Below are 144179 nucleotides of genomic sequence, written 5' to 3'. Positions count from 1 at the left end.
GCCGCTCGACCATGAAATCCAACTTCTGTCAACTCCCGTCTGTCGTAGTACATGCAGTGGATCCTGAAGCAGTTTTGAATTCCTGTGTGATGGTCTGCATAGATGTCTGCTTCTTACACATTACGATCCTCTTCAACTGACGGTGGTCTCTTGTCAGTCAACAGACGAGGTCGGCCTGTACGCTTTTGTGCTGTATGTGTCCCTTCACGTTTCCACTTCACTATCGCATCGGAAACAGGTGACCTAGGGATGTTTAGGAGTGGAAATGTCGGGTACAGACGAATAACACAAGTGACACCCAAGCACCTGACCACGTACGAAGTCCGTGAGTTTCGCGGAGCGCCCGATTCTACTCTCTCACGATGTTTATTGACTAGTGTGGTCGCTGATATGGAGTACCTGACAGTAGGTGGCAGCACAATGCACCTAATATGAAAAACATGTTTTTGGAGGTGTCCGGATACTTTTGAGCACGTAGTGTATACTACAAGACTTCTGTCCTCCGCATGCAGTAAGTGCAATGTACAAAAAATCTTCGTTCTTGCAGTGTCTTCCCATCTCATTGCAATTTTTTGTCCATCGTTGTAAATTCTGCTTCAAAAACTAAGCGTGCGGAGAAGACAAAGGACAGAGGTCTCCGAGCCAGAATAATTAATATTTTCATGGTGGGCACACCGTATTTTTCTAGCCATCGAATACTCTCATTTGTCGTAGTATCGACGTGCAGTTCTAAGCGCTACCTGTTAGCCAAAGTCGTCACATTCAGTAATTTCCCTGTACATCTCTTTCTTGCAGAACCAAAACAAATGCTCACATCTAGAAATTCTGGCGATGTTACTGCACTGTTAATACAGAATACAGCAGATTCGAAAACACCACACGAAATACTTGTCATTTTACGAACTTGCTCAATATCCATATTATTCCTGGATACTTCACTGTTGGCCGGATCAGTAAGAAATCTTAAGTACATTCGGTTCGACAATTTCAGATTGTTTTCGAATGTCTTTTCGCCCTTTACGCACACCGAACGGAGCAGGACTACACACAGGCCCTTGCTTCTGCATTTCGCTCACTAGCAAACACACGTTAGTTCTCCGTTCCACAAAAGACTGAAACGATACATGAACACACGGACCTATAAGTCTGTTGACAGTGTAGATGGGGCATCAAAGCAAAATGGCGGTCGAATCACCACTCTTAGTGCCGGCGGGCTGCAGAGAGCGTGGTGTGACCTTGGGGTATCTAATTTCGTGACGGCCACTTTACTAAATTTTTCGTTGACTAAGACAGCTATGGCCATACCGTAGCTGCGTTCTGAGAATGATCTCCGCAGCTTTATTCCCATCAGAGTTCTGGATACAAATAGCTCCTTCTAAGAATCTTGCTGGACACAGATTTACTAATTTTAGCCTAAAAAGTGCGTTAAACAACTTAACTGAATTTGTAATTAATACATAAGCCACAGTGAAACATATATGTTCGGTGTTTGATACCTACATTTACGTAAGTCGATACAAGAAATCAGTGATGTACTTCGCAGTGTACATGTCATTAATTTACTTTAGATGATCTTAAGCACATTTTTATATGAGTGAAAGTAAGAACCATGGACTCATAATGCCGGTAAACACAATAAAAGTATGATGTATCGAGTACTCATGTAGTTGTAAGTATCGTACACACCGACATATGTGACCGCAGACATGAATATCGGATACTGTAATTGAAAAGTGTATTGCCAGTGGCATATGGATCCTGTATTGGATACTACATTAAGTGGTTTTCCTACCTGGCAGTGACGTCTGAAGACATAAATGTAAATGACAGCCGGCCGCGGTGGCCGTGCGGTTCTAGGCGCTCCAGTCCGGAGCCGCGTTGCTGCTACGGTCGCAGGTTCGAATCCTGCCTCGGGCATGGGTGTGTGTGATGTCCTTAGGTTAGTTAGGTTTAAGTAGTTCTAAGTTCTAGGGGACTGATGACCACAGCAGTTGAGTCCCATAGTGCTCAGAGCCATTTGAACCATTTTTGTAAATGACATATAATGAAATAAACACACCCACACTAAAAAAGAATTCCCTTAAGATTAATTAATGCAAACAAGGCACCAAGCTAAGACGGAATTCCCACTGAATTTTGCACTACATAAGCCGTGGAATTGATCCCTTACCTAGTTCATATTTACTGAGGGTATCGCCACCGGATGATCCAGAAGAAGAAGTTCGGAACTACGTGAACGGTATTTATGCTGGTGTAATGAATGGCAGCTCTCTTTAAATGTAAATTAATGCGACGTAATGCTCATAGCCAAGAGCAGGAAGGCGGTAGTGCCCGACTGCAACATTAATGGAAAATTTCTGGACTCCGCCCCATCGTTAAAAACCTACTAACATTTATGAAATGGAACATACAAGTAAAATCAGTTGTACGAAAGGTGACTAGAAGACCTCGCTCTGTTGAAACGGTTCTGGCGAAGTGCGGACCATCTTTAGAAGAAACCTATACAAGACTCTAGTACGAGTAATTCTAGTTCATTATTCCAACGTGTGGAGTCTTTCTTAGGTGCGAATGACGGAAGACATCGAGAAGTTTCAAAGAAGCTCTGCTAGGGTCATAACAGATCAGAAGAGACTGAACTATAACGGGGCAGAAATGCTTAGTGGAATTAGTTGTGAGTCTTTGGAAGATAAGCAACAGTACTGGTAGCTACATTGAAAGAAGGTAGCTGTTCTGTTATTCGCATAGCGATGGCGAGAATAATAAAATAGAGTTAAGGACGAGACAAACGGACAGTAATTTATGCTCATCCATTCACGAGGACTCTGTAAACAAGTGCGAAACCTCTAACTGCTAAGTTTCGGTTTTTGAAGATTACTTCTCGAGTGCGCCGCAGTTAGAATTTTATTCACAACAGCGAGTATCGAACGTGCCGGCGTTCTAATTGCTAGTACCTCGGAAAGAAAGTGACGAGGCTGCTCGGATTATTAAGGTATTATTTTCCAAGCTGTACCACCACGCTACAGTGTTTTACCTGGAACTGTGGTGCCCTTTTGGAGAGACACGTTTCATCAAGACATTCCGAGTCGGTGACAGTGCCCAGGGGCCTAATTCTGTATCATTCATACCGATCGGTGCAGTAGGTTGTTACCCTCGGTAGTGACGTTAATTTCTGTCTTTTATCCGAAGTTCCTGTTCAGTAAGCTTCTGAGACCTGATACCGATCGGTCCTCCTGCCTATTTTTCGACAACTTTACATAGAAGTTTTGGATTTCGGTATGCCCCTCCCGTTCGGTTCCGTGTGGTTTATTTACACCTATAATTTGTTATTTTAAACAAATTGAGCGATTTTAGCTTCGGAGTCAGGACGCGACAGGGTGGAAAATGAGTTCCTAATAGGTTATTTTCCTTTGTTGGAAATATGGTTTGTGTTGTTGTTACTGTGAATGATTATAACATAAAAAAACAGTTTCAGTCAATATTCTTACAAAATACTTGTTATTCTTACATAATTAAGAGTTTAAAAAATCATTAAATTTCAAAAGATTGGCTCTGTTGACGTATACCACGTGAGTGTTAGCTGAAATTACTAGTGACTTCGCGTACTCTTTTCCACAAATGGTTTGCTTATTAACTATCGAAACGCGTTTAAATCTTTTAAGTAACGGTACCGTCAGGAGTGCCACAGGGTAATGTGATAAGACCACATATACATGGATGATTTGGCGGACAGAGTGGGCAGAAATCCGCGGTTGTTTGATGATGATGCTGTGGTGTATGGTAAGGTTTCGAAGCTGAGTGGCTCTAGGAGCATGCAAGATGAATTACGACAAAACTTCTGGTTGGTGTGGTAAACATTAAAACAGTGTGCCGGATCGGGGCTCGAACACTGGACCGATTTCTAGTCTCGGTCCGGCACACGGTTTTAATCTACCAGGAAGTATCATATCAGCTCACATTCCGCTGCAAAGCGAAAATTCGTTTTGGAATGGCATTTAACTCTAAATGCAGAAAAATGTAAGTTAATGTGGATCTGTAAGAAAAACAAACATGCAGTTTACGGATAGAGCATTAGTAGTGTTCTGCTTGACACAGTCACGTCGTTTAAATTTCTGGGTGTAACGTTGCGAAGCGATTTGAAATGTAACGATCATGTAAGAACTTTGGTAGGAAAGGCGAATGGCCGACTTCGGTTTCTTGGGAGAATTCTAGGAAAGTATGGTTCATCTGTAAAAGAGACCGCATAAAGGAAGCTAGTGTGACATTCTTGAGTACTGCTTGAGTCTCTGGAGTCTGTAACATGTTTGATTCAGCAATTCAGAGGCGGGCTGCTAGATTTGTTGCCGGTAGGTTCGGGCAACACGCAAGTATTACGGAAATGCTTCGAGATCTCAATTGGGAATCCGTCGAGGGAAGGCGACATTCTTTTGAAGGAACGCTATTGAGAAAATTTCGCTAACTGCCATTTGAAGCTGACTGCAGAGGGTTGGTTGGTTGGTTGTTTCGGGGAAGGAGACCAGACAGCGAGGTCATCGGTCTCATCGGATTAGGGAAGGACGGGGAAGGAAGTCGGCCATGCCCTTTGAAGGGAACCATCCCGGCATTTGCCTGGAGCGATTTAGGGAAATCACGGAAAACCTAAATCAGGATGGCCGGACGCGGGATTGAACCGTCGTCCTCCCGAATGCGAGTCCAGTGTCACTGCAGAGGGATTCTGCTGCACGGCAATATACATTTCACGTAAAGACCACAACGATGAGATTAGGGTTCATACAGAGGTGTACAGTCGTTTTTCCTTCGCCCTATCTGCGAGTGGAACAGGAAAGGAAATGACAAGCAATGGTACAGGCTACTCCACGTACCGTACGGTGTCTTGCGGAGAACGTATGTCGATGTATATGAAAATGTGGACCAAAGATGGCCATCGGAAACTTTTGTAGACTGCCTGCCTCAGCAGTAGTAGTGGTGGAGAAGCTGACGGGAAGTTGGAGAATATTTCACGTAAATTTCTTGGTCACGTTACAGTTTTACGTGAATATTTTAGCTTACCAGTTATAGACTGGGAAACGCAAGTGATTGGGACGGGTAATAGGGACAGGGAATCGTGTGAAATGCTTTTGAGCGTCTTATCCGAAAATTATCTAGAGCAGTTAATCAGAGAACCGAATTGTGAAGATAACATCTTAGACATAATGGTAACAAAGAGACCCGAAGTTTCAAACCCAACTAACACAGAACAGGGAATAGTGATCATAAGACCGTTACAGTTTCACTGAATACGGCTGTAAGGGGGTATAAAGAAAAAGGCAGAAAGATCTTTCTTCCGACCAAGAGCGACGATAAACAGCGGTCAGCACGAAAATTTCGTCTCCAGTGCTAACAGCGTTGAGTGTCGGTGGGCAGAGTTCAAGAGCATTGTACAATATGCTTTGGAAAGGAGAGGGGTCTTCAGACGTTTGAATAACTTCGGGCATGCCGCTGGGGAGCGTCACAGGACGTTACATTTCACAGCATGTACACTGCTCAAAACCGTTAGGGGGTCAGGTGAGATATCGTACACAATAGACATATGGTAACGTATTTTATTCAGATATCAGTTACAATTGTAATTTGTGTGTGATATAGTACGATATTTTGCTGTCTCAACTCTTTACTTGATGTTTACATGGCGTTTACATAGAGCGAGGCACCATGGGCTACCATAATAGTGAAACAGTCTTTCTCGTTGCCGTCTAATATGGTGTGTGATCACCTCGGACGACCAGTACAGTTGCACACCTGCGTGGCATGGACAGTATGAGGTTATCAATCAGCCCTTGAGGGGTATTTGGCCATTCTTCCACGAGTGCAATATCCAGCTCTGCAAACGTTGTGGGAGGTGCTAGTCTGGCTGCAATGCGTCTGCCAAGTGCATCCCAGACATGCTCAATCGGGTTTCAGTCCGGCGAACTTGTCCACCAGTGCAGCTCTGTAGGGACGAGCGTTATCGTCCACCAGAAGGAACCCATCTCTTATGGCACCAACGTAGGGCACGACAACAGGTCGAAGGATCTCGTCTCTACATCTCTGAGCAGTCAAAGCGCCATTCTGAACGTCAGTCCGCCAATACTGACTCCTGCCCACACCATTAGTCCACCACCATGATATGGTGATGTTTCCTGCACATAAGCAGCGTTGTCCCGAGTTCCACGTTCTCTCCAGATGAGGGAACGACGATTGTCCGGCCGGACACAAAATCTTGACTCATCTGTGAACAGCACCCGGCGCCATTCGTTACGACTCCAACCCTGATGTTCCTCCGCCGAGTTTCTGCTGGCTAAACAGTGTCGTGTTTTTAATGGGACACACGCCGTAGGCCTCCGTGCGTAGAGGCCACATTCCCCAAGGCGACATCGTACTGTTTGTGTTGATATGGCGCGCCCTGTTGCCGCCTGGAGGGTGCGTTGCAGCTGAGTTGCGTTCAGCCTCGGGTCTCGGCGGGCTGTTGACCGGAGGTAACGCTCATCTCTTGCTGATGTTATCCGAGGACGACCTTGGCCTCGCCTTCTTTTAACGGTTCCTGTTGTCTGAAATCGCGTCCAGGCTCTGGAAATTACACTTTGGGACACTCCAGTAGCTGCAATCACCTCCCTCTGCGTCCGTCCCGCCTCCAACCGTCCTATGGCTCTCCATGCCATAGCTTCGGGTAAGTCACGTTGTTGTTGCATTGCACTACCTGTTCACTACACTATTTGAATCCAACTACAGGGTGGCGCACGAAATGTGTTACCATTTTGTTTTTGAATATAAACTTTATTGTCAATACAATCTGAAAGGAACATATACTACAATGAAGAGCCGTCCATGGAGATTTGTTCTAACTCAGCACAGGCTCAATGTATCCACCATTTCGTTTCCTAACTTCCTTTAAACGAACACTGAAGTTAGTGATTACTCTACGGCACATGTCTTTCGTAATTTCACTGAAAGCTTGAAGAATAAGTCTTCTGAGCTCCATTAAATTCCACAGCTTCTTGCTACTGCCTTGCCCTTCAACAAGCAGTGGTTCATGCAAGATGGAGCAAGGCCACATACTGTAAACACTGTGTTGGAGTTTTTACACGAGCATTTCGACATGCGGATCATTTCACTCAGGTTTCCAGGTCGCTTCAATGACGGACAAAATTGGCCCCCCAATAGTTTAGACCTCAATCCATATGACTTTTTTCTTTGGGGGTACCTAAAGGAAAAAATTTTCCCGAAACGTCCACGTAGTTTAATGGAGCTCAGAAGACTTTTTCTTCAAGCTTGTAGTGAAATTATGGAAGACATGTGGCGTAGGGTGATCACTAACTTCAGTGTTCGTTTGCAGGAAGTTAGGAAGCGAAATGGTGGACATATTGAGCATGTGCTGAGTTAGAATAAATCTCCATGGACGGCTCTTCGTTGTAGTATATCTTCCTTTCAGACTGTATTGACAATAAAGTTTATATTCAAAAACAAAATGGTAACACATTTCGTGTGCCACCCTGTACTTGTGTAATTCGTTTGGCAGAGTAAACACAAGTGCCGGCCGCAGTGGTCTCGCGGTTCTAGGCGCGCAGTCCGGAGCCGCGCGACTGCTACGGTCGCAGGTTCGAATCCTGCCTCGGGCATGGATGTGTGTGATGTCCTTAGGTTAGTTAGGTTTAAGTAGTTCTAAGTTCTAGGGGACTGATGACCACAGCTGTTAAGTCCCATAGTGCTCAGAGCCATTTGAACCATTTGAAACACAAGTCAACACTAACCCACTCTGCAGCAACTTTCCGTTATTAGCACTATCTCGGTGACCGTAATGTTGTTGTATCCATTCCGTAGAACCGACAGAAAGACGTCGAACCATTTTAGTTCATTCTGCCGTTGACAATACTTCACAGCCTCGATATCTCAACTGATCCCGTAACTGTTTTGACGAGTGTATAAATGGCTCAGTAGATAAAGGTGGAAGCTCCATTAGGCATTTCGCGAATGATGCTGTTGTAGACAGAGAAGTCGTGACTCTAGAAAAACGCAGCTAAAAGCAAGCAGACATGCGGGGAATCGACACTTGGTGTAGGAAGCGGCAGTTGACAGTCAACGTAAACAAATGTAACGTATTGCGAATACATGAAAAGGACAATCCTTTATTGTATGATTACACAATTGCAGAACAATTATCGGAAGCAGTTACTTCCACAAAATACATAGGAGTATACGTACGGGACGATCTGAACTCGAACGATCATATAAAATTAAGCGAGCAAGGCAGATGCTAGACTGGAATTCTTTGGAATAAATCTCAGGAAATGTAGTCCATCAACAAAGAAAGCAGCTCACAACACACTCATTCGACCAGTGCTTGAATATTGCTCGTCAGTACGGGATCCTTATCGCAGGAGACTGATAGAACAACCAGAGAAGGTAGGGCAGCGCGTTTCGTTACAGGTTAATTTAGTAAGTATGATAGTCACATAGAGGTGATCAAGTAACGACAGTGACAGACACTAAAAGAGAGGCATTCTACATCATCCGGTCGTTTTGGCCGAGCGGTTCTAGGCGCTTCAGTCTGGAACCGCGCGACCGCTACCGTCGCAGGTTCGAATCCTGCCTCGGGCATGGATGTGTGTGATGTCCTTAGGTTAGTTAGGTTTAAGTAGTTTTAAGTTCTACGGGACTGATGACCTCAGATGTTAAGACCCATAGTGCTCTGAGCCATTTGCGTTCTACATCACCGTGTGGTTCATTGCTGAAGTTGCTAGAGCGTATATCCCTAGAGGAGTCAACAAATGTACTCGTATTGCTTCCTCCTACGTACATCTCGCGAAATGGCCATGAAGATAAAATTACAGACATTCCAGACCACCCGGAGGTTTACCGGCAGTCATTCTTCCCGCAAACCATTCGCGACTGGGAGAAGAACGGGGGCGATGGTAGCGCCACACAAAGTACCGTCAGCTATGCACCGCAAGATGGATCGCCGAGTATAGATGTAAATGTAGAAGTACTTTATTTCAGTAGGTTGTCAACAAGGTTGTCAACTAACACTTACAAAAGTTTAAATTTCCTGTAGTAGGCTTTTCCAAATGGCTAGAACTTAGAACTACTTAAACCTAACCAACCTAAGGACATCACACACATCCATGCCCGAGGCAGGATTAGAACCTGCGACCGTAGCAGTCGCGCGGTTCCTTACTGAAGCGACTAGAACCGCTCTGCCACCTCAGCCGGATAGGCTTTTCCTTCGCTCTATATGTTTGCATGTTTCGTTATTGAATGGCGCTCGTGTAATTCAAGCATAATGTTAGATTGCACCCCTTTACTCAACATCTCTTTTTACACAGATTGATTTCCGCCGGTACACCCTTTCCACTTACTGGTGGAAGGTATGTTCTCTGAGAACCCATTGTTGCGCAAGTTTTACGGTAGTTCATCTGTTTTGAATGGTGGAATAAATTTTACTATCTCGACATTTTTGAGCAGTTTGTTCTCGGTCTAGTGAATCACTATGAAATGACAACGCCGAGGTCGAAACTGCTACCGGACACCTGGAGCGTTGCTCGTCGGTTACGCTGGATAGGCCACTCTTAAACTTTTCCACCCAAGAGTAAAAGCTTGCACGGTTCATGCAATTACTACCGTATTGGTTTTTTTTTTTCACCCGAGAGAATATTTCTGACGGTGGGGCACTTTTCAAGAATAAAGATCGGGTCATAGGTTGGTGATCATCGAAACTCATAGCAGATGGGAGAAAGAAAATGTTAAATTAGTTAACTGGAGGAATGTCTATGGAAAGGTCCAGGAACTAATCTCGCTTATAAACGGTAACAATATCCACATAAATATTAGGGACAGAAAGGTGTCTGAGAGCAGATGCCAGTAGCATGAAATTCTAAATTTCGATTGGAATGTATATAGTAAAGACAGTTTGAACGTTGGTGATGGAGGGCTGTTTGTAGCCATAAATGTGTGATAATATCTAGTGAGATTACTACAGATCTCAAATGCGAAATAATTTGTTTGAAGACAAGTGTGAAGTGTTCTCCTCGACGGTAAATGTTCATCGAAGACACGGGTAGCGTCTGGAGTGGCTCAGGTAAGTGTGATAAACCACTATTATTTTCTACACTGAAGCGCCAAAGAGACTGGTACAGGCATGCGTACTCAAATACAGAAAGGGGGCGATGGCAGCGACACACAAACTACCCTCTGCCATGCACCGCAAAGTGACTCACCGAGTATAGATGTAAGTGTACAAGTACTTATTTCAGCGCTCACATCATCGTAACTTAGGCCTTAGACGTTATGTTTATGTAAATATAAATCGAAAATACAGGATGCGTCAGGAGGAAAGGTACATGCATTGAGGGGTGACAGCATTAGTGATTCTGAATAAAGAACTCCATATGAGCAAATGCAATGTTCCAAATGGTTTCCGACATAGAACACATGTAGTATCACTTTTCTACGATTTTTTTGAATCACTCTAAACCCGCACCTTACAGCGAAAACAAAATTACATTCAGTTAAAAAAAAAAAGACCAAGTCACGTTTCTCTAGGAGTTGCAGTTTGCCCAAAGACAGCGAGGGGATGCTGAAAACCTGGCGCGACGCTCATGCGCTGTTATCTTAGGTACTCTTTGTAGCCCAATTTCAAGTAGTTTCCCGACCTGATGGAACACAAGTGTCCCGTATCAAACAGTTCGTCTCAGCTTCCTCTACACTACCGTCGTGGGTTGTGAACAATAACGATGTTTGAATAACACAGAAAACAGTAACAAAGTATTATTACATACGTCCTATCTCGGAAACCATTCGCAATAGGGCATATGTCCATATGAAGGTTTTTGTTCAGAATCACTTATACTATACCCGTCAAACCCTTTACCTTTCCTCCTGACTCACCCTGTATAACTAACACACAAGGTTGTCAACCAGCACAAAAGTTTAAATTTCCTTTATTAGGCTTTTCCTTCACTCTATATGTTCGCGTGTTTCCTTACTCAATGACGCTCGTATAACGCAAGTCTTGTGTCAGACTGCACTTCTTTTCTCATCTCTCTTTACACAGATTCACTTCCGCCGATACACCAATCGAGGTACCTGTTTCCAGACACTTTCAAGAGCTCCCGTGCAATTACTCGACGTCACCTCGGTACACTACAGCAGACAACACTTCTCCAAACGATACCAGAAATAAACACAATAACAAGCCGAATGTAATTTCTTGAGCGCTCAAAGAGCTTTCCTTATTTAAGCCAAGGATTTGTTACCACTCATTCCGCCGCAGTCGGTATGAAATATAATGCATTATCAGCCTGAAGCCGTTAGTGCGAAAAAATTACTCTAACATTTGCTGAGAGAGTATTATATCAACACGTCTCATAAATTTTCCTGGAACGTGCTTAACACATTCAGTATATCATACAGATATCCCCAGTTTGACACTAGGTCAACCTGTGATGACGCACTTGATAAACAGGTGATTGTGAAAAGAGAAATTCATCTGAGGAATGCGAAAGCCTACGCGAACGGAAAAGATGCTTCAAGGACTAAGCTCGACAGGGATTAATATCAGTTATATATGTGGATTACGAATAACCTTTTCCTGTAGAAAATAATGCAAGGTTTTACGCACAAGAGCTGTAAATTAAATTTTTGGCTTGATGACTTCCCTATTGATGAAGTCATCTTATCAGCAAACCATACAGTAGTCACCATGAGGGAAAAGAAAAAACTCTTTATTCTTTGTTTTCAGATGAGAGAGCTGTTGAGAAAACTCGAGACACGTGCTGGCTCCAAGCCTCAAAATGTTCGATCGCGTAATTTATTTCTTTTCCACGAGAGGACATTCATTCTCTCTCTCTCTTTCTTCCTCCCTCCCTCTTTTTCCCCACTATGATGAGACTTTATCCTTAGCTTCTAATAGGAAGAAGAATCAAGTAATTCAGATACCGGATGACTCGGATAGAGTTATTATTTGCTGTTGACAACATCCAGCAGCTTTTAGCCTCTGAAAGGTACATGGTGTTTATAATTAAACTTTCATTACTGGAGCCAGAGTGGACGAAAATCTATTTTCCGTATACGTACCCAACTTTATAGGAATGACGTTCGCACTGTGCGCTGAAGAATTTCCGTTGTTAATAGTGTTAGTATCATGATTTGCCGTTAGGAGCCGGTGCTGGTACGGCGACGTAGGGTTGAACCACAAGCATCAGTGAGCATCACATTTGCAGACAGTCATCATGGGTCTGGACAAGATGGGCGGGGCTTTAGTCGTAAAACTGTTTTATCAAAACAGCAGCAGCGATACTGGTGCAGCTCTTCGCTAGTAGTGTCGCATTAAAGGAATACGGAGAGGTCTTCTTTCCGCATCGCAGTTGAAGCACATGATTCTCAAGTTCGAATTAAATGGCGATTTGGGAATCGCTCCTGAGAGAGTTCAACGGCCAGTTGCGCCAAAAGCTATTGAAGAAGTTACTGTTGCCATGGCCGAGAAAGTTTGACGCAGAGCGCGATCTTCAATCAGTCGCGATCTGTGCCACAACGGCTGAACATTCCACGGTCCACCGTTAGAAAAGTGCCGCGAACACCCTCTAGTGCAGTTCCAGGCTGTCGTGGATACAGATGGTCGTCACGTTGAGCAACATGTCTAGCCTGGAAGGTAAACATTGTACGAAATTAACAAATATTACTATCTCATGTGGAAATTAAGCCTGTTCCTTTCAACACGTTATTCGTTATTTCTCTTCCACATGTCCTTAAGAAAATTTCCACAAAGTTTCATTGTTCTACGATCATTCGTTTTTCACAGGGGCGCTCCAAAGTAGCATAAGTTTAATTATAACCACCCTGTAGACAAGTCTCCGATAGTCGCCATTAAGGAAGCTGATCGGTATATCAGACCTTCTGGAGAGATACTTAGGGGACTAAGAATGCATTATGTTGAAGCAGCGAGCAGAGAAATTTTCCTATCAGACAGTTACACTGGTTCTCAGCGTACGGTTGCAACCAAAAACGTAGAGAATATTCCACAAGAATTGACTTTCAACCGGCTTCACATTTTCCTTCTTTGGTAAACTTCTTCACCAAAGTAACTGCATCGAGCGAGGAAGGGGCTGGGCCAAACTTGAATATGATTGAATCTGATACAAATAATGGAGAAAAAGGTTGAAATTTGGTGTGAAGAGCTCTGTATTTCTAGTGCAGGTTTTTGCCTAGAGGCGTACGATACCCTCTGCAAGCCTCTTCATGTAGCACAACCACTTCGAGCAGCATCCCCTTGCAGTCCTCCATTGGTCTCCCTGTACAATTTTAATCCCCGCCACACACACACTCACACTCACACACGTCCCTCCACAAGCAAACAGGCAATTCCTTGACGCCTCAGGATGCGAACTATCAAGCGATCGTTTCTTTTAGTCAAGCTGTGTCACAAATGTATTGCAACCCTTATTTGTTGATCTGACCAACTGATGTCCCACATTCTTCTCAAGCAGCACATTTCAAAACATTGTGTTCCCTTCCTGTCTGTCCACGCTTCACTCCTTAACAAGGCTACACTCCAGACAATAACGTTAAGCGAAGACTTTCTAACGTTAAATTTCCATTAGGTCTTATCATACACTACTGGCCATAAAAATTGCTACACCAAGAAGAAATGCAGATGATCAACGGGTGTTCATTGGACAGATATATTATACTAGAACTGACATGTGATTACATTTTCACGCAGTTTGGGTGCATAGATCCTGAGAAATCAATTCCCAGAACAACCACCTCTGGCCGTAATAACAGCCTTGATAAGCCTAGGCATGGAGTCAAACAGAGCTTGAATGACGTGTATAGGTACAGCTGCCCATGCAGCTTCAACACGATATCACAGTTCATCAAGAGTAGTGACTGGCATATTGTGATGAGCGTGCTGCTCGGCCACCACTGGCCAGACGTCTGCAATTGTTCAGAGATCTGGAGAATGTGCTGGCCAGGGCAGCAGTTGAACATTTTCTGTACCCAGAAAGGCCCGTACAGGACCTGCAACATGCGGTCGTGCATTATCCTGCTGGAATGTAGGGTTTTTCAGGGATCGAATAAAGGGTAGAGCCACGGGTCGTAAAACATCTGAAATGTAATGTCCACTGTTCAAAGTGCCGTCAATGCGAACAAGAGGTGACCGAGACGTGTAACCAATAGCACCCCATACCATCACCAGTATGGCGATGACGAATACACGCTTCCAATGTGCGTTCAAAGCGATGTCGCCAAACACGGATGCGACCAACATGATGCTGTAAACAGCATCTGGATTCATCCGAAAAAATGACGTTTTGCCATTCGTGCACTCAGGTTCGTCGTTGAGTACACCATCTCAGGTGCTCCTGTCTGTGATGCAGCGTCAAGGGTAACCGCAGCCATGATCTCCGAGCTGATAGTCCATGCTGCTGCAAACGTCGTCGAACTGTTCGTGCAGATGGTTGTTCCCTTGCAAACGTCCCCATCTGTTGACTCAGGGGTCGAGAGTTGGCTGCACGATCCGTTACAGCCATGCGAATAAGATGCCTGTCATCTCGTCTGCTAGTGGTGTATGAGAAATCGTTTGGACACTTTTCTCGCGTCAGCACGTTGTAGGTGTCGACAACGGCGCCAACCTTGTGTGAATGGTCTGAAAAGCTAATCATTTGCATACACAGCATCTTCTTCCTGTCGGTCAAATTTCGCGTCTGTAGCGCGTCATCTTCGTGGTGTAGCAATTTTAATGCCCGGTAGTGTATTTCTCTTTCTACGTAAAGCTTTATCTGTCCGCATTTTAAACTGAAGTGACGAAAGTCGTGGGTTACTCCCTAATATCGTGTCGGACCTCCTTTTGCCCGGCGTAGTGCTGCAACTCGACGTGACATGGACAAAACAAGTCGTTGGAAGTCCCCCACAGAAATACTGAGCCATACTGCGTCTATAGCCGTCCACAATTGCGAAAGTTTTGCCGGTGCAGGTATTAATGCGCGAGTTGGTCTCTCGATTAGGCCCCATAAATGTTCAATCGGATTTGTGTCAGGCGATCTGGATGCCAAATCATTCGCTCGAACTGTCCAGAATGTTCTTCAAACCAGTCGCGAACAGTTGTGGCCTGGTGACATGGTGCATTGTCACCAATAAAAATTCCATCATTGTTTGGAAACATGAAGTCCATTAATGGCTCCAAATGTCCTCCAAGTAGCCGAACAATACCATTTTCGGTCAATTTTCGGTCAATAATCGATTTAGTTGGACCACAGGACCCAGTCCACTCCATGTAAACACAGCTGATACCATTACGGAGCCATCAACAGCTTGGACAGTGCCTTTTTGACAACTTGGGTCCATGGCTTCGTCGGGTCTGTACCACACATCAATCCTACAATCGGCTCTTACCAAATGAAATCGGGACTCATCTGACCAGGCCACGGTTTTTCAGTCGTCTAGGGTCCAACCGACATGGTCACGAGCCCAGGAGAGATGCTGCAGGAGACATCGTGCTGTTAGCAAAGGTCCTCATGTCGGTCGTCTGCTGCCATAACCCATTAGCGCCAAATTTCGCCACACTGTCCTAACGGATATGTTCGTCGTACGTCCCACACTGGTTTCAGCGTTTATTTCTCACTGTGTTGCTTGTCTATTAGCACTGATAACTCCACGCAAAAGACGCTGCTCGCGGTCGTTAAGTGAAGATCGTCGGCTACTGTGTTGTCCGTGGTGAGAAGTAATGCCTCGGCACGCTCATGTCACCGTGGATCTCGGAATATTGGATTCCCTGACGATTTCCGAAAAGGAATGTCCCACGCATCTAGCTCCTACTACCGTTTCGCGTTCAAAGTCTCTTAATTCCTGTTGTGCACCCATAATCACGTCGGAAACCTTTTCACACGAGAAAACAAATCCATAATGTTCGTATGCAGCATTTATAGTGTGCTGCTAGACACAGTCGCATCGTTTAAATATATGAGCCTAATGTTGCAAAGCAATATGAAATAAGACGAGCTTGTCAGGGTTGTGGTAGGGAAGGTGAATGGTCGACTTCGGTGTATTGGAGAATTTTAGGAAAATGTTGTTCATCTGCAGAGGACGCCGGATGTAGGACGCTAGTGTGACCTATTCGTGAGTACTGCTTGAGTGACGGCATCTGCACAATGTTGGATTAAAGGAAAACATCGAAGCAATTCAGAGATTGGCTGCTAGATTTTTTATTTGTAGGTTCCACAAATACACAAATGTTATGAAATGCTTCAGGGAGTCAAGTGGGGTTCTCTGGAGAGAAGGCGCCATTCTTTTTGAGAAACACTATTGAGAAAATTTAGAGAACTGACATTTGAAGCTGACTGCAGAACGATCCCCAACACACATTTTGTGTAAAGACCACAAATATAAGATACGAGAAAATAGGCCTCTAGTGTCACATATCGATACCACCCCGTGGCGTATCAACGTTGGGAATGGAATGGCAAGTTTCTGTCTGATAGCGGTCGCATACTGTCTGGCAGACCCAATGGTGCGTGTCAGCTGAGCCATATCTCTGTACTAAAAGCGCCCTTGTTGCCACAATACAGGGCAGCTGCTCACCCCACTTGCGCTTCGAGCCACTACGCTATGATACCTTTGTTCGTGCTTAGCACAGCAAGTCCCGGCCTAGTTGCTATTGTATGAGCTGGACTATAGTCCTTGCGCCTTATTTGTAAGAGTCTTCGTTCGCTTGGTGATATAGAAGTTAAATGAATCTTCTGTTTGTCGTGTTAACCTGTTTGCTGATCATTTCTGCTCCCGTCCAGCTCTTCTACGACATTTTCCGCACAACTCTGTAGCCCACCTATCCTCACCATTGTGTACGAAGTCGCGCACAACACGGGCTCGTACAGAGTCGTATAGATAGTCGTTTTCCCTCAATCTCTCTACGAGTGGAGCAAGAGAGGAAATGACTGGTAGTGGTGCAGGGCAATCTCCACCACTCACCGCACAGTGGCTCGGAGAGTATACACTCCTGGAAATGGAAAAAAGAACACATTGACACCGGTGTGTCAGACCCACCATACTTGCTCCGGACACTGCGAGAGGGCTGTGCAAGCAATGATCACACGCACGGCACAGCGGACACACCAGGAACCGCGGTGTTGGCCGTCGAATGGCGCTAGCTGCGCAGCATTTGTGCACCGCCGCCGTCAGTGTCAGCCAGTTTGTCGTGGCATACGGAGCTCCATCGCAGTCTTTAACACTGGTAGCATGCCGCGACAGCGTGGACGTGAACCGTATGTGCAGTTGACGGACTTTGAGCGAGGGCATATAGTGGCCATGCGGGAGACCGGGTGGACGTACCGCCGAATTGCTCAACACGTGGGGCGTGAGGTCTCCATAGTACATCGATGTTGTCCCCAGTGGTCGGCGGAAGGTGCACGTGCCTGTCGACCTGGGACCGGACCGCAGCGACGCACGGATGCACGCCAAGACCGTAGGATCCTACGCAGTGCCGTAGGGGACCGCACCGCCACTTCCCAGCAAATTAGGGACACTGTTGCTCCTGGGGTATCGGCGAGGACCATTCGCAACCGTCTCCATGAAGCTGGGCTACGGTCCCGCACACCGTTAGGCCGTCTTCCGCTCACGCCCCAACATCGTGCAGCCCGCCTCCAGTGGTGTCGCGACAGGCGTGAATGGAGGGACGAATGGAGACGTGTCGTCTTCAGCGATGAGAGTCGCTTCTGCTTTGGTGCCAATGATGGTCGTATGCGTGTTTGGCGCCGTGCAGGTGAGCGCCACAATCGGGACTGCATACGACCGAGGCACACAGGGCCAACACCCGGCATCATGGTGTGGGGAGCGATCTCCTACACTGGCCGTACACCACTGGTGATCGTCGAGGGGACACTGAATAGTGCACGGTACATCCAAACCGTCATCGAACCCATCGTTCTACCATTCCTAGACCGGCAAGGGAACTTGCTGCTCCAACAGGACAATGCACGTCCGCATGTATCCCGTGCCACCCAACGTGCTCTAGAAGGTGTAAGTCAACTACCCTGGCCAGCAAGATCTCCGGATCTGTCCTCCATTGAGCATGTTTGGGACTGGATGAAGCGTCGTCTCACGCGGTCTGCACGTCCAGCACGAACGCTGGTCCAACTGAGGCGCCAGGTGGAAATGGCATGGCAAGCCGTTCCACAGGACTACATCCAGCATCTCTACGATCGTCTCCATGGGAGAATAGCAGCCTGCATTGCTGCGAAAGGTGGATATACACTGTACTAGTGCCGACATTGTGCATGCTCTGTTGCCTGTGTCTATGTGCCTGTGGTTCTGTCAGTGTGATCATGTGATGTATCTGACCCCAGGAATGTGTCAATAAAGTTTCCCCTTCCTGGGACAATGAATTCACGGTGTTCTTATTTCAATTTCCAAGAGTGTATATGTAGATGTAGACAATTTAAAGGATCTTTTAATTTAAAGGAAGTCGTAGTATAAAAGATTTTTTATTTGCTAGAACACAAAGTTTTATAAAACTCTGGGCTGGATTCACACAAAATGACGTTAACACTGTGAGCAGGTACCAAATTATATGGAAGGCTGCGCGAAAAAACGCAACAAGCTATCCTTATCTGTACAGATAGCGAATTCAACGTTAATGAGACGAAATCACAAATTACAATCAAATGGGCAACTCAAGTTGCGTGCTGGAACAAGTAATTAGCGAGCTGCTCAGACCATGAATCATGCTATCACAGATCGCAAAATTCAATTTCCCCAAAATCAGCACCAAATCGCGGCTGGGAGACAAATCGCATGGTAACCTGAAACTTACTTCTCCCACTTCACCTATCTATTCTCGGAGAACTCTACAGGTAGGGGACGACTCAATGCTGTTGCCAATGTGATAGATTAGAATACTGCTTTTTTACGAAAGAACAGGGAAATGCAGCGGGAACTTGGTGCTCTTGTCATGCATAATGCACATGACAAACACAAGATTGGCACTGACCTAGGACAGTATCTCCTCGACTGGCCGATCTCTTTTTGTCAAGCATTGTGTGAGGAGACTCAATTCGAGCAAAAATTTTGTAGCGAAAGAAATGGTCTTTCTCACAATGTCGCAGTGGCGACACTGCATCTCGACCTTTGATGTTCAAGCAGGAAAGCCAAAAATGTCGGGTTCTATTACTTCCTGAGGAGATCAGTGGCGGCACGGTGTCCCCTGCCCTCGGCTAAGCCAGATGCCGGCTCTGCCCACAGAAATACGAAGAGGGCTCCAGCCTGACTTCCAAGAAAACTGTCCGTCTCTCTAGGGAATCTCGTCTCTGCTAATGAGATTCACGGACTATCTTCTGCCGACAACAGGACCATGAGACAGAACCATGTGTGCACGTTCTCAGTGTGAAAAAAGCAAAGCCTTGCTCCCAAGGCCACATTTCCAATGCTCTCAATAAAATAACAACCAGCTACTCGTGAAAAATAAGCGATATGCGACAATAATGTCACACTCTGTTAAGAACCACAAGCAGTGTATAACATATACTTCAGACACATTGCTCATTAAAAACTCATAACAGCAGAGTATTAATTTCCAGTTATTAGTTCTTTTTTCGAAATACTCTCTCTCTCTCTGCAGTTAAAGTAATTCCGACCCTCCAAAGCTTCATGAGTTCAAATTCAGATGATGAACACGTGGAGATAGTAACTTCCCTGGTTTTTATTTACCTGTAGGCTAAAAGCAGATTTTTTTAGGTCTGGATTGGCTCCCTTGTGACATGGGGCTATCACAGCATGTGCTACTGCGAATGGAGCCCTTTTTGTTTCTAAACAGCATCGCTATAAAACTGTCAACTGATGGGTGTTCTCCAGACTTTGTCACTGAAGAAAGGTGCCCCTCCCTGCTTGATCTCTTCACTTCTGGTTGCTGGTAATGGATGTAGCCTTTGTCCCTGTTAACATCTGATTCTTGCAAAGAATGATAACATCAAGTGCATTTAATAAGTCTGTGGTTGTTTCAGCTCTAGAGTCAGCAGCAGCTCAAAGATTCTTAATGAAATTGGACTACCGGTATGTTATGTGTATCACTACACACCAAACGTTCACTTTTTTGCGTGAATCAGTTTTCCCTCTTTATGCTCATTTGTTCTGCTCTAACGTGAACGATAATATTAAAGGTGTGACATTAAGCACTTAAGAGGCTAGCGATCATTCCAGTAAATGTGAGTAGATCTGTAGTTAAGCTGGATAGATCGTTTAAAAAGTCATAGAGCAAGTGAAGAATGATATTACTGATGACAAAGTATGCACTACACGCTTAGTATGCACTACACGTTTCAGAATTATTTCCATCTTCAGAAATCCAACTGTAAAGGAAACAAAAATGGCTCTGAGCACTATGGGACTTAACTGCAGTGGTCATCAATCCCCTAGAACTTAGAATTACTTAAAACTAACTAACCTAAGGACATCACACACATCCATGCCCGAGGCAGGATTCGCACCTGCGACCGTAGCGGTCGCGCGGTTCCAGACTGTAGCGCCTATAACCGCTCTGCCACTCTGGCCGGCGTAAAGGTAACACAAGGAGAAGAGCGTTCGTTACCAGTTGTACACGTAACATGAGATGACGGACAGAAATAATTCAAAAACTCGTCGTACATACTTTCTCATCAATAAAATCATTCTTCACCTACAGTATTACTTTTTATGCAGTGAAGGAAAATCATGGCATACTGGTCCTGATATACTTTCCTTGTGATTTTTATTTTTATTTTATTTTTACCAGTAGTAGTAGTGGTTTTATTCATCATTAGATCACTTTTACAGCATATTACAATCGGAGAACAAGAAATATAGCGTAATTCATATAAAGTATGTAGGGATTTGCATACTTACAGGTCTAGCTTGCAAGGCTATTGACCAGATTATAGAAGTAATTGCCTCAAGAAATTTAGGGAAACCACGGAGAATCTAAATCAGGGTGATCCGTACAGTTCAAAAATGGTTCAAATGGCTCTGAGCACTATGGGACTTAACATCTGAGGTCATCAGACACCTAGAACTTAGAACTACTTAAACCTAACTAACCTAAGGACATCACACACACCCGATCCGTACAGTTCCTAGCTGCCTAGGACGCTCGATGAAGTCCCAGTACACTAGACATGGCGCTGTAGAACTGTCACAGAATGAAATAGAACTTTGTTAATCCAATTTTTATGAAAAAAAATCTGTTCTAAATTTTGTTCTATCAATGTGTAACAAAGTATTTTGCGCTGTGTTAAAATGAATGAGTAAAACAAATTTAAATTGTCAACTTCTAATGTGTTAGTATTAGGGACCATAAGTCGTTCCAAACAATGAGCCATTCTAGTCTTTTCAATTACAATACATAGTACTTCTTTATGTTCAACAACTTTAGTACCCAAGTATCTGAAGTAACATTTTTAGCCAGTCTTAGTAACTTTAGACATGTTTGATGCACTTGAAGTAATGGAATATATATAAAAATAAGGAAAGATTGCAGAAAGGATACATGTAACCGACTGTCCTTCATTTAGCTGCTAAAGAATCAAATCACAAGGAGGAACGTACTCACAGAAATCATGTTAATCGGTGCAACATGGTCCGGCGTACCATGACTTACGTTAACAATTGCTGCAAATGTTAGATATGTGGCTTGGCAGCTTTCTCTCAGTGAACACAACGTTCTCTTGAGCCACTGTGCAATGTATTTTATTCCGAGAGGGAAGATTGGGTACTGACATCACACCATTAGCAAACTTCGAACGCTATTTATAAAATGGTTGCTGTGAAAAAGGTGCATCAGTGCTAATTGACCTTGAATCGATGATGAATTTTAGTAGATTCTGCACCTTCCTATGCAGAAACCTAATACGTAGCAGGAAAATGTACGTTCATGACACTAGTTGCTACGTCGACGACAGTCCTTGTGTGTTGACAAGATATTCGCACCTGTTGGATCTCGATGCTCTGTTATTGCAAACATCTCTGATCAAAATACATACTAAATTACGTATTAACAATATTGTGTAGTGGCAATAAAAGCAGAGCGAGAATATCAGGCTTTTTCCTTCGTAGAGTAGTTCACAAATTATCTGTCCGTATATCTTACCTAAATCCCTTATAATTTTGAAGAGTAATTTCAACTAACGCACTGTGCATCGTGTCAATGAGCTCCATTAAAGTGCATATAAATGCCCGCCACTAGGTTCCAGCAGATCTTAAAATAAATTCAAATTCTGCAGACTCAGGCCTTCAAAAACTTGGTATACGCCCTAATCAAGCTAAGTACGCTAATATAACTCACAGGGGCCTACTACTGTTTTGTGCGTATATAACCGAAGTTTCAAATGACAGAATAAAATATGAAGAAATGCGCAATTCATTGTACTGGGAACATAATGCTTTGGCTGTCGCCACATTACGTGCCAGTACGTTTATTTACTCTCTAACGAAACGAATGTTTGTTTGTGACATGCTGTCCGATAGTCTGCCGTACGTCCACCTGCATCTTTGACTTGCCTACAACATTCTTTCAATGATTCTTGCACTGCTTTCCACCCAGTGAGCTCACTGTTCCGACCTTTTCATCAGTCAGAGATGAAATTACTTACGATTAAATCAGCGTTGATGAGTCAACCCTCAGTCTCCTTAACAAGGAGACTAATAGTATGTGACTAGAATTTCACGAAATTCGTTTACGGATTTTTTTTTTTTTTTTTTTTTTTGTATTACATCTCTTTATCCTAGCTCCACTTATTCGTTTCGATGGTGCTTTCTCAACGAACTTAGGACCTTTATATCCCCATGGAAAAAGTGAGAGGAAAAAAGGCGCAAGGAAGCGCAAATCAGCCACTCACTTAGCCATTCCTGTTTTAAAACAAGCGTCAGGATTACCCAACTCGCAACGTAAATATTACGAACACGCAAGGAGCACGTGATATTCTTCACGTGTTCGGAGCATGCGCATGGAGTGTAGTTCTATGGTCTGTCGATCGCTGTTTGGAAATGTGAAATTACGTGTGATACTACTAGTGTCAATGGAAACCACCAGTTGAAAATTATTCTTTGGTATGAGCCCATATAGAAAAATAAATATTATATAAGCTTTCACAAAAAATATTTCGTAAAAAATTGCATCAAATGTAATTAATTGCGTTAGAAGTCATTGATTTGATATCAAACGCCTAGAACAGTTGAGAAACGAATTCCGAAAATAAGACGACGACAACAACAACAACAAAAACAACAGTTGGTTGGGAGCGCTGAAATACTGCAACAAATCTGCTCCCTTTGCTGGAGAAAGCTGTCTGATAACTTCTTGCAGGAAATTTCATTTGTAATCTTTATAGCCTTCACACCTCTAGGAAGCTCCGCCCACAATTTCCTATCCTTCAGTGCGGCGCGAGCAGAACTTGTATAAATGAAGGCGGTTGCTGGTAGCAGCTAGTAAAATTATCTCCACTGGTTTTTGTGTGATAGGAACGTGACCTCTTCAGAAAGGCAGAGTCCGGGTCACGGCGTATCAAGCAGCTATTTGCAGTCTGCGTGATAGTGCGTCGAACTTTTTGTAGCCGGCGAAGAAAACTTTCTTATTCCTTCACTCAGGACTCATTATGGTATGCGGTATTGGCGATATTACATCTACACGAAAGAGTGCTGCGTCTGCATTAGAAAACTGTTTTCGTCCTTGGCAATGACAGCTTCGTTCAATTGTTTTGTGTTTAAGGTTGACGATGGTTTCTCCGACACGATGGGTGACCCGGTAACTTCGAAATGCATGATAGTTGTATCCAACCGGTTACCCTTTGTTCTGAAGAGGAACGAGAAAACCGGTGCATTGGAACGAAAAGCAAGGTATTGTAATTCTTTTTAATGAAATGGGCACGGCAGTTGATATTTGTTAGTATTAAAATTAACTTACTTTGGCTTTTAAATTGCAATAGTGCAGGAGGTTTGGTTACTGCAGTAGCGCCAGTAGTGGTCCAGGGTCATGGTTTGTGGGTTGGATGGCCAGGTATTCATTTAGAAGATCCAGATGAGCCTATACCAGAATCCAATCCAAATGATAAAACTCCAACTGCCGGCCTGTTGTCCAAAAAGGTAAGTTATTTGGAGGTATTGTTCTTTGACTCATTCGTTTTGCATGAAAGTAAACTCTTTTAAAATTGATCAATACCACTTTCAGGTAGTTCCTGTGTGTGTTGAACCAGGCAAGTTTGACTCATATTATAATGGTTGCTGTAATGGGACTTTCTGGCCTCTTTTTCACTCGATGCCAGACAGGGCTGTGTTCCTTGCTGAACATTGGAAGGTAATGCGAAAGTAATATTTTATTTTTGTTGTGTCACAGTGATGACAGTTTCATTCTGATATGGTGGACTGCTTTATTTATTTACTTTCATCAGTTGGATCATCTCCAATAACTGTAAATGTAATGGTATTGTGATAATTCTACTGTGTTATTGCCATTGACTTTCTTACTGTTGTATTTACATCTGTTCTAAGAGTTTATGTATCTGGTTTCCAGACTGATATTGTGTCAAGACCATTTGCCTTAACACTTACGCATCTGCATTTGTTTACAGAATTATTACAGTGTGAATGAACTATTTGCAGAGAAAACAATAAAAGGTTTAAAAAGTTTACTAGAGGAGCAGCCAAATGCAACACCTCTTGTTTGGATACATGATTATCATCTTATGTTAGCAGCAAATTGGGTCAGGCAGGTAATGTTGCTGAGGATCTCACACTTATTACATTTAAGTATTACTTTACATACATACAATTTGTGTTACATCTGGCATAGAAGAGGTGTATTTTGTCATATGTATGTAACTGCCTGTAAGTATCTAGTAAATGTTTGTAACTTTTACCCGACCTCTGTAGTATGAGAACATCAATATACTTATTATGCTTTGTATATTTAGGTTACTGTAGGAGTACTGTGATTGTATTCATCTACTTTGGCAAATGGTTTCCACATATTAAGGAGATATAATTCTTTACTGATGCAGAACGTATGTACTTTACTCAAGCCACATCTGCAGTAGACTTCTTTCATTGTATAGCTCTTTCCATTTAATAGCACCCCTACTGTTCAATTCTACACCTTACACTTCATGCTCTCTAAGCACTCGACATAAGATCATGTATGGCTATTACTGCATTTATGTAATTTTAATGTTTCACTACTTTGTGTAGCCATAACAATAGGTTACCTGAATTAAGAATAGGTTTTTAGTCTTTACTTGATACTTGAGTTTTTTTTTTTTTTTTAAAGCTTTGTAGGGACAAGAAAGTCACTATTAATGTATGCTTCATTGAAAAGGCTTAAAATAGAAATATCAGTTTTCCAGATTGAATTGAGACTCTTTACTGCATGTTAGTCAAATATTTTTGCATTATTGCTCAATATCCAAGCCCTGCATCTTACAAAAATACTTTTGTCTAATGCAAGAAAATGCTTTGGAGTTTGGAAGCTCTGAATGCTTATAGTAGTTTCTTCTGCTTATGCAACAGAAGATTGCTTTGTTGCTGGGGATTTTTAATGCTGCAGAATTAAAGCGTAATTTAAATGCAAATGGAAAAATATTTTATTTCAATGACAGATACCAAAGTAGTACTTTCCATGCCAAAAATAAAATTGTAAGTCGACTGCAATTACCAGAAACAGCCAATTGTGTGTGTTCAAAAACTGAATTTGATTTGTGTATCAGACTTTGAGGGCCTTTGTCATCTGTAGATGAAACACATGGGACTAGTGTAGCAGGGGATACAACCCGTCGGCTTTGGACATTGACGTCACAAGTCGCCAATCGAGAAGCGATTCTTCTTAGTGTTGTAGCTCCCTTCAGTGGCTGATAAGTGTTTTTTGGCTTTAAAAAAAAAAAAAAATCTCACGAGATAGAATAAACAGATCCACTTTATTAAGCAATCAGTAAAAAAACGAAACTGAAACATAACAGCAAAAGCGAAAATGGTAAACTGCTATCTGGCGACTTGTGACGTCATTGTCCAAAGCCGACGGGTTGTATCCCCTGCTGCACTAGACCCAAACACATGTATAAGAGTAAGATGAAGAAAGGTAACAAGAACACAAGTGCATAAGTAAATCGGGCAATTCAAGCGTTAGAGCACTGACATCAAAAACAGGAAATTAACAGAAAACAAGGGAAGTATGTAACAGTTGAAATATATTTTAAATGAACTACCTAGTGTATTAAAAAAATAAACTTTCACTGTTCATTTTTTTTATCCCCCCCCCCCCCCCCCCCCCCCTGAAGGATATAAAAATTTTCACTCGAAGGCTGTATTTAGGACTAAACAAATGATAAGGACCTTGTTTGTTATTACTCTATGAATAGACTTCTGTTTGCCTTACTGTTCCTTTCAGGAAAATATGTTACACTCTCTTACAATATTTACTGTGTGAAAATAAAAGTGCAGAAATAAGCTCTTACTTCACTATTGACAGAAAAAAAATCGATTAATAATTATAGGCAGTACTTGATTATCAACTATTGGTGGAGGTATATTTACACTCTTTCCTTCAAAAACAGCAACATTGACAAGTACAGTACTAGAAGTAGAAATGACTGAACGTATGTATCACAAGAAAGGAGTGAGGTATTCATCCACTAAGATCATAGACTGCTGTTAATGAGATAGTATTACATAAATTATCTGGCAGTGCTGAACAGAACATGACAATGATTTTAGAAAAAGCAGAAGATTGGCGGTATGTTTCTAATAATAATGATAGGAGACGAAGACGGTACCGTGAAAGTTTCTTCGCAGTGCAAACTTTGTAGTAAAGTGGATAATATACATGTGTACTCAGCAGCCTATATTGTGGTGTGTTGCTCATTTAAGAGGCTGTTTCCATTTGATGCTTTCTTTTTTACTAAAAGTAAATAGAACACTATAGTGTTTCACAAAAACAATATAAATTAAACATGTAATTAACTCTCATTTTTGTGGTACTTTTTGGGTGTATTGAAGTTTTGCACACAGCCACTGCGCTTTGAGCAGTGACGTCGCCAATGTCAGTGTCGCCTTGCTGGTTGATGGTGTCAGTATTCAGAGCTGAATGGGTGTGTGTGCACAAAAGGAGCAGCAGACAGACATTGAGTTATTAACAAGTGTGTACTCCATGATGGGTACTTAAAGCACTGCTGCTAAAAGAATACAAGTTGAGAGCAATTAAATGTCTTACTTTAAGTAATTAAATTTTGCTCTATTAAGTGCGATCTAGATTTAGGTTTGATGTAATTTCCCAAAACCAGCTAAGGCCAATGGTTCCTATGGAGAAAGCGGGGGGAGGGAGGAAGATACTGCTGACTTCCTTCCCAATTCTTTTCCTATCAGAACTCGAACTCGTGTGTTATGACCTCTTTATCGATAGGAGATTGTATGCAAATCTCCTCCTTCAAAGAGCAGTGCTAGGTTTCTATACATGTACTCTGAAGCTACACTTACAGCACCTTAAAAAATTTTTTCATTCGCTCATTAGCTTATAAATATTTAAACTGTTGATCGGTATATGGCCGGTGTATATTTTATATCACTTGTAGTGCAAAAGTATTTAAATAAAAATGAACTGCAGTAACAACACAATTATTCCTGAAACATATAATGTATTCGCTTTAATATCTGTGCTTTGGGCATGTCCTGACTTGTTATAGTACCCACATTTGGATGAAATATCTTGTTTGGACAAAACTTTGTGTAGGGTCTGTAGTTTCCATTTCTGTTAAACAGCGGTCTTCACTGTAGGTGTTTTCACATTTCTTGTTGCTGATGACCAGTGAAACAATAGGGCATCGAGTGGCAGCTGTTTTCAGGCCAGAAGTTGTTAGCAGAGTGCCAGGTGTCAGGGTAAATGATCGAACATATCATAGTGTGTATTGTTCTAATACAAAAGGTGCAACATCCTTGATGAAATACAACAGCCAGCCTGTGAAGTCTGGCTGAAATTCATCCTGTATAAAGCTTTGTTTTTCTTAACTGCCAGGTTGGGAATGACTGTCTTTTGTATTTATGGTAGTGGTTGATTTACCACTCGAGACTAAAATAAATACAACTGACCAACTTGTGTGGCCCCGCTACTGCTCAACTGCATTCTTATGAACAGAATGCTCCTGTTTACCAGAACAGGTTGTTATTGACATTTTGGATTACTTGCTTTCTTTTGTTTGCCCGGTATATACTGGAATGGTTATTCCTGCAGATAACATCATCTTGCTTTCCATTGCATAACATTATTCTGTTTTTCATTTGTGTCTTGAAACATCACCCAAGTTGCGGTAATTCATCAAAACAATGGAGCTCATACGTGGACATAAAGCATATTTTAGAAAAATTCTTCAGGGTGATGACACCTTGAAAAAAAAACTTCCAGCAGTAGCAGGCAAAACATTGTTTGTTTTATCACCACCATTAGCGGGGGATTATTCCAGCAAACTGGGAAGGGTATTCTTGGTTTGCCTTCATATGTCTAATGTGCCTAAAGCACTTATTAATTAATTAAATCACTGTAATAGATAGAATTAATCAGTGCTGCTAATTCTGCAGAGAGTGAGTGAGTGAGTGAGTGAGTGAGTGAGTGAGTGAGTGTGTGTGTGTGTGTGTGTGTGTGTGTGTGTGTGTGTGTGTTAGGAGGGAAAAGGAAGCCACGGCTCCCCCTTTCCCCCTTCTATAGGCTATACTATATCTGATACATCCAAAAAGCATATATGTAACTTTGACACAAACTGCTGTCAGTATAGTGACTAAGTCAGGATCTGTCTAGTACAGATATTAGAGTTGTGCAGAATATTTACTTTCCTGAATCAAAGTATTCCAAAAACTGTAGGTGTGGCTATTTTTCCCAGAATATTTTGGAATGTTCAGTTTCCTGCCTAATGTGCACATCTAAGTGTAAGAATCCCCACACCCCCTCAACCCGGTTAAGTTGTTGGCTGTCAGCCAGTAGTAATCCCAAAAGAATGTGTAGTTTCACAGCAGTAATAATGAATAAAAAGTTCTAAGGTTTCCAGCTGTAGCAAGTGATGAAAATTTCATGAGCTTTTGTCAAGTGGTATGACTGACAGCGGGCTGCTGGTACACCCTTATATACACTAACTGCCGGCCGTGGTGTCGCTGGTTCACATGACATTGCCATAAATGGGATTGACTTGCATTCAGTGTGCCTGCCTCAGTCATGCAATTGCTGGATCCCATCCCACACTAAGCAGCAGGCTGCGGTATCTATTAAGGGTGCTCTCATTGATTTTTATTTCAATGACTTCTTTAATTACGTAGTCCCAGAAGCTGTTAGAGTGAACCTTGCATCTGCAGCTATCAGAGACGCTCATAGCCTTGGACTGGAATTGGGTTGACACAGCTATGGTTTCCCAAGAATCATCATCACAGAAACTAACTACAAAGAAGCAGAAAGGGAAGTTCAGCTGCTTTCTGAACAACAACGCAGTGCAACATGGTGACAGACATAGGCACAAGTGTAATGTCGCCACTCAAGAAAAGACCCAACTTGGCACCAGACTACGGTACATTCCTGTCTGTGAAATTGACGCAGGTGTAATGTCAGCACTTATTAAAAGACCTAACTTGGCACCAGACCACAGAACGTTCCTATCTGTGAAACAGCACCTGAAATATGCCGTGAAATGAACAGTATTCTCACAAAAGCAAAGCTACCAGCACCCACCATAGCCAAGGCTGAGCACTGCCCAAGCACTCTATGATGAAAGGCAATATGGTTAAGAATGTTATTCCTCAGACACATAGAGCACCAGTTGATTATACTTTACTTAAGATCCCTAAAGTTGTTATGCCATTCTGCCTCATTCTATCCCCCATTGGTTCACTATCTGATGAAATGCTTGGCCAGTGGGACACTGTGACCATCATGTTAAAAACTCAGCTGATATAATCAGCTGAATTAAGTTTTCAAATTAGTGAGGATAAAATTATTGTCAGTTTTGATGTGAAAGACTCTTTGGACCTAATACATTAGTTGTTTGCAAGTGACGTCTCTAAGTTGGATACACTCTTAAATCTTCTTATTTTTTGTTCACTGGCCAGTATTATGATCAGATGGATAGTGTTGTGGTAGGAAACCTGTTAGCTCCAGCTGTCGCAAACCTCTTTATGGAGAATTTAGAAGATATTGCCGTAGACACTGAACAATTAAAGCGTAGTTGTTTCTTTTGATACATTTACAGCACATTCATCACTTGAGCTTGAAAGGTTCTTTGAACATCTTAATAGCATTAACAATAATATCAAGTTTGCCATGGAGGTAGAAAAAGACTGTGGATTGTCCATCATCAACATGCTCATTTGCGGTAAACAGAATGGCTACCTAGGGCACAGCATCTATAGAAATCTTAGTCACACTGATCTGCACTTGCACGACATCAGCTATCATCACCCAGCACAGAAGTGCACTGTGTCCTAAGCGTTGATGGAGCATGCGAGAATATCAGATGCTGATAACCTGTCCCATGAGGTGAGCCACTGATGTGGGGTCTTCAGGAACTATGGCTACAACATTCATCAAATAAATTAAGTGATTTCAAGCAAGAATCTCAAAAAGATTGCTGACAAGGAGTAGAAAAAGAAACTTGTTTTTGCTGCATGTGGCTCTGTGTCGGGCAAGGTAAGACACAAGATCAAATAGATCTTCAGCCTTCTGATAAAAATCGGGCAGTTACTGAGACCAGTTAAAGATGTGCCAGTTCTCTGAAATTCTGGGGTATACAAGATATGTTGCGAATGTGATCAGTTTCACTTCGGACCAACAGTAGACACTATAGAACAAAGCAGGAAGAAATATGAGAGGTTTTATCGCCTATGCTATTATCGAGGAATCTTTTAGCTTAGCATGCTTTAGGAAACTGTCACCAGATCAAATTTGATGAAACCTCTGTCGTGGCTCACATGAATGACTTCTGGTATTGTGTAATTAAGGAAGCCATTGGAAATAAAAATCACCGATAACACCTTTAGTCGAGACGGCAGCCTGCAACTGACCTTGGCGTGGGATCCAGTGGTTGAACCGGGCGCATCAAAGACCGAGTCAATGTATGCCCATATATGGTGATGCCGCAAGCACCAGTGACATCACATCTGGCAACTTTAGTATGTAAGGAATGTACCAGCAGTCCACTGGCAGTCATACCACTTGACGATGGCCAAGGAGTGCTTGGCTGAAAGCTTGTGGGATTTTAATCACTTGAAGCAGCTGGAAATCTGAGTACTTTTTATTCAGTTGTAATTTTTTTCCATTGTTCTCCTGGCAGTGTGTGTTATGGATGTGTTTAGGCTTTTTATCAGCAAAAGTAATTGGCAAACATTACTGTTTTTGAAGGTCCTCCAAACTTTCAAGAAATAATTTACTTAGATCAAGAACAGGGGCAGGACAAGTTTAATGTTGGGCAGGACACATTTAATGTTGCTCCTTCTGAATTTAATATTATTCTTGTCATACCATTCACCTCTGTTTTCTGCTATTAAGATATGTCTCCATCCATGCAAGGAGAAGACCTTTAACACTATATTATTTTATTTTTCGAGCCATCATTTTATGATCTACACGATGAGAAGTATTTGGCAAGATCACAGAAAATGCCAGCTGGGTGATTTGTATTGTTTAGTTCTAATATAATTGTGTTTGCAAGATCCTACACTGTCTTCTCAGTAAAGAAGTATTTGAGGAAATCAGACTGAGTTGTCGTAAAGAAGTTATTCTCAAAAAGACGGGTTCAGTATTTTATTGTAAGCTAACTTCTCAAAAAGTGTCATAATGTGTGTAGGAAACATGTCTGTCTATAATTAAGAGATTAGTCTCTTACATGCACTTCTTTTTATTCTTGTTGCTACTATATACTTCAGACTTAAAAGGTAACTCAGTGATGGCGCAACCAAGTCAGCACAAGACTTTAATCCTTTTAGACTCTGTCATAGCCAGTAGCGCTACTACCTTCCAGTAACTTCTCTCGAAAGGCACCCATACACGTAACTGCTTGCTCGACAAATACACATGCACAAGCGTGCTTGCCCGAGCGTGCTTGAGTGTGTATATGCATGTGCTCAATTGAGCATGTGTACCAAGAATAGGGAGGCATGCGCAGGCATTCGTCAGTTTGATTTGATTTGATGTACTTTTTATTTGGTACTGTTAAATTACATTCTGTACAAATGTTTAACTGTAATGTAGGACAAGTCAGAGAATACACTATTACGTGGAGAAAAAGAGAAGAAAAGCAGCAATACAGTGAGACAGATACTGCAAATAGTTAGTATGGGACTAACATTCTTGTTTTTTAAACACTTAACTTTACATATTGTGTTTCCTCAATGCTTCTACAAGCACACTTGAGTTGTGTGGTGGCATGAGGAATTTGAGCATGCTTGTGCAAGTGTGCCTGTGGAGCATACAGTTATGTGTGTGGCCATCATAACAGATCAGCTGGCAAAAGTAATGCTGCTGGTGGAGCATGCATTGCCTTTCTAAATAAGTTTATTAGATCTGCTTTCAGTGGACCATTTCAAGTCATGTTTTCAGCTACTGTTAGGAATAAGTCATTGAATTTAGTAGGCAATGATTTTAATTTCATATCATTTTTCTCACTGTTACTGCCATCTGGAAGTTCAATACCATTTACTTTGCCAATTTTTGGGCATTTTGTACCTAGTAGTACTCCAAAACGTCCTTGTTTTGTACTTGAACAATATAATTTTTTGTGCATTATACATGATGTTTGCCCTTTTGATGGCATGCAGAAGAATCTCAGTTTTTCTTGGTTATGACACAGCACTTCAAACTATAAGACAGGATAGGCAAAGGAAAGTTTTGAACCTTGTCTGTTGAGCTCTTCGCGGACCTTGTTTTTACAAGTAGTCCCATACTTTGTACCTCTGCACACACTAAATATGTGCTGATTTGTAAATTGAGGTTTTAGGATGGCATGACTATCGGCTTCTGGACAAAACTTGCAGTTCAGTAGGTTGCTGACATGTTTTCTGTCACAGGTTCCCTTTACCGCAGTTGCGCACATTCAGTTCAAACACCTACAAGAAACGGGGTGGTACCAGAAGTAGATATTGCTTATCATACACCAGATAAACACTGCATCTTAAAGGCATTGGCATTAGCATATTCTCCATATTTTTGAGGTCCTGCTGCCTTATGGAATTATCTTCTAGAACAACATAGTTAAAATGAGGGGAGTTTCTTTTCAGCAAAAGTGACCAGAAGCTTCTTCAAAGGGTAGGGTTGTCACTTCCACTTTTCAACATTATTTGTTGCTGGCAATAAAAATTAATTTGTTTAAGTGTGATTACACAACTATAATCACAATAAAAAACCATAACTTAATGTATACATTGTCTACTTACCATTATTCTTTATTCTGGTTCAAAAGTATTGAATGAACCCCATAAACATAAGGCAAGAGACAGGGAATCTCAACAAATTCAGAAGAAAATAAATAAATACCTTATTAGCTACTCCTACAAATTATCTGATTATAGTATTGAAGATTTCTGCTAGCTGCGTGACCAGTAGCAGTATTTGTTGTTGTAGATATTAAGTTAGCAAAGATGAGGGGGACTACAAACACAATGAGTGAATGAATGGAAGTATAACAGGAAACCAGTATTTGGCATTAGAAGGTATATTCATTGTTGCTGTTACACATTGAAAGTAGAAAGAAAACTATTTGTAATTTTTCAGAGCTGTTAGTTTGTTTGGTAGGAAGAATATAGAGAGAAGTTTTAGGACTGGGGGGGGGGGGGGGGAGAGGACATGTCACTCATTCCCCAGGATGAGAGGGGACCCACCTGATATGGGAATGAGGGGAGACAAAGACGTTTCTGTAGGTACAAGCATTTTGCCTCCTGGGTGTAAGTAAGTGCTGAAGAGCCATACTCTCTGTTTGTAGTGGTTTACAGTTTTCTCAAGTGAACTCTTCTTTCGATATGAATGGATAGCAATAAATTCAGAACTGGAATCATAAAATTTTATTTAATTGTCTTAAAGCTTCATTAAATAAAAATGCCAACATGGTATTTGTTTCTGATAATGTTAGTATGTGAATTTTGGATCATTGTAAAATTGAGACAAATGAATGAAGTGTAAACTTATTGGATAATGTGCTGTAGAAATTTGTAAATCTAATGTAGATAGAATCCATAGTAGACTTTGATCAATTTTTTATGGGAGGGAAATCTAAGTTAACACACACGTGACTGTGTAGTAGAGGAATGATGGGTCATGAATCGTACTTTTGACAACTTGTAAGTTTCAGTGAACTATTGCATTAGAGAATAATGAATTATTTCGCTGTTTCACTGCTTTTAGCTAACTGCCTCATTTAACAATCATTTTTGCATCGTGGAATTTGTTGTTACGTTTATGCCATCCCTTCATGTGTGACACTTGTTACACTTTTGTCAATCTAGATATGTTGATTTCAGATTGCAGAAGAATCAAATTTAAGGTTGAAGCTTGGATTCTTCCTACACATACCATTTCCCCCGTGGGACATTTTTCGACTGTGTCCATGGTCTGATGAAATTCTGCAAGGTATACTTGGTAAGTATAACAAATTGTTTCTGAGAAATTATATGAGAGACACTGACGCAGAATGATTTGCTTCAACTTTATTGATAATCATACACAACTGTATCACTAATCTCTGCCTGACTCATTTGTGTGTGTTGAGTCCAGTCATATTCTCTTCAATGTAAGAAAACATAGTGTTTTGAAGAAACTGACTATACGTAAGTGATAAAACATGTTATATATTCCTGACATGGTCACTCAGGGGGCAGTGTGCATCGTATGGTTAGTGTAGAAAACTTCACAACCAAGATTGCTAAAAAAGCATTTTATTAGATGACTGGTTTTTATTGGGCTATCCTGTCATTGAATTTTTTAAACCTATTATCAATTACTGTTACAAATTGCTTCACACTTTCCACTACCATGAAGGTCACCGCACATCAGCATGTCAGATGTAAAAGATTATCTACAAACATAAACCTAACTCTATTGTACTGACTGTGAGTGGTCTTATTTACCACCAACTAGTGACTGACTTGGGTCATAGGCTTGTTGATGTCTATTGGTGCAGGAACATAACATCTGTATTTTATACTGCTTCAAAAATATTTTTCTTTTCTTTTTGCCCTTGGCTGCATGTTTCTGTTTAGCATAATTTTAATAGCATCATTTATCTTCCTTCCTTCTTGCTTGTGATTCACTCAGGTGAGGTACCGTATTTACTCGAATCTAAGCCGCACCTGAAAAATGAGACTCGAAATCAAGGAAAAAAATTTTTCCCGAATCTAAGCCGCACCTGAAATTTGAGACTCGAAATTCAAGGGGAGAGAAAAGTTTTAGGTCGCACCTCCAAATCGAAACAAAGTTCGCCTAGTTGTAATATGAGACACAATTTAGGTCGAATGAATGACGATACAGCTGCAGTAGTGTGGTTCGAGTCGTAAGCTTAGGAGTTACGGTTTACCAGGTAGCCATTGCTACGTGTCACGCGCTCTGTCCGTATTTATACGGATATCCTTCCTTTTTCACGTGCTTCGTCTGGTTTGAATTGATTGCTTATTTTTCTTTGATCTGATAAGTGCCGTTCTCTTTGTTATAGGTGTTTACGTCACTCTAAGCTGAAAATGCATTACTGTACTGTGTCATGCATTGTTTGTCGCATTCTGATAGTGCGTGTTTACGGCCTGTCGCCACTCGCGGCGTGGCTTGCTTTTGTGCGCGCTACTGCCGCTTACAAATAAAAAATAGAGAGGAGTCGTCTTATTAGCGAAACATTTGTTGTGACTTACACTACTTCTTTCTTTGATAATCATCAACAAGAACCAAATAATAGACTGCGTATGATAGATGATGTTCTGAACGAAATTTTAGCGAAAATTTTTCTCCATTTGAAAATCTTTGCAGGCGCCTCTTTAGTTCATTACATTCTGCACAGAAATTAGAGTCATCTTAGATTTAAAAATCTAGTCAGTTGCCGTGCTTCATTTCTGACTGTATCACTATCAGGCATAAGAATAATACGAATATAAACATGACATGATATGTATATTCTTCCGCGTTTGCTGTTGTCTCACTCTAGTTTCGTAGTTTATTAGACAGACAGGATTTAAATGAGACAGTAGCAAACACGAAACAATACATGGCAAAATGTTTATATTCGTATTAATCTTATGGCGAAGAGAATACTACATGTGATTCACAATTCATAAAAGCTCCTATTAGCAACCATCTCTTCTCACAGGTAGGAAAAAATTCAGAACGTAGAGTTGGTCATATTGACAAACATCCCAAACAGTCTTGCCAGTCGGATTTTCGTAGTACATTGAAATGCTGCTACATTCGAAGATCAACAATACAGAATTTGTATTTACTTCGTTGGATAATGTACCAAAACGCAGTGGTCGAAACTCTGGGCGGAGGAAAAAGGCTCGTCTTCCACTTTTTTTTTTTAAATTTATTTACTGACGCAGAGATTTTGGTGCCAGTATTTATCTTTGTGCCTACAAAGCATGCCTGTGTGGCGCTACATATATTCGACGGCAGAAGTTAGTTGTGGCGGCACCCACAAACATTTTTCAGAACTCCCGCTTGCTTTGCACTCGATTCTAAGCCGCAGGCGGTTTTTTGGATTACAAAAACCGGAAAAAAAGTGCGGCTTAGATTCGAGTAAATATGGTATGTTCTCTAAAAAATTATTTTTCTTCAGTCCATTTAAAGTTCTTGTAGTTTAATTGGTCTCAGTGACTTCTTTTCTGGTAAATATTGTTTTACTATTAAAAATACCTCCTATAGAGGTCAAACTGTTAAATTCACTTAAATGTTTGGTTGGGGAGGGGGGGGGGGGGGGCAGAAATAGCAGCTCTAATTATTACAAGACTCTGTTGCTAACATTTAGTATTAAGAAACAGTTGAGACTGTCAGTGATGTCATCTCATTAATGTGTTCGCTCTGTTTGTCATTGTTAAATGTGGATGTATTGTCAACTCACCCAATTTAACTGCTCATCTACTGTGAAGACAGTTCTTAGCCCATGAGCAGAAGATTTGTTGGAAATAAGACATACCAGTTGTTTCACTGACTCATTATTTTGTGGTTAAATAAAACACTAACAAAAGCTGGATATAATTTCTCTTTTTTATCGCTGTAAATATAAATACATTCAAGTTAAATTCATTTTCATTCTAAAATTTACTATGGTGCTTATATTATGATTGAGGGAGATACTAGCTAATATCTAATATCACATTGCACTCTGGGTAATGCTTTCAGAAATTTTGGGGGACCACTTATGTTGATGTAGAATCCTGTTATAGTTTTGGAGGTTGAAAATAGGTGCTATTATTTTGCCGTTCAATCTGCAGTATAGTGTTGTCAAATGCAAGTGCAGCAGTTTATGCACGTATAGTGAGAGAGAGATTTTTTATTACAACAGTGAGAACAGAGAAACATAAAATTTCCTGCTAAAACTCAAACCTAGAATATTTTACAGGAAATGGATTCGCAGTTGTGAATATGGACAACCATCAGCTGTATAATGGAATGACGACAATGAAAATTTATGCAAAACCAGGACTCTAAACTAGATTTATGCATATCACAAGCGGTTGCCTTACCATTAGGTTATCGAAACATGACTCTTGGCCAGCTCCAAACTTCCATGTGTCTACAGCCACCACTCATACATCCATTATGCATATCCTGTACAGGGGAGACTAATTGGAAGTCACTTTCACTTAGCATCGTACTTCTGAACAACACAGTCACTGCAATATTTTATAGAATATTTTAGATTCTAAATGTAAACTTTAATTACTAACAGCAATAAAAAGTAATGTTTCTCTTTTTATGAATGATGCTGCTTGAAACATTTTTGTGTCACAGAACTGTATATTGTTTGCAAGTCGGGGGCCACACTGACACTTATTCCAAATGGTGACACTCCGTGTGGCTTTGTTTATTGTGCTGTCTTCTCAGTGCTGGGTATGACACCTCAATAAGGAAAAGTGGCTTTGTTTCTAGTTTCCTTCTGGGGCATTGTCATCTTATCCCCTATCAACGTTTTCATCTTTTTTTCAGACATTTGACGTGTTTCCATGGTATGCTTTTTGCAAATGTATTAATGTAATTTGTAAATGCTCATAAAAAAAATTTCATCTTAATATTAATTCATAAGATGATATGATTCTGTTTAATTCCTGCTAGCTAGTTTTGTCACATTTTATGCCACTCATTTTGTTCTTATTGACAGCCATTCTATGAGAAAAATTAATGATAGTTGATAAATTTCAGCAAATCACACATGTAGAAGATTCAGCAGTTACTAGTGCTGACCAAAAAGTCACGAAAAAGTCATGGTTGGGATTGCTTTGAAATAAGAAATTTGTGGTGTGGTTGTTGAAAAGTAATCACATTATTAGTGTCTTCTGATGCATTTTTTCTCTATGATTTAATTAAGAGATATGAAGCAGACCTTAAATTTTCTAAAACAAATAACCCCTCTCTTATTTTATGTTTTTGAAGTTTTACTATTTTCAATTATTCAAATGGAATAACTAATAAAACTGTACGAACCAGTTAGAATTACTGGTGGAATACTTTCCTAATTTAGCATTACTCATTATTTTCCCATAACTATGTTGTCATCAAGGAGTTACATTATTTGTTAAACACGCTTTGAGAAAGATTATATTTTTAGATGTGTGTGGAGATATAATGGGCTGTTATTAATTTACAGAACCGAGAATCAGAGTGGAATAAAGTTTACTATTTCTAGTATCTTGGACAGATTTCTATCCTCTGTTTGGATACAGTTTTGACTCGGCACAAGATTTGTCATTGAAGAACACAATTTTTACTTGTATGGCATTGACATGACACTATTATTTATATTTGAATAATTAACCAAATCAGTGACACATAGTTTCAAACTTTAAACGAAGTAGGTTTCATTTGAGCAATCAGATGGATGTGAAAACTGACATGGAGGCCAAAGGGTCAAACTGCTGACTTAGATGTGCCTGAGGTACAGTGTGTAACATAATTATTTTACAACATAAAGAATTAAATTTTCTGAAGCAAAGTGCTTTGCTACGATTCATCACTCATCTTCCATAAATTGAAGAAAAACTGGGAGAAATGTAAGTTGAGAAATTATATGTTAATTGTATATACCTTGCCAAAAATGTGGAGCATGACACAGTACAAATAAAATGTGGAGAAACAATTCCAGACCAAAAAGTTGCATACAGATTTATAATGTGTTTGAAATGCAGAAAGTAGATGTGTTAGTTAGGTTCAGCATAAGTAATGTTGCCCTGAATGACAATATAGGAAATGCAGTAATGTTGCTGTTAGTGTGATGTCTATGAACTCCATAGGAAGTCAGTTCCATTTTTCTTGCAAATATATCCTCCATATGGCAGTGGGTCCCAAACATGCTCCTGGAATTAGAGTTGAGAGATGGGATCCTGAGATTCCCTCTCCCCTCTGTGAACTGAGTTGTTTGCTTTTGAAGGTATTCCTGTATGTAACGAGCACAGGCAAAAAGTGTGGGGTTAACTGTGATTCTCATAGGGCTGTAAGACTGAGAGACCCCATTCATAGACAATTTGTGAACATGATTTTAAAGCACATGGGACCTCAGCTGAATGCAATAATGTAACCTAGCAGACTTCCTGCTGGGGACATAGCAGTGATGATGTAGAACTCCCAAGATCTCAAAGTGGTGTGACAATGCCACCACCTTCCATTAGCTGTATCTTGGGTATGGAAGCTACTGTAGAGCCCACTCTGAGAAACAAAAGCAATGCTATTTGATAACCTTCATGATTGGATTCCCACTGTCCATCTGCAGTAAAGTGCTTGGTAGGACAATTAGGTTGCTACTGCTCCATGTGCTGTACATGCGTATATCAGCAGGATGTACTGTATGTTGAAGGGTTATTGTTATTTCTCACTACATGGTTTTTTGGGGTAAGATACTTATTTTTTTCAGAAATTGGGAACAATTGTTAGACTGTGTTCTGTGATGCATCTCAAGACTTTCAGGATTTCCTTTGTATCCACCTGTACACCATCTATTGCATCTGTATCCTTTTCACCTAGTATTTTTAATACTCAGTGGTCTCTTTTGTATTTTTGTTGTTTAAATATATCCATTGTTCTTCAACCAATGTACTTTATACCTAGTTACAGACTATCATTTGGCGTCTGCTGTGTTATTGACTGTTGTGCAGTTTACCTAAACCACAATAGCACAATGTTGACTTGATGCTTCTAAGCATTTTCACTGTCACATTACTATTTTTTCACTTATAATTCCACTGTAGCCATGTGATGTGGTGTGAAGGAGAGAAAGTGGCAGATTGTATGCTTCCCCTATTCTCACTGACTGAGGCGGCCAGGTGCTAAGGCTCTGGACTCACATCTGGGAAAACTGTGGTTCAGTTACCTGTCTGGCCATCTGCATTTAAAATTTTCACGGTTACCTTAAATCACTTATAGCAAATGTTAGGACACAGACTGTTACATACCCTGTTCCTCTGTTCAGACAAAGCTTATGCTCCTCTTCTAATGTCCTCATTATCAGTGGAACATGAATCACTAATCTTCTATCTTACTCATAGCTTCACTCTATTCATCAGTCAGTATAAATTCTGCCTGCAATTGCTGAATTGGATGGATTGTGAATCTTAAGCATTTGATAGCCATAGAAAAGGACTTTGAAAGAAGTATTTGATAACCTAGTACAGTTTTAAAATAATAGCTGTTCAATATTTTTCTAGTATTTGAACATTTGTCATGATAGGTTGAATTATAAGTTCCACTTGCACTGAACATATTTATTGAACTTGTAGGTTACTGTCCTAAAAAAGAGAAGTTTTCTTCATGGCCACAAAAAACAGAGTGGCATGCAGCTCGCTGCCTTCAGCCTTTCCCACACCAACTGCAAGGCATATCACCCGCAGAGGGTGTGTTCATGACCTGATTGCAGCTTAAAGTATATATTTGACTACATATTTAACTGCATTACATTTCATTTGAGGTTGTAAATCATATTGTCCCAAGAAAATAAAATGAATAAAGAAATATCACAAAATTGGTGTGCAGAAAAGTTTTTATGGTGAAAATACATGGAAAAAAGATGGACTCCTTGGGGCAAATAGTAAAGAATAGTCATTGGTTTTGCCATCAAACTCTACTGTTGTGAAATATTAGTTATAGCTCTATTGTTGACCCTCTCTGTTTTTGATGTGATGTATTTGCAAGAAGTATTACACAAACTGTTGCTAAATATACTGTTACAATGTATCTGCAAGTTTATAAAGTAATTTCTGTTTCAATTACATGGACAGTTAAGTGTTGATCAGCTCAAGGGAACAGAGTGCCTGTTGCACTGCTTGAGCTATTTGGATCCTCCCACCTGGTAATGGTTTCCCATAACTCCAGAGATAATGACTTATCCTCCAACACATCCACACAGGCAACACCCTCCCACCCCTCCCCCTGCAGGTCCGGGGATTAGAACAGGCCCGAGGTATTCCTGCCTGTCGTAAGAGGCGACTAAAAGGAGTCCCTCCCCCTCAAAGGGGTAGTTACCGCCTGCGTCCGGAGACGGATGGTTCCACGACCTATATTTGCGGTCATTTTGGTTTTTCACTTCTTCTCGTTTCTTCCTTCCTTCGGTTGGTTCCTTACTTTGTTCTTCTCCATCTCACTGTCTTCCTTACTCTTTCCCTTGCCTTCTCCTCATGCCTTCTCCTCCTTGCCTTCTCCTCCTTGCCTTCTCCTCCTTGCCTTCTCCTCTGGTCTCCGCCTCAGCGTTTCAGACAGTCTGTCCTCTCTCTCCCTCTCTCTCTCTTCTTTTTCCTCTTCTTCCTTCCTCCCTGTGCGCGCTTGAAGGCCGACCCACGCGTTCGCACGCGTAGCCAGTGACGGGGTAATGCGTAATTCCCCGCCCTGGGTAGACAAGTAAGGCACGCACGTACCCCCTGGTAAAGGCCAGGCCCAGGGAGGGGTGATTGCCTGAGCTGATACCTTCTGACCATGCCGATTGGTCCCTCCGTCTGTTTCTCGGGAGGTGTGACCTGAGGTGTAAACATTCACCTAAGGCGGGAGTGCCCTCGGAGAGGGTCCCTACAAGGAAGGAGTGCGCCATTGGAGACGCTGGCAATCATGGGGGATTCCTCCGCGATGGATTTCTCGTCTTCTTCTCTCTCGACTTCTGCCCATAAACGGAAACTTGACCAGCCACCAGTGACAAAAGTACTACCGCCTGCCCCACAGTTCCCCTTAGTTTCTCGATCTGAGGATGGCAAGGATTTTTCCTCTGTCAACCCTTTCGTTATCCAGAAGGGCATAGATGCCATAGCCGGATCTGTCAAGTCGTGTACCAGGTTGCATAATGGTACCTTGTTACTAGAAACTGAGAGCGCCTTTCAGGCACAAAAACTGCTTCAGGCCACACTCCTGTACACGTTCCCTGTCTGGGTGGAGGCTCACCACACTTTGAATTCGTCTCGTGGTGTGGTATATACTCGATCACTCGACGGATTGACTGACGAGGAGATTCAGTCTTTCCTCGCTGAGCAGGGCATGACGGCTGTCCATAGGGTCATGAAAAAGGTCAACAATGACCTTGTACCGACCCGGACACTTTTCTTGACCTTTGATAGTGTTCAGCTGCCGTCGCGTATCAAAGCGGGCTACGAGGTTATTTCTGTCCCGACACCTACGCGTTGCTACCAGTGTCAGCGTTTTAATCACACTCGCCAGTCTTGTTCCAGTGCGGCTAAATCTGTCACTTGTGGCAGGGATGCCCATGAGGGTGGCTGTCCACCTCCGTCTCCTCATTGTGTGAACTGTCAGGGTGACCATGCCGCATCCTCCCGCGACTGTCCTGTCTATAAGGAAGAACGCTGTATCCAAGAAATTCGGGTCAAAGAGAAAGTGTCCACCTCGGCTGCTCGCAAGCTATTTGCTAGTAGGAAGCCCACACTGCTCCCAGTGGGAAAATACAGCACTGTCCTCACCTCTCCTCGGACTACCAGGGAAGTGGCGACGCAGACATGCGATCTGACCTTCAGTACCACGGTCGTCCGTTCGGCCAGTGCTAAGATCGCGTGGTCGACGTCTCCTCTTCCTCCCGTCACCCCTCAGACACAAGCACCTTCATCAGCTTCTGCCAAGACGAAGACCCAGAAGTCAGATGCATGGGCCTTCAAGAAGGAACCGTCCCGTGCAGACTTCCTACATACCTCGAACTCCCAGCCGTCGACCAGTACTTCCACTAAACGACCTTCCAAGAAGGCTCATAGGAAGCACAGTTCTCCTTCTCCGCCACGGCGCATTTCTTCTCCTGCGCCACCCAGCGGTTGCCGCCCCAGGCCGTCATCCGTTTCGCCTGGCCGCACCGCTGGTAGCCGAACATCTGGCCGTCCACCGGCGGAGGAAGCTCCTCCTCCCGGCCATCTTAATGAGATGGCCGATGAACCTATAGAACCAATGGACAATGACTGTCCGCCTACTGATAGCGGCGGCAGTGCTCGCTCGAAGCCAGGCCCTCAGCGGCCTTCGTTCTCACGATGGCACTTATTCACTGGAATATTTTCAGCATTCGCTCCAACCGAGGAGACTTGAAGTTGCTGCTCCGCTTGCACCGTCCGCTCGTCGTAGCCCTCCAGGAAACGAAGCTACGCCCATGCGATCACATTGCCTTGGCACACTACACCTCTGTGCGTTTTGACCTACCCCCTGTGGTAGGTAATCCGGCTCATGGAGGGGTTATGTTGCTGGTCCGGGATGATATTTACTACGATCCCATCACATTGCACACCGGCCTGCAGGCAGTTGCTGTCCGAATTACTCTCCCCACTTTTACATTTTCCATTTGTACCGTTTACACTCCATCGTCGTCTGCCGTTACCAGGGCAGACATGATGCAAATTATTGCTCAGCTACCTGCACCATTTTTATTAACTGGAGACTTCAATGCCCACCATCCCCTTTGGGGCTCTCCAGCATCCTGCCCGAGGGGCTCCCTGTTAGCAGACCTTTTCAACCAGCTCAATCTTGTCTGCCTCAATACTGGCGCCCCTACTTTTCTTTCGGACACATCTCACACCTATTCCCATTTAGACCTCTCTATATGTACTACCCAACTTGTGCGCCGGTTTGAGTGGTATGCCCTTTCTGATACATATTCGAGCGACCACTTCCCGTGTGTCATCCATCTCCTGCATCATACCCCCTCTCCGTGCTCAACTAGTTGGAACATCTCCACAGCAGACTGGGGGCTCTTCTCTTCCAGGGCGACCTTTCAGGATCAAACCTTCACAAGCTGCGATAGTCAGGTCGCACACCTCACGGAAGTCATTCTCACTGCTGCTGAATATTCCATCCCTCACACTACTTCTTCTGCATGTCGCGTACCGGTCCCCTGGTGGACCGCAGCATGTAGAGACGCTTTACGTGCTCGTCGACGTGCTTTACGCACCTTTAAACGCCACCCCTACAGTGGCGAATTGTATCACTTGTAAACGATTACGTGCACAGTGCCGTCATATTATTAAAGAAAGCCAGCTGGGCTGCTTTCACAAGCACCTTCAACAGTTTTACTCCTCCTCCTGTTGTCTGGGGTAGCCTGTGCCGGCTATCTGGCACTAAGGTCCACTCACCAGTTTCTGGCTTGACGGTCGCGAATGATGTCCTTGTGGCCCCTGAGGATGTCTCCAATGCCTTCGGCCGCTTTTTCGCAGAGGTTTCGAGCTCTGCTCATTACCACCCTGCCTTCCTTCCCCGCAAACAGGCAGTGGAGGCTAGGCCACCTAACTTCCACTCCTCGAATCGTGAAAGTTATAATGCCCCATTCACCATGCGGGAACTCGAAAATGCACTTGCCCGGTCACGGTCCTCCGCTCCAGGGCCTGATTCTATTCATATTCAGATGCTGAAGAACCTTTCTCCTGCGGGTAAAGGTTTTCTTCTTCGTACTTACAATCGCATCTGGACTGAGGGGCATGTTCCCGCATGCTGGCGCGAGTCTATTGTTGTCCCGATTCCTAAACCGGGGAGGGACAAGCACTTGCCTTCCAGTTATCGACCCATCTCGCTTACCAGCTGTGTCTGTAAAGTGATGGAGCGAATGGTTAACTCTCGATTGGTCTGGCTGCTCGAGTCTCGACGCCTACTTACCAATGTACAATGTGGATTTCGTAGGCGCCGCTCTGCTGTTGACCATCTGGTTACCTTGTCGACCTTCATTATGAATAACTTCTTGCGGAAGCACCCGACCGCGGCTGTGTTCTTTGATTTGGAGAAGGCTTAAGACACCTGTTGGAGGGCGGGCAATCTCCGCACCATGCATGCATGGGGCCTTCGCGGTCGCCTCCCTCTTTTTATTCGTTCCTTTTTAATGGATCGACAGATCAGGGTACGTGTGGGTTCTGTCACACCTTTCGCCAAGAGAATGGGGTGCCACAGGGCTCAGTTTTGAGCGTCGCTCTCTTCGCCATAGCGATCAATCCAATAATGGATTGCCTCCCAGCTGATGTATCAGGCTCCCTTTTCGTGGACGATTTTACCATCTATTGCAGCGCGCAGCATACATGTTTCCTGGAGCGCTGTCTTCAGCATTCTCTTGACCATCTTTACTCCTGGAGTGTCGTCAGTGGCTTCAGGTTTCCTGCCGAGAAGACGGTCTGTATTAACTTCTGGCGCTACAAAGAGTTTCTCCCACCGTCCTTACGACTCGGTCCCGTTGCTCTCCCATTCGTGGAGACAACAAAATTTTTAGGTCTTACTTTGACAGGAAACTTAGCTGGTCTCCACATGTGTCTTATTTGGCTGCCCGTTGTACCCGTTCTCTAAATGTCCTCCGTGTTCTCAGTGGTATGTCATGGGGAGTAGATCGAACTGTCCTACTTCGCCTATATCAGTCGATCGTCTGCTCAAAGCTGGATTATGGGAGCTTCGTATACTCCTTTGCACCGCCGTCCATCTTACACTGCCTCAACTCCATACAACATCGGGGTTTACGTCTTGCGATCGGAGCGTTTTATACTAGCCCCGTCGAGAGTCTTCATGCTGAAGCCGGTGAATTGCCACTGACCTACTGGCGCGATATACTGCTTTGTCGGTATGCCTGTCGGCTACTGTCAATGCCCGACCACCCGTCTTATCGTTCCTTTTTTGACGACTCTCTCGATCGTCAATACGGGTTGTATGTCTCTGCCCTGCTACCCCCTGGAGTTCGCTTTCGTCGCCTCCTTCAACACCTTGACTTTTCACTCCCTGCAACCTTTAGAGTGGGCAAGAGCCACACGCCACCTTGGCTCCAGGCTCAGGTTCGCGTTCACCTTGACCTCATCTCGCTCCCAAAGGAGGTTACCCCCGGTTCGGTATACCACTCCCATGTTGTCGAACTTCATTCGAAGCTCATTAATATGACCTTCATTTATGCAGATGGCTCTAAGACCAATGACGGGGTCAGGTGTTCTTTTATTGTCGGAGCACAAAGTTTCAAATACCGGCTCCGTGGCCATTGTTCAGTCTTCACAGCTGAGCTCTTTGCCCTCTACCAGGCTGTTCTTTACATCTGCCGCCACCCACATTCTGCATATGTCATCTGCTCGGATTCCCTGAGCGCCATCCAGAGCCTCAGTGATCCGTATCTGGTTCACCCTTTCGTGCACCGGATCCAACGCTCTCTTCAGCAGCTGGTGGACGACGGTTCTCCGGTTAGCTTTATGTGGGTTCCTGACCATGTCGGTATCCCTGGGAACAAAGCTGCAGATGCTGCGGCCAAGGCTGCGGTCCTCCAGTCTCAGACAGCTTCTTGTTGTGTCCCTTCATCAGATTGTAGCAGGGTCATTTGTCGGCGCATTTTATCGCTGTGGCATGCCGATTGGGCTGCACTTACGGACAACAAGCTTCGGGCCTTGAAACCTCTTCCCGCGGCTTGGACGTCCTCCTCACGCCCTTCTCGGTGGGAGGAGGTAGTTTTGGCCCGGTTACGGATTGGACACTGCCGGTTTAGCCATCGCCATCTGCTGACAGCTGCGCCGGCGCCGTTCTGCCCATGTAGGCAATTGCTGACGGTCCACCACATTTTAACGTCCTGTCCGGATTTTACTACACTGCGTCTTGATCTTGACCTGCCATATACTCTCGGTGCCATTTTAGCGGATGACCCAGGAGCAGCTGCTCGCGTTCTTTGTTTTATCAACTTGACAAACCTGTCTAAGGACACTTGATTATGCTGTTTTTTTACTCCTATGCCTGTCAATCTTTTATCGTGTTTTCCCTTTTAGTTGCTGTTTTAAACTTGTGCCTCGCAGTGCATTCCTAACGTAGTCTGGGCGCTAATGACCATTGAAGTTGTGCACCCTAAAACCACAAAAAAAAAAAAAAAACTCCCACCCCCCTCCCCCCTCCCCCTTGCACCTGTGACCTTTTTTTTTGTCTTTGTCTACCCACACCTTTGCTACAGATGGGTCTCTCTCATCCAGGAGTCATACTGCCTTTTAACCTAACCCAGCATATTGCTTTTTCATCCTCGAGGAAATAACTACTAGTCCTGAAAGTTAGAAATTGTATCCCTTTTACTGGTATACAGGGTGTCCTTTGAGGAATGGTCAGTATTAAGGGACATGGCAGGAATGATCATTCAAAGCATACAGCCAATAAATTCAGCTTCTTCTTCTAATATTTTGGCTGAATACCATCTGAAATTGAAAACAGTTTGTTATGTGTTTGTTAAGGGATTAATATGGGTCAGTTCTATGATAATCAAGACACATACAGTCCAGGAGAGATGCATAGAGCACCGCAGGTACACCTGTCTCTTACAACCTAATAAATCTGCAGTAGTGGAGCACTGTATGGACACTGGGCTCTCTATTGTGTACTATAATGTCGAAATTTTGGCCTCGACTTCATCTTTCAGGGACTCATCAGTGAAAGAAGCAATTGAAATTCAGTTGGCAACGGATTTAAGTAATAGAGATAGTGGCTTCATCTTGGACAAATCATGGAATCCGGCAATTCGTGTAATTAATTACAAAGACATTGTGGCGGTGCAGCTCTCTGTGACACATGGATATCACCATGTGGATTGACTGTGCAGCCATAGATTTAATTTCCATGCATATGTTACACCTCTTTGCTGTGTGTCAACATCTCTGGCACCTTGTGTATCTTTGGCTGCATACGCATTGGTTCAGTTCTAAAGTTTAAAAGGACGGAACAGTTGCGGGAGCGTTAGTTACCTTGGCTCACTCTGAAGATGGCTGTACAGTATTCAGCCGAAATATTAGAAGAATAAGAAGAATAATTTATGCGGCTGCACACCCAAAATTTTATGGAACAGTCTTTATGCCGCGAAAGCATGAAGATGCACTTCTTCCGAACTATTTGTAGTACACCACCTCACGCTCTTGCTGTTGCAATCTTTAGTGCTACCAGGATTTCAGTTTTTCTGACATTCTTTCTGTCGTGAAAAAAATCATGCAGCGTGTGTATGATCTTGATCTTGATTATCATAGAATTGAGCCATATTAATCGCATAACAAGCAGATAACAAATGTGTTGTACTAACAGCAAACATGTAAATGATTGAATAAATGGGAACACAGTGGTAAAGTTGTCAATGAAAGCTCTGGAAGTAAAGTGTTTTCTTGCACATAAACAACAACAGTGATAGACATCTATTTGGAAGATGATGTTTCTTTCTTAATCTACTGATATTGCAATCACATTATGAATGATATTATCATGAGATCTGCAATCATTTATCTCCTTTGGGCAACCAGTGACAACTCGTTGGTAGTAACAGAAGGAGGGGTCACAAAGAATGGAAGGACTGAAATTCCCCCTCAGGCTACATTTACAACAAATAACTATCAGTGACTACTTTTTTTTCAAGTATCAGAAGATTTACAGACCAGAAAGAAAGCCAGTTAATATATCTGTGGTTTTCTTTATGGTTTGTAAAATCTTCTGATGCTCCTTATAATTTTAATCTGATGGAAATGATTGTAAATGCACATTAGGCTTCTGAAATTGTTAAGTTTTGCAAATAGCACATTTGCCTTGCAATAAAATCAGCACATAAGCTGTAAATTCTGTGTGCCACTTGTTCCATTGCTTACAATTGTAACAAAAGAGGAAATACATGGTAGCAGCTGTAAGACTTCTGTAATGGTAGGAGATATTTGTATAGTATCACACTTGCTATAACTGGACATTTCATGTTAGGTATTTGATGGGAAAACAGATCATAAGAATTAGAACTTGATAACAGCAATATTGTTTGTGGCTGGTTGCTGTATTTAATTTACAATCTTTGTAATTGTTCCTCACTGTAAATATGACACACAAGCAAGCACACCTCGCATAATAGTCACTTCTGCATGAAGTGTGCTTGCTTGTGTGAATGTGGTGTGCATTACTTTCTGAAGAAGGCTTTGACCGAAAGCTCAGTGTGTAACATAGTTTTCGTTATGCCTTTCTGCGTATCATTGTATCATCTTTATAGTAATATTGTTGACATTCCAACCTGGACTTTCCATTGTTTAATTTCTTGACTATATACTTAGGTAATGACATGGTGGGATTCCACATTGAGGATTACTGTCTCAATTTCATCGACTGCTGCCAAAGGAGACTGGGTTGCCGTGTAGACAGAAAAGGACTGCTTGTTGAACATGGTGGCCGCACAGTGCTCGTTAGGCCCTTGCCTATCGGTATTCCATATGACCGGTTTGTCAAGATGGCCGAAGTTGCACCTAAAGTAAGTTGTGATGTGCAACATCATTCAGCGTTATTACTGATTACGTTAAAGTCCGAAATGTTATTAAATTTATTTGTGCTTCCAGTGCCATCTTTCACTTCCTTCTTTATCCAAGCTTTTTTTCACTTTAGGACTGGATTTTCAATCTGATATGTTGCCTGTTTTACTGATTTACTAGTAATATTTCTGCGTGTCGCAAATAACATTGTCAGGTGGTATACACAGATGCAAATATGATAGAATAACTCAAGTTTTGCAACATATTTTGTTGTATTTTCTTTTTTACACAAGACATAACTTTCAGTTGTTTGATCTCTATCCAGCACCAATGTAGGAGAGAATATACAGTTGTTGAGATAGAATGTGTCAGCTATTCCGTCCCACACAAGTGTGTAAGAGGCTCAAGATTTCAGTATCGACAAATGTACCATCACCAGGTGTTCTGCTGCACTGAGATGTTGTAGTGGTACATGCTCTTATTGTACCTGTATCATATCCGTTTGTGGTCCATGTCAGTCCTGGGCAGGCATCGTGGGTGGGGTGGTGGAGGGGGGGGGGGGGGGGGGCTGGCATTGTCACTGGAGATGGTTACTCTATTGTGGGACATTTTTTTGTGGTTGTGTGCTGTGGTGTGATTTCTGAAATAAATACAGTGCTTGGTACGGTGCCTCGCTAATGTAACATTTGTTCCAGTAATGAGATCATGAGATAGATGGTCTATGTAACATTACTGTCTCAGAAGGCAGAAGCTTATGCCACAGTGTGTTTGCGGCTATGACTATGTCTGTTGTGGCTGAAGTGCGACAGAACAGGAAGTCACTAAAAGTGACATCTACCTGTGCTGTCATCATCAGATAGGCTGCAGAAATCTGCATGCCCGAGAATTATGTCAATATTGGGAAAAAGTGCGAAATTATTGGAAATATTATGCCACAGTGCTTAAGATATAGGAAGATGTTCATTATGTAACTGCCTCCTGTTATCATATGGCAACTCCAGAGGGTGTAATGTGAATAGAACACCCTCTAGAAACTGGCAGTATCTAAATTCTCTGCTCCAGCAACACAAAGAGATGAATAGGGGCATATATTATGATAATCTTTCCATGGATCTGTGCATCTGATAAGGTCTGACTTTGAAATATTGTGGTGCTTGGTTTCTTTTGTCAGCCAATGAATCATAGACCTCTACCTCCAAGCCACCTGCTGGGATTGACTGTATTCTCACCACATTCCGTTCCCTCTGGTTTCCAAGAATAAAGGAGTGTATGATGAGGGGAAATATATCAGAGAAAGTACGTCCTGTAGTACTGCCGGTTGGTACACATTAAAGTAATGATACTATAGTAGCCTTTGGAACTGTCAGTTACTTCATCAGGGAAGATTAAAAAGGAAGGGCAGCTTGCTCAGACTCCAGGATAAGATGGACCCACCTGTTGTGAGGGTAGACCAAGTAACATTCCAGAAGCTTGGACAGTATTGTAACTTTTACTCATACACTTGTCTATCAGTAGTACTATGCATTTCACTTCCTGAAGGTAAATTTTGTCTCATAGTTTATTAGTATTCTCATCTGAATTTCCCTTTTGATAAAAAGTAGATCCTGTGATTGTCATTCCAAGAAGTCTGCTTCTGATGCAATTCAGCAATATTTATTTTGCACAATTACAGATCATTTCAGTGCCACTAGTTTAATCACCAGTCTACTTTATTTGAGTGTGTCACTTACAGCATTGGTGGTTTTTCCCTGTTTTTGTTATATAAGTACAATAATCATGTCAGATACATTCCTGTCTATAATTTAAGGGATCTTGGATATCTCTGAAACAACAAAAAGCATTGTGCTTGTATATGTTCCAGTAGTTGCACCAGTACTAGGTATACTGAAACAAGCCTCAGGTCACGTTCGTGGCACTTACTTTGGTCAAGCCTCTGCTAGCAGCATACAGAATGTTATTGCAGGGTTGATATCATTGTATGGCAGTATAGGTTGTGCAAATTGGCTTCCCATAATTTGGACTGAGCCATCCAGTGTAGCTAGTGATAATGTTTTCCTTTCTGTGACAAGTGGCATCTGGTGTTGAAATGGTGGTGGGGTAGCTGCAGTCTTTTAGCCTAGTGTGGACCATGCCAATTCATCCATTGAACTACACTCCTGGAAATTGAAATAAGAACACCGTGAATTCATTGTCCCAGGAAGGGGAAACTTTATTGACACATTCCTGGGGTCAGATACATCACATGATCACACTGACAGAACCACAGGCACATAGACACAGGCAACAGAGCATGCACAATGTCGGCACTAGTACAGTGTATATCCACCTTTCGCAGCAATGCAGGCTGCTATTCTCCCATGGAGACGATCGTAGAGATGCTGGATGTAGTCCTGTGGAACGGCTTGCCATGCCATTTCCACCTGGCGCCTCAGTTGGACCAGCGTTCATGCTGGACGTGCAGACCGCGTGAGACGACGCTTCATCCAGTCCCAAACATGCTCAATGGGGGACAGATCCGGAGATCTTGCTGGCCAGGGTAGTTGACTTACACCTTCTAGAGCACGTTGGGTGGCACGGGATACATGCGGACGTGCATTGTCCTGTTGGAACAGCAAGTTCCCTTGCCGGTCTAGGAATGGTAGAACGATGGGTTCGATGACGGTTTGGATGTACCGTGCACTATTCAGTGTCCCCTCGACGATCACCAGTGGTGTACGGCCAGTGTAGGAGATCGCTCCCCAGACCATGATGCCGGGTGTTGGCCCTGTGTGCCTCGGTCGTATGCAGTCCTGATTGTGGTGCTCACCTGCACGGCGCCAAACACGCATACGACCATCATTGGCACCAAGGCAGAAGCGACTCTCATCGCTGAAGACGACACGTCTCCATTCGTCCCTCCATTCACGCCTGTCGCGACACCACTGGAGGCGGGCTGCACGATGTTGGGGCGTGAGCGGAAGACGGCCTAACGGTGTGCGGGACCGTAGCCCAGCTTCATGGAGACGGTTGCGAATGGTCCTCGCCGATACCCCAGGAGTAACAGTGTCCCTAATTTGCTGGGAAGTGGCGGTGCGGTCCCCTACGGCACTGCGTAGGATCCTACGGTCTTGGCGTGCATCCGTGCGTCGCTGCGGTCCGGTCCCAGGTCGACGGGCACGTGCACCTTCCGCCGACCACTGGCGACAACATCGATGTACTGTGGAGACCTCACGCCCCACGTGTTGAGCAATTCAGCGGTACGTCCACCCGGCCTTCCGCATGCCCACTATACGCCCTCGCTCAAAGTCCGTCAACTGCACATACGGTTCACGTCCACGCTGTCGCGGCATGCTACCAGTGTTAAAGACTGCGATGGAGCTCCGTATGCCACGGCAAACTGGCTGACACTGACGGTGGCGGTGCACAAATGCTGCGCAGCTAGCGCCATTCGACGGCCAACACCGCGGTTCCTGGTGTGTCCGCTGTGCCGTGCGTGTGATCATTGCTTGTACAGCCCTCTCGCAGTGTCCGGAGCAAGTATGGTGGGTCTGACACACCGGTGTCAATGTGTTCATTTTTCCATTTCCAGGAGTGTATGTGTCATAGTGTATAAAACATCTTACTTGCATTCAAAAGAACAGTAATTCAGATATCAGTCAGGCCATCCATATTTATGTTTTTTCATGCTGTCCCTAAACTACACTGGGCCAACACTGAGGCTGTTTCTTGAGAAAATATGCGACTAGTTTCCTTTTCCATCCTTCTACTATGTGTGCTGCTGCTTCTTCCGTTATCATCTCACAGTCAGTAGAGCACTGAACCTGTTTTCCTTCCTTCCTCAGGTTCAGTCACATGTAAGTCTGTGGAGCCAGCTGGCCACTCTAAGCAAGTGAAGTATTCATATTGAAGGTAGTCGCCCACCAGGGCATCTGTTCATGACTGGGTATTATCGTCCATCAGATGAAAATAAGATCCAATATCATTGTTAGCTGTCATCCTTATAGGCTCCAGTAATTGCAGTAGCCCTAGGAAACAAGTGATGTACACTGTGCTTCTCTGACAGAAACACTGGCACCATAACATTGGTCGCTTTGCTCAGTATTGGCAGGCTTGTAATTTGAAATGTGTGACAGATTAATAGAATTTGGGAATAGCTCTCCAGGCTAAACTGTAACTCATTCACAGTCAGAAAACTGTCCCTCTTTTCCTGGCTCCTTTCCTAGTGGGCTGGACAAGACTTTCACCAAGATGTGTGAAGTCATTGAGAATAATGTACCTGCTGGGTTGCCAGATGAATAGAGTAATCTCGTAGAGTTGACGATGTGGTCTCAGAGGAGATCTGAAACCCAGAGGTTTTCATAAGGTCTCTTCCAGGGCACAGTGGGCGCTGTGCGAACATATTTGGACACTCCGACTTTACCTGTACTGCTGACCCCCACCCTCCCTCTTTTCCATTGTACGATATTCCCTGCAACCTCGAACTGATGCTACAAGAGATGTAGAAATCGTGATCCACTTTGTGATGAATGTGGCAGCCTTCTGTCTACCACAGATTTGTGTATGAGTAGTTCCATCCAGATGTGCTAGCTGTCCCATGTTCTTTTTTGTGGCTCCTGCTACTGTGCATCAAACTTGTATAACATAAGTTTGCCACATATTTCCTGTGTTTCTCCACTGCAGTTTAGTCTATTTGGTGCCATGACAATACAAGATTTTCTTGTAAGTTCCATAGATTCCTTAATTTATGGAAGAGAATGTTTTTCCTAAGCTCTGATTTGTCACTTGATTTGAAGGATTATTGCATTGCTGATACGTATGAACAGTTGTAGCAGTGAAATGTTGTACCAAGTGACTAAAATTTTTACAGGTGATTTTGTGTGTTCTAGGTATTACCTACAAACCAGAAATTTGTTTTGGGAGTAGATCGTCTTGATTACACAAAAGGCCTTGTGCACAGGCTGAAAGCATTTGAGTTACTACTGGAAAAATATCCAGAACATATTGAAAAGGTAAGACAAATTATGAATGGCATGCATATAATCATATCACATACAAATTTCCTTGACTTAAGAGAAATGTGCAGAAAGTCAATGCTGTGGCCTAGTTCCAGTAATGTTACTGGATAATTTCTACCATTCTTTCAGATAGAAAGCTACATTGTAATGAACCCCATCCTCTTCTGCATATCTGCCCCCCCCCTTTCCACTCCCCCTTCAAATATTGCAATTTTAAGAAACTAAAATATTTTGTCATGCACCGGTAACCATCTTTCAGTGTCAAATATGTCATTATCATTATTACCTTGCAGCTCTTCCTATAGTTAAAACCAGTTTGAGAGTAAAGTGATGGTTACAAGATTTGGAAGGCGCAGTTTCAGACAGACAACTGAGGTCAAACGTATCTGCTGTGTTAGGAAGCATTGTCATACAGAACACAAGGTGACAACTTTGTTTGAGTTTAGGTTTGGTATAATTATCTGTGATGCACCTGTTCATATTGTTTTGAAAGTATATCTGTCTGCAGCATTCTGAAGTCTTTTTTCTGTTAGTTACAGCTTACTGCACTAGTCTAGATTGGTTGACAAACTACTTAGTGAGGGTACTGATTTTTTTTGGTAGAGTGCCAGCTGAAAGAAGTTGCCAAACTTCATGAAAATGATAAAGCTAGGGAAAAGACAATATGCAGCAGCCTTCATAAACAAGCAGATACTGATAAAATGCAAAGAGAAGAGAGGTGTTAGAATGATCAGAAATTTTCATGACTGTGTGTTTGGAGCCCATAAACAAAATAAAAATGATTTTATATTGCATATACAGACCTCTATCGGCATATTAAAATAATGCAGTCTCAGATGTGCTCATATGCCTTTGTTAAAAAGTTTTCAATCCAACATTTCAGCTATAGGTGCTGAATGCTGTGTTTTTCACAGTGCAATCTCACTATCTGTTACATTTATTACTTTAAAAATAAGAAGTAGATCAGATACATATATCAAGTATAAAAAAAGTAAGCACCGAAAAATACTGAAGAAGTTTTCATATCACATGAGTGTAAGTGATATAGTTCCATTGTTTGCCCTTTGCACCTATGTACTAATGCATGCAAAAGCACTGGGAAGTGCATAATGATAAGTATTCTTGCGACAGAGTCATCATCATCACAGGTAACATGAAAGGATCTGTGTACTGACCCTTCCATCTAATCTGCTTCACACTTCATGTGTATCCCAATTTTACTCTTTACAAGCTTCTCATTTCTCATATGTATCCTTACTCTTAAGCCCTACAGTGTATGCAGATTTTCTGATTACCATTCATACTGTATTAAGTTCTTCAAAATGCAATAGATGATCTGTGCTCAGATTCTCTGTAATGCATGATTTTCTGTAGGAAACAGTGAGATATGAATTAGCCATGCCATTCTAATGTTTTTTCATCTAGTGTATCTTCTTTTCCACTTTCCTTTCATGCTAAGAAATGAATGTAAAACAAGGCAGTAAGATAATGATTTAATAAAACATGTTTGTAACCCCTAAAATGTGTTTTCTTTTCTAAATGATGGAGTTGGAGAATTTGATTCTCAGGGAAGACTGCTACTGATTTCTGTGTGTGTGTGTGTGTTTGTGTGTGTGTGTGTGTGTGTGTGTGTGTGTGTGTGCGCGCGCGCGCTTATGTGTGTGGGCATGCATGTGCTAGCTTACATAAAGAGGTATTTTGTGAGAGGTGTACCCTTGAACATATTTCAGTGCATCTGTTGCCATGAGTAAGTGCCCCTTCTTTTATGATGTAAATATGTTTCCCAAAATGGCACTGTGCCTGCATTTTTCTTTGTAGAAATCAAACAATGGAAAATCCAGGATGGAATGTAGCAATATTGTGAGAAGGAAAGTTGCTACTCACCATATAGCTAAGTCACACGTAGGCACAACAAAAAGATTTTCACATTTAAAGCTTTCGGCCATTGGTCTTCGTCAACAACCCCCCCCCCCCTCCCCACCTCCACACACACGTTACTTGCATTTGTGTGTGTGTGTGTGTGTGTGTGTGTGTGTGTGTGTCTATTGTTGATGGAGGCCAATGGCCGAAGCTGTAATCATGAAAGTCTTTTTGTTGTGCCTATCTGCGACTCAGCATCCCCGCTATATGGTGAGTATCAACTTTCCTTCTCATAATATTGTTTCCTTGTAGAAACATATTTTAGGGGAAAAAATTAGGTAAAGAGCACCCACTGAGGTTAACACAACTGTGTCGAAACTTGTTTGAGGTGTAATAAAAATTATAAATAATTGGCAGACAGTTTATTTTTCTGGTGCGCACAAGTAGCCTATACATCTGTAAGTTACTGAAAAGGACTGCATTGAAACCACACAGATATTTACTTCATAAATAAGTTACTTTTCTTTCCCCAGCATGTCTACTGTCGTGTAGAGATAGTCATTTTTTTCACTCTCATAATAGCATGCTTTTCTAAACATTTAAAGTGAAAATTGTAGGTCTCTACAAAAGTTTCTGTAAAACATGATCTATTAAGTTACAAACATTTTCTTTTAAAAATAATATCTCCAGAAATAGTATGCAGAAAGTGCATATTATGAAACACATACTTTGAGAAAGGGAAAAAGGGGGGGAGGAGGAGGAATTAAAGTTTTTATAGAAAAGAAATTAAAACTTTGATCCCTGTTTTCATTAAAATGTATTCAATGTGCATGTGCTTATGCTCGTTACATTCTCATGGTGTAGAATATATTCAAAGAAAGAAACACTTTTTACTGGTGTCTGCGGCATAGCTTGGAAAAGTATTGTTACTGAAAGTAATTCATGAAGAAAATTCACCATCATATGCCAATTTTTTTAATCATAAAACATTGAAAACCACAAAAATGAAAATGTCTTCAACCATCACATGAATGTCGTGAAATGCTGCTATGAAACATACTATTTTATGCAATGAAACTGCAAATTCAACAAATGTGTCGCTGGTTGAAGTCACATGTGGCATTTCTTATTTGTCACTTTTTGATGGGATTTCTTTTAACAACACCAGATGCTTCACTGAGAAAAACAAATATTTAAGTGTTAAAATTCTTTGGCCTGTCAACTGAGAGAAACTACACAACAGTGTTGTTTGTGCTGTCCTTCATATTATGATGCAGATATGCTAAATTGCTTGCTTTTGGATACAAGAAAAATAAAAGAAAAACAAGTGATCAAGAATGGCAATATGATTATAATATATATGCTACATTTTGTGGAATTTGTACCCCACAATTAGTTGTCTTCGTCACTTAAAAAGTTCAACGGGGAAGTTCATACCCATGCAAAAGTTCAGTTTTTTGTTTATTTAAATATGCAGACTGGTTGCTAAAGTAAAGAACTGTAGATTTTACTGGACTCTTCTTCATATGGTTAGTGCAGAGTTTGAAGCAGCCCTAAAAAGCAGATTCTAGGCGCAGAAAGTTGGCTAAAACCTCTAATTGACTGTAGTCAGGTTTTTGGAGTAAATCTAAGTGTATAATGAAAGTATAGGCTAATGGGTAATGCAGGGGGTGTATTTGTTGCAGTAGACAATAACTGAGATTGAAATTGAAACTGTATGTGAAATTGTTTGGATAAGACTCAGTGCTGAAGGTTGTTGTATACTTGTAATTGCATTTTTCTGTCTACCACCAGACCCATTCCTATATCTAACCGAAACCTTCCGAAAAAAAAAAACCAGTTCACTAGTACAAATGTTTCCCAATCACACTATTGTTATTGGAGGAGATTCAAAATGTCAAACAATTGCTAAAATTACAGTTCTGTAAGTGATGGATGTGATAAGACATCTCGCGAATTAGTACTCAGTATCATCTCCAACTATTTAGAACAAATAGTTGGGGAGAACATGACAGAAACGTGTCATAGAATGACAACAAATAGACCTGATCTTTTTGAAGAGTTGCAATTTTTCTTTAAATACACTAATTTTAACACTTGACAAATTGATTCTCATTGAGATTTAGTAGTGTGCTCGCTAGATTATTGTTGCATGGTAAACAATGTTAAGACTGCTGCTGCATCAATGACAAGCTGAAAAGAAACAATATGACCATTACTACATGTTGACACTGCTCTCAGCTGGCTCGTCTTCACTTACAGCGCACCAATGGAATAACATAACTACAGTCACTTCTACTGGTACTAAAAGATGCCAAAAGATGTGATGCAAAGAGTGGAGTAAAGTAATAGAATATGATATGTTACGTAAACTCTCATTTATTTGCTTTGACTAATCTTCCCTTAAAGTAATATTACTGCAGTTACCCTAATTCGCCTTTTCAAATATAGATCCAAATTAGAGGCCATCATAGTGAACGATGGGCAGTCAATTACTGATACAAAGGTTATCAGAAGGAGTGATTATACCATAGTAGTTCTCAAGAAAATATTTCCTGTTCATTCATCAGTATAATCTCTCGTCAGAGTTTTGTCTCATGGAATTAGGTGAGAGCTCTGTCAAATAAAAAATAAAAAGTAAACTTTGGCCAGAGAGCTCCCACATAAATATGCGATTCAGGACCCTCGAGCATAGCCATTGGACTGTCGAGAAATTGTGGATGTGGAAAGCATGATCTGGCTAGGAATATGAATGCAGAAACAGTGTTGTTCCATAGACTGTCAGCTCTTGGACTAGTTTCCTTCTCCTGGTCCCAGAATGTGGGTGGGAGCTTATATAGCTTCCTTGGGGCTTTATTGCTTGTACAGTCCTTTCTAAGCTTTATTTTCCCACACTTGACAATATGCCCAAAATCTATTAGAGTTGAGTCGATCTTTTGCAACTTAAGAAACAGTTTGTTTTCCACGACAATGCTGACGTGTCAAAAAATTGAAACCTGCAGCCCTATTTCTGGACATAGGGTGCTCTCACTCTTCCCAGGGCACATTCAGGTAGATAAACTAGGCAGTATCTTTATCTACAGTTTGTATCCCTCCAACTGAGGACTCCTGTTTGTTAAACTTGGTTTATTGTTCATTCAGCCTGCACTGCCATTTTGGATAAATAATAATGGTTGGCCAATTAATACAGTGTGCCTACTAAAATGATTTTCTTCACAAGGCATATTAATTCAAAATTATAGTAGATCTTGTAATTAAAAATCTCCACATTTCAGTAATGCTCTATGTATTAAAAGTTTAAAAATATGGGTGTGAGATTATGGAGTAATGAGACAACTACATGTAGATTTTGTCCAACATTTATCTGAGTTTGAGTCTCAGCCTGGTACACAGTTTTAATTTATAACATTAACTGGATAAAAATTTTCTAAAATTTCACCACCAGGAAAAACAGAGGATATGCACACAGGTGCTGAAGAGAATAAAAACTTTCTGCAGACCTTAGATAAGGAAGGACACGGGGCATAGGAAATTACTATAGACTATCAGCCAATACTCGCATCCCAAAATACTGTCAGTAACAAACTGTTCAAAGGGCCATGGACATTTCATTTAAACAATAGTGTTGACATATTGCACGCAAACTATTTTTAATGGTGTATTGTGAAAATGCACGGCAGGAATCTGAGTTCAGTGAGTAATAAACCGACCTTGGTTTTTTTCTTTGCTATTTGAGAAAGTCATTGCTTCTGAAAATGTATTGCATTTAGTTGAAACCTGAGTCAGGAAAGCCAACAATTTTGTCTCATATGAATGTTAAATATAGAAGCATTATGTATGGAACTGAACTGTTCATGCTGGAAAGCATCTCAAGATAGCCATCAGTACAGATTCAAAATATTTTATTTAGAAAGTGAACAATTCAAGTGATTATGGAGTGATGTTATGATCTAGTTTCAGTGACTAGTAGCAATCAATAATTGTTGGTGTCAGTTCACACTCTATAGTGTCAGTGGCACTGAATGTCAGATATTCTTCCCTGTAGTTTAAGTGGCAGGGTACACAATCTTATTTTTGAGCAGTCTGATACAATATTTCGGTGTTGACAGTCTTAGGAGTGACTGTCCACGGTTTCATGACTCTCCTGCTTAGTCTGGACTTGTTTACAGCTGTGTTGATTCACTGTTCATACAAAATTTGATGTCACCTGCCACGAGACCACTGCCAGCCACAGCATTCCCTCACACGTCAGTGGCCACTTGTTCCATTCCCTTTAGGCACACGTTTGTAATATGGCTGTGGGTCACATGTTGCTTGTTCACTTAAAGAGGAATGATTCAGTGCTTAGCCAAATGATCATAAACAGTTTTTGAGAAAAGTTTAAGATAATTTATTTTATTCCACTGTTGTATAATACATATTCTCTACAGACAAGTACTAAGAAAGCAAGCGGAGGCTGTCAGACGAAACATGGCTTCACAATGGATAATGTGACCTCTAGGTGCAATGAGGACTTTGCCTGTCTCAGCTTAAATATCTCATAGCAAGGATGAAAACAGGGTAGTTGTTATGAGGAGTAAAGAAATTATGTACAAAATGAAGTAAAAGATCATGCATATAAGGTAACAGGTAGTGAGTAGGCGGGTAGGTTAAGGATGTAGATATGTATCAGCTAATGTGTTTGTGACATGCAGTTTGAGCACAACCATTTGTTCGAAGTTTCACAGTGTGTATCTTCTTCACACAGTTCACAGTTAGACATTCCATAAGTTCTAACAATCTACATCTACATCCATACTCCGCAAGCCACCTGACGCTGTGTGGCGGAGGGTACTTTGAGTACTTCTATTGGTTCTCCCTTCTATTCCAGTCTCGTATTGTTCGTGGAAAGTAAGGTTGTCGGTATGCCTCTGTGTGGGCTCTAATCTCTCTGATTTTATCCTCATGGTTCGCGAGGTATATGTAGGAGCGAGCAATATACTGCTTGACTCCTCGGTGAAGGTATGTTCTCGAAACTTCAACAAAAGCCCGTACCGAGCTACTGAGCATCTCTCCTGCAAAGTCTTCCACTAGACTTTATCTATCATCTCCATAATGCTTTCGCGATTACTAAATGATCCTGTAACGAAGTGCGCTGCTCACCATCGGATCCTCTCTCTCTCTTCTATCAACCCTATCTAGTACGGATCCCACACTGGTGAGCAGTATTCAAGCAGTGGGCGAACAAGTGTACTGTAACCTACTTCCTTTGTTTTCGGATTGCATTTCCTTAGGATTCTTCCAATGAATCTCAGTCTGGCATCTGCTTTACCGACGACAACTTTATATGGTCATTCCATTTTAAATCACTCCTAATGCCTACTCCCAGATAATTTATGGAATTAACTGCTTCCAGTTGCTGACCTGCTATATTGTAGCTAAATGGTAAGGATCTTTCTTTCTATGTATTTGCAGCACATTACACTTGTCTACATTGAGATTCAATTGCCATTCCCTGCACTGTGCGTCAATTCGTTGCAGATCCTCCAGCATGCATCTTCTATACACCCCAGGCCTCTCTCGCTTTCCTATTTCTGTTGTCTTTCTATCTTGTAATTGTCAGTCTGTGGTACTGATTGTTTCCTCTTACTGGATTGAGATTGTGGTAATCTTTCACAGCACCTATATTCCTGTAGTAATTTTTGTTCATTGCACATGCCCTAGTAATTTTTGTTCATTGCACATGCCCCGGTATGTTTTATAATTTTTACCATTAAGGCCTTTATTAGCATTGTGTTTGCTGCTGTCTCCCTATATAATACACTTGCATTTGTCACTGAAGTGGCAAAGAAAGTTGACTTTCTGACACTATTGTAATTCCTCCTGTAAGGGTGAAAAGTAAATAGCCATGAAATGTGTACTACTTTTTTTGCTTTTACTACATCCCACAATGACTTGCTGGTTTCAGCTTTTCATTTCCAGGTAGACCATTTTCACACCCAATGTAACATGTTTTGTCGGTATAAAACACGTTTCATTTTTCTATTTTCCGGTAACAACTGTCATAACAAAACCCTTCATCTACAATGCCCCTCTTTTTTATCCTAAATTCATTAATAAGAGGACAATGCCTTCTGATCTTCTTCGGTGGTCTTACCACGTTTCTTTATTCCCAAGAAGCTCCTTTGTGACACACACACACACACACACACACACACACACACACACACACACATTTCTAAAAATCTATGTATTGTATGAAAGTGAGTAGTGAACTGTGGGAAAAGATGAGAGTCAAAGTGTTAAATGTGCCGTTGCACAAGAACACTGAAAACAAAGTGGACTGCCAAGACAGGAAAAGATAAGTCCTTTGCAGAGTTGGCAGAAATAGGAATGTATGGAAAAAACTAACCAGAAGATGGGGCAGAATGATCGGATATGTTTCAAGTCAACACAGAAAAGTTTCCACTGTGCTAGAGCAAGCCATAGAAGGCAAAATTTGTGGGAGATGGGAGGGAGATTGGAATATATCCCACAGTCAGTTAAGAACATGGAGTGTAAGTGCTACTCAGAGATGAAGAGCTTGCTACAGGAAGGATGTAGCAGCAGGCATCCATCATCTAAGTGCAGTCCCCCTTGACTTCACACCTCAATTTGTGTGACAAGCACTGGAAAACATGTAACTGCTGATCTTGAATGATGTATCATGGAAGTTGACATGATCACACTCAGGTGTGATTCAAGCAAAAGTCACCACCATTCACTGTGGAGGTAGATGTATAAATTATCCAGCTTTGGTTGCTTTGAAAAACTAAAACTGTGCTACTTTTGCCATCAGATAACTCTAAACCATTTATCTGTTACCATGCAGTAACGACTATTGTTCTTGACGTTGTAAAGACAAAATGTTAGAAATAGTAGGTATTGAAAGTACGTGTAGTTGAAGTCAAAATTTCAAGAGCTCACTGTGCAGGCCCTAAAAAAATATCTCCCACTGCATGTTATAAAGTATTAGGAAGAAAATTACGTCGAACATCTGAATACAGTGCATCATAGGAAATAAGTACAGTTCGTGAACACTTGCAGTGAAATGTATCTACCATCAGTACAAGTAAATGAAATGTTTAATGTGTTTATCAGGAAATATTTTCTCAGCTGCAGAAGTTGAGCAGTTAGAAGTGAACATTTTGTTATAGAACTAGTTAAGAAATGTAAAAGAATAAAAAACTCAAATCCCAAGCCCTATATCTGAGACATTCTCATGTCAAACAGTTCTTTGAACATTGTGCAATACTTGTGAGATGGCAAGCATAAGGCTAGTCTCCCTAACTGTACACAGCCCACCAAACAGATATTTTTCACCATTAACAAATGGTCTGACAGGGTACTGATAATGTTTTGTGGGGACTTAAATACTGATCTTATAAACCTACAGCCAGTCGATGTGTGTCCTAGCAATGCTCCCATCAAGGACAGGACGTTATAGTGGAATTGCCATTGGCAGTCATTTTTGATCCAGTGGTTATACTGGCCACAAAGGCCAAATTATAGCAATAAAACTTCCTGTTCAAGTAATTTTATATAAAAAAGAACAATATTGCCAAAAGAATTGTGAATAGTTATTCCATTAGAATGTGTAAAACAGAATTACAGAAACAACTGTCAAAACTGGACTACTGACATCATATTGTAGGTTAGAAATTTAGTTCCTGCTTATTTCGTACACCAGTGTAATCCTAGATTCATGTTAAGGTAGGAGAGTGAATGTATGCACTGAAGTGGGGAGAAATGATGGTTAAAATCAGATTTGTTTAAATCAGTTACTGCAGTTTCATTTGTTATTATAACATTGAAAAATTGCAATATACACAAAATATAAAGTCAAAGGAAAGAGCAAAAGCAAAACTAAACTGTTTTGTTACTAAGCTGAAAGATATGAAAAGTGACAAGATGAAACAGAAGGTATTTATTGGCCTTCAATTTCAATGGATTCTTACTGTGTGTATTAGAAGACATATGAACTAAGGATAAACAATGGAAAACATATGCACAGAATAGTCTTGTGTTACTGACAGACACTAGTTTCAACAATCATTGGATCATTGAAAACCCATAATTTTTTTTTGATGAGGCAATGTCACAGCATGAAAATTGTCTCTCGTCTGGAGTGTGCCCATCTTACCACTTAACTTTCCAAATTGTGCTCTCGTGTTTTAGTTGGTGTTTTCCTTTGGTATTTATTGTAGTTTATTTTAATCTTTGCTGCCTGCTTTTTAATTGAATCCAAATATCAAAAGATGTTTCTTCTAATATGATCAAAATTTTTTTCTGATGACTGTCAATAGCATAGGTATACTTTGATAAATGCATGGTAAACACTGCGCTGTCTTATAGTATATTTGTTCACAACCAATTTTAATCATTGATCATCTTCACAGTGGAAAATTATTTTGATAGCTTCACATGTCATACATGCTATTTAACATTGAAAAATGAAACCATCTGACAGTAGTAAGCGCACAGGACCATTGCTCAGATTTGGTTGTTGTGCCTAAGAATGGGTGCTGTGCACTTACTGCTGTCACCTGGTTTCATTTTTCAATGTTTTCTGTTTGCTTAAGCTGGTAATATGGTGTGAAGTATCTTTTTCTGCTGTTTGCAAGTCAGCTATGGCATCTTATCTGGTTAAGTAACGTGTTTGACATTTGAAGTTGTCACAATATTTATCCACCGTGAAGACAATTCTTGATTAAAACCAGTAGTGAATAAATATATTGTAAGACAGCACAGTGTTTTCCATGCATTTCTCCAAGTCTTCTGATTTATATTTCTTCAAAGATTTTTGAAAAATTAACCCACATTAAATTACTCTTCGACTTTCCTGACAATAACTTGTTAAAAACTTTTCAGTCTGACTTGTTAAATGGGTTCCATACAAAGAATCACTCATTTGGTTTTACAAATAAGATTTCAACCATGTTAAACAGGAAAAGTTGTCCTTTAACATCTCCCTTACTGGGGATTTCAGCTGTGTAGATATTAAAATTTTATTTGGGAAATTAAGAAATGGTAGTACATGGCACCCCACTTGGATTGCTGTGGTTTCTGAAATGATTGTCGCTGTTCCTGTATGGTATATAGATGATGAACAAATTAAACTTGAATCTACACTTTGATAGACTATGAAATCATCTTTTTATGTAGAATTATGTCTCATCGACTTGACTTCAACATAAAATTGAACTCTGTGCATGCTTTCACCACCTGCTGCCTTACGAGATAATCTTCTGGAGCAATGCAGCTTATGTCAGTCAGGCATTTATTCACAAAAATTGAGCATTATGATCATAATTGGGGTTTTGTTACGGAATTTCTTACTGAAGTTTCATAAAAGACTATAGAATTCTTGCAGCTGCATAACAATACATAACTTTTTGATGCTATTTACTGTTTACTATTTGCAGTCTCAAATGATCTGTGGAGTAAATAATCACAATACAAAATATACAATTATTTTTATATGGGGACTCACCGTATCTTTTTTTGGTACAAAGCATAATTCTTTATTCTGGTGCAAACATATACATCAGTTGCCTGCAGTTATTGGGACATTCTATAGAGCATTTCAATAAATTATTTGAACAATGTCTGAGGAATACAACTGGGCATCTTGAAATCAACTGATAATCAGAAAAAATAAGAAAGCAATTATAAAGCAGTAGATAGGTTTGGACACCATAGAGCTGTTGTGGCCTGCCTTCTGTTTATGAAAGGGATTACCCAGTCAGTTATAAGGAGTGTGCAGTATGACTTTGGTGGGATTTAATTTTTTTCACTTGCTCAAACTAAGTGTCAAGTGTCAGAAAAAAATCTTAAGACCAGCCGAGGACATTTTTGTGTAGTCTTTCACACCTAGCCACTGAGTACATTGGGAATGGTATAGCACCCCCAATAGCCCTAACTGGATTCTCTGTCACTTGGCAGAACCTGGTGATAATTACAAATGAAGAAAGACATTTTATAATGTTCTACAAAAAGTTTTATGGAATCACTATGTGTTACAAATCTGCAGCGTACCATTCCATGATGACTCCCTCATATCTGTCCCAGTATCCAAATTCGACTTTTAAAGAGATTTATGCCCAGATGTATCATTTGCACCAGTGCCTACAACTGTCCTGATTGTTAACAGTCTACACATAAAGAAAGACGTAAAACTGCACTGCCACACACATAGGCAAAACTAGATTTATTCTAAAAATTTAGAATTGTGCAAATATGGGCTTCCATTTAAAAATAGTAATAACATAAGTATGATATTATCCAATAACAGAGATGCTGTCAAATCTTTAGGAAAAGGTAATGCGTAATCACCAAAAGCAAGTGCTGTGAAACATCATATCAAGTGCAGTAAGAGAGTGCTGTGACAGTTAGTTTGGTTGAAAATCAAAGTAACTACATCCTGCAAAAAAAATAATTCAGCTTCTCCTCTTCAAACTGATAAATCATTCTTTGACACAATTCATTCCCTGATTTATTCGTGTACAATTAATCACTGTGAAGGAGAACTTTTGGAGAAGTAAAACAAAGTATAAATGGAAGAAGATGTAGATGAAGATGAAATGGGAGTTGTGATACTGCGTGAAGTATTTGACAGAGCACTGAAAGACCTAAGTCAAAAAGGCCCTGGGAGTAGATAACATTCTGTTAGAACTACTGATAGCCTTGGGAGAGCCAGCCATGAAAAAATTCTACCATCTGGTGAGCAAGGTGTATGAGACTGGTGAAATACCCTCATACTTCAAGAAGAATATAATAATTTCAATTCCAAAGAACGCAGGTGTCTGCAGGTGTGAAAATTACCAAACTTCACTTTAATAAATCATGGCTGCAAAATACTAACATGAATTATTTACAGACAAATGGAAAGACTGGTAGAAGCCGACCTTGGGGAAGATCAGTTTGGATTCCATAGAAATGTTGGAAAACGCGAGCCAATACTCACCCTACGACTTATCTTAGAAGACAGATAAAGGAAAGGCAAACCTACAATTTCTACAGAAATCAGATGGCAGTTCTAAGAGTCGAGGGACATGGAAAGGGAAGCAGTGGTTGAGAAGGGAGTGAGACGGGCTTGTAGCCTATCCCTGATATTCAATCTGTGTATTGAGCAAGCAGTAAAGGAAACAAAAGAAAAAAATTGGAGTAGGAATTAAAATCCATGGGGAAGAAATAAAAACTGTGAGGTGTGCCAGTGAAATTGTAATTCTGTCAGAGACAGCAAATGACCTGTAAAAGCAGTTGAATGGAGTGAATAGTGTCTTGAAAGGAGGATATAAGATGAACATCAACAAAAGCAAAATGAGAATAATGGAATTTAGTCAAATTAAATCAGGTGATTCTTAGAGAATTAGATTAGGAAATGAGACATTTGGAGTAGTAGATGAGTTCTGATGAAGGTCGAAGTAGAGAGGGTATACAATGAAGATTGGCTCTGGCAAGGAAAGCGTTTCTGAGGAAGAGAAATTTGTTAACATCAAATATAGGTTTAAGTGTCAGGAACTCCTTTCTAAAAGTATTTGTATGGAGTGTAGCAATGTATGAAAGCGAAACATGGACAATAAATAGTTTAGACAAGAAGAGAATAGAAGCTTTTGAAATGTGGTGCTACAGAGAATGCTGAAGATTAGATGGGTAGATCACATAACTATTGAGGAGGTAGTGAATAGAATTGGGGAGAAGAGGAATGTGTGGCACAACCTGTCTGAAAGAAGGGATTGGTTGGTAGTACACATTCGGAGGCATCAAGGGATCAGCAATTTAGTATTGGAGGGAGGCGTGGAGAGTAAAAATTGAGAGGGAAACAGATGAATACAGTAAGCAAATTCAGAAGGATGTTGGTTGCAGTAGTTACTTGGAGATGAAGAACCTAGCACAGGATAGAGTAGCATAGAGAGCTGCATCAAACCAGTCTCTGGACTGAAGACCACAACACCAACATTTGTATGTATTCATTCAAGGATCATCTCTCAACGATACAGGATTTGTTGAGGTAATGCGGTGCACATTAGTAGGTCAGAATGTAGAACATATAGCTTATTCTTACAAAATTTTCATTGTGTTTTCTCACATCCTCTCAAAGGCATTTGCAAATAATGGGCATATCATGTTTGTGTTAACATTTACATGAAGCTTTTGTCCTCTATTTAACACTGCCTTGTTTCTTGTGAAGTTTTCTTTTCTTTTGCTTTCTTCACACCTGCAACATATTCTGCTGTTTGTATCACTGTCATAATTAAATAATTTCCACTTTTGTCTTTGTCTGTATAACTTTCTAAAATTTGTTGCTTAACTTAATCTGCTACAAAATTTTCAAATCAACTTGTCATAGTCCGCATTACAAAATTTTCAAATCAGCTGTCATAATCTGCATTACTGACATTGACAGAAAGAGCAAAATGGCTGAGCAGGAAAGGCTAGAGGACAAATGAAAGACAGTAAAGCATGCATGACTAGTGGAAAGATAAATGCTACTTATGGGAAAATTAAATAAACCTTTGGAGAAAAGAGAAGCACCTGTGTATGTATTAAGGGCTGAGATGGAAAGCTAGTATTAAACAAAGAAGGAAAGGCTGAAAGGTGGAAGGAATATATAGAAGGACTACACAAGGAAAACGAATTTCAAGACAGCAGTATAGAAGAAAAAGAGGAAGTAGATGATAATGAGACAGTGAGAGGACTGTGACAGTAGCCAACATTCCCTCAGACTTATTGAGATCCTTGGGAGAACCAACCATGACAAACTATTCCACCTGGTGTGCAAGATATGTGAGATTGGTGTAATACCCTCAGAGTACAAGAAGAATGTAATAATTCCAATGAGAAAGAAGGCAGATGCTGACAAGTGTGAACCTTATCAGTCTATAATTTAGCAAACAATGGAAAATCCAAGATGGAATGTGACATTATTATGAAAAGGATAGTTGCTACTCAGCAAGCAGAGAAGCTGAGTCACAGACACATACAACAAAAAGATTGTCTAGAAGTAAGCTTTCAGCCCGCAATAGACAACATACACACTCATGCAAAAGCTACTCACGCATACGTGACCACAGTCTCTGGCTCCTAAGGCCAACCGGAGTTGCATTTACGTGAGTGCGTATGTTGTATATTTCCGATGAAGACCTTGTTGGCTGAAAGCTTACTTTCGGACAGTCTTTTTTGTTGTGCCTACTGCGACTCAGAATCGCCACTATATTGTGACTGGCAACTATCCTTTTCGTAATATTAGTTTAGTAACTTATGTTTTCGAAATATTGACACAAATTATTTAGATTTAGAGGAACTTTTGATAATGTTGACTGGAAATACATTCTTTGAAACTTCGAATGTAGCAGGAATCAGTTACAGGGAGCGAAAGGTTATATGTAGTTCATAATGAAAGAAGACAACAGTTGTAAGTGTCAAAGAACATAGAAGAGTAGCATTAGGTGAGATGGGAGTGGGACAGAGTTGTAACCTTTCCCTGATTTATTCAGTCTGTATCTCTGTTATTTAATTGGATAGATTTTGTCAATAATTGATTGTTTTTGTTGTTATATTAGTCAATGTGTACATCTGTTAAGCAGTGAAGGAAACAGTTGAATTTGAAAGGTACTTAGAGTTTAGGGAGAATAAATGAAAACTTAAGAGATGTGACAGTGCCATTGTAATTCTGTCAGATACGGTAAAAGACTTGGAAGAGCAGTTGAGCGAAATGGTTATTATCTTGAAAAGGTGAATTTCAACAAAAGTTAAAAAAAAATTATGGCATGTAACTCAGGTAAGTGAGGCAATGCTGAGGGAATTAGATTAGGAAATGAAACACTATAAATAGTGAATTACTTTTTTTATTTGAGAAACAAAATAACTGATCATGTCCTAGGCAGAGAAGGTATAAAATTCAGACTAACAAATAGCAAGAAAAGCATTTCTAAAAGAAGGGATTGGTTGAGAGAACACATTCTAGGGTATGAAGTAACTGTCGCTTTGATAATAGAGGGAAATGTAACAGTAACAATTGTAGAGGGAATGCAAGGCTTGAATATGGTAAACAGGTTGAGATGGATGTTGGTCATAGTAGCTACGGAGAGATGAAGAAAGTTGCACAGAACAGACTAGCGTGGAGACCAGTCCTCAGACTGAAGACCACCACCACCACAACCACTGACAACAACAACAAATTTCTGATGCCATAAGGTACCAGCAACATCAAGTTGCTTCTGCTGAATCCTATCCTGATCTGGAGGGTGTGACCCATATACACACATTTGCCCTCTCCCCATCCGATTGCCCCATCTGTCATCATCATCATCATCTCATTCCCATAGACCCACAAGTCGCCGAAGTGGCATCACCTAAAAAGACTTGCACCAGGCGACTGGTCTACATGATGGAAGGCCAACATTTCCATATGAGATAACATGCTGTGTGTGTCCTCCTAACCAAGAAATCTTTAGTCCAATCACAAATGTAATTTGATACCCCATAGAATCATACTTTTGTTAATAAACATTGTTGTGGGTCTGAGTAAAATGATTTTCAGAAGTCATGAAATACCGCATCCTCTTGATTAACTTGATCCATGGCTTTGAGGGTGTCATACGAGAAAGGCTTATGTTGCGTTTCACATGACTGGTGTTTTTGAAATCCTTGCTGGTTAGTGTGGAGGAGGTCATTCTGTTGGAGTCACATTATGACGTTTGGGTTCAGAATATGTTGCAAGATTCTGAAACAGATGGATGTCAATGAAATTGAATGCTAATTTTGTGTATCTCATCTGATACCCTTCTTGTTGATGGGTGTGATCTGTGCTTTCTTCCATTCACTCCCCATAACTTTTGTTTAAAGAAATGCAAAGTACAACTTTGGTGCTGCTGACAGCCAATAAATACATCCATATTTTCTAAGGGTTTTGTAAAAGTTTTTTTGATAAGATTCTGCCATGACAGGCATTGAAGGCTTCACACATTGACCTCTTGACAGCCAAATGCATGTCATTTGGCATATCTCTAGCTCTTTGCTTTCTTTTTGCCCAGCACATGAAACACCTTTAAAATATTACTACAATAATCTGAACTATTTCGTTGGTTTCATAGTACTTCCCAGCCTACAAGGAATGTTTTAAATAATCTATTACTCCTATCGACAGCTTAGCTTACACTTACAGATTAGATGGTACAACTTTCATGACATAAATTGGTCAGTTGTGTTATTCATTGATACTTGTCTCATTGTACCAGACAAGCCATTCCATGAGTCTACTAAGAAAATAATTTTGCTAAATATAAGATGTGAGAACATCGAATAAATACAACTGATGTTAATTAAGGATAGCACTATAGATATGTAGCACAGCATGCAAAACATTTTTGTTTAAAATATTCTCTGCCTTCTCACAGCATCAAATTGGAGTAAAAACTTGAACTTTCAATATTAACCTCCATTACTTTCATGTAAAGAAACTGTTGCTGTGATGGCTTTGTGTAATGAATAATTAGCGTAGGGTTTGTTGAATGTTTAGTCATGACATGATGCTGGCAGACACCGTGCCAGTGCTTGTGATGACAGTGGCTTCCATTGGAATGTAAATAACTTGATGAATTTCTCTGTAGTCTCTCAACAAATAAAGCCCTATTCCGTGTACCACTTAGATTATCTCTGCCTGTCTTGGTTAAAGCTATTTTCCATTTATCTTCAAGAGAGAGTCCCAGTAGGTTGATGTGTGGGGAAGATTTTTAGTTCATCAAATATAATTTTTTATTAATTCATAAGCCTGTTCTCGGCAATCATTGACTTTCCTATGTCACTCTTCGTGATATACCATTGGTTTCCTCCACAGAGTTCGGAAACTGTTGATCGATTAACTGTTGCCGGCCGCGGTGGTCTTGCGGTTCTAGGCGCGCAGTCCGGAACCGTGTGACTGCTACGGTCGCAGGTTCGAATCCTGCCTCGGGCATGGATGTGTGTGATGTCCTTAGGTTAGTTAGGTTTAAGTAGTTCTAAGTTCTAGGGGACTGATGACCACAGCTGTTAATCCCATAGTGCTCAGAGCCATTTTTTTGATTAACTGTTACAGTTGATTCCACTGTGAGGCTTTACCCTTAGCCAAAGTCTGTCCTTAACTGTGTACATTGTCTCTTTTATCTTCTTGAGTAGTTAGAAAATGATCTTAATGGCATGTGTGTCCATGGGCCCTATGTTCTTTATTAGATGTAGCTTCACAGGAAGGAAGGAGGATGATGGGCAAATTGTCTCTTGACTGGGACAATGCTAACTTAACGTATTAATTCTTATAGATGTTCTTTTCAAACAAATGCTTCAGACATTTTACCATGGAATCAGAGTGGAACCTGTTAGAAATGATTATAGCTCTGTGTACCAACATATCTAAAATTGTTCACTTCTGGTCTAGCTGATACAAGATATTGCTTTCTGATGTGTAAGTCAGTCACCATCAGCATGTGATAAGCGTATTGGCCAAGTTGCCCACCCAATTTATGTTAAAAAAATGGCAACTTGCCTCCTGTTACCATTTTCACAGTGAACTGGGTGTTTAGATGTGTGCTATTTGTAACATCAAGGAGCTGCTGAAGATTTTTGACACTTGTTGGTGAGATCACAAAATATTTTGTTAGTCATTTCATAAACTTTTCAACCATATAAAAAGTAAGTAGACATCATACTGTGATGGAAGAACTTAATTGTCTGAAGAGGAAAGTGATCTACTGACAAGTTCAATGCATTTTCCATGGTGATTTTGTGATAAGAATGTGTGAAGATAACTCTGAGATAATGACTATAAGCTTTATGGTGCATGAAATCAGGCTCCCAGCATTGAAAGATTACAGAGAAATTCACTGAGTTCTGATGACTGCAGTGAGTGGGATGGTGCCATGGGGGCACAGATATTCTCTATGATCTCTGGCCGCATGACATCACAGTCACATTATTTGACCAATCACAGGTCATATAAGGCCATCACAGTAGCAGTTATGACAATCAGTTGCTCCTGCAAAAAGACGATGATGATTATCATAGAAAGCTTAAGCTTTTACTCAAATTAAATACTGCAGGGAGACTGAGAATGTTTTATACAAAGATGTCGTCATGAGAAAATATGTTCTCATATCCAGCTAAGTACAGGGTGCAGCACGAGAACTTCCTTATTAAAAGAAAAAAAAATCATAAATTAGAAAGCCTTAGAGCCATCAATTTAAGTTTTTTTTCTTTACAAAGAGTAACATCTAAAGTTTTGTTCCATTAAGTTCCGAAAATGATATCTTGAAGGTGGTCTCTGTTCTGCTCAATGCATTTGGAGACTCGAAATCGGAAGTTTCAGTCCACTTTTTCCAATAAGTCTCTGTTGTTCACGCTGGCAATAGCAACACGAATATTGTTCTGTAGCCCAGCCAGGGTCTGCGGGTAATTGGTATAAACCAAGGATTTCAGATAGTCCCATAAGAAAAAGTCGCATACCGCTAAATCTGGGGCGCATGCTGGCTACTGGAGATCACCCCTCAAAGAGATGACATGTTCGATGAAGTGTTCGCGCAACATGGCCATCGATGTTCGTACCATGCAAGCTGTGGTGCCACCTTGTTGGAACTAGACATCACCCACATCCATTTCGTCAATTTCTGGAAGAAAAAACTGCTCAATCAACTGAACATAACACTCAGAAGTGACTGTCACTGCCTTATCATTCTCTTTGAAAAACCCTGGGCCAATAATGCCAACTTTAGATAGTGCACACCAAACAGTCACACGTTCTGTATGCAGGGGCTGCTCATGAAGTTCTTGGGGGGGTTCGATACCCTCCAATACCACATATTTCGTTTATTTACTCAGCCAGACAAATGAAAATGTGCCTCATCACCGAAGAACATTAAGGTATCATGAGGCAGCTCATCGATTAAGGCTTCATACACATTGTTTTGTGAAACAGAATCACATGGATGAAGTATGTGTACCACTGACAGTTTATAAGGATGAAATTTCAACTCTTCATGAAGAATTCGTCTTACCGTGTGTTCATAAATTGCAAGGGCATCTGCTTGTTTGTGTGCAGATCGCTTGGAGGAATTCAAAATTGACATCCTCATCCTCTCGATGTTTTCAGGTGCTCTGGTGGTTCTTGAAGATCCTGGTTTCTTTTTCTGCACACTTCCAGTATCCATAAAGGTGTCTACCCACATAATAATTGATTTCTCATAAGGAACACAATGTCCAGGCGCAATGTTGAACTGTTTCCTGACTGCACGCTTAGTTCTGATGACCGAACATCCATTCAAAGAGTAGTCCACAATGACGAACATGCGCTCCTCTCTTCTCCATTGCATGATCACTTAAACTAACCTTAAAAAAATCAAGTCTCACATTTTTTATTGCACTGAAACCCATGCAACAACGAGTAACAGCCACCGTGTGCTGAGCGTTTCAAATAAGGAAGTCCCTGCACCGAATCCTGTATATAGGGAAAAAGTCTTCTCACTAAGCAGCAGGAAAATACACATATAAAAGACTGTTGTAATTGGCAAGCTTTCAGAGTCAGTGACTTCTTCTTCAGGCAGAAGGGTTGAAGGGGAAGGAAGAAGGGTGAAGGAAAAGATCTAGGGAGGTTTAGGAAAAGGGGTAGATTTTGGGAAAGTCAACCAGAACTGCGGGTCAGGGGAGACTTTCCGTACGGGGCGAGAAGGAAAGACTGATTGTTGAGGACGGCCCAATAATTTTGTCAATAATTGATTGTTTTCATTGTTATAAATACCCAGATAGCTATTATTGTGTAGTGTTCCTTGTTCCAGGATTATTTTCTGGCAAATATGATCTTCTCCAATGAGTGTTGCATTTTACAAAAATGTTTTGTGTTGTTAGGCTACAATGTTCATTAGAAAGATGTCGCAGAAATGTTTCAAGTATATCTGGAAAACAACATAAAAGATATAAGTCTGAACAAGATGTAGAAGTTATTTCATCTCTCTGGAGGAGAAAATGTTTATTTTTGGAAATGACTGTTTTAATAGTCAAATCCTCACTTACAGTCACTTATTTTGGTGTGGAAAGTGTCCTCTATACTTATGACGTGCAGTTTAAGAGGAGCCTCGAGAAGGTGTTTATGACCATTTCCTTGTTCCCTGCTGAATTCCTTAGCAATTGATTTGTGTATTATTTGCCACTTTGAAATTTATAGGTTTTGCACATCTTCATTGCAGTAATGCGATCTCTTTTGATGATCATGGTTGTTTTCTTTTGGTGACTCTTTGATGTGAATGCCATTCCTTGTTCAAGGACCTTCCTGTTATGGTTTGTGGAATAAACCATATATCAAATATAATCTTAACACAATTTGTGACTGGTGCTCCACATTCAGTACCAATAATTTAATTTGTCAGGAGAGCACACGTTGCTTATTGCAGCCTTTATTTTAAATGAATAATTTACAATAGGTTCTATAAGAGTTTTATACCTGAGTTTCTGTAATTGTTTTCTATGTGACTGCAGATCAGTTGTATTTTGATCTTAATTCGTTCTGATCCAAAATGATGAGAGTACTGCTTAAATAGTAATGGTGGTATACTTCTTAATGAATGAGCAATTATTAATTACTAAGATTGGGTTATTATAATACCTCAGTGTTTTTACTGCCAACAGGTTACGCTTCTTCAAATATCAGTTCCATCAAGAACAGATGTGAAAGAATATCAAGATCTGAAAGAAGAGATGGACCAAATGGTGGGGCGCATAAATGGTCGTTTCACAACTTACAACTGGTCTCCGATTCGATACATTTATGGCCAAGTGGGGCAAGATGAGCTGGCTGCCTTCTATCGAGATGCTGCTGTCGCTCTTGTTACACCTCTTCGAGATGGTATGTTTGACTTTCAATTCCCTTGTTGATCCCATATGAAATCAGACTGCCAGAAGCAGCTGAATATTTTAATTTCACTGACTTGATATGCATATCGGGAATGATGCTCAGTCCGCATTCTGGAAGTCGTACCCATTGCTTTCGTATCATTAAATGGCAAGATATAGTTTTCTGGTGTTGTGTCTTTCATGTATGTGACAGCATAATCTGCAAACATCCTCACAATACTTCTGATGTTGTTTACTAGGCTTGTTGTACCTGTTGTGAATGATAATGGGCTTACAACACTCCCTTGGGACACAGTCTCAGCTACTTTGACACAATTAATCTCCATATTGGCCATAAAGTCTCTCTAATTGTAAAGTTGGTCTGGCATTGCTCCAGCTCATATTTTATTCAGTAACTGATGGTGGGAACTGTGTCAAACATTGTCTGGCAGTCAAAGTACATGGTATCACCTGGGAACTGCTGGACGAGCAGGGGAATTGAATTTCACAAGACCACTGTTTCTGAATCTGTGTTGATTTTTATGGAGCAGAGTTTCAACTTTCAGAAAGATCATTATGTACAAACATAAAATGTGTTCCTTAATTTTACAGTAAACTGATGCTAGCCATATAGGCCTATAACTATATACATGTTCTTGAGAAGACTTCTTCAAAACACGAATAACCTGTGCGATGGTAGGCAATGAAAACCTCTTAACTCTACCTAGCTGTGAAAACTCATAATTCCAGTAACCAGTAATTCCATAATCAAAGAGGGATGTGAAAGTGGACGGATTTCACTAATCCGTCAATAACTAGGCTTCTACTGTACGGTTAACACATGTAGCATCATTCTGTATCACTTTATTTTATAAGAAACCACTTTTGTTTCACCTGCAGAATTTAACAAAATGGAGTCATGGGATTTTCATTGCCTACCATCGCTGTGTCTTTTCAAGGCTTAGTTTGTTTCGTTGCTCCAGCAGTCTGAGATAAACTGATGCTAGGAGGAGGAAAATTCAATCACCTGGTCTGTATACACTGGCAGTGATGTACTTTGTGTTTGTGTCATGAAACCTTCACTAAGCGCACACAACCTCCCTGGCCCTCAGTGTTATTGTTGCTGTAACCTGATAAGTTAAGTATTTGATAACTTTGATAATGAACAGTCGTGTATGTTTTTCTTGTGTGAATAAAAGTATCTTCTTACATTTAAAAGCTGCATAACATAATTTTTGTGTGGCCTATCTATCTAACCCATGTAATTTGTAGTCCCACATTTACCATTATGTTTTCTAGTTGTTCAGTTTTGAATGTAGCCTCTTTCAAACTATTTTCCAGTAGTGCAAGAATGTCTGCAAATACGAGGCAGTAAAGGTTTCTAGTTGCACCAATCTTGATGTTTCACCAGAATTTCATTCTCGCAGGACTGGGTGAAGTATGGAATTAAACCGTACAGGTTGGGGTCCATCCCCCTGTCGAAGACCAGTTGAGAATGCAAATTGTTCCAACAATTCATCTTTAAATGAAACTCTTGATTTAGTGTTCTTGAATGTAATTTTAGTTACATTGATATGTTTTTATGTTTCAAGCTGTTTGATGTTTCATATTCGTCTTATGATTGCCAAGCTTTTTCTGAATTCTTGTGTGAATAACTTTGGATAAAAGTTATTCTCACAACTAGGGATGTTATTCAAATGTGACCTATAACCCCCTTTTTTTGTGCAGTGAATGAATTATATCTGTGTTCGATTCCTCAGGCATTAGGTTTGTTTGATTTGCCATATTGCAATGGTCATTCCACTGGTCATGAGCAATTCCTCCAGCTATAGCTTTCAATTTATCATCATTCCCAATTTGTCAGTTGTGTGTGTATTGGGTATATCCATTGTGTAGTTTTGAGTGTTTGTTCATGACTCCTTTTCCTGTGTGTGTGTGTGTGTGTGTGTGTGTGTGTGTGTGTGTGTGTGTGTGTGTGTCCTAAGAGTATTAGAAGATAAAAAAGTGTAAGTGCATGTGCTCCTATACATGTTACAGTGAAATTAAGGCAATTCAGATATAAATAATGAAAGGAGGGAAGGTAACAACTCACCATATATGGGCATGACCTGAAATTTAGCAACATTTCAAATCTTGTTTATGTGATTGTCAACTGTCCTGTGCCTCAACTACACTGATTAGCCAGAACATTATGACCACCTACTTAATAGCTGGTATGTCCGTACACTTTGGCATGGATAACAGTAGTGACACATCATGGCATTAAAGCAGTGAGGCCATGGTAGGCCACTGGAGGGAGCTGGCACCAAATCTGCACACACAAATCAACTAATTCCCGTAAATTACAGGGAGGGGGACAATGAATTCTGATGCCATGTTCAGTCACGCCCCCAATGTATTTGACTGGGTTCAGATTTGGCAAGTTGGGGAGGGGGAGGGGGGGGGGGGGGGAGCAGCACATCAATAGGAACTGCATTTCTCAAACCACTCCATCACACTCCTGACCTTATGACATGGTGCATTATCTTGAAAAATGCAACATGATAGTCATGAAAGGATGTACATGATCTGCAACCAGTGTACAATACTCCTTGACCATCGTGGTGCTTTGCACAATCTCCACTATACCCATGGATGCCCATGTGGATGTTCCCTATAGTATAAGGGAGCCACTGACAGCTTGTCTCCGTCCCGCAGTACAGGTGTCAAGGAGACGACAGACTCACACCCTCCCATTGGCATGATGAAGAAAGTATTGGGATTTGTCAGACATTGTAATGCTCTGTCACTGTGCCAATGTCCATTGCCAGTGGTCACGTGCCCACTTCAGTTGTAGTTATCAATGTCGTGGAGTTAACGTTGGCACATGCATAAGTCGTCACCTGTGAAGGCCCATCGTTAGGATTGTCTGGTGCTCTGTGTGTTCAGACACACTTGTACTCTGCCCAGCATTAAAGTCTGATGTTAGTTCCCACACAATTCACCACCTGTCCTGTTTTACGAGTCTATCCAGCCTAAGGCATCCAGCTTCTGCAGTCAAGGGTGGCTAGACAACCCTCTGATGTCTGGATGTAGTTTCACCTTGATTTCGCCACGGGTTGGAGACACTCACCACAGCACTCCTGGAACACTCGACAAGTTGTGCAGTTTCCAAAGTGCTCATGCCAAGCCTCGGGGCCATCACAATGTGCCCTTGGCCAAACTCACATATATAGTGTGCCTCCCCATACCAAAATTCATTCTTCACAAGGTGACACTGCTATCGCCTGGATGGGTTTGTATTGATAGTAGGTTGGTCATCATAATGTTCCGGCTGATCAGTGTGTACAGTGAGTTGTTACCTTCACTCATTCCATTTTTTGCATTCATACAGTATTGTTTATGTTGTCATGTAGTTCACATATGGTCTACAAACTCATATCCCTCCTTCATTTTGCCAGTTTAAGGCACTGAAGACATCCTTGAGATACATTTGAAGAAAGAATTCAACATTTCATCTTTTATTTTGCCATTTTTTATTTTAGCTCCTGTTTCGTACCCGAGTGTCTTGGAACCAATTTTCGTGCCACTGACAGCCCTAAAACAAACTAAAAATCTCTTGAATTAATAGAGGGAAACATTCCACATGGGAAAAATATATCTAAAAACAAAGATGATGTGACTTACCAAACGAAAGCGCTGGCACGTCGATAGACACACAAACAAACACAAACACACACACAAAACTCAAGCTTTCGCAACAAACTGTTGCCTCATCAGGAAAGAGGGAAGGAGAGGGAAAGACGAAAGTATGTGGGTTTTAAGAGAGAGGGTAAGGAGTCATTCCAATCCCGGGAGCGGAAAGACTTACCTTAGGGGGAAAAAAGGACGGGTATACACTCGCACACACACACACACATACCCATCCACACATATACAGACACAAGCAGACATATTTAAAGACCAAATATGTCTTTAAATATGTCTGCCCGTGCCTGCACACGTGCGGATGGACATGCGTGCGTGTGCGAGTGCACCCCCCCCCCCCCCCACCCCCAAGGCAAGTCCCTCCGCTCCCGGGACCGGAACAACTCCCCACCCTCCCCCCCAAAACCCACATCCCCCCCCTTCCCCCCCGACGAGGCAACAGCCCGCCGCGAAAGCTTGAACCCTGTGTGCATGTATCTGTCCGTTCGTGCCTCCATCGACCCGCATGGTAAGTCACATCATCTTTCTTTTTATATATATATATATATATATACATACAAAGATGATGTGACCCACCAAATGAAAGCGCTGGCACGTCGATAGACACACAAACACACACACAAAATTCAAGCCCCCGCAACATACTGCCGCCCCACCAGGAAAGAGGGAAGGAGAGGGAAAGACGAAAGGATGTGGGTTCCAAGGGAGAGGGCAAGGAGCCACCCTAATCCCGGGAGCAGAAAGACCCACCCTAGGGGGAAAAAAAGGACAGGCACACACTCGCACACACACACACATATCCATCCACACACACACAGACACAAGCAGACATATTTAAAGACAAAGAGTTTGGGCAGAGATGTCAGTCGAGGCGGAAGTGCAGAGGCAAAGGTGTTGTTGAATGACAGGTGAGGTATGAGTGGCGGCAACTTGAAATTAGCGGAGATTGAGGCCTGGTGGATAACGGGAAGAGAGGGTATATTGAAGAGCCAGTTCCCATCTCCGGAGTTCGGGACTTGCCTTGGGGGGAGGGGAAGGACGGGTGTGCACTCGCACACGCACGCATGTCCATCCGCACGTGTGCAGGCACGGGCAGACATATTTAAAGACATATTTGGTCTTTAAATATGTCTGCTTGTGTCTGTATATGTGTGGATGGATATGTGTGTGTGTGTGTGCGAGTGTATACCCGTCCTTTTTTTCCCCCTAAGGTAAGTCTTTCCGCTCCCGGGAATGGAATGACTCCTTACCCTCTCCCTTAAAACCCACATCCTTTCGTCTTTCCCTCTCCTTCCCTCTTTCCTGATGAGGCAACAGTTTGTTGCGAAAGCTTGAATTTTGTGTGTATGTTTGTGTGTCTATCGATGTGCCAGCGCTTTCGTTTGGTAAGTCACATCATCTTTGTTTTAGATATATAAAAATCTCTTGAGGTTGAGGTATAGGTCTTGTGATTATATATATTTTGCTACAGAAGTTATTCAAGCTGGTAGCCAATTCATTTCATTTAACATCTGCAATCTAAAGATTTGTTCTTTGTTTGTATGTAGGCTAGTGTGGATACTTGTTCCTTAACAAGCTTCTGAAATTGTCTGTATATCAAAGGCATTCTCCACTATCTTCAATTATTCTTGTATGTACTTGTTTTTCTAGAGCTTGGAGAACTGTTCAAACTAGAGCCATACTTTCTCTGCATGTTCACAGCCTGAACCAAATGATTCTAACTCCTCTCTGAGAAATGGGCTAACCTCATCCTTCTCCATTTTATTGAACATCTGGAATTTGTTGTGTACTTTTCTAGGTGTTTATACCTTGCTCCCTATTGTTGCTAGAACTTGATTATGATCACTGATTCCAGTCTGTATGTGAACACCATCAGAGAGATCATTATATAAGCTGAGCCATTTGTTCTGACCACTTTACGGACAAACCTTTATTTGTTTTGTAGGAATTTTTCTCTTGTCCTCTACTTGTGAAGTAGCAAGTTTCCCACTACTGCTAAAATTGTCAGTGTGTATATGTTGCTACTGGTTTCTGAGTATTGCTGACAGATGTTGCAGCTCTTGTCAAATAACAATTAACATATTCTACATCCTGGACGATCTCCCTACTATAGATCTGTTGGGACAATCGCTTGCTCCTCAGGGCCTTTTTAAGGGGACCAAAACTGGCGCAATCACAGGGAAAGAGGCCCGGACTGTATGGAGGGTGGCTGATAACCTGCCATTTGAATTCCTGCAGGAGTGCTGTGACTGTGCTGGCCGTATGACGCTTTGCATTTCGTAAAGCAGAATGGCCTCATGGGTGAGACTTCCTGGTCGTTTTGATTTGATCGCTTGGCAAAGGGTAGTCAAGGTTTGTGAGTAATGCTGGGCATTCACTGTTGTCCCATGCTGCAGGAAGTGAATCAGAAGGGGGCCGTATTGGCCAAAGAAGAACATCAGTATAACCTTTCATGCACTCGTGTGGATGACAATGTCCAGCTCTACCTGCAGAACTGGTTAACATCACAGCACTGGGAATTTTATGAGACAGCTATTCACCGCCTTAAGCCACAGTGGGACAATTGTCTCAACACCCAGGGTCAATACAGGTACTGGTTTCTGTAATTATGTCTCCGGCTTGTTTCTTTTTGAACGCCCCTTATATAATGTAGTCTAATTAAATCTCCAGTGGATCAACATGTTACGGTGTAGGAAAATGTCTGTAGCCAACAGTGGCCATAGAAACTCTTTTTGCACTGGTGAGTGAGGAAGTTGTGTTTGCCTGCATTTATTTTAGCATTGCTGTTACTTTTTCTTTTCAGTGAAAGAAGCCTGTAAACATCCATAATATCATTTTTATAGGCTCAGTACCCTCCGTTAATCTAATCTGATGTGAATCCAACAAATGTATTAGACAAATTGCAGATGTGCTCAAAATTAACTTTTAATATTCTCCGTGGTTTATGATTGTTGTACGTATTTATGTATCAATATTATGATATTCTTTGCATTTTTTACCTTTTATTTTTTGATACTCAAGGATTCTACTGGAAGAAAAGTTATGCAATTAACTGGGAGGTTGTGTGACAGTGCAGAAGTTTAACGTATAATGAGCTTCTGCCATTTTGAAATTTCCATCCAATGTGACCTAATTAAATATTATTTCATTCCAGGAATGAACCTTGTCGCCAAGGAGTTTGTTGCTTGTCAGATTAATGAGCCTCCAGGAGTTCTAATAGTTTCACCATTTGCTGGAGCAGGTGAGATGATGCATGAGGCACTGATCTGTAATCCATATGAGGTACACATGGCTGCTGAAATAATTCACAGGTGAGCAGCATGATGTTCAGTACTACTACTTTTAAAATATTAGGTGTTTGTTTTTTCTATTTGTTTATACATAACAACAAGTTCAATGACAGTTGCAGACACATTATTCATTATGTAGAAAGTGCTTGTACAAATTGTTATAAGGAGTAAAACAGTACTGTACTTTTGATTTAGTGTATCTAGTTGTGTTCAGTATGGTAGTAACAACATGGAACTTTCCCAATTGCACAAGTGCAGGGAACAGATGGATTGTTTCAAAGCAAAGGGTTGTTAACCAGATGTCCCCCACACCAAAAGTGAGCCTGCTTCAGAAATTTGTTGTACAATGGACAACATTGCAGAAAGCAGTGTCTTATATTTTGCAACATATCAGTGCTAAATAGTGATACATTAAAGTCTTACTTTGGCTTGAACATTTCTGTGTTGTCATTACTGCTGCGACAGTTTCAACTGTGGGTGTATCGTTTGCCAGCTGTCAGATCACGATATGGAGACTGTTGCTGATGTGAAAATTCGGAATTGAACTGTGCCTCATGTAATTCATGAAACATTTGGTTATGACAAAGTTTGTGGAAGTGTGCATCTAGCCATCTCTCAAAGAACTAGAAAGTGCCGAAAGTGGATGCTAACTTGACACATCAGTGCAGCCCTCCAACAACTCTTTTATTTGTGTCAAAATAAATTTGCTGAATGGGAATGACTTAACATCAGCGGCATTAAGTACAGATAGCCTATCTATTGGTGACATGTGAAAATTTGTGCCGGTCCGGGACACGAAGCTGGATTTCCTGCTTATCAATAGCAGTCACCTTACCATTAGGTTGCCCATGCATGCTTCATGGACCAACCCAGTCTTTAGTATGTCATGCTGTTGACATCCCTATATCATTGTCTACTAGATTCATCAGTGACTGCTCACAGCTTGACGTTGTATCTCTGCACCAATGAGAATGAGACAGTGGGGAATTGAGACCTATGAAGTTATCATTTTGCACACTCCTCTGCGTGTAGAGTTTACATTCATATCAATTGACAACCATTCTAAATTATATCAAAATAAATTCACTGAGTACGAATAACTTGGCAGCAGCTGTGCTACGTGTAGATGTCCTACCTATTGAACAATGGGAAATTCAGGATGGAATAATGACAATATTATTGCCTGTGCCATATGGATCCTTCCCACCAACACCAGCTTTTCTGAATTTGCGCAGGTGGGAAGTTTCCGTGCAGTACCCTCCTGGCCTCAACCTTTGTTAGTTGCTGAACACCCATTCAGCCCCTTCCTTGTTCCCATTCCAGCACTACACAGCTTTCATCTTTCATTCCACCACCACACCCAGTCTTCTTATTTCACTCCTTTTCTGCTACTCCCCCCCCCCCCTCCCCCCCCTCCCCACCTCTCTCTTGCCCTCAGTCTAACCTGCAGCACTTCGTTGTCCACCACCCCCACCATACTATCCCTTCCCCTCCCTGCTCCAGCCTCCTCTTCACCCCCACCCAGTCACCACTCCCATCATGCACTGGTGCTGCTGCTTGCAGTATGGTTTCAGTTGCCTGCCACTGTAGTCATCTGTGTGAGTTGCATTTGTGCGTGTGACAGTGCTATAATTGTGACAGGCTTTTTGTTGTCTCTATCTGCGACTCAGCATCTCCACTATATGGGGATAGCAGCTCTCCATCTCATAATATTGTTATATTATGAAAATGGTAGATTGCTACTCACCATATAGTGGAGATGTGGAGTCACAGACAAGCACACCATGGTGTAAGATAAAAACAATTTTGATTGAAAGCTCACTTGTTTAGCAATCTTTTTAGTTGTGCTTGTCTGCAACTCAACATGTTCACTATATGGTGAGTAACAGTCTAAGCTTTTCATAATATTGTCCCGTCTATTGCTGACATGTGAGACTTTGTGCAAGACAGGGGCTTGAAACCAGATTTCCTGTTTATTGGGAGTAGTCTGCTTACCAATAGATTATTTGTACACACTTCACAAACTGACCCAAACATCCATATATCGCACTGTATGCATCACTGTATCACAGTCTTATAGATTCATTAGTGAATGCTCACAGCTTAACCCTTTATTCCTGCACCAGCAAGAAAAAGACTGTGGGGCATCAAGACTTATGAATTTATCATGTAGTGCCTGCCTCTTCATGTAATATTTACATTGATGATGCTCGAGAGCCATTTGAAATTAGATCGAAATAGACTTCCTGAATACATCACCAATAAGTAGGACATCTATACCTAATACAGCTAAAAATAATGATTGTAACAGAATATTTTTACATGAATATGACTGCTTGATTAGGTTTGTGAAATACTTTTTTTGAAGGCGTAGGATGAGAGAGAGAGAGAGAGAGAGAGAGAGAGAGAGAGACCGACCGACCGACCATATATTATTTTTACATCGATATAAATTGGAGAGATGCTATTTGACAGATTTAACTTTCTTTCATATACTCAGCTTCCATCACACTGATTCTTAAAATGCTAGCTTTCTCATAAGGGTATAAAACAAATGAGAAATAGCTTTCCCCTATTCAAAACTATAGTCAATCTCAATTCATTCACTATTGTGAATGAAGGTTATTCACTCATGAGGCATGTAAAAGTTAACATCTGTACATGCAATGTTTTATTCTAGAGTGGTGAGGTAATATAATATCTGGCCCACAGAAACTTTGGTACTTTGCAGCAGTATTTATCATGTAACATAAGAAATGTATTATTTTGAAAAGTCTTCTTCACACATGCTGTAGCTTAGGTCTACAAAAATTAGTTCCCAAAACAGAACATTTTTACACATTTTTTCGTCTTTTTGTTTACATGTGGTATACTCATTAAAGGAACCTCACATATCCCATTTCAGGCTTATGGCAGCCACATTTTTAAATGTCATATGCCAGTTTACAATGTAAACTACAACCTGTGATAATGTAATTTGCTCATAATGAAACGATATTAAAATGAGCTAATTTAATTTTGGTTGTGTCTTAAAGATAACACTACCATCATATCCTAGTAGACACTTATTCCTCTAATATTAAGAAAATTTTAATATCAATCTCATTGGCTTCATGGCACTCATACTGCGCCGTTGAGTACCCTAAATCCACAAACATATACATACACTTCTTCAGCATCATATGTCCATTTGAGGGTTCTTTCATTGTCATATAAACCTAACACTTTTATATCAAACAGTGGAAAATCCAGGATGGAATACTGTTAGTATTTTGAAAATGATGTAAAAACTTTAAAGAACACCACTCACTGAAAAGCAGAAGCGTTGAGCTGATAGGCACACACAAAAGAAAAAAACTTGCTAGTTTTTGGAGAGTTCCTTTAACGAGCTAGAGTAAAAATACACACACACAACACACACACACACACACACACACACACACACACACACACACATGTATTCACATGCCTATGCCACTACATGGTGCCAGATAGACTAACAGTGTCAATGGTATTTTTTGGCTGGTGGGTTGGTTGTGGTGGGTGGGTGCCAGTGGCTTGGAGGAAGGCAGCCGGTTTGCAGGCTAAGACTATGGGAGGGAAGGGTGACAAGTATATGGGCTGGCATGATTGAAGCAGCCAGTGGGAAGTGGCACACGCTGAAGATGACGTGTGGACATGAATTAGAAGGGGCTGACAGGACAATAGGAAGTGAAAAAAAGGGCTCGGGTGTGTGGGCAGAGGCATACCTGAGATTGATACCAGTATGATTGTGAGATTGGAGGATGTGTTGCAAGGAAGGATAACTTCCATCTACGCAAATGGGACTTGTCCTCTCCTTCCTCCGTCCTGTCATACCCTCCCAATTCAGGTCAACGTGTTGCCTCTAGCATGTGCTTCTTCCCAGTGGCCACTATAGTCGTGCCAATCCTACATCCCTAGCCTGCAAGCTGGCTGTCTCTCCCCAAGCTGCTAGTCACCCACCCCCAGTCCCTCTCCCTGCCTCCCATCTTTCTCTCCCTCTACCCGCCCTATCCCACCCGACACTACCCTCACTACAGCCAGTCCACCTGCCAAAAAATAACATTGGTACTGTTAATCTATGCAGTACCACGTAGGGGCGTAGGCATATGTGTGTGTGTGTGTGTGTGTGTGTGTGTGTGTAAGTAACATTTGGAAACAGTTTTGAGCATTTCACCTTTTACTTTGCTACTCTCAATTTCAATTCCTGTCTCATTCACCAGGGACTGGGCAATTAACTTTGTTGCCACTAACAGCCTTTGCATACAATTAGAATTTCTTTGGGTTTTGTGGAAGATCATTTGATAATATCCTGCTATGGTAGTCATTGAAGACTTCGTGACCGCCAAACCCGTTCCATTCAGCATCTCTCTATTTACTGCTCTACACTTTGTTCTAAACCTATTATGCAGCAGTCTCTTATTCTTTCGAAGTTTTTCTACAGTGACTGTATACTGTGGATTCTACTGGGTACATATCTGTCCAGTGGATGATCAACTACTCTTTCAAAATTTTAGCCATAGTTCCTCTACATGCTCCTCCCTGTGTAAAAGTTTCAAATTCCTCATTGAGATATGACACTACTGATGTCACCTAGTTTACTGAACATATATATCCTTCTGCTTGTTTTAGTTGTCCTTTTTGCTGTGGTAATCACTGCTGCCGCAACCACATCATGGTCACTGATATCTGTTTCGATGTTGACGCCCTCAAAGAAGTCAAGTCTCTTTGTTGACATTAAATCCAATATATTTCCATCATGATTGGATTTTGAACTATAAGATCTAGACAGTTCTCAGTGAAGGCATTTAGTAATGCTTCAAAGGAAATCTTATCATGCCGACCAGTAGCATAGTGTAGTTTTCCCAATTGATTGCTGGATGGTTAAAGTCTCCTCCAGTGATTACAGTATGATTCAGAAACTTACTCGCAAGGTAACTGAAGTTTTCTCTAAAGTTTTCAATGACATCAGGAGATAAGTCTGTTGGACAATTGTACGATTAAATTGCCATTTTATGCCCACCTCTGATACTGATTCTTGTCCAAACAATCTCACATGCATCTTCAATTTCTGTCTTTATGAATATGAGTTTCTTGTCTACTGCAACAAATACGCCACCTCCATTTCCCATTAGTCTATTCTTTTTATATACGTCAAAATTTTCCCAAAACATCTCGCTGCTATCATTTTAAATAGCTTTCTCTACCTAGCATTATGTGAGCTTCACTGCTTTTCATGAACCCTTCGAACTCTTGCGCTTTTTGATGAATACTTCGGCAGTTAAGCACTAGAATTTCAATACTTTCACCTGTAGAAGGCATTCCTTTTGATCTTAGATAGGTACTTTTGGGTTTCCTACAGATATCATTTATCTGGATTGGAAGTGATCGAAAACACCTCGGTAGCAGCCTCTGGCATGTATTGCACACCTGACCCACTTAAGGAATGCCACAGTTTTCAAACCTATGTCAGAAGTTCAGGAAGTTGTAGCTATCATGTCACAGAACCTTTGAAATCTCAGGTTCAGTCCTTCCACTCGACTCAGAACCAAAGGGCAGTGATCGGTTCTGGGAACAATACTGTAGATTGTGAGCTTCATTGAAACTATGTGCACAAAGCTGGTCTCCTCAACTTTCTCTGTTAATCGCTGGAATAATCCAAGTATGACCCCAGGGCCCAGCTGACAGGTGTCATTTGATCCAATATGCACCACTATCTGCAGTTGGCTGCACCCTGTTCCCCCAATGGCTGCTGGACTAGTCTCATCAACATGTCAAATAAAATAAAGCCCCCGGGCATACACACTAAGTGTACATGATGTCCTGTTGTGTCCCTTGCTGCCATTTCCCTGAGGGGTACTATCATTCACTGTACATTTCAATTGCCAATGATTTTGCATTTGACTCCTCTTGACACTGGATAAAACAGGTTTCCCCAAATCAGATGAAGTGAGACCCACTGGCTCAATTTCAGTTTCAATGAAAGACAGCACCACAAACTTGTCGTTTGGGGGATGAGTATAACACCTTGAGTCCTCCATGGCCCCCATCCACCTTGTACAGGATGCCTAGCTTTACCACTGAAATGCCACTCATAGGCAAGTGGATGAGGATGAATAATGACAGATTCCTTACTTTCCTCAGAGGAGACAGGATCCACAGGAGAGGGTAGTACTTGAAGTAAATTTGGTACCAGTACCACAGATATGACTCCTGGGAGCTTTTCCAACACACTGATTTGCAGCAGCTGCCAATCTTTTGGCAGTAATCGGGGCAATTTCCAGCCACTTACAAATGTCAGCCAACTCATTCTGTGTTCAAGAACAGCATTAACAGTGGGCTGTATTTTGGCTGGTGCAGTGTATTACAGCACAGCAAACAAATAACTTTAAACTGAGTGTGCTAATTGTCTTTTAATGAGTTGAGTTAAAAAATGCTAAAACTTGTCTGGAAATCAGGGAAATATCAGGGAATTTTACTTGGGGAAGCTTGTGGCAACCCTGATGGCACTAATGAATGTTTGATATTTCATGGCATGTCACAGTACAAACAGATATTGATACAACTGATGAAAGATTATGCAGATAATTGTGAACAGTCGAATATGTGAATCTAGAATTTCAAATCGACACACAAATCTTGCAGACAGGGTCTCGCACAAAAGAAAACTACGAAGTGGGCTCTTGCCTGTGAATGAATATGCAAATTGCAATGATTTTTTCCTTAGCTGTTTCTACACTGGTGTACTAAAGAAGAGCACTGCAGCCTGAGTTTATCTCAGTCAAAATTGCAAAAATGTGCAGCACCAACAAAGCATGTCTTCTTCCTGTTGCACTAACAGTTGCCATAATCACATGAAGATTGGTACTCAGCTATTTAAATATTTTTCAAACATGCAGTGGGTTATGCAACTGCATAATGCATTTAGCACGTTTTTCAGGACAATGGCTAGCCATTTTGTTTGTCTGTTGTCTTGGAAAACCTGTCCTTTTTTATGTCAGGGATTTGGAAAGGATAGTGATACCAAACTTCCTAAAAAAATTTATTATTATTATTATTATTTTAATTTTAACAAAGATTTCCTATTAGCTTAACATCCATCTATAGTTCAACTGATATCAGTTCACAAGTACTAGTTGAAAAATTAAACAATACTGTAACATCAAAATACAATGAAGTTAAACCTAATGACTTCAGAAGGAGTTTATTCAACATTCACTTTGAAGAAACTCAGATAAATCAATATATTCTTTTGTATCCTAGAAAGAGAAGAAAAACTTTTTATCATGTTAGCCAGTAACACTCAGCAGTGTAGTAAAGTCCAAGTTCACATGTAGTAAATCCTGGTTTACATGAAATTCACTTCATCCTCTTCCATTATATCAAAATTTCTCCAACTGTCATTGTATCCAAAGTCAACTATGCAGCCTTCTTTCATAGAAACTTAAGCAGCAAAGATAATTTTGTAGACCTGCTAATTCTTGTTTGCATCCCAGTTTTTATCATTCTTCAGCTTTGGTGCCTTCACTTGATCCCTTTTCTTCAACACCTGCAGTGCAGCTGTTCTTCCTGACATTTTTTCCTGTGTTACACTGGCTGCTAGGTTCACTTATGTCAGTATTATAAGAGGGATCACCTAGAACTAAAGTCACCTTCTTGTTCTTGCTACATCTGACTGTATATTTTTTAAATTTTTTTTTTAATTTGAAATGTCATTGTCCTAGCTGTTTGAGAATACCATCAGAGTAGGATTTCCAGTTTCTGAATGCATATCTTTGTCCCTAGTGGTTTGCCATAGCATGCCTTTCTATCAGCTTTGCGTACTCCTCTGGGCTGTCAGTCACATTCCTGTGCCTGATACACATAGTGCACTTTGCAACACTGTGCATTCTCCCCTCTCAGAAGACTTGCAGCACATTTTGAAATGCAGATTATAACAAAATCTGTTGGTCATAAAAATAAAGAAGGATGTGGGATGAAAACCCTGAAATTTAACTTTCTGTCATATAGCAGGTTGCTATCCAGGCTTGACTCATAACTCACCCTCACAGTGGACATTCTACAAAATAGTGAAAGCAATGAAGCATACGAGTGTGGGATTTGTCTCTGTGTCGAGGCGCCATGATCGGCCTCATTTGAACTCTTCCGTCGGGAGGGTGAACTTGGAGTTGGGGTGGCTGCTTTGGTTTGATTCCTGTAGATGCTATCGATAGGTGGGACTACACAAGGCATGGCCTTCACCTCAATAGAAAGGGAAGGGAAAACTGTCTGGGTTGGTTGCAGAAAACTTAAGGGGGGACACTGTCACAAGTGGTAAAATACCAGTGATCACAGGTGTCAGAGGGATGCCTTTTTTAGGATAGGGAAGGGGGAAAGAAAACGTGTTTTAAGAGAGATTGGAAGACACAGTATGAGAAAACAGATGAACAGGAGTCAGATTTTAGCATACAGCCTCCATTTAAACAATGTTTAACAGAAAGTAATCAGAAACTGCCAGTTCATCTTCGCCAAAGCAGTTATAATCCCATTAGTATGCAGTATCAGTTATCTTTATTACACCAGAACATTCCAGGACTCAGAAATAAAGTTGATTAACTACTCATTTGTATCGATGAAATGAATTCATCTAATCAAATTGACATAATCTGCCTCTCTGAACATCAAGTGACCACTGGTATAGATATGCTAGACATTTCAGGATTTAAGCTAGCTTCCTACTCCTGCAGAGTAGATATGGATGGAGGAGGAGTTGCCACATTTATTAAAAACTGCCATAAATTCAAGAACATTGACATTAATAAATTGTGTTTAGAGCAGCATCTAGAAGCATGTGCAACAGCAGTAGAGTTACATAACAGATCCTATATAATAGTAACTATTTACCGAGCACCTGCAGGACATTATAATCTAATCATAAATCATCTAGAAGCTCTTTTGGGTTATTTAACAGGAAGAAACAAAGAAATTTTGATTGCTGGTGACTTTAATACAGATTTTCTAATGCAATCTTCCAGTAAACATTTACTGCAGTTAGTAATGTTGTCTTTCAATCTAACTCACACTGTAAACTTTCCAACTAGGGTCACTAAATCCTCAAGGACAGCCATTGATAACATTTTTATAGACAAATGAAAGGAACAAAATCATATCATAAAACCTGTAATAAATGGACTATCAGATCATGACATGGAGCTCCTTGTTTTAGATGTAAATTCTAAGCAGATTATCAAGACTGCTAAATCTGAGTACAGGAGAGTAGTCAATCAACCAATAATTGAGTGTTTTAGAAAAATGCTCAAAGATATGAACTGCAAAGATGTTTATAGTGCCCATGACACGAATGAAAAATATAACACATTCATGAACAATGTTAAGTGCCCATGACATGAATGAAAAATATAACACATTCATGAACAATGTTAGTACCATGTTTGAAAACTGTTTTCCTCTAAAAGTTACTCAAATTAAACAGAAGTCTAAAATAAAACCATGGATTACACAAGGTATAAAGATTTCCTGTAAGACAAAAAGGAAAATTTATCTGTCGACCAAAAATAGCTCCAATGCTGATGATTCAGCTAAATATAAGGAGTACTGTAAAATATTAAAAAAAAGCAATTCAGACATCTAAACAAATGCACTACGAGAAGAAGATAGCAATGCCAGGGAACAAAATAAAAACAATATGGGATATAGTGAAAGATGAGACTGGTAGAACCAGAAAGGAACAGGAGCAAATAGCATTAGCAACCGGTGGGCATTGTGTGGCAAATCTATTTAACAAGTACTTTATATCCCTTACTGATAGAATGGGATTGTCAGGATCAGTAAATAATGCCTTGAATATCTGAAACTAGCCTTCACAAATAGCTTCAGGTACTGAATATGTCACTCACTTCACCACAAGAAATAATTTCCATAATAAAATCTTTAAAAACAAAGCATTCTAGTGGTTACGATGAAATATCAACAAAGATAATTAAGGCATGTTCTTGTGAGTTTAGTACAATTCTAAGTTACTTGTGTAACCAGTAAATTATAACTGTGACATTCCTGACTGGCTAAAATATGCAGATGTTAAGCCTCTATTCAAGAAAGGGGATAAAGAGATACCATCAAACTACAGACCGATTTCACTTTTGTCACCATTCTCAAAAATTTTAGAAAAGTAATGTACAGGCAGCTTTTCAACCATCTGACCACAAATAACATATTATCAAGAACACAGTTTCTATATCTGAATGGTTCTCATATCGAGAAGGCTATTTACACCTACAGTGAAAATGCACTTAATTCATTAAATATCAGGTTACAAGCAGCAGGTATTTTCTGTGATTTGTCAAAGGCATTTGATTGTGTGAACCGCAACATCCTTTTAAATAAATTACAATTCTATTGTGTCACGGGCAGTGTTGCAAAATGGTTCGAGTCATTCCTTGCTAACAGGAAACAAAGGGTGTCAGTGCAAGGGACTAGTGAATTAAGTCATCAGTCATCATCAGGATGGGAAGAAATTACATGTGCTGTCCCACAAGGATCCATCTTAGGGCCATTGCTTTTTCTTGTGTACATTAATGATCTCTCATCAGTTACACTGCCAGAAGCAGAGTTCGTTTTGTTTGCAGATGACACTAGTATTGCAATAAATAGTATGTCGAGTGTAGTTCTAGAAAGATCTGCTAATGATATTTTCATGGATATTAATTAAATGGTTCAAAGCCAACTCACTGACGTTAAACATCGAAAAGACTCAGTAAGAGGTTTCCACCCAGAATATGCATAAAGTATGAAGAAGAGCAGATAGAAGAGGTTGACAGTCTTAAATTCCTGGGATTACAACTTGATAATAAATTCAGTTGGGAGGAGCACACCACAGAATTGCAGAAACACCTTAACAAATCTGTATTTGCAATTCGAGTGTTAGCAGACATAGGCGACATAAAAATGAAAAAGCTTGCATACTTTGCCTACTTTCATTCCATAATGTCATATGGTATAATATTTTGGGGTAACTCTTCAAGTCAAACAAAAGTTTTCAAGAGTCCAAAAGCGTGTAATACGTATTATTTGTGGAGTAAATTCACAGACGTCCTGTAGAAGCCTCTTGAAAGAACTAGGTATACTAACTACTGCCTCTCAGTATATTTACTCCTTAATGAAATTTGTCCTCAATAATATATCTATTTTTCCAACAAACAGCTCAGTTCATACATGCAATACCAGGAAAAAAAATGATCTGCACAAGGACTTAAAAGCACTTACTTTAGTTCAAAAAGGGGTCCACTACTCAGGAACACTCATCTTCAGTAATTTGCCAGCTAACATAAAAAATTTAGTTACAAATAAAGATCAGTTTAAAAGGAGGCTGAAAGACTTATTAGTGGCCAACTCCTTCTACTCCATGACAAATTTTCTAATAGAAACAAATGATGTATTGTATATATATTCATACTATTAGTATTGTTATTTTAGCTTAAAAAAAAAAAGAAATTGACATGTTCCACATCCACGAGGAACTCCTCAACACGGATCTATGGAACGAAAAACTAATCTAATCTAATCTAATCTAATCATCACCCTGGAAACAATCCCCAATGCTGTGACAAAAGTATTTCTCTGAAATACCCTCTCCTCCAGGACTGCTAGTCCCATAAGGTTTATGGAGGAGCTTGAGTGAAGTTTGGGAAGAAATCCAGAACCTTACCAACTCTTCTATTAAAGTCCCAGTCTGGCACACAGTTTTAATCTTGCAGGAAGTTTCAGATCAGCTGATACTACACTGCAGAGTGAAATATTCATTCCAGACCCATAATGTTCTTTTTAATCTAATGAGTTCTTTCTGTCACACAAAATTTTTGGTGACTAGAACAATGACTGCAATAGGCATATAACTTTTGCAGATTTCAAATTTTGTGCTGATTTATATCATATCCTTCTATCTTTTTCATTCATGTTTGTATATTTATACTACATCTTTTTTCATTGGTCTCCTCTGCCCTTGAAAGAAATTGATCTTTCTTTTTATTTGTTATTGATTTGTCTATTCTGTATTCTGAATCTGTCTCCTTATAAAAGAACTGATTTATAAAATGAGGATGTTAATAATTCAGTGTAGTATCTCTCTCTCTCTCTCTCTCTCTCTCTCTCTCTCTCTCTCTGACACTGACTCTGACTCTTCCTTTTTAAAGATAATGGCTTTTTGTTCTTAACCAGCATTTTACTTTAAGTTTTGAGTTACATATGTAACATGTGTATCTCTTTAATATTAATCCAGTATGGTTTTATTTCTACTTGGTATTTTATTTTAATTGTTAATGTTGTTGCAATGAGTGTAAAAGTGTTACTTGAAGTGGATAATGAATTTTTATGCCAGGGCATTAACAATGCCTGAAGATGAACGGACACTACGAATGAACTACCTTCGTCGGAGAGAAAAGCTTCATGATGTAAACTATTGGATGAAATCATTTTTCAAGGCCATGGGCTCACTGAGGGAAGATGGTGATGATGGTTTACCCACAACAATGCAGCCAGTGACTATGGATGACTTTGATGAATATTTGTCCAAGTAACAACACAGAGTATTCATTGTGAAGTAATTAAGAGCTAGTTTAAAATGTTGGGATCCATTTCTGATCATGGTCTCTCTCAGGTACCTAGGCAACCACCACAAGCTGGCTCTGCTGCTGGATTATGACGGAACCCTGGCTCCTATTGCACCTCACCCAGACTTGGCAATTCTGCCTCCAGAGACCAAGAGTGTCTTGGAACGATTATCAAACATGCCTGATGTTTATGTTGCTATTATATCTGGAAGAAATGTTGTAAATGTGAAACAAATGGTAAGTATCTTCATGTTTTCATGGCACAATAACTGTTGAACTAAATTTCAGCTGTGCAGCCGTATGAACTCTGTTTATTCTTCTTCTTCTAATAATTTGGCTTTATACTTTTTTTCCATCTTCAGAGTGAGGCAACAGATCAAACTTACAGGACTCAATCCATTGTTTCCATAGACACACAAAAACTAGAGACCTTGATCGATGGCAAAGAGTATGCATTAACTGAATGTGTGCATACGTGCTCAATCCATACTAGGATGTCAATATATGATTATTAGGTGCACTGTAGGGACATATTTTTCAAGTTTGTTAAAGATAGTGCTGTATTCCATGATTTGTCCATGTTGGAACCACTCTCTCTAATAATTAAATTCTTCATCGAACTAATTTCAACGTTTTCTTTCACCACTGAATCCCATAAGATGAAGTCATTGCTAGAATTTTGACTTTTTCATACTGTTTATAATGACTGGTGTTGACGCAGTGTTCTGTTACAGCTGATCTCTTGGGCTGTAAGATCCAGGTGTACCTACAGTGTTCCATGCATCTTTCTTGTACTATAGGAGTCATTTTCCTTATTTGCGAAAGGCCACACTCGCAGTGAATCATGTAAACTCCAGCTTTGCTGTGTATCAGGTTATCTTTGCCAGAACCCAAAAGTGCTTCTGTCTTCCATGGATGGTAAACCACTTTGTGCTTGAAGAGGAGCCAACCTATTTTTGACGAAAGCTTTCCCATCTGTGGCAGGAAAGCCATGGATTTAAATTTCTCTCTGTCTTGAAATGTGGCTCGATTTTGAGAATACATCTCAAGTATTTTAAAATCATTTAAATTCAATTTGCAGTATAAATCAAAGAAGAGTTCTGCCTTTCATTTTTGAATATTTTGATTTGTTGCGAAAATGATGGCACGTTGGGTCTCACAGATTATTGGAAACTGCTTCATACAGACTTATATTTACATGCAAATAGCTGCCACCACCATTCCCAGATGATAAGTGTCCTCACAATTTTTGTTTGCTAAGCACACAGCATTGCGGATGAAAACAGTCTGTATGATGAGATTCTACACTACGAGAATTTTTGAAGCAAATGGGTGTTGTCCACAACAGGTTTGTTAAGTGCTACAACTAACAAAGATGGACATAAGGAGTCAGGAAGAAAACCAAGAGAGATTTAAATTAGTGGGTTCCCTGACTTATGTGGGAAAACTGTCATCAAAAATAGGTTAGATCTTCTCCAGGCATAAAGTTAAAGTGATTTTTTGCCCTCTCACGAAGATAGCAGCATTTTGGGGTTCCATCAAAGACAACTTGACATTTTACAAGGCTGAGACTTAACAAGATGTGCTGCGAGTGTGTGGTGTATCATTCATCAGGTAGACAACTCCGTGAAAGCTGCATGGAATACTCCATGAAAGACACATGGAATACCCTAGGTACACGCAGGTCTTACAGCCCAAAAATTTATCTGTGGCAGAAAATATTGCATCGACACTAATCACACTGTGCAGCATGATAATATCAAAATTCTATCATAACTTCATCTTTTTGCAACTAGGTGACAAAAGAAGCAGTTGAAATTTATTTTGTGAAGAGTGTCATTAACAGAGATTGCAGTTTCAGTGTGCACAAATCATGGAATTATGTGCTTTCTTTAACTAACTCACAAAGACATCATTACAATACAGTTAATATTATATATATTGATGCCCAGCATTAATCAACCATGTAGCCACAGACTCAGTTCATGCATACTCATTGCCGCTGATCAATTTCTCTGATACTCGTGTTTCTGTGGTGTAAAACAATGGAACAAGTACTGTAGCTTCAGTCTGTTGTCTCACTCTGAAGATGATGAAAAGGTATCACGCTGAAAAATCAGAAGAGGAAGAAACTGAGTTTATTTGGCTGAAATCCCAGCATTTAATTTATCAAATGGTAAGTAAGTCATATGGCAATGGCCTTGCCGCAGTAGTAACACCGGTTCCCATCAGACCACCGAAGTTAAGTGCTTTCGGGCTGTGCTAGCACTTGGATGGGTGACCATCTGGTCTGCCGAGCGCTGTTGGCAAGTGGGTGCAGTCAGCCCTTGTGAGGAAAATTGAGGAGCTACTTGATTGAGAAGTAGCAGCTCTGGTCTTGGAAAGTGACATACAGCTGGGAGAGTGGTGTGCTGACCACATGCCCCTCCATATCCGCATCCAGTGATGCCTGTGGGCTAAGGATGACACGGCGGCCGGTTGGTACCGTTGGGCCTTCATGGCCTGTTCCGGAGGAGTTAAGTAAGTCATATAGAAGCTAATAATATCACACTTCCAGAAATTGGTGCAAGGGAAGTCTACAAGTGGATGAGATTATGGTGCAGGCACTTTCAAGATTTTTTAATGTGTGACAAAATTTTGATGTGCTGCTCACCAGCACTTCTTGTAATGCCTTGAGCAATTATTCTTTGTTATCTTGGCTTGGTTAATGTTTTGCACACTAGTATATCGATTTAACTCATTCACTGTTTATGTTATCTTAGTTTTGCAAATTAACTCTCGTATACCAGATTGTGGCTCTGTTTCTCATTGTAGATGTTGTTTGCATAAATTTCTCCACCATTTCAATCACTATTTTACCTGACAACTCTGCAGGTCATGCTACATGTACCTCTGGCTTTTGTAATGGTATCATTGAAAATGAGGTGCCAGTAAAAGTAATGTAATAGTTATGTACTGTACAAGTGGTCGTGTAACAGTGAGATCAGTAAAAAATGACTCTTATCCCTTTCAAAGGAGTTTGTTGTAAAATACAGGGAAAATCTTGTCCCCCAGGTTCCAGTTCATCCCTCCCACACACCATAATTACTTGAGTTATTGTCAGATTATTTCCCAAATCCATTTGACAGGAAAGACATTCAGCATGGTTGGACAATGCTACATATGCTAACTCACAAGAGAAAAAGGGGGGAAATATTAAGAAATAAATAAGATATTGTTTTAAAGACTGTGATGTTCCTCTATGCGTGATATATTCTTTCAGGAATTTTCACATCCTAAAAATCTGTATGAGGCATGTAGCAAATGAGATTGACAAAATGGATAAAAATTATATTTTAGGCTCCTTAAAGCCTGAGGTAAACCACAATGGATTATCTGTTACAATATTTCTTTTTGGGACATACCGAAAATGTAGTCATTGGTATCACAAGATACATTACAGATATGCAAATGCAGAAATAATAAACTGTTCTTGAACATTTCATTGCTGGAATTCAATGTATGAAGGGCCCAAGAGCTCTCTATTAACACAGAAAACTTCATACATTATATCTTTATAAAAGACACATAGAAACTAGGTAACACAGCATGTGGAGCAGAATAAAAAGAACTTAGCTTTAAAACATGGAATATTATGTTACTGTGGACTATGTAACAAAGAGGACAAGGAAATGTAGAAAAGGATAAAAAACAAAAAATATCACTTTGCTAAACAACACGTATTAAGAAAGTCAAACAATGGAAACTCCTGGTTGAAACATCTGCAATGTAGGATAAGACAGATTGCTACTTACCATAAAGAAGTCACATCAAGTTGCAGATGGGCACAATTACAACACACTTGCATATAGCTTTGGACCACAACACCCCAGAACCACCTCTGCTACCTCCACAAGATACTACTACTACTACTACTACTACTACTACTACTAGTAGTAGTAGTAGTAGTAGTAGTAGTAGTACCAGCACCTGGAGGAGCATTCCAGACACCACCTCCATCAACACCTCCATAAGTTATCCAACCTGCTAACATCTTACTGCCACCTCGGGGCACCCCTATCCAACCCCTGTCATACCCATAGTGTTCCTCCTCACCCACCCTCATAGCAGTGAAACCCTGCCTAGCTGACCTTTTCAGCTTGACACAACCCTCAAAACTCACTAACTCCCTACCAACTCTCTACCAAATCCAGAGCCAAAACATTCCCTTAATGCTGTTGTTAACCTTTCCACCAAAATCCTCAGCTCCACAAGTGTTCCAGCCCTATCCAAAGGCCACATCATTAGGCCTACACCCAAATATAAGAATGCTGGACTGCTGCTCTCCTCCTCCTAATCCCTCCAATGAAAGTGCTTCTTTGCTGCCAACCCCTCCAACCAAACTGCCCTAATTCCAACACTGAACCCTGCCCCTTCCAATTACATCACCATCCAACTGTGATCCTCCCTCCCTCCCACCTATCCACCCACTGGTCACCCTCCAGGAATTCCTTACCTCCCACTTAGTTTCACCATACTTCTCCCTGGTCCCTTCCTCAGAACATAAATCTTTCAGTTGAAGAAAGAAAAGCCATACACAACCTCGAAACACTGGAGACAAAGATTCCACTACTGTTATTATGAACCTCAGTGACTACCTGGCAGAAGGCCTCCACCAATTATCTGACTCTTTCATCTATAAAACCTGCCAGAGTGATATCATCCCAGAAATCCATCACAAACTCCAATCCCTGCTTAAAGTCTTAGACCTTTCCGAGAACATCTCTCCTGGATTCGTTTGGAACCGATGACCAAGCAGTTTGGTCCCTTCCCCCTGCCCCCCCCCCCCCCCCACCTCCCTAAACCAACCAGAATCAGTTTCCCTCCTCGCCCCTATGACACCCTGCATACTGACCTTCTACATGTCCCCGAAATCCAGAAACCCAAAAATCCTGGATGCCCCATTGTGGCTGATTATTGTGCCACCACTGAAAGAATTTCAGCCCTTATTAACCAACACCTCCAACCAGTTGGCCATAATCTAGCCTCCCTCGTCAAAGACACTGACCATTCCTTCACCGACACTCCACCACACACACCTCTTTACATCCTGGATTCCTACTCGCCACTGTTGACGTCACCGTCCTATAGACCAACATCCCTCATGCACGTGGTTTTATCGCTATTGAACACTACCTTTCCCAACATCCTTCAGACTGCAAGCACACTACCTCATTCATCTCTTACATCTTACTAACATACATCTTACTAACTTTATCCTAACCCAGAACCACTTATCATTTGAAGGGAAGGTATATAAATAGATCTGTGGCACACCCATATGCACCTGCATGGCACCCTCCTATGCCAACCATTTCATTATTCATCTAGAGGAGACCTTCCTAGCCTCCCAAAACCCTAAACCCCTAGGCTGGTTCAGGTTCATTGATGATATCCTAATGATCTGGACTCAGGACCAAGACACCCTATCTTCTTTACTTCGCAGCCTTAACACCTTGTCTCCCATCCACTTCCTGTGGGCCTCTTCAACCTAGAGTGACACCTTACTAGATGTTGACATCCCCCTCTCTGATGGCTCCATCTGCACCTCTGTCCATATTAAGCCGACCAGCCACCAACAGTACCTGCATTTTGACAGGTGTCATCCCTTTCACTCCAAAAAATCCCTCCCATACAACTTGGCCAACTGGGGCAGCATATCTGCTGTGACGAAAACTCTCTTGCGCAGTATCCTGAGGGTGTCACCAAGGCCTTCCAGACAGGCACTATCCCCCAAAGGTAATCTGCAAACAGATCCCCTCACACCCCCAATCCTCGCACCAACCTCAAGAACCAGCCGCAAAGGAGTGTCACCTTCTACACCCAAATACAACCCCAGACAGGAACAACTGAACCATATCCTTTGCCAGGACTTTGATTACCTGTCGTCATGTCCTGAAATGTAGGCACCTACCCGAGATACTTCCACCCTCCTAAAGTGATGTTCCACTGCCCACCATCCTCCACAATATCCTAGTCCATCCCTATGCCAGTCCCAATCGCAGCTCCTGCCATGAGGATCTTATCCATGTGGAAGACTTAGACGCAGAACCTGTCCTGCCCACCCACTCAGCACTTACTATTCCAGTCTTGTCACAGGTTTATATTACCTCATCGGGGGCAGGGCCAGCTGTGAAACTAGCCATGTCATTTAACAGCTCTGCCGTTATCATTGCACAGTTTTTTATATTAGTATTACTACCAACCAGCTGTACACCAGGATGAATGGCCACCGTCAAACTGTGATCAAGAGCAAAATTAACCACCCTGTGGCACAACATGCAGCTGAACATAATTCACTTTATTTCAATGGCTGCTTTGCTACCTGAGCCATCTGAATCCTTCCCTCCACCACCAGGTTTTCTGAACTGCGCAGATGGGTGTTATCCTTGTGGTGTCACCGCCTGACACCACACTTGCTAGGTGGTAGCCTTTAAATTGGCCGCGGTCCGTTAGTATACGTCGGACCCATGTGTCGCCACTATCAGTGATTGCAGACCGAGCACCGCCACACGGCAGTTCTAGTCTAGAGAGACTTCCTAGCACTCGTCCCAGTTGTACAGCCGACTTTGCTAGCAATAGTTCACTGACTACATACGCTCTCATTTGCAGATACGACAGTTTAGCATAGCCTTCAGCTATGTCATTTGTTACGACATAGCAAGGCACCATATTCAGTTACTATAAGTACTATGTGAACAGATAATATTGTGACTCATGTACAGCCAAGAGCGACGTTCATCGTTAATGGATTAAAGTTAAGTATCAAACTAATTACATCCGCTTTCTGAATTCTAATGCCTTGGCATGTTCCAGACCTCATGTCAGTATAGTCCTTCCCTCCTCATGCCAGCCTGAGTGAGCTAAAATGCGTGCATTTCGGCCTCCTCTAGTAACACGGTGTTGGCTCTTCTGCCAACACAACAATCCTTATAACACATTCTCCACTTCTGTAATTATCCTGGCCTCAACCTACAGTCCCCACACCCTCCACCCAAAAGTTTCCACCCCCTCTGTTCTGTCATCTCCTCCCCATTCTCATCACCCACCCTGTTTATTTGCAGCCCTCTGCCAAAGCATCTGCCCATCTTTCCCATTCCATTCCTTTTTGCTACTTTTTTTTCCTCCAACTCCCAGCCCCACAACCTCCTGACACTATGCCTGTTGGCAATCTAGTACCTGCACCCTCCACCAGACACCATCCATTTCTCTCCTCATTTGCACACTACCACCTTTTCCCCTCCTCCAGCCCCTCCAGATTGCTGCTTGCATCCCAGGTGGTAGTTGCATTCCAGCCCCAGACCTTTGGGGGTCTTCAGCATCCATGACGTCTGGCGGGGATTCAAATTCCGCAGCGTGTTACCAGATTTACAGTAGCAATCTGTCTTTTCCTACATTGTTTGTATTAAGAAAGTGTCAGGTACACTAGCATCCAGTATGTGGTGTTCTTTCATATGGAAAAAGAGAGAGGAAAAGTTTTGTAAATAATTGGAGCTTGCAGTGGCAAGGCAGAAAGGTCCATTGAGACCCCACATCAGAAGGCTAGCATGAGTGAAACTGACATTTTTTTTTCTATGTGTATCTTATCTGCTACAATCACAAGACAGTGATTTTGCATCTCTTTTTGATTTTAATTTCATTTGGAATTGGTCTTATCTGTATATACATGGGTGTGCTGACAAGTAATGCCTCAATTCTTTTTGCCTGAAAATTCTTAAAGCTTTTTAAATAAAGCAAACATTATTAACATTCTCCGTCTTTATTCTTCATGTTCACATATTTGCAGCCCCCTGCCACTAGGGAAATCTGAATTGTAGTGTGTCACCCAGTGGTATGTAATGTAACTACGGATGTGTGTGAGAAACAGCGCGCTGTATTAGAGTTTTGAAATCAAAGTGTTTGTCCACAAATGCAGCACACTCTCTTTCAGCACCATACCACCAGACTGCACCTGCAACATTCTGACACCTCAAGTTCACTATCGTCGATCATCCTCCGTACGGTCCTGACTTAACCCCATCTGATCGTCTGTTTCCAAAAGCTGAAGAACATCTTTGAGGACCTCATTTTGATAGGCATGAAGTGGTGTAAGTGGAGTTTAGGTTATGGCTCCGTAAACAAAATCAAACATCACAGTGACAGTACACAACAAACTGGTCTCTCATTGGGAGAAAAGTGTTTGTTGCAAACTCAACGATGTTGAGAAATAAATGTGTAGACATGTAGAATAAAGATGTGGAATGTTAGTAACGTTTGTTTTATTTAAAATGCTGTAACAGTTTTTGTGTAAAAAGTTCAGAGGCATTAATTTTCCAGCATGCCATCATACGTTGTTACACTGTCTGACAAAAGTAGTGAAGCATACAGCATGGGAGGAGGAAGTGAAACGAAACTTCACAGGATGGGAGGGTTTCAGTGACTGCAAAATAGAGTCAAATTTACAAGGAACCTGGCAGTATGAGCCCACTTACTGGTGTGACATTGCATCCTCTTCCGTACGGATGCATGCACTGATTGTGAAGGGAAGGGTGGCACAAAGCTCTCATGCCACATCCTGAGACAAGCTGGCCCACAGTAACTGCCGATGACTGGCCCTCGATACATTGGATACTGGCACTAGTACGGAGATGACGCCCCGACTGGTCCCACAGGTGTTTTATCGGGTGCAGATAAAAGGTATGACGTAGACAGTTTGTAGAGAAATGTTCTGTGTGTGGACAAGCATTGTCCTGTTGAAAAAAAGCACCATGATATTGTAACATAAGGGATAACATATGAGGATATGGATATCTGTGAAATACTGCTGTGCGCACAGTCACTGCCAACGGTGACCTGAAGTTACCCACACTGTCATGCTGAAAGTAACACTGCTGTACCTCTTCAAAACATTCTCAGGATGAGACATCTCCCCAGGTTGCCCCTGTACTCACTGATGATGGTTCGCAGAGTAATGGAGAACAGCTGCTAGGTGCTGAACATGATGTGACATAATTTGTTAGTAGTCCGTGCTTTCTGTTCACAGCACTACTCCAAATGTTGTCGTATGTGCTGTGTTAACTGCCGCCTTTGTGTGGGATGGTAGTTTCTTACTCCGATTGTTATTGACTGGTGGTGCATGTTGACACTGACTGCTGTGTGCGGTGATCTTCCTTTCTTGTGGTCAGACATGTTCAACTGTGCCTGCCCTCATGTTCCTGTGCAGTCCAGCATCAGGCCACTGTCACATCCTAATGTTCCACAATCTGGATATTGCGTGACTTGACCAGCTGGCCAAATGGAGGTCTATTGTGATGTCCCTTTCAAACTCTATCAGGTGTCAATAAAGCCATCTGACTTGATATCTCCTTGTCCTCTGCATTGATCACTTGACATCTGATGCTGTTCAAACCCCTCATATATCCTACGAGGCCCGGCAACAACACTAAACATTAATTGCACTAATGCACTCTGATGGTTGTTCTCCCTGTAACAGAGAATTGAAACTCTATAATCATTTACATATCTGCCAATGATGTGTATGTGTGTGAAGTGACTTTGACCTCTGATCACATCTTCTGTGTGCTTCACCTTTCTTTGGCAGGAAATGTGTTCTCAGTAACTAGATGTTGGAAACGGTATCAGAATTCCACGTTGGTAAAAAGTTTTGAATAATTGTACTTGTATTGCTTACTGTAATTCACATTCAGTTTTATGTCCTCAGCATATTTAACAATACAATAGCTTCATGAGAGTGACAGTTCACATCAGAGAACACAAATAAGTTGAACAAGGAATGAGACATGCAAATGCTCTCTCACCTTCGTCACATCCAGAAGAAGCATACACGAGTGATTGATGCAGATCAGAGTGAAGCCTGCCCTGGCACACTCAGTATGCTACTTAGCAGGCCATAGTCACATTTGCAGAATGTACAGCATGTTATTTTCTACTAAATAGTTATATCAAAGTAAGGTTCATTTTTTTCTGTTCATTGTAACCAGCAACGTGAAAGAAATGAGCACTGCTGAGTTTGTAAGCCTACTCACTACAGTGACTGACATGGTTAATTATTATGCAAATTCAGGCTGTGAGTCTGATAAAAGGTTCAGGCAGTTGCAGTCGCAGAAACTGTCATACTGTTTAGCCATTTTTTAAAATTACTGTGGTAGTTATTGAACAATGTTAATATCAGAAGTTATCATCTAGTTGTACAAGAGATATGTAACACTAAATGTATGTGTGTCCTTTACATTAACTTGCTCTCGTTGCTAATATTGTTCATAACTATGTTTTTAATTTAATTTGTAACAACATCTGTATTACAGCAGAACCTCACTAATTCATCTCCTACAGGACCTGGAGGATAGACAGAACGCAAAAAAGGATGGAGTATCAGAATAACACTTTTTTTTTATCTGTATCATCACAGTACAGTACAGTACAGTACAGTACAACTAATTTTCAACTGGAAATACTGTCTGAAAGTTTGTTCTGCATTAAAATAGTAACAAAATGAAAATGTTGACACATCAAAAAACCTTACATGAAAGTATACTGTGGAGTAGTGCCTGTACTGTATAATATGTCTGTATCACTAGTAAGGTATTGTTACAGTGAGTAAAAGTTTAACAACCTTACATACCTTATTACAGTACTCCACTGACATACAACAGGTTTGCACTTAATTTTTCAAAACATGAGAAATCACACAGTAAAAAATGTTTTGTTCTTATGTAGGGCGAAAAATTGTATAACTTTCTTTTGCTTAGCAGACAACAACCTGATTTTTCCGTGAGGTTCTGCCATTCCCTTCACAAAATGTGTGTTGGAGTAGGCATTGAGCTTTGTTCAGTGTACTGAAGGGCTACATCAAATGCATTTTTACCACCTGGATGTGATACTCAAGCTGTAGGTTCATTGTCTTCATCATTGTTCTGATTCTGATCGGCTGTTCGAGTTATACCATCAGTAGTTTGGTCATCGGTTAATTCTTCTTCCATTGTGCAGACATTGTCAGCTGTACTGATCCATTCACTTACATCATTGAGCTCAACATTCAGTTGTAAAGCTTGCAAATCCATCAAAAATCACTGGAGTGTCTTCATCTTGACTTTCATCGTTTATCTTCATTGATTCTTTTGAGGTTTCCTCTTCATTTTCATTAAATTTTGGCCACAGTTTGTGCTAAGGTTTTTCAAGCATTTCTGCTGGCATTTCTTCCCAAGCATTGGCAATTGTGTAGAGTTCATCTCTTACATTTATTGACTTCATCACTTGAAACAAGCTATTGCCTTCTTTTGTCCTCTCTAAAATTGATCCAGTGTATTTTCTACAATATCGCCTCTTCAGCAACTCACTAACTCCTTGGTCCATGGGTTTGATTAGACATGTCACTTTATTAGGAAGAAATAAAGCCCTATTTCACCTTTTTCAGTTTCATCTTCAGATGGATGAAATTTCACATTGTCAAGCATCAGTATAGCGTGTTTTGGCAGTATTTCCCTTTTATGTGTTTTGTAATAGTAGGGACAAACTAGTCATGAAACCATTCCTTAAAGAGTCTGGATTCCATCCATGTTGACTTTTACTTACAAAATCATACTGGCAGTGATGCCATGTCAAGGTTTCTGAAAGCCCTTGGTTCTTTTGCTTTTCCAATCACAAACAATGGCATTTTGTGACTACCATTCCATTAACGTTACTGCAGAGAGCAATAGTTATTTTACCTTTGGCAAATTTTGTAGCTGTTATAGACTCATTTTGTGCAGCGAGAGTTCTTGTAGGAAGCGTTTTGTAGTTTAAGCAAGACTCAACAATGTTATACCCTTCATCAAGGTCGGCTAAGCCCTTTAACTGAGTTTTTGAATTTCAAAACAAATTCATTGGTAGCTGTTTTCACAGCAGACAGATTCTTGCCAGAAAAAATTACATTTTGAATGTCATGTTGTTTTTTCCACCGATGTAGCCGGCCTTCACATGTTGCAAACTTCTGATTTTCATTGTCCCCACTTAAATTTTTCCTGCAAAATCAGTGCCTTTTCTTTTATGATTGATCAAGACAGTGGAGTTTCTTTTTTTCTCCATCCACAGGCATTGTCTAGAATTTCACTTTTAGGGTTCTTCAAAGTCGTGGATATTTTCTGTTCTTTCTTATCATCAATCATCACTGTATTATTTTCAAGAGCTTGGCTATTTTTTCTCCAGTCTTAAAAGTTATTATGCCAGTCCCAACCTAATGTACAATGTTTTGAACAGATTTGCCTTATCTAATCTTTCAAGCACTTTCAGTGATGGTGTCACATGTTTACATTTAGTTGATGCCATAATTCAGTTATGATTGTGCTAGGAAAAAGTTGATCAAAGTACCGCAACAATCAGCGGTTGACAGCTTACTGACCGGTATGCAGATGACAGTTCCTCAGCAAGTCTAGACCTGACTGTAGCAGTGGCTTGTGCATGTGGGGGCTGCTTCTGATGACACAACTGAGAAGTGCTTCTCTTCTGTGCTCCGGCCTTCATGTGGCTTCACTGGCAATGGGCGCAACTACTGTAGTGAGCAGCTTTGATTCTGTCACTACCGCTGCTTCTATGCTGACATCACTTGCCAGTTGTTGATATGTGGTGACCTGTTCCTCGGTCTGTCAGCAGTGCCACTGAGTGGAGTTATGTGAAGGCTGTTTAAACAGACACTGGAAATGGGATGGTCGGTCTGAGCGAGGAATCTGACCATCTGAGGTTGGATTAGTGAGGTTCTGCTGTACCACTTCATATGTAAACGTGTCACAGTTCTTTTGTGCACAGGGTGGCACAAAATGTGTAAAGTATGTTCACGTCTTGTTTGGAGCTCAGAGTTACAGACCCAGACTTTTGGACATCATGATTGCAAAGCCCTGGGCCACTCCACTACCCCATTGTTTCACATTCTCCCTCCCTCCCTGTTTTCCACCACTCACTCCCATTAAAGGGTTACAATCTGTGAATTTTGTTTCTGTCTGTTGCAATAGTATGTTTGGGTGCAGCAACTTAGATACACACAGAGAATTCTTATGTGCGGCCTTTTTTCTCAGAGAGAGGGTACTGGGGAATAAATGTAGATAGAATTATAAGGTCATATTAATTTTCATTGCAGTTTTTGTTTTTATAAGGCTGCTCATGATTGTGAGATTGACAGTAAATCTGTATTTGCTTTTGTCTTTTAGGTGGGCATTGAGGGCATAACATATGCTGGTAACCATGGTCTTGAAATTCTGCATCCTGATGGAAGCAAATTTGTTCATCCAATGCCAATAGAATTTGAAGACAAGGTGACTGATTTGTTAAAAGCCCTTCAGGAGCAGGTAAAGTGTTATTTCTCTTTAGTATTAAGATTTTTGTATTACTTACTTCCATATAATTTAATATACTCTGACATAATTAATAGCTTTACCATAGGGTAGGTAGAATCAGAATCAGAACTATGAAGTCCTAGGTCCCGGGATTGGAGCGTACTGCGTAAAAAAGGAGTGGAAATTTGTTCATATGCATTCCAACTCCCAATAGATACTGGAACTGATGGGTAAAAGAACTACAGTTCAATGAAAGAAAGACCACTGTGAACAGCTCATTTCTCGGAGTAGTTCATATGAACTAGTGCACTCATGAGTGTGATATACTAAATTCTGACACATCTGCTGGTGATTCACATTGTAAGTTGTCTGACCTGTCATTTGTGTTCCTCGGTAGTGTTCTAATTTTCAAAGTCCATTTGTTGACTGCAAGGAGCTGTAAGTGATTTTTAAATAATTTTACACATCATCACCGAAGAAAGTTTTTGAAGTTAGTGTATATTTATTATCATTGTCTGTCATGATGATGATCAGTTGTATGGAAAAATTCATATACTCAAGGACTTTGAGAAGTCTAGTGACATTTAACAAGTGGCAATAGTACTTTATATGCACACAATAACTATTCCACATAAGTGATTGTGTATACATAATTCAATCCTATCTGTGTTCAGACTGCTGACATAGAAATATACATGACAAAATGCTAAACACAAACTGCCTGCCTGAACATTACTCTATGGTCACTTACCATAGTCCCGCTTGATATAATGCTGACTAACACTGAACTCTGCACGATGATTACTGCTGGGTGCAGAGTGACTATGGCTCTGTGCACATCACCTATATTAAGACACGTGTAGGACCGCCATCACGGAATACTACATCATTCAGATATCATATGCATGGTTGCATAGTATATGTATTTTGTATGTAAAAAAAGAGCAGAAAAGGGGGGATAAGTAGTATTTGATATAGTAGTAGGATTATAGCAAGCAGGTATTGCACCTTGCTGTTTCAACATAGTAGTATTTATCAAATTCTAGTATTTTAATTATTCAGTAGAGAAAAAAAATCACTTGGTTTTGGAAAAAAAGTCATAAAAAACTTATCAGTACATTTGACAACTGCTTTTCAGTTTTTTTTATGTCGACATTCTGTGTCAGTTGATTTCAGTGTATGTCTGCTATTATTGCACTTGTATTTGTATGGAAAAATGAGAACTGTTTTGATGGAAGTTACAGAAGAAGTTGAAGTAATTGCACTGTTCTTCAGTACAATTTTTCTCCCCACTAAATGAGCACTTACAGGATGCCTCTGCAATTCATATTCATGAAAATTAATTTGTGCAAGGAAATCAAAGGTAAAGTGTTGTGGAAACTTGTTTCAGTTTATTCAACTGATACCACAGTAAATCAAATATTTACTGACATTTTGAGTAAGAATAGCTCCAGCACTTAATGACTTGTAGTTGATTTATAAAGTTATCATTCAGTTCTAGTGTGCCTATGTGAACTCTTACTTACATTTATAATACTCTGACCTGCTCCAACACAATACAATCCATGCAGAAAAATCACAAGACAATTGTAAAATGCACTGAAGCACCAAAGAAACTGGCATAGGCATGCATATTCAAAGACAGAGATATATAAACAGCTAGAATACGGCCCTGTGGTCGGCAATGCCTACATAAGACAACAAACATGAGCGATGGGGCGCAGCATCTCCAAGGTAGTGATGAAGAGTGTCTGTCTGTGTGTGTGGTTTTTTTTTTTTTTTTTTTTTTTTTTTTTTTTTTTTTTTTTTTTTTTTTTTCTGCAAATGCCTTATTTTGTGGCAGTCTTTTTGTCGTGTCTATCTGCAACTCAGCTTCTCCGTTATACGGTTAGTAGCAACTACTCTTTTCATTATGTTGGTATGTTCCATCCTGGATTTTCCATATTTTGTTTCTACTTGTTTTATTTTTTTAAGTATTTTGATAACTATTGTTGCACATGGTCATTGGTACCAATTTCAATGTATGCATCCTCACAGGTCTGTTTAATGCCATTAGATCCACTATAGTTCTACCAAAACTACCATTTATAGGTAGTTTTAAAATAACACAATGTTTCACAGACTGTCTTGCCATGCCCTCATTTACAAACTTTAGTTATTTCAGTTGACTGTTGGATGATTAAAATCTCCTCTAATGATGATGATATGTTTGAGAACATACCTACTAGTGAACTAAGGTTATCTCTAAATTTTCTGCTGCATCGAGGTGTGTGTCTGTAGGATGATAAAAACATCTAACTACAAGTTTATGTCCACCATTGATACCAAGTCTTGCACAAAGCATCTCACATGCAGCTTCAATTTCTATCTCACTGAATTTTGAGTTTCTTGTCAACAGTGACAAATATACCACCTCAATATCCCATAAGCCTGTGATTTCAGTGTATGCTTAGGTGTATTTGATGTATCTTGCACAAATAATTAGGGAGATCATACAGCTGCCATTATCTGATCTGGGTGGAGAGTAGTCTAGTCTAAGAAAACCCTAGTGTGCATCCCATAGAGTCAGCTATGCTGGTAGCAGCCTCTAATGAGTAGTGTACACCTATTTGTGGGCCCTTCAGTTCTTAACCTTGTTGCATTATTCTGGGAGGTGACAGACTAGCTTGTGACACAAAATTTTGAAGTCTCTGGTAGTTGCCTCCCTCTCAACTTCTCAGTTTCAGCACATTGAACTTCTTGGTTAGGGGATATCTGTAACACCCAGACTATTCCCTGGTTCCTGTTTCCCTCCATAGGGACTCCCAAATCTACCACTGACCCATCACTCGCAATCAATTAGACAAGTGGTAGATAGATCCTCATAGTTCCACTGAATTTTTCTACCCTTTCAGTCAGTTGCAGTTCTGTCATTCAGTTGTTAAGGAAAGTTTAAATATAGCCTTTATTTTTACAGATGTGTAACTTGTGCAATCCCCAGGACTAAATGCTGGGAAGTTTGATGATTGTTTTACTAACTCTTCAGTAAATTTCCTGTTTGGTGGTGAATATGAGAAACAAACCAATAGAGTGCGCTATTTCCCATTGTGACAAATCTTCATATCTGGAGAAAATGTAGTAGAATTTTGGGGAACGCTGTATCGTTATACACCCTCCCTCCCCCCCCTCGCCCTCAGCCACTCTTACAAGGATTACTTGCATGAATGGTTGCTAAATACATAAAAACGACTTTGAAAAAAATCAATAAAGTTTTCTTTTCTTAGCTGTCAGTCCAGTCACTGGTTCACATTGCACATCTTAAGGAACTTTCAGCTCACAATCATCAGCTCTTTTGCACTGTCCATCGTTTGTCTGCAACCCCTCTTTTTCTGGCAGTCTCTATGCTGCAGTAGCACAGTCCACTATTAGTTTCACAGTTTTTTAATTTTCACTTCCATGTCAGTTCTCTAGGTAGGAGCAGGGATGGACTCATTACTCAAGGTACTCGTGTAGGTTACAATTAAGGTCACATCAGGTATGAATATATCAAAAGCATTCACATATATTACACTATACTATTAGCATATTTACAAACAAAATTAAGCATCTCTAAAGTGTAAAGATTTAGCTATGTACAGATTAAAGTCAAAGAACAAAACTAAATTATATATGTATCCATTCATTTTGATTAATATTTCAGTATATTTGAACTCACCAGATCTCATTTAACTCTTTATCCTATCAAACAAATTCACAGACTGTTGATTGTCACACCATCTTGTAATAACAAACTTTTTACAAAATGTCTTTTGTCACAGTGCAATTTGTCCATTTAGTAACACATGTACATTTACGGTTGTCCATTTGTTCATCTCATTAGCAAATTCATAAAATAATTACCATGCCTGTAATTCTCAAAGAACCACCCACAAATCAAATACATGCTCTGCAGGGTATAACTACAATAATTGGTCAATCACTATTATAGGAAAGTCAAATTTAGTACACAGTTTACATTTTCAAATTAATCCTCAAATAATGTCACTCAATAGTCATATTATATACAGAAAACTTATACTACAGAGAATGGATAGTATTTTCAGTAACAGATAACTTAACTACAGGTTTATAGATCAGTAAAAGATGTAGCATCCGAAAACGAAAAGAAGAAAGTAGAATGGTACATAGCTCGGAGACCTAGTGCTCGCCACACACTTGACACAAAGGTGTGTCCTCATGAGGGCATTTTCATCATCTCATTTTTTCTTGGTGTTTAACACTTACTCCATACAGTTTGACAAAATTTGGTTTGTGAGGTTTTAGATTAAATCTACATTCATTGTTTTTCACTTTCCCAGGTTTCTCACTAAACACATCTTTGTATTCCCACAGCAAACTACCTAATTGATCTGTCTGTTCGTTATTTAGACTTCCAGCTTCTTTTAGTTTGGTGGCCACTAATTCAGCATACTTGTCTTCACTGCATTCTTCTTCATTGTCTTCCTCGTTAACATCAATCTTTTCATTTGCACAAACCACTCTTCTAATTTGCAAAATTGTTCTCTACACAATTTTGGATGATTAGTTCAGTCACATGTGTTACATCTGTCTTTGGGATGGTAAGCATTAACTTTTTGTTATTCCAGTCAAAATCCACACTTATTCCTTGTATCCAGTTCATTCTGAACAAAATATTTTCATTGAGGTCAGGTACTACAAAATATCCTTGGTTATACTGTACATCATTAATTGTGAAAGACATTAAGGCTTGCCTGTTTACAATTTTGCTGCGCCTGCCAGTTCCTCCCTTAATTTTGATTCCAATAACAGGATATTCTTAAAGTTAGCACTGTGTCTTATCTGGTCTCTAAATTTTTCAGAAATGGCACAGACAGGACTACCTGTATCTAAGAGGCAAACTCCCTCATAATTTGCAACTTTTATACGTATATACTGGCAACCTAAAACTTTTTTCTTCCTGCTTTCCTCATCTTCATGCAGCAAATCACCCTCAGTCTCTCTAAAGTCCAAGTTGTTTATACCATTTTTTTTCTGCACAATTTCTCTTACTTGTCTGAATTTTGCTTAGAGCTACATCAGATGATTGCTTGATGTCATGTCCTTCATTTACACACTGTTTACTTTTCCCGTAACTGATCTCACTGTAAGCCTGTTGGTTGGTTCTACGTTCCTAGTTGGAATGCAATTCTTCACAAATAATCTTGATGACCCTTTGTACTCTGTCGTCATCATCACTATAACCCTTAAAAGTATCCCATAAAGTTTCTATTAAACAGTGGAAAATCCAGGATGGAATGTGACAATATGAGAGAAGGGAAGTTGCTACTCACCATATAGTGGAGATGCTGAGTCGCGATAGGCAGAGAAGGTGCGAAGGGGGGAGGGAGTAAGTAGCGGAAAGGAGAGAAATAAAAATAAAAGAAATTAAAAGACTGGGTGTGGTGGCAAAATGACGGCTGTGTAGTGCTGGAATGGAAACAGGGAGGGGGCTGGATTGGTGAGGACAGTGACTAACGAAGGTTGAGGCCTGGAGGGTTACGGGAACGTAGGATGTATTGCAGGGAAAGTTCCCACCTGCGAATTCAGAAAAGCTGGTGTTGGTGGGAAGGATCCATATGGCACAGACTGTGCAGCAGTCATTGAGATGAGGGGTATTATGTTTGGCAGCGTGTTCAGCAACAGGGTGGTCCACTTGTTTTTTGGCCACAGTTTGTTGGTGGCCATTCATGCAGACAGACAGCTTGTTGGTGTACATACCTACATAGAATGCAGCACAGTGTTGCAGCCTAGCTTGTAAATCGGATGACTGGTTTCACAGGTAGCCCTGCCTTTGATGGGACAGGTGATGTTAGTGACTGTACTGGAGTAAGTGGTGGTAGGAGAATGTATGGGACAGGTCTTGCATCTAGGTCTATTACAGGGGTATGTGCCATGAGGTAAGGGATTGGGAGCAGGGGTTGTATAAGGGTGGACGAGTATATTGTGCAGGTTCTGTGGATGGCGGAATACCTCGGTAGGAGGGGTGGGAAAGATAGTGGGTAGGACATTTCTCATTTCAGGGCACGATGAGAGGTAATCGAAACCCTGGCAGACAATGTAATTCAGTTGCTCCAGTCCCGGATGGTACTGAGTTACGAGGGGAATGCTCCTCTGTGGCCGGACTGTGGGACTTTGGGAGGTGGTGGGAGACTGGAAAGATAAGGCATGGGAGATCTGTTTTTGTACAGGGATGGGAGGATAATTACGGTCAGTGAAGGCTTCACTGAGACCCTCGGTATATTTAGAGAGGGGCTGTTCATCACTGCAGATGCGATGACCACGGGTAGCTAGGCTGTACGGAAGGGACTTCTTGGTATGAAACGGGTGGTAGCTGTTGAAGTGGAGGTATTGCTGCTGGTTAGTAGGTTTGATATGGACAGAGGTACTGATGTAGCCATCTCTGAGGTGGAGGTCAACATCTAGGAAGGTGGCTTGTTGGGATGAGTAGCTCGTGTACAGATAGTGTTAGTTAATGTTAAATACATAAAGGATTAATGTACAACAAAAGTAAGGATAAACATATAGGAATTATTTTAATAATTTTAATACAAGGTGTACAACTTTGCTTCTGCTGTTTTTTTCCCCAACATTTGAGGCTTTAATGAAACACAAGTATAATTCAAAGTATTTTCTATCATTGGCCACTACTTTCTCCCATCTTTCAGGCAGTGTACGAATCCTGCGTCGAATTTTCACCTTTTGAAGCGATCCAAGAATTGATCCAATTTGTGACTTCTTCATGAGATTGGAATTGTTGGTAAGCCAGGCCATGCGCCGTTGACCTAAACAGGTGATAGTCAGAGGGAGCAATGTCTGGAGAGTACAGCGGATGGGGTAGGACTTCCCATTTTAACATTTCCAAGTACATTTTGACCTCTTTTTGCAACATGGGGTCAAGCACTGTTGTGCTGCAAAATCACTTTATGGTGCCTCTCGCTGTATTGCTGCCGTTTGTCTTTTGATGCTCTGCTCAAATGCATTAATTGCGTTTGATAACGAGCACCTGTGATTGTTTCACTTGCTTTTAACACCTCATATTACACGATGCCAAACTGGTCCCACAAAATGCAGAGCATGATCTTGGAGCCGTGAATATTCGGTTTGGCCATCGATGTGGAAGCATGGCCAGGATATCCCCATCCCCATGATTTTTTGCATTTAGGGTTATCATAATGAACCCATTTTTCGTCCCCAGTCACAATGCGATGCAGAAATCCCTTCTGTTTTTACCTCTGAAGCAACTGTTCACAAACACACAAATGCCATTTAACATCTCTTGGTTTCAGTTCACATGGGACCCATGTTCCTTCTTTCTGAATCACGCCCATAACCTTGAGACATTTTGAAATGGCTTGCTGTGTCACTCCCACTAATCGTGCCAATTCTTCTTGAGTTTGAGGCGAGTCTTCACTCAGCAATGTCTCCAATTCTGCATCTTTGAAAACATTTTCTCTTCCACCACTGTGCTGTTCTATGACATTAAAATCACCATTCTTGAAGCGTTGAAACCACTCACAACACGTTCTTTCACTAATAGTGTCCTTACCATACGTACTTGAGAGCACTCGATTACATTCAGCCACTGTTTTCTTCATATTGAAACAAACAGTAACACCTCCTGCAAATGACGAGAATTAGGCTTGTACTGACTTTTTCAATCAAGAACAACTTTATGATGCAGACACAATCGACTAATGTTTGAATGAGGTTACATTGACCGAGGTTGAAGCTAACTGTCTGAAGTCTGCGATCTGTTTCTTTCGACTGCTACTTACCGTTGTCGCCACCTATCGGCAAATGGCGGAAGCAAAGTTTTACACCTTGTAATATAAATATATTTTAATAATTAAATATTATTCACTTTTTTCTAATTTACTTTCTGTTTTTACTTTTTTTACTTTCTTTTAAAAACTACTCTGTTTACTACAGCCAATAAACTGTAGGCATGTCTTTACATCTAGTTGCTTAACAATTCATATCATTGAGCTCGAGGAAGAAAATGAATGTTCCAGTGATAAAACACAAGATTTGTGTTTTGCATGTTCAGTTGTGTCTCAACATCATTGTGCTTCCTGTTACGTATACCTCACTTTTTGGAAATCCATTTTTGCCTCTGGATACCTTCCTTTTCCCACTTGTATCGCTATACTTATTATTATACTTTTATTTCATCATACTCCATTTTTACAAATTGTCAGATAAATTGACAGCCATCTTGTGCCTTCATTTAAAATGCGTTTCCCTGTTACACATCTATCTTTTCTTGTAGAGAACAAGTAACTCATTTTGATTATTCATTACTTGAGTTAATTAAATTAAGTTCATTTATTATTTAGAACAGCTTGCAGTTTTATTTTGAGTAACTTTATAACAGAAGTATTTGTTTTGGTAAAAAGTTTGTATGAGTATGTGCCTTTTTACTTCACAGGTGTGCAGAGAAGGAGCATGGGTGGAAAATAAAGGGGCTCTGTTAACATTCCACTATCGTGAGACACCTATGCACTTGCGGTCTGAAATGGTTGCGCAAGCTCAGACTCTGATTGAGCAGGCAGGATTCAAAGCTGGATCTGCCCACTGCGCAATCGAAGCAAAGCCTCCGGTACAGTGGAACAAAGGACGAGCATCTCTTTATATTCTGCGAACTGCCTTTGGAGTTGACTGGAGTGAACGAATCCGTATAATTTACGCTGGTGATGACGTTACTGATGAAGATGCCATGGAGGTATGTGCCTACCATTTAGAGCCAATTGATTTTTCTCAAATTAAGAGAAGGGGCTAAAGGGTGAGTATTTTTGTGTGGAATGGCACAAATGCTTCATCATATCGAAAATCTGTTGTTGTTGTATAGCAAGTTGTGCATTCTACACTTGCCAGGTCAAAGTACACACATCATGAAGAAATAATTTCTCATTTTTAAGAACCATTAAAAATAACTACCCTTATTGCAAAGGTTGGTATCTGCTAGGCACAGAACAATTCCAGGTGGAACACCCTCGCCTTGGTGTAGTCTTTGACTTGACTTTCCAAGCAATTTGTATGAGGATGTACAGTTTAGGTACACTCCAAATTATTGTGCAATTTGGCCTTTTTCTTGTGTAGAAATTATAGCCAGAGATGGAAGAAGTGATAAGTGACAGAAAAAATCCCAGGACCAGCTTCATTTGTTAATATTCTTAATCACTTTGAGTTTACCCTTCAAAACTAATCATGGAGCAATGTAAAGTATCTTGCTCTCTGTTTGTCGGTCCACAATTGCACTTCTTCAGCTTGGTCTTGCTTAGAACACTAGACTCACATCAGTAGGACTGACAAGGGGAAGGTCTCAGACACAGCCAACCGATTCAGCTCAAATTTGGCAGGTCGCTTGTGTACAGCCTAAAATGAAGGAATGTAAGATAGTTTGCGTCAACACTCCCGCGTTTTTGAGGAAGTTACCCCTAAAGGTTATGACGAGCAATCGACTCAAAATTCGCGGTATCGATAGATAATTATAAATGGAGCATTTTTCATCATCAAGTAAGGGGTCCGAAAATGCATACTTTCCCAGAAATCGAGGTAAGAAACTTTTACTACTGCCACTTCTGTACCTACATGGTGAAAGCTTTTTCACTGATAGCGCAACGGCCAAAGTAACTGGCTGGGAATCGGAGAATCCAGGTTCGAGTCTTGAAGAAACCTAGCGGATATTCTTCTTTTCATTTGTATTTTTCCATATCTCAATTGATAGGAATAGGAGGGTTAATAAGGTAAGTAAATCAATAAAGAATGATGATAATGATAATAATAAGGCAGGAAAATAAATTTCTCTAACCTCTTGGGATAGTCAACAACTAAAATGTTACTCCATGTCACTTTACAACGGATCTTCCAGTCACTGTTACGTGTCCTCACTTTTCTTCGAACAACTAAATGGATGGTACTTTTGTCATATAAACATTTGAAACAAATATACTCACGGCACCAGGAACATCCAAATGAATGCAATCTTTCAACAGCTACACTGTTCCTTCCGAAGAGTCGGCAGAAAACAAACTTGGTTTATACTTAAAAATATGTCTTTTTCGGGAATTAATTTTGATGCATACCACGCATACGATATCATTACCTTGAAAAATCTGTGCTGAAAGTTGGTTATGAATTATACTGTGAATAGTTATTGCATTTGTGCAATTCCTGCTGGGTTTCCAAAAGCACACTGTAATTCTGAGGCCTGGAAATAAAGTTTTTAACCTGGCGATAGAAATAAACATCACACGGCTGGCACACAGGTGTGCAGTTTGGCGGTATTACTTGTACTGTGCACGTCGGCTGACCCTCGCCATCTATAAACATTCTCTCATATATTTTAGTATTAATTTGTCCACTCCAGGAAACCAATATTAGACAAAACTTGTTATCAGAAACGTATGGTTTTAAAACATTCTCAAAATATCTTCTGTAAATCGCTTTCGTCAGCAGGTAACGTAAACATTTTTCAACGAGTCGGATAAACGATTGACCTCTTCTATAACCCGAGGGCCAAATGTAACATTCGTTTCTTGTAGACACAGGAAAACCTTAGACAACACTTTTCCAGAGGCTGTGATGGCATATTTCGCCGTGTACGAATGTGTTAGTTTGTTTTTACTACCAACTGTGACAAGGGTTCGTTTTTCTCCCTTATGCGACAACGTGCGTCGAATGTTCACTCGATACGCGCATCCTATTTCATCATTGTTGATCACATAATCACGATTAAAACCAGTCATAAGTGACGCCATTTGCGTGCTGAAAATCTGCTATATTTTGTACCTCCTTATGAGAGACATATTTAGTGACATGCCGATGACAAATCTTATACTCTGATTTGAAATTTCTTGCCCAAGATAATGATGCAGCAAATGTAAAATCCTTGTTGGCCGTATATTGAAGCGCTGCACCTGCAGCCCACTCCTGAAGTATTCTCGTTCTTACATACTCGATACGACAACGAGATTCGACAAATTGGTCGTATGTCCACTTATTTATTGCCTGGTATTTGTCATATCTTGTCCCTCCTTTAACGATATCACTTTCCCACAATTTCAAGTCCTCCTTCCTTTTCAGGGCTGGTGTTGCTCCTTTCTTTTGCAGTGTTTGTAAGTTCCAATTTGGAAGATTCCTGGCTAGCACTACCGCCTTTACTTTTACTTCAAGGGGTATAGCGCCGTAGTTCAGTCGTTTAGTAACCGGTTCGTAATACTCATCGGGAACAGATGAAGCACTTATTCCCAGTGACGTGGAGATTTCCAAAGTGTTATCACCATTTTGCGATTCGTTAGTCGGGATATCTTCCACTCAATCACCTTCTGCTTAATCTTCATGGTATAGTACTTCAGTATCAACAAAAGTCATTTCATTCGTCAGCTCCAAAAATCGCTCGACGATAGCCGCTCCTACAATCTGGAACGCCGAGAAACAGAACTGCCTGCTTCCGGTAGTGCATTGATAATACATCTCTCTTGCAACACTTTTACAAACCAAAACATGGCATCGGTAACTTCCCGCTTGCCATCGTCTGTGACAGGCTCCCAATTACATGTTACAGCACTAGTCGAAGGGTGTACATCCTCCATTATTCAGATTATGCACCTGAAAGATATGACACAACAAACAATAACTAGTGACAACGGCATAAACAAACGATCTAATTACCACGAACTACATACAGTAATCATCGTATGTTACTCAAGGAAGAACACTGTATTCATTCGCAAAACGTATTTCAAAAGGCGCATTAACGATGGAAAAATCACTACATGTATCCGTGAGGTTCGCTGCAGCCTAATGATGGAAAACAACTCTTTCCGATTAACTTCTATAAGGCTCATGCTGGACACCTTCGCTCTTCCAGGTTCACAACTATGATATGACGAAGAGGCAACCGGGACAACATAAGTCTCCCCACGTGAATTCTGTCCCATGCCTTGCTGTAAACAAGTGTCGCACAGTTGGCTATCTGTGATCACTCGTGAGGAATTCGCAGCACTCTTACTCTGAGTTGTTTTCATGTGGCAAGGCTTAAAAGCTTAATACTTTACTAACTCACGGCGTTTGGGAAATTAGTTTGCCTACCTTATTATTATCATTTCTTATTGATTTACGTATCTTATTAACCCTCCTATCCCTATCAATTGAGATATGGAAAAACACAAACGAAAATATGAACATCCGCTAGGTTTCTTCGAGATTCGGACCCGGGTTTTCCGATTCCCAGCCAGTTACCTTAGCTGTTGCGCTATGGGCACTGTCGGCGAAAGGCTTTTACCATGTGAGTTCAGAAGCGACAGATGTAAAAGTTTCTTTCCTCGATTTCTGGAAAAGTTTGCGGACTCCATACCCGATGATGAAAAATGCTCTATTTACAATTATTTATCGATCCCTCCAATTTTGGGTTGATTGCTCATCATAACCTTTAGGGGTGATTTTCTCAAAAACACAGAGGTGTTGACCCAAAATACCTTAGAGTCCTTCGTTTTAGGTTGTACACAAGCGACCTGCCAAATTTGAGCCGAATCAGTTGGCTGTGTCTGAGGCCTTCCCCTTGTAAGATCAAATCCTCGTTGAGCCATTCTGATGTAAAATTAGTTCTGTTTCTCTTAACATTAAGTGCCAGGTCAGTTCTGTGGGTTAGGCTGTTAAAAACGAACAATTTTGGTTATTAATGTTGTTGCACTGGGAAAGTGAGTGTGAGAGTTTAGAGACTCAGCATTTGTGATGGACTGCAGAACAATCCTACAGGTACTGATATATGTTTTGTGTAAGGATGGAAGATAAGATAGAGAAATGAGGGCTCATACTAAAGCATATAAATAGTCATTTTTCCCTTTCTCCATTTGTGAGTGGAACAGGAAAAGGAATGACTAACAGTTGTACAGAGTACCTTCCACAATGCACCGTATTGGTGGCCTGTGGAGTATACATTTAGATGTAGATGATGATATAAATGAATGTATTCACATTTATGTCAACATTTTAGACATACTTTCTTCTTTTTTTTCCTGTCAATATTGCTGAAATAGTGGTGAGCTGACGCTAATGCAGAGAGCACTTACATCTGAAATACCTATGCTGTGAACGCAAACTAGGACCGTCATATACCACTGTAGGTGCCTAGAGCCACAAGGAACACAGTAGAAAGCAATGCTCAAAAGCAAATACTCCAGCCCATAATTTGTATTCACTCAGTGGTTTTCAGATGCATTTAGCCCCCAACCTGTATGGGCTGTATGTTGGCTGTGTCAATCAATTTCTGTGAGTGGAAGGTGAGATGTGGAAGTGTGCTGTCATAACACCGCATGCGTCACACTCAAGTTGATAATCAGCAAATTAAACAGTTAACCATAATAATTAAGAAAAGTTATTAGTTGGAAACTTGTTAGTTGGTACAGTTATTTATTACACTCAGAACGCTGGAAACCACGTAATGATGGGAGTATCTGATGTGTCGGCAGCTGGGCCAACACCTTGTAGTTCGAGATGGCTGAAAATGCACGCTAGACTAACGCAGACGGGCGTGAAGTACTGGAACAGGCTACGTAATTAATGCTATGAAGAAAAGTACGTAGCTGGATTAATACTTATCTTTAATCAATCATTGTGGTACATCGCTCTTGACGATACGCAGGAGACTTTAATTACAATCACTGTAAGGCTAATGGTGCCTTGCTAGTTCGTAGCCATTAACTTAGCTGAAGGCTATTCTGTCTCTCGGCTAATGAGAGAGAAAGGCTTCGTACATCTAGTCGCTAGCTAGGTCGTCCGTACAACTGGGGCGAGTGCTTGTTCGTATCACGAGACCTGCCTTGTGGTGGCGCTAGGTCTGCGATCACACAGTGGCGACACGCGGGTCCGACATGTACTAAATGGACCGCGGCCGATTTAAACTACCACCTAGCAAGTGTGGTGTCTGGCGGTGACACCACAGTATCTATATGGGAGGTATTCGAGTTTTAATTCAGCGAGTCTAACAGAAATTAGTCAGGAGTGGCTGGAGTGCGAGGAGGCCAAATAGTGCGTCTGGGGGGCAGGCCGGGTGGCAGTTAGCATGAAGGGCAAAGCAAGTGGGCACTGGAAAGGGAAGGAGCACGTGCTGAGATCCTGAAAAAGAAGCCGAAGTTGCAGTTAAGAGGTAGTTGATGGGAGTGTACCTCACTTCACTTCGCTATCTGTGAACAAGTCCATCAGTGGACCTAACTCAAGGGAAAAGTGGTCCACCTTACGTTTTACTGTGGTGAACAGTAAAGAATTCACAGTATTTATTAAAGTGAAGTTTAGAGTTGTCTCCATGTTAGAAAACCATACAGAATGATATTAATTACAAGCAAAGTTAATGTTTGGCAAACTGTAGTGTGTGACATCACGGCTATCAAGAGTGAGGAGCAAGGGGGGGGGGGGGGGGGGGGGTGATTTATCGTTGTTAGAGAGACGAAACTTAGCATTGTTGCTCTATCAGGATTGCAGGATAAGTTTTGCTAATGAACATTCTGTGCCAGTAATGTTGTCCAAGGAAAGTAGCACAGGCAGCAAACTTTAAGACTGTGTTTGTAAGAGACTGCTTAGATGCAAGTAGTGGATGAACAAAGCTTATGGTGTGTGCACTCCTGAGTGCAAATGTAGGTTGGACGGGGCTGTTAACCACTCAAGTGTTGTGCTATTGTTATTTCTGATGACCCTTTGGTCACAATTTGCAGTTTGTGGAATTTGCTGGCTTGGGGAATATCTAATTATTTCCAGGTTTCCAAACTGCAGTGGCAAGTTGTGATACGTCCCATGTGGCAGAAAGTATTATTTGCATCTCCCCAATATAAATTAGCTGTGTTGTGGCATTTATGAAACATAAATTCTTAACTGAGTGAAGTCTTTTTGTATGGCCTTTGTGCCACTGGTATCAGTGCACGGATGTTTACACAGTGTCTGTGAATTCTGATGAGCACCATCTTTGATGTAATTACTAATGTACAACCACTTATTTTGAGGACACTGGGCCTCCACAATATAGATAACTTCCGCCACAATTAGTTTCTCTTTATAGGTATTTGTTTCAAGTTCCCCAAGTGTGGTTGTGTCAAAAACTTACCAAGGCAGATTTCACATGCTGAAACACAGCCTCCTGATAACTGCACTAGAGGTAAATATGACTGGCAAAGTGAGACTGCCTGTCCGGGATGCAGTACTGAAAGGTACATCAGTGTCTATTTAGTTCCATACACCCCTGTACACTACCTCTTACTGTAACAGTGTGATATGCCCAACAGTAAGTTGTAGATTAGGATTTGACATTCTAGTTTCTCTCTGAGGTGGCTGATGTACGAGGGCTGCCCAAAAAACAAAAACAGATTACATTGTAGTATTAAAAAAAAAAATCGGTAAAAATGAAGTCCTATTGATTTTGAAAGCGACACACAAGTTCTACTTTTCAGCATTGTCTCCACACAAATTAAGGTTTTAGGTACTTATCAAAGCGGTGAACAAGCTTTGAAATTCCAGTGAAATAAAATTCTGCCACCTACGACCTCAACTAGATGGTCACACATTTCTGCAGATGAGTGTCGTCATCAAAGTGCTGTCTTAACAAGCTGTGTCCTCATTGTTGGAAACAGATGGTACTCACTGGCAGCAAAGTCCGGACTGTACAGTGGATGAGGAAACACCTCACACTTCTCGAATGCGATTTTCCGTGTGTGGTCAAGTGTTATTATGCAAAAACAAAATTTCTGAACTCTACTTTCCTTTGTGCTTATTTTGCAATGGTTTGGTGCAGGAAATTTGTGGAAAACTAAACAAGAGCTCTGTCATAGTGAAACGGCAGTCTTCTTGAATCTTCTCATTGATTTTTGACTGTTTCATCAGTCAGAATACTCGGCCATCCACCTCACTCTTCATTGTGAACATTAGTTCGGCCACTTTTAAACCTGGTGTGTCATTGGCACACTTCACCTTCAGTGATTAAATTCTCTCTGTATACTTCATACAGTTACTCATAAATATCAACTGGTTTATGATTTTCTGCCAACAAAAACCTTACTACTGATCACACTTCACAACTCATAGGAATATCTGTTGTGGCACACATTTAAAAATTCTATTGTGAAATACTTTGAAAGGCATGAACCTCACACTATCACAGCCGGATGCCAACTGAACGGCCAAATGCTCGTACAACAGTGTACCCCCCACCCCATGCTAGCCCCATCCATTGTTATTGCATGCAAAAACGTAATCTGCTTCCGGGATAGCCCTTGTACTTGTGTTGTATTCGTCAGCACCACATTTGTTAGATTCAGAGCAAAAATTAATCTGATCATGAGAGGATATTAGAAATGTTTCAGGGAGCGGTTCATTCAGCGAGGACCAAATGACTTTGTTAAAAATTCACTATCCTCTTTCTTTCTGAAGAATACAGTGACGTATTATTAGTGCCTTGTTTACATTGTACCCATTCCTGACAAAGGAGGTTATTGCAGTCAACAGTGATGTCATGGTGGAGTTGTTTTCTTTTCCTGATGCGCTCATATTTGATGTAATTGAAACTCCAAAACACAATAAATTAAGTGTGCATTGTTATCCTGTGATACTGTGTTCGATTGTTTGCTTAATGTAAAGCTTACATCAAAAGTAATTCATTTGACTTTTTTGCCACACAGTATATAAGAGACACAGTGCTGAGATTGTAGCAGTGCTCATTGCAAATGAATTACTATCAAAAGAGGGATTCTTAGGAGCACTGCCAATCTTACACAGTCAGATTTGGCAGTCTGATGCAATCAACGTAAACTGCCACTTGAAAATTTGGCTTAGTTGCAGCTTACCTACACACATATCACCTGTTGTGTGCAAACTGTAGAAAACAGGTCAGTTATCTGCTGGCAGTGTTTATGCGTTCTCACAGTCAGCTGTTGAATGTGAAGTGGCATTGGAAAAGTGGCACACATTGCTTGAGCGGATACACCTCAGAAAAGGTGGAGAAGTGACCTAATTCCCCATACCCACCCTTTATGTTCTCCTCTATAATATCTTGCTCACAATACATTCGAAAATCTTACGCTTTATTTTGAATACGTTGGACAGCCAAGTTTGATCTAAGAGGTGTCAGGTCACAATCATGACTTCTCATCAGTAAAGGTGTAAATCAGCAAGAATGTTCCGAAGCGGTTACACATTCATCTCCTCCTATGCATTCAGGTCCATACTAATACATGTTATTTGAGAACTTGTGATAGTTCAGTGAAGTGATAAGTGAATTACATCTCCCTTTGTAGAAGTACAATACCTTAATAAGCATTATCTTCAAACAAATGTCACGCATGAGCTGGAGGTCCCATGAGATAGAAAAGCCATCCTAAAACTTATAAAAGCTATTATATTCAATACTTTTGAGTTCTGCCTGAGCTTTTGGTGCCAACAAATCATCCTTTCTACATCTACACATATATCGATACTCTTACGCATGCGCCATACCACTACTAGCTATTTTCGTTCTTGTTCCACTTGCAAATAGAATGACGCAAAAGTAGCTGTCTATATGCCTTCATAGGATTTCTAATTTCTCGTATCTTATGTTCGTGGTCCTTTCACGCAATGTATGTTGGAGGCAACGGAATCATTCTGCAGTCAGCTTCAAATCCTGGTTCTCTTAATTTTCTCAATAGTGTTCCTCAAAAAGAATCCCTCCAGGCATTCCTATTTGAGTTCCAAAGCATCTCCGTTACACTTGTGTTTTGTTTGAACCTACCAATAACAAATGTAGGACCCTGCCTGCGAATCTCTTCAATAATGTCTTCCTTTAATCCGATCTGGTAAAGATTCCAAACACTAAAGTAGTAGTCAAGAATAGGTCACACTAGCATCCTATAGGCGGTCACCTTTACAGATGAACCACGAACCACACTTTCCTAAAATTCCCCCAATACACCGAAGGCAACCATTAATCTTTCCTACCACAATTCTCACATGCTCGTTCCCCCCTGCTGGCCCAGGGTTAGAATAGGCCTGAGGTGTTCCTGCTTGTCGTAAGAGGCAACTAAAAGGAGTCTCACACATTTCGGCCTTTATGTGATGGTCTCCTGTAGGGTTTGACCTCCATTTTTCAAAATTTTCCCCAAGAGCAAGCCAAATGGGAAAGGTGCCTTACAATGTGCATAGTGTCTGTCATGCACTGAGACCTCTCGCATCCTTCGTCAATGTGGATCTGCAATTCTGCTAGTTCTCCTGGATGCATTTTCCTCCATCCTCTGGGCAGTATCACTTTCTGTGCTTTTGATATCCAACACAGTAGCCAGTCTGTTGTGGTGGGGCCGCTGTTATATCCTAGCCAGTAATGCCACCCGAGCCCGCTGCCAAAAGGTTGGCAGCATCAAAGTCCGGACGCCGTCCGCATAAGCAGCGCCAGCGAGACAGCAAATTGCCGCAAGTCCGCGCGCGCCACCGCTGGCTTCTGGCTTCTTAAGCGCTGGAGTCGCGAGCGCTAGGACAGTTCTGTATTCGCCGCTCAGTTGTATACTCGCCACCGAATTGTGTACTTGCTAGTCAGTTGTGTGTTCATCGCAGCAGAGTTGTTGTTCGTCGTCAGCCGACGCTGACCTAGCCGCTCCGACTCGAACTAGACAGATTTCTGTAGACACCGAGTTCACTACTGTGTTTCTGTATCTTTGTTAATAAAGATAAGTACCGACTTTTACTTAATCAGAGTGTTTGGGTTTTCATCTTTCTGTTCACTGTTCCAGCGGACCGGTCGGCCCGCTATTAAAAGTGTGGCGGTGACTTCGTAAGCCGTTTCTACAGCGAATTGCTTGTCGCTACGAACACCGCCACAAAAGCCGCTATGTACCCTGTTGGTTGTAGATGCATGACCACACAGGGATTGCTCTGCAGATGCCTGCACTGTTAACTCCCCACGTATGCCAAGGAGTAGATGCCCATCACATCACCCTGGAGCATTGGGACTCCTAGCGATGGCAGTCCTGCCAGGTGGCCTTTGCTGCAGCTGGGTGGCACCCATGGGGAGGGCCCCTGGTCGGAGTATGTGGCATCAGGGTGGATGACACACCATGAAGCATAGTACATCATCTTTTGCTGGTGGTCAGACACCAGCAGTCTCTAAGTGGCCAAGGTCTAACTTTAATGCTAAGAAATATGACCCCAAATTGTCCCCCACCCCCTCCCCTGACCACACTGTGGGAGGATTGCCAGGTAAGGATGGCAGCGAAGGTTATTCAGCCTGGTCCTCGTATGTACAAAAGTTGATGGGGAATCTTTCTTGTCAGTTTTTTGTTGGGCATTTAGAGAACAAGTTTGGGGAGATGGAGGGCTTGTCCAAAATGCGGTCAGGGTCGGTCTTGATCAAAACAGCATCCCCTGCCCAGTCACGAGCACTACTCGCCTGTGACAGGCTGGGGGATGTTTCTGTTTCCATCGCGCCTCATAAGAGCTTAAATATGGTCCAGGGACCTTTGTTTGCAGTCTGACAATGAGCTGCACACCAATTTAGAGTGGCAACGTGTCCATTTCGTCTGGCACAACCACCGGGGTTCGAGCGATAATCAGGTTGCCACTGATGCCTTGATCTTGGCCTACAAGGGAGACACATTACCCGAGAAGATCAGGGTGATGGTCTACAGCTGTGACGTAAAGCCATATATTCCTCCCCCGATGCAGTGCTTTAAGTGCTGGAAGTTCGGCCATATGTCTTCCCGCTGTACTTCCAGTGCCACCTGTCGGGATTGTGGACATCCATCACATCCCAATACTCCCTGTGCCCCACCTCTCATCTATGTCAGTTATGGAGAACACCATTCGCCTTGCTTGGCAGACAGCAGGATTCTCCAGAAAGAAAGAAAAATAGTGGAATACAAGACTCTGGACCAACTAGTCTACACTGAGGCTAAGAGAAAATATTAGAGGCTACATCCAGTGCATATGACGTCAACCTAAGCCCCCGCCACCCATCAGGGACGTCAGTCCCCACTTCGCAGCCACACAGCCAGAGAAGCATAAGTCTTCTTTGGCTCCTCTCACCAGGAAGGGATCCCTTGGGTCAGTCCCTTCCCAGGTTCCTACCAGTGGCAAAGCTGACACCCGCCAGTGGCAGAAGCAATCACAGGAAGCTGGTCGTAGGGATTTGCAGTCCTCCTCAGTCTCTGAGACTGAATCAGTGAAGCTCTCCCAGCTGGACAAACCTAAGGAACAGCAAGAGAAACCTAAAAAGGAAAAGACCCCCAAGAACCAAGGCACTGCGGTGGGACCCACACCACCACTAGCTACCAGCTCTGTGTCTGAGGATGAAGTGGAGATCCTGGTGTCCGCCGAGGACCTAGATCTCGCTGGACCCTCAGACACAATGGATGTCAATCGCACGGGTACTCATCTGGTGGCAGTAGGTGACCCTGAGACGTAGAATGCCTCATCGAGTGTTTCATGCCTTCCCAGTCTCACGATCACGTAATCCTACAGTGGAATTGTGGTGGTTTTTTTACACCACCTGGCTGAGCTATGGCAACTGTTAAGCTTTACACTTGCTTTCTGCATTACCCTCCAGAAAACCTGGTTCCCGGCAATGCGGACCCCAGCCCTCCGTGGCTACAAGGGATATTGCAGGAACTGTAGTGACTAAAATAGAGTGTCAGGTGCCCCTTCAAACACCTCTTGAAGCGGTGGCTGTCAGGATAATCTTCCTCCTGATGGTGCAGTACCTCTGAACGTATTGGCCACACTGATTGATCAACTCCCTAAACCTTTCTTACTTTTGGGAGATTTTAATGCACATAACCCCTTGTAGGGTAGCGTCATGCTTACTGGCCGAGGTAGGGAAGTCGAAAATTTACTGTCACAACTCGACCTCTGCCTCTTAAAATACAGGTGCCCCCACACATTTCAGTGTGGCACATGGCACATATTTGGCCATTGATCTCTCAGTTTACAGTCCTGGCCTTCCCACATCTATCCATTGGAGAGCACATGATGACCTGTGTGGTAGTGACCACTTCCCAATTTTCCTGTCACTCCCCTGGCATCATGCCCATGGACGCCTACCCAGATGGGCTTTAAACAAGGCAGACTGGGAAGCATTCACCTCCGCTGTCACCTCTGAATCTCCCCCACATGGTGCCATTGATGTTGTCGTTGAGCAGGTCACTACAACAATCATTTCTGTGGTGGAAATGCAATCCCTTGTTTTTTAGGGTGCTCTGGCAAAGACAGTCCCTTGGTGGTTGCCAGAAGTTGCTGAGGCAATTAAAAAGCGTTGGTGAGCTCTACAGTGACATAAGCAGCACCCTTCCCTAGAGCACTTATTAGCCTTTAAGCGGCTCTGTGCCCGCATTTGCCAGCTTATAAAATGACGAAAACAGGAGTGTTAGGAGAGGTACATGTCGACCATTGGGTGTCATACGTCACCTTCCCAAGTCTGGACAAAGATCAGATGTCTTTTTGGGTACCAGACCCCAGCAGGCGTCCCTGGCATTAACATCAATGGTGTGTTATCTACCAACGCTAACATGATTGTCGAACACTTTGCTGAGCACTATGCACTATGCTTGAACATCTGCGTCAGAGAACTACCCCCCAGCCACTTGCACCCTCAAATGGCAGATGAAAAGGAAAGTCCTCTTGTTCACTACATGCCAAGTGAACCCTATAACGCCCCATTTACAGAGTAGGAGCTCCTCAGTGGCCTTGCATATTGCCCCGACACAGCTCCTGGGCTGGATTGGATCCACAGTCAGATGATTCAACATCTCTCGTCTGACTACAAGCGACATCTCCTCATCATCTTCAACTGGATCTGGTGCGATGGAGTCTTTCTATCGCAATGGCAGAAGAGCACCATCATTCCGGTGCTCAAACCTGGTCAAAACCTGCTTGTGTGGATAGCTACCGACCCATCAGCCTCCTCATCTTTCTTTGTAAGCTGCTGGAACATATGGTGTGTCAGTGGTTGGGTTGGGTCCTGGAGTCACGTGGCCTACTGGGGCTACATGTAAGGGTGACTTCTGCCAGGGTCACTCTACCACTGATAACCTTGTGTCCCTTGAGTCTGCCATCCAAACAGCCTTTCCCAGACGTCAACATCTGGTTGCCATCTTTTTTGACTTACGTAAAGCATATGACACTACCTGGCGACATCATATCCTTGCCACATTGTATGAGTGGGGTCTTCGGGGCCCACTCCCAATTTTTATCCAAAATGTCCTGTCACTCCGTATTTTCCATGTCCAAGTTCCCCCATATACAGGAGAATGGCATTCCGCAGGGCTCCATATTGAGTGTCTCTCTATTTTTAGTGGCTATTAACAGTCTAGCAGCAGCTGTAGGTCTGTCGGTGTCAGCTTCTCTGTATGCAGATGATTTCTGCATTTTGTATCGCTCCTCCAGTACTGGTGTTGCTGAGCAGAGCCTACAGAGAGCCATTCACAAGGTACAGTCATGGGCTCTAGCCCACGACTTCCAGTTTTCAGTTGCGAAGTCGTGTGTCATGCATTTCTCTCGGCATCGTGTAATATATTGATTATTCCTTGCTACTGTAGTGTTATCTTGAAGCTGTGAGAAAGGAGGACAGGCTCTCCAAGGCGCGGAAGCAGAGACGATGCTGAGGGCAGACGAAACTAGGAGAGATATTGTTACATGAAGTAAACTGTAAGGGGGAGAGCCTTGCGAAAATGCAGACGCCCTCAGATGCTATTCCAGGGTTTTAGTTACTCTTCAAGGAATTAATATGTAGCTTCATATGTCGTCTAGACGCTGTGGTAGGTTGCCACTGTAGAACTTTGTAATTAAGAGTCACGTACTAGCGTATAAAGCCAGCTTTATACCAGCCCTGAGAACAGCAATGTCAGTAGGCCCACAAGGGTTAGAAAGTGAGTGAACACACCAAAAATTGTTGACCTAGCAGTCCCTATTCCAGGGAGCCCGAGGGGCGGGGCTAAATGACGTATAACAATAATGTTGCAAGCCTTATTTGGCAGAGCAGTTATGTTTAGCTTTCAGCTGAACAATGTTGATACCAAATACGGACTTAGTTAGTGCAATTGCATTAACATCCCTGCCTTATGAGGAGTAGAGGGGACCTAACTAAACCATGATTGGCAGGCGCCTGCAAGAGACCTGCAGGATTGGCTGGGTGACTTTAAGTGGGAAAAACAGTGCCCACACGCGACTCTGCATTTTGGCAGAGTTCTTAGTAAGACGATCTGGGCGCCGAATCCGCATCCGTCAACTCCAGCCTCGGTCCAGCTCCGCGTAAGTCTGCTCTCTCACTTGTAGTGCATAAGTGAACAGTTTCACATTCAGTATGTTTTGTTTTGAAACTAAGTTGTTGCCTGAAGATGCTGCTAGTGTTTGCTACTGTGGTTAGCATCCACTCCTGGGACTGGTGCTCTGGTTTCTCTTGTAACAGTGTTATTCGTGCTTTTTATAACCCTAGAATTAGCCTCCAGTGTATTAGTTAGTCCTGTCTGGAATAAACAACCATTTCAAAACCCTGTTTGTCCAAGAGTCTCCACAATGAGTTCCCTAATTCAAAACCCTGTTTGTCCAAGAGTCTCCACAATGAGTTCCCTAATTCAAAACCCTGTTTGTCCAAGAGCCTCCACAACGAGATCCCTACCGAGTCTCACTACCTGCATTTCTAGCAAATGCCTGTACCAGTGTTGGCTCAGATAGAAGAAAACAATCAAATGCCGTCACTGTGAATTGTCCTTCTGCCTTCTGCTCTGTACCACTTGGGAGTGCGGACTGACCAGTAACCCCTTTTCTCCCTCTCCCACCATGTCAGGACACGACAATCGCACCGTTCATCCAGAACCAGAACTTTATCGTAATGATAATCCACTCACTGTAATGGAGACATGTCAATTCTTAGGACTGGTTTTCAACACTCGATTGACTTGGCTACCTCACCTTTGTCAGCTTAAGCGGAAGTGCTGGCAGCACCTCAATGCCCTCCGCTGCCTGAGCAACACCAACTGGGGTGCAGATCGCTCTACGCTGCTGCAGCTCTACAGAGCCCTTGTTCAATCCTGCCTTGACTATGGGAGTCTGGTTTACTGTTCGGCTGCACCCTCAGCATTGCGTTTACTCGACCCATTGCGCCACTGTTGCGTTCGGCTAACGACAGGAGCTTTTGGAACAAGTCCGGTGACCAGTGTCCTGGAGGAGGCCGGAGTCCCTCCATGTCCTGCATCGGTGACCCAGGTCAGGCCTTACGATTGCTGTTCGCGTCCAGTCCCTTCTGTCTGAAATGGAGTCCTTCCCATTATCACCTGTCCTGTCCTTGACGTCCAGTCACATACACCTCCATCGTGTACACCTAGGCAGCAGATTCTTCTGGACCTTTTGCATGGCCCTAAGGACTCTGTTAACCCTGGCGACTCTCCACTATCACTTCCTCTCGATTCTTGACATGTACCAGAGCCATGAGGTGGTTTGCACTGACGGCTCGATGGCTAATAGTCATATAGGCTTTGGGTGTGTTCATGGAGGATGTATTGAACAGCACTCCTTGCCAGATGGCTGCAGTGTTTTCACTGCAGAGCTGGCGGCTATATCTCGTGCTCTTGAGCACATCTGCTCATTCCCTGGTGAGTCATTTCTCCTGTGTACTGACTCCTTGAGCAGCCTGTAAGCTGTTGACCTGTGCCACTCTCACCAGCCATTGGTAGTGTCCATTCAAGAGTCCATCTATGCCCTGGAATGGTCCCATCGTTCAGTGGTGTTTGTGTGAACCCCAGGACACCTCGGAATCCCAGGCAATGACCTTGCCGACAGACTGGCCAAACATGCTACACGGAAACTGCTTCTGGGGATAGGTATCTCCGAAACTGACCTGCGTTCTGTCGTACGCCACAGGGTTTTTCAGCTTTGGCATAACAGTACACACAACAAACTGCATGTCATTAAGGAGAATACGAATGTGTGGAAGTCTTCCATGTGGTCCTCTCGCAGGGAATCAGTTGTCTTCTGCCAGCTCCACATTGGCCATACGTGGTTAATGCAGGGTTACCTCCTCCGTCGTGAGGACCCACCTCTGTGTCGCTGTGGCTCACAAATGACGGTCGTCCATCTCTTGCTGCACTGCCCACTTTTATCTGCTCTGCAGCAGACTTTTAACTTATCCAGCACCCTACCTTCAGTGTTGGGTGACAATGCCTCAACAGCAGCTTTAGTTTTACTTTTTATTTGTGAGGGTGGGTTTTCTCATTTGATTTCAGTTTTAGCGTATGTCCTTTGTCCCTCTGTGTCCTCCGTCCTAGTGCATGTAGGGTGGAGGTTTTAATGTGTTGCAGAGTGGCTGGCTTCTCCTTTTCATTCTCATGGTCAGCCATGATAGTCTGCTCTCTTGTTTTGATCTCTTCTACATGTTTCTTGTGTGTATCTGTTGTTTTCTTATCCAATTTTGTCCATTTTAGTGTTTGTTGCCCTTCTGTCATTCTTGTACTTTTCTCCTTTCTTCCAGCTGTGTTTTGTATGTCTGTATTATTTTAATCCCACCTTTGTGGAATTATTTTAGTCAGAATGAGGGACCGATGACCTACCAGTTTAGTCCCTCTCCCCCTCTTTTACACCAACCAACCTCACATGCTCATTTGATTTCATATCGCTTTGCATCATTATGCCCAGATATTTCAGTGATGTGGCTCTGTCAAGCAGGATACTGCTAATGCTGCATCCAAACACTACAGGTTTGTTTTTCCTACTCATCTTCATTAACTTACTTTTTTTCTACATTTAGAGCTAGTGTCATTCATCACACCGACTAGAAATTGTGTCGAAGTCAGCTTGTTTCTTCCTACAGTCACTCAACTTCAACACCTTATCATACACCACAGCATCATCAGCAAACAACTGCAGATTGCTGGCCAGCCTGTCCACCAAATTATTTATGTGTATCACTGTTCCCTGAGGCACTCCTGACGATACCCTTGTCTCTGATGTACATTCACCATCAAGGACAACATACTGGTTTCTATAACTTAAGGAAACTTCGAGTCACTCACTGAACTTATTCCATATGCTTGTACCTTCTTTAACAGTCCTTCCATGTTATGTTGATCATATTTGTTAAACCAACAATGATGATTCAAGACAGAACTTACTGATAAATATTAAAAATAGTTACTATGATAGCTTTTGGAGGATTTAAGATGTCTCTTCTTGTTGCTTTGAGAGATTTGGAGTACTGCTTGCAGAAAGTGCTATGAAATAGTAAATGGCACTCAAAAGGTTTATAAAACATTCTTATGTTATTAAAAAGTCACATTATTTATTTTAAAGTGGATTTGGAAATGTAGTCAAGTTTTAAATAACCATGTTTCTTTTGTGATGAACAGTTTGGCATCTATAAGGTAATAATTCCATCTCAGCAAAACGAATAGTATATGTCTGTCTCTACAGTAGTACAAGAAGCATTATGTGCCACATAACTAATTTTTTGCGCTGTTTCTTTTCCAGGCTCTAAAGGGAATGGCAGCTACTTTCAGGGTGACGTCATCCCACATAGTGAAGACTGCTGCCGAACGGCGACTTCCAAACACCGATTCAGTCCTCACGATGCTCAAGTGGTTAGAGCGCCACTTGAGTGGGAGAGAGCCTCGACAGGATGCAAATGGTGGCCCCTACAGGCGCCCTTCCAAAAGTAAGGGATCTCGATTAAGTGTTACAAGTGAAATGTCATATACACCACATTCCGTGTCACCAGAACCTCAGTCACCAGCAGTCTCTAATTAGGTGGTCAGTCCATCTCTGCCTGTCTGTCTGCTATGTTGGGAAGTTCATCACTTGTGTATGTCACTTTTTTTCTCGAGTTTGAATATGGGGTTACCAGTAGTGTATGTTCTCATATTTGTCTATTTGTCTCTAATTACGATTTATTGAGAAAGACATAGTTAGAGGATAGAGAGATTGTTCCCAGTGTAACATGTTGTAAGATAACAAATGTCTACTACTGTACCTACAGAAGTTTTTATGCATTTTGATGCACAAATATGTGACAACGTGTAAGAGTATCTGGTAAGAAATGATACAAGTGGTTTGCTAATTGTTTACAAAAATATTTTTCATACATAATTCTTCAAACAGTGTGTATAAAAGGAAAGCAAAAGATGTCATGAGAATGCCTTCTGTGTCTTTTATTCTTATGGAATACTTATTTAGTGTTCTTTTCGTACTTGGATTCTGTCCTTTTTATTGTGTTCCTGACGTTGCACACTAAATGGAATCAGATTTGTAGAGATTTTGCCTGAATGTTTACATTTTATTTTGTGGAAAGATTTATCTTTTGTATTTTACAGATGAGATTAAAGCTGTAATTTGTTGAATTCAGTGATATATGTTTTTTGGCCGATTTTGTATGTATATTGGAAAAAGAATGTTTTTAACAAGAGATTTAATGTTATACAGTGTCTTCCTTTGCAACAACTACTCCAGTCACTGTTTTGTTGTTTCTTCCTCTTTATACCCATAATCTTGTATGTTGCATGTATGGAAATTAGGTTTTCATTTCTATGTGTATTTTGTGTGCTGCTCTTCATCACTTTCTCAGTGTCATGCAATCAGAAATTTTGTTGTTGCATTAGAGAGAAAATACCTGTAAGATGCCAGCAGTTCAATTTTAATATCATGTAGAAAGATTCTTTCAGATATTTAAATTGGAGACGACAGAGTGATGTTAGGGCAGATGTGGGTCAGTATGTAGCCACTAATTTGTCCAATGTTCAGTGCTTTGCATTAAGGGCTGACACCTTTGTAAATAGTCAGAGAAACTATCTTAAAATATGGTTTCTGTATTCTATTTTTTGTGTTTTTCTTTTTTAGTCTTTGTATTTCAACAGCCACATGTGTGATATATTGTCTGTGGTATGTTGTTAAAAGTATAATGTAATTATGGAAAGGGATGTCACATACATTGTAAAATATGGGACACATTGAGTTGTTAAGTTTATCTTTTTTGTAGTAGAAATAATTGTTGGAGTAAGATCTATGTAATTATTTTTATTACAACCTTAAATCAACTTTCAGCTTTAAAATCTGAAGCTTTAATAAATATCTCAATATCAGTAACAGAGAAACTTATCAATAAGAAAGTCATTGAAGCATAAAAATGCATACGCATTTCCAATTTGAAACTAAACAGTTTTATTGTAGTAGATATTATATGTGATAAAGATAGTGAGCAGAGGCCAGTAAAGAAGCTTAGTTGTTTAATTCGTGATATTCACATTCTGTGGTCCATTGGGTATCTATATAGAACAGAGGTATATATTTTTATATACATTGGGTGGTATTTAAGTGTGCCAAAAGTGACTGTCACCAGTTTCACTTAGTGAGGACCCTGCATTTCTGTGTCACTGTGGTAAGTGGTGAAAACACAGAAGTGGAGCCAATGTGTTATATTTATTCAGATGAATTTTACAGTAGAAAATATCTAATCATACTTGTCGTCTTTTATGGTGTTTCACCCTAAAATCCAATAATTTCTTCCAATTGCTGTTGTGTCTACCATTTAGCTGATTAATGATTAATGCAGAGTTAAATTGCCACCACTCACATAACTATAAATACAGACCCTACACAAGCCTCCATTCCTCACAGCCTGAAATTTTTCTATTCCATTTATGAATTAAAATGCCTTTCATCAAACAGACAGTGTTACACAGAACTCCATCAGTCACCCTACACATGATAATTGCGACAGCTTGAGGTTTCTGCCTCACGGAGCTGTGGGGAGTATTATATCTAATAAATGATGTGAAGTTGAACTATGTTGAAGACCAAAATGGTCTGAAACAGGAATCCAATTGTATCAGCCTGTCATAAATTGCAAGTTGAAAATTACATAATATTCTCAGCTGAGAGTAATGTGGCCATTTAGTCAACTGCTCATTTCTTATTTTGTTCATTATCATTGAGAATATTCCATGTTTTGAAAATTATATTAAATTTAAAATATTATACACATTTTTGGAGTTCTTATAGCCTCACAGAATTCTACATCTTGTTTGCGTCCTATAACAAAATGTTTGCACATTCCAGAACATCTCACAGAAGTAAAAATAAATAGGATATTGAATAAATTGTTATTATGGATTTCTGATCACTACAGAAACTGTCTTATTTCACCTTTGAGATGAACATTCAGCAAGAGTAGGGAATAATGATGTTAACTTCCCAGCAAATCTCACATTCTTAGTCTAAAACTGCTATCAAAAGCTACAATCTACTGACCACAGTAAGCTCATCAGAATAAACACTTGCCTTACACCAGTTTATTATGCAAAAACATAAGAAGTGTGATTTAAAATTGTGTCTATTCATTGTGAATTATGAGTAATGGCAAGCATTTTGTGACTGGAGGTTTGTGAAACATTTATGCGTATGGTATTGGTTTCATCCATTATATGGCAGTCTTTAGTATAAATATTAGCTCACTATTTCCTGTTTCTTGAGAGGAAAAAATTGGTCTTCCTCTGGTGTTGGTTCTTTCAAATGTCTTGTGCTGTTTCCAAGGTTCCTATTTGGAACTGCTTTTCTGTTTGGAAAGGCAGTCTTGTGTAAGCCTAAGTGAATCTCTTTTTTTTTTTTAGTATACAGATACTGTGAAATGTGTGTTTGGAAGCTAATCAAGGGCACCAGTGGCTTTTTTATAAATCCAATATATTCTATTTTTATGTGTTAAGGAAATGTTGATATATTTTAGATGTTTATCATTGTATAAAGTAATTGTGACTTAGTTGACGCACAGTCATGAGAGTTGTTGCAGTTCCAAAATGAACTTTTTGTTGTTAATTTCTTTAAGGTAATGTTAGAAATTGTTTCAGACATTTCAGTGAGAGTTGTTAAAATGATATTTTTGTGATAAAATCTGTATTTTTTTTCTTCCATGTTTGTGATTTAATTAGTTGTTCTGCCACAGCCAAAATTGATTTTGTTATTGTCCTGCTGTAACTATCACTGATTAACCCAAAGTTAAGACCCTCCATACAGATCAGCTTTCCTTAGCAACATTGTTTCACACATGTATGGCTTTTTATAAAGGCTGTGACACGACATGAAATCTAGTATAAACATTTAAGTAATTCCCCTGCAGACAGGGGTCAAACACAAGCCATGGTGCTATTACTCGTGGAAAGGAAAGAAACAAAAAAAAGGTGATTTAATTTGTACACATTTACTGTATTTAAAGATAAAGCTCTTGTTAGTGTAAGTAATTTTATTAAAGTTATATATGTTAAGTAAGCTCAGTATTGAAACAAAGATTCCCTTTACGTACTTTCTAAAAGTGTTTGTTGAACTTATTTTTATGACTGTTATACATATCAAGAAAATGTGACGCTAATGTTAAGTGAATGTCGTAGTTTAATTTAAATGTTAACACAAGTATATACGAGACGTGGAAATTTCAGGAAAATACTCTGTGCAGTTTTTTGTATCTGTCAGTGGACAAGATGAAAAACAAATAAAAATACTATAACATTGATATTTTTTTTAACAAAGAGCATGTGAATTTTCTTTCCATCAATCCCCAGTTCTGTAATCAGGCATTAGTAAAATAGTCAGGGAAAGAAGAAAATCAAAATTTTTAATAATGCATACCTGCTATCAATAAATGAATGATGATCTGTTTTGCTATTATGTTTGAGCTTATAATGTTTGGAAATGGCACAGTCTTTCTTAAAGTACAGTTATAAAAAAGATAATTCTCTCACTTGCACTCTGATATTCATAAATAGGTACTTTCCATTTAATAATGAACAGTTATTTTTTATTTTTATCTGTGTGTAACGATAATCCAAAACTGTCTGAATGTATCTAATCAAACAATGGAAAATCCAGTATGGAATAATGACAATATTATGTCACCATATAGTGGAGATATTGAGTTGCAGACAGGCACAACAAAAAGACAGCTAAAAAAGTAAGTTATTGGCCAAAAGGCCTTTGAATGAGACAACATACACACAAACATTGATGCAAACATAACTCACACACAAATGACCACTGTCTCTGGCTGTTGAGCTATGAGCAACATCGCATGATTGGAGAAGCAGTATGAGTGGTGGGGATAAGTAGGAGGAGTGTTAGCAGGGCTGGGGTTGGGGACGGTAAAGTGCTGCTTGTGGGTGCATGCAGGGATGAGGTATGGAGAGAATAGGGTGGCTGGGTGTAGTTGGGTGGTCAGGTGGGGGGGCAGGGGAGCAGAAATGGAGAGAAGTAAGAAGACTGGAATAGAAAGCTGTGTAGTTCTGGAGTGGGAACAGGAAGGGGATAGGTGGGTGAAGGACAATGATTAATGAACGCTGAGGCCAGGAGGGTTATGGGAATGTAGGATATATTGCAGGGAGCATTCCCACTTGTGCAGTTCAGAAAACCCGGTTGTAGTAGTAGGAAGGATCCAGATGGCACAGACCATGAAGCAGTCATTGAAATGAAGAACATTGTGTTGGGTAGCATGCTCAGCAATTGGGTGGTCCTGCTGGTAGTCAATGCCATTCACTCACACGTCTCCTACCCTGTTCCCACTCCAGCTCTACAAAGCTTTCTCTTCGATCAATTCACCCATAGTCGTTTTTGCTTCTCTATTCTCTCCTCCACCCCCCCCCCCCCTCCCAACTCACCCCTACCCACTCATCCACCCTCCTTCCATGTGATCTTTGGACTGCACCTAGCTGTCCTACTGTCTCCATACCTCGTCTCTGTATGCTCCCACAAACAGCACTTTACCATCCTTTCCTTCAGCCTGCTATTCCTCCCTCTCCCCACCCCAACCACCTGCAAATTTATACAAAGGTGAAACCAGTGATGGAGTTTTGCTGAATTCTTCGAAGTCCTCAGACTGAGCTGTAATGATTAAGTGGTTCTGTACCCCAACATAAGCATCAGTCACTAAATAAACTGAAAAGGAAAAGAAGGTCTGGCATTGAATATCTGGAGGTCACTGGAGACAGAGTACAAGCTGGGGTCGGGGCAGGAAAGTGGACCATCCTGACATTTGTCTTAACTGATTCGAGGAGACAACAGAGAACCTAAGCCAGCCGGTGCGGCTGAGCGGTTCTAGGTGCTTCAGTCTGGAACCACGCGACCACTACGCTTGCAGGTTCGAATCCTGCCTCGGGCATGGATGTGTGTGATTCTCTTAGGTTAGTTAGGTTTAAGTAGTTCTAAGTTCTAGAGGACTGATGACCTCAGATGTTAAATCCCATAGTGCTCAGAGCCATTTGAACTATTTTGAACAGAGAACCTAATCTGGATATTCAGACAGGAACCTGAACTCCCATTTCTCTCAAAATGTAAGTTCAGTGAACTGTGTATATGAGCAATGAAACCCTCTACTGCACTGGATTGGGGCATTTAGAAGTTCTCTTACCCCTTTCATCTTCTCGGGTGGGCACTACACTACCTTCTCACTCTGTTATTGGGCAAAATAGTGTCACATCTTGGCCAATACTGGGGAACGTAGCCAAATTTTCTCTTTCTTCTATGCCTCTTCAGTCAGCAAGGCTTGCCGTTCCTCACAATTATTTCAGTCAAATTATCAAGAAAATTTCCAAGTGGCTGCATTATTGAGGTAAATTTGATATTTTAATGTGTTGTGCTGGTTTTTATCCAGAGTATTTTGCAGTAGTTTGCCAACAAAATTCTTTTACCCCTTTCTACAAAAAAACTGTGAAGTGTATAACTTTCATTTTTAGATTTGATCAGATACTTGCAAATCAATCTGTATTTTCTTTATATCTTCAGTAGAGTCAGAGCTCTTGAAATTTTATAAAACTTTCTGAAAAAATAGAGAAGTAAGAACCTACTGCTAGTTTTTACACAGTAGATCCCAAATGGTGGATCTTACGGAATATAATAGCTTTCACTGGTGTTTTGAAGACAATCTTATATACACCACTCCTGTAATTTCTGCATGTAATTTTATATGGACATGACTTCTTAACAAGCTGTCCACCTAAGTGAGTGGACACCGCCAAACTGGTGAGGAACAGAGTTGACCACACGGTGCCAGAAAACACTGCCGAGAAGAAAATGCTCGATTTCAGTGGCTGCTTCATAACCCAGTCCATCAGGAGCCCCGCCCCGCCGCCCCCCCCCCCTCCCCCTCCCCACACCAAAGTATAAATATGGGAACTGTCCTCACGCCACATCCTTCTATCCTGCTGTCATCCTGGTCTCTGTCATACAGCCACCAAATATGTCACCATGCCTACCACTTCACTTGTTCTACTCTAACATCCCTCTCTCCACAGCCTGTCTCTTCCCATCTGTGTCTAGTCCTCCAGCCCGCTGTGCACCACATGTGATTCCTTCTGTCTGCACCAGACCGATTGCACCGGTGCCACATTCCTTTCCAGTCTGCTTGCTGTCTCTGCTACTCAACTACCTTTGTCATTCTCCCTTTTCCTTTGTCTCCTTGCCCTCTACTCCCAGTGCAATACCTCACCGCAGCCAAACGGCACTGTCAACACAATTTAGTCAGTTGGGATACTGTAACAATGAACCTGTATATGTATTCCGTTAGTTCCATAGAAGGATTCTTGTAAAAGTCTAGCGATGTTTTCTATATCATTTATGTGCCTATTGACAACTCTAAACCTCAACTATGTGACGAGTTGCTACCAGTGGTGGCTTTTGAGTATACAATCTGTGTGTTCACAAATTTTTAGACTTAGATAAATCTGGGAGTGTGAAATTAATAGCATCTGCTGCATAACAGATACGCCTTTCAGAAAATTTATACAGCTACCACCACTGCCAATAATAATAACAATGTTAGTAATATAATTTAATAATAATAATAATAAGAGGCATAACTCATCTGACAAAAGGAAGAATTCTTTTTGGGGAATTTTGTTGATTTGTACATAATTAACTGCAGTTTAGGGCAGTAACAAAATAATGTGTAAGTTTTCGCAACTCTCCATTTTTAATATTTTTGTGCAAGTGGGGGTTTTCGCACATGTCCTCTTTTTTTTGTTTTTTTAAGACAAATGTACAAGATCCCTAACGAATGTATTTGTTCACAAATTTACTTCCAGGCTTAAAAATCTGATATTCTTACACTGGACCCACACATCAACTGGCGCTAACTATACACATCCTAGTTAAGTGTTCGCTTGTAGTCACACTTATTTGATTTCATCACTCTCAATTAAAGGATCTGTTCTCAGAGGCCCTAGTTCCTGGTGGCTAACTTACCCTGGTAATTTACTGCTCTGCTCCCAGAAAGGTATTCACTGTGCAGCAGAGTATGCGCTGATATGGAACTTCCCGGCAGATTAAATCTGTGTGCCAGACCGAGACTCGGACTCGGGACCTTTACCTTTCACAAGCTAGTGCTCTACTGACTGAGATAGCAAAGCACAACGCGCAACCCATCCTCACAGCTTTACTTTTCTGTTGGCATTTAAAATAAATTCAACATAGTTCATGTTTACATTACACACAAAAGCTGATTCCCACAAAGTAAACAACCAACTCCAAACACAAAGTGCCATTTGTGGAAATGATTAAATTCAAGTAGTTATGTCTTCCAACATGGTCACTTGAGTAGGAAACAAATGAGGCGCTGAGATCCATAAGAGCCATCGGTCC

General features: G+C 41.1%; 1 protein-coding gene across 2 annotated transcripts; it reads left to right on the top strand.

The window, feature by feature from the left end:
- The first annotated feature begins 23231 nt into the window (after window positions 1–23231).
- LOC124619911 (alpha,alpha-trehalose-phosphate synthase [UDP-forming]) lies at window positions 23232–140064 on the top strand. Of its 2 annotated transcripts, XM_047146548.1 has the most exons (15): window positions 23232–23624; window positions 23735–23862; window positions 23952–24108; window positions 24194–24319; window positions 24594–24734; window positions 34492–34609; window positions 49675–49868; window positions 54732–54854; window positions 76389–76605; window positions 83434–83590; window positions 95964–96158; window positions 96243–96432; window positions 109413–109550; window positions 118006–118299; window positions 136041–140064. In XM_047146548.1, the coding sequence occupies exons 1-15, from the start codon at window positions 23622–23624 to the stop codon at window positions 136314–136316; spliced, it is 2457 nt and encodes an 818-aa protein (XP_047002504.1). In that variant the 5' UTR covers window positions 23232–23621; the 3' UTR covers window positions 136317–140064. The 2 variants fall into 2 exon arrangements, with proteins under 2 accessions (XP_047002504.1, XP_047002503.1); XM_047146547.1 differs by lacking the exon at window positions 23232–23624 and having other exon boundaries at window positions 23632–23862.
- The last annotated feature ends 4115 nt before the right edge of the window (window positions 140065–144179 follow it).

Source organism: Schistocerca americana, chromosome 6 (assembly GCF_021461395.2).
Source record: "Schistocerca americana isolate TAMUIC-IGC-003095 chromosome 6, iqSchAmer2.1, whole genome shotgun sequence".
NCBI lineage: Eukaryota > Metazoa > Arthropoda > Insecta > Orthoptera > Acrididae > Schistocerca > Schistocerca americana.
This window is presented reverse-complemented; position numbering and strand designations above follow the sequence as displayed.

Coding starts and splice junctions, on each gene's coding strand:
- LOC124619911 (XM_047146547.1), top strand. CDS start 23,702: ATGACAGCTTCGTTCAATTGTTTTGTGTTTAAGGTTGACGATGGTTTC. Junction 96,159..96,242: donor TTTGATGAATATTTGTCCAA/GTAACAACACAG, acceptor GGTCTCTCTCAG/GTACCTAGGCAACCACCACA. Junction 109,551..118,005: donor TAAAAGCCCTTCAGGAGCAG/GTAAAGTGTTAT, acceptor TTTACTTCACAG/GTGTGCAGAGAAGGAGCATG.